Here is a 137,836-nt window from a genome sequence, read left to right on the forward strand (position 1 = left end):
ATATGCACTGATTCTCTTCCGACAGAACGAGCCACTTGAGACATCAATGGTCCCATGAACCACTACTACCAATGTTGTGGCCATGGTGTTCCTATTCAACCCTGTAACTAGGAAACGACTGTTGCCTTGCCTCAGTGTGCGCGTGTGTATGTGTTGCGACGACACGGGCCGGACTTGTTATTTCTCTTGCTTTTTGAAGCTGGGACATTGAACTGGGTTGAGCTCTTACCCCCGCTATCAATCACAGGCACTGACAACACTAGCAAAAGCTTAATCATGGATTTTGGAGCGATCTTGCATTATTTTCTTGCAATGAACACATGCAAGAAAGTTGAAAGTTGTAAGTTGAGAGCTTTCTGGTCTCGAGTCAAGTTGTGTCTTGACTTGGACAGGCTCTTCAATGATGTATCAGTATGAATCTTCTCTTTCATACCTTTAAAAAACAGTGGGTGGTGTCATTCGTTCTTGGCTTTATTCCTTAGTTTATCACTGCATCAAACGTCAGCTGGTAAAATATCTTTGGCTTCTTTCCTGTTCTGGGAGCAAATTTTCCCTGTACTGTCCAATTATTTCAAGCATTGGCGCTGATCGGCGACATGGAACATGATAAGATTCTTGTTCAAGTGGAGCTAGTGGCATGGCAATACAGCAACATATCGTAAGTCATTATCATGTGCCATCTCTCAATTGGAGCACGAGCCATGTCCATCATTGCTTCAGCTGAAATTGTCTCATTCCGCCAGCCACCTTTTTCTTCTTTAACGAGTGGATGCCGGATAAGCACGATTAATGCATTGTTCACGACTCCAGAGGACATTCAATTGATTGGACGGAAGCGTATAAGTAAGCGACAATGATGATTCAATCGCCTATCTTGCGGGACTCTTAAATCATGACTCTTTTGTTGGATATTTCAACGATTTTGATTTATTCAAAGTAATTATTTTGTAACGGCTTTAATGAAAAGTATGATCGCAATCTATTTGTGTTCTCCAACACTCTATACAACATCTTTTTCTTTTGTGTCCGAAAACCACACCGTGTCTCATGCGTGTAATCAACAAATGAACAAATTTTGGAGAAAAATTATCATAAAAAGTCAAATCTATTTCACTTGTCTAATTCAGTCATAAACCTTTCAAGCTCGTTAATTTCAGCATTTACAATGAGTTTTGGAGCCCAAAATCCCTTTGGCAAATTTTTTTAAGAACTCTAGGAAATGTCCAAAGGCCCTTTGGCCCAAGGCAGGTCCTTTAGAAAGTAGCATTCTCGGAACGCAAGTCTTGGCACTGTTCTTCGTTCATCAGCATTATTCATCTTCCCCACGATCCAGAGGTCCTTTAGAAAGTAGCATTTTCGGAATGCAAATCTTGCCACTGTTCCCTGCTCATCAGCATTGTTCATCTTCCCCACGGTTTGCACAGAGGAGATGGATGGAGGCCAGCGACATCGCCTGAGGTAGGCATCACAACAGTTGCACGACCCAAGCGATGCTTGAGGTCGCGACCTCAAGCGAGGTTTGGCCGGCGGCCGTTTTGGCTTGCCAATGGCTAAGTTCCACCAAAAATAGTTTGAGGCTTTAAAAAAAAAAAACTAGCAAAAGCCCTTTACAAAATGTAGTTTTCACCAAACGATATTTAAGTTGAAGTTACTTCCCAATAAGTTTTAAAAATACAATTTATTAAATACTACTTGCATTTCGAAAATCTCATTTAGCCTAAATGCCTTTGCATTTTCCCAAAGATATTTCCCCAAAATCGAACTAAATGCATCATTAATTTGGTCAGTTTAATCCTAAACCTTTTAACGATTTGCCAATATAATTCTTCCGGCTAAATCGCTAATGTGAACAATTTTTTTATGAATTATTTTATTTTATTTATTTATTTCCCTTCTTCCTTTGTTGGTCGCTGGGCCTAGGCGATGGCCGGCGATCGACGACAAGTGAGGTTGGCGAGGGCCATCCTCGAGGCGAGCCGACCTCAAGCAAGGCTTGTCCAAGGCTAACCTCGCCAGCTTCGGGCGAGGTCACCTCGCCATCGGATTTAGCGAGGCTCAACCCTACCAAGATGCCAAGATCTAGCAAGGGGCCCGAGATTGAACTTCGCTAGATCTGGCGAGGGCAAGCCTTGCCAGCCTCACTTGTCGCTGGTGGCTAGCCATCACCGAGGCTTGGCAACTAGTGAAGGAAGAAGGAAAAAAAGAAAGAAAGAAAGAAAATAAAATAAAAAAATAGAGAAGTTCAAAAGAATTATGAAAAATTTGAAATGTCCATTTTATCGCTGGTTGTGTGACAAAGGATTACTTGCATTTACGTCAATGATTTTCGATCAAAATTGACCGGAAGAACTACATTGACAAATCATTAAAAAGTTTAGGATTAAATTGTTCAAATTAAAATGTTTAAAACTAAATTGATTTAAGTACAATAGATTTAGAACATTGTTGGTAACTTCCCCCAAGTTTTGGTAGTAAAGTTTGTAAAGAGCTTGACAGAGATTTAGTAAATTGCATCACAAGAGCAGGGCAACAATTGACTGGAAGCGGCCAACAAACAGAAAAAAAGCCTCGAGGGAGATCAAATCTCCAAAATGAACATATCATTGAAAATCATTATTTCTTGTGTTCCAATCAGCAACCCATTGACTCTGTCACTCAAAAATATACGACCACTCACTCCCACCGTGGAGAATAAAGCTGGAAGCAACCTACATACTTTGCTCCATATAATTCTTTATGATTTTTATTTTGGGATATACTCCACGAGTCTGTTCAAGAATCAAAAGCAAGAACTCGCTGTCCTTGAAAAATCTGGCAGAGATGAGATCTTGTCCAACTTCAAGCACCACAATTTTTCATTATCCCGAGGATTCACTTAAATAAACTGCACCAGATAGGATCAACCGATCTCATCGATTTAAACCGAGGAATGCAGTTCAATTAATAATCATTCCGCACATGCAGCATTTGCATCTTTGAAGATAGCCTCATACGCATAGTCCATGTTTGTACCTATCCTGCAGTATGCTGCTTGCATCCTTTGGGCCCGTAGTGCTCGGAAGCACGCCTCACAATCTTCTTACATAGGTAGCAGTAGTGTGTCTGACATGCCCAGCAGAACATGTGGTTGTTGTTGCCAATCTGTGAGCGAGGAAATAGTAATAAGAATGATGGGTTTCTTGGACTAATTGAGAAATGAGTAATGAATCAACTCCTTTTGAGTCCCTTCCTATAATCCTATATTCATGCATTTTTCTGTAATCTTCGAAAAGTCCAACAATGACAAACACTTGATATAGCATGGTAAACTATTACTTTCTCGTGTAAGCATAACCTGATTGGCTAATTTTAGTTGATAGAGTTGATTATCACTGCAATATAATTGCAGAGACAGACATGGACTGCTAATTTAAAATTATATCATACTCTCCAAAGTGGAAATTCTTAAAGCAGGCAACAAGCAACATTTTGAGTAAAACACAAGGTTCTCATTTTCATCCTTCAGTATCACACGAACTATGAAGCATTCATGTTCTCAACCTTTACTATTGCTGCCAATCCTGAGAAAAGAGCATATTATGAAGAATACTGTAAAACTACCAGAGAAGAACAGCACATTTGTTTGTTATTCTTTATCTATTTTCCTCTTTAGCTAGAAACGACCTAAACAGAGAGAAACACCCTCCTTCTTGACTTTTTGGAATTTGATAATCAACAATAGGAAGAGGAGAAAGTAGATGTCATGTATTGGCACACATAATTAGTCCAAAATTCAGATTCCGGAGATTCTGCCGACTATATTACTGTGCTCAAAGAAATTGTTCAATTGACATATTGCTGCTCTAAGCAATGCCAAGTTGCAGGGAGGCTACAAATTCAAGGAAACAAATCTGCAGTTCGATGTCCGTGGCTAACCTTCGCATTAAACTGACGACAACTGGGGCATGTCTGGCCGTGATTAGCAAAAAGTTCAGCCTGAACCTGACCCACCAATTGGCGAGGATTCATTTGCTCTTGCCATTGCCTAATCTCTTGCTCCGGAAATAGTTCACATGTTCCATCCCTTCAAATAGTACAAGCTAATTAGTCCATCAAAGTAAGAACTGAACCACCGCTTTATCATAATTAAAAGGGTGTAAAAAACTCATCAGAAGTCGTTGCTGACCTGAAATGCTCATATCCATCAATTGCCTTATTGCAGGAATAACAAAAGTACTGCCCACAATTTTCGCATACCATCTTGTTACAACCTTCAGTTCGAGAGATCGCCATTTTACAAGAGGGGCATTGTTTGGCAATCTTATTGATTTCCTTGACACTTAAAAGTTCATTGATTAATTCACGCTCCCATCGTTTTTGTTCATCCTTAAGTTGGGACGAACTTTGGCGCTCCTGGATGCAAAGGACATAAACATGTTAATTTTGGAAAAATCATAAACCAGGAAGCAGTCCCTGATTCTTGCCAATAAGTAAAACAACGAAGGCGTGAGTTGATGCAGCAAGCAACAAGTACAAAATATAAGTTGGGCAACTCAACTAAAGATGTTTTTTAGCCACCAACCCCATCGTGTGACCACAGGTCGATGGCTCATAGATTGGTGAACAATTCAGGAAATTGGTTCTCCCATGTGCAAGGGTTCTCGTTCCAAAAAAGGCTACCCTATATATGTTAGTAGACAAACATACTGAAGAAACACTAAAATTGGAACCCCAAATGAGCCTTGAGGGAACAATTCAGCCGCTTAGAAAATTATTTACACCAAAGGAACTTAAGTTTATGTGTCATCCGATGCCAACATTCTATGTAGAGTTAAAATGCATGAAATTAATCTTCTCATATTCGATGGAACACATGACAACAATAAATAGCTAGAGCAGAACTGCTGCCTCTTTAAGAATAATACACAGAACTTCTACCACCTGTCATTCGAATAGATAAGGATGTAGGTCTTACATAGGCCAAAGACAAAGTGCATTGAAAACCACGCGTAAGCACTTGCATGCATATGGAGAGAGAGAGAGAGAGAGAGAGAGAGAGAGATCATAATTGACCTTAAAGATCAAATCATCAAAACCACTCCAAGCTCAGCCATAGGAAGTAAAATCACAGAGCTTGCAACCAAAAGCAAAGCTATCACATACAGGACTTTAAGAAACTATAACTGGCATAAACTGAAGTCATCACGTAATTTCTCTAGAGTCTAAGCTTGTGCCGCATTAGTTTCCTTCTGATATCATATACATATCATTAGGTTTCCACAAGAGGGCATCACATGAACAAGAAAAGCAAACAAGAAGCAAGTCCAATTAATCTAACAAGGAAACATGGAGATAGATCTTCTCAGAAGAACAATATAATTTCACACATAAGCGAAGCTATCGATATTTCACATCTAAGCAAAGCTTAGTCAGCCCTTTTTCCCCACTTCCTTGTAACTGTTCTCATCGTTTCTGGAATCACACAAGCCCAAAACAGTTGTCATTATGTAGCATGGTAAGTTGTGGTCATCATGCAAGTATTACCTGCAAGATGTGCAGTTTTGTTTCTGGTGTCATACATTCAACGCCTACATGTCGCCTCTCCCTGCAAAGAGTGCAAAAGCTAAAGAAGCATTTTGAGCATTGGGCATGTTGATCTTCATCCTCTATACATGGTGTTTCACATCTGGGGCAGTATACTACATCAGACATTGAATCGAGGGATTTTTGCAACATTAAAGACTCCCACCGGTCATGCTCTTCATCACCAAGTAACCGTTTCAACAAACTAGGTGGGACCATGCCCCCACATTTCGAAGCAAGACAGTGAAGCTTGTATACTGTTCCTTCCTTGACATGCAAATCAGAACAAGTCTTCATACAATTCCAGCAGAAGAAATGCTGACATGGCAATTTGATGAAATCCGTCCCTGGGTAGGTGAGGAGAAATCAAGCAAGAAAGAGGATTCAATAGTTTCATGAGACATGACAAGGGTGCTTAGCCACTGCATAAGAAGAAAATTGATATTCACCACTCCAAGTGAAAAATGCAAGTAGACTTTTGAAGCAACCATAGTGCATCAATGAATACCACTTGCAGAATTTAGACAACCCAGAAGTGCTAGTAAATGTTTATAATGACCATTCTTATGAAGATTCTTCAAATAACTAGCATAAAGCTCCAACAGAAATAACTTTAGATCATTAACATTTTATTCATGCCTGTTTCACCTGCTTAGCTCAGGCCAGATATAACATCTATGAGCCTATTCTAACAGACAAAGAAATAACAAACACAAAAATCCACACATTACTTTACACCAAAAAAGGATATGAGCGTTAACTCGAGAAGTTTCGCCGGGGATGACAGAACATTACTTTACTCCGAAAAAAGAATTGAGCTTTAACTCAAGAAGTTTCACCAGGGATGATAGAGCATAGTGCCAAGACAAGGCTTTGTAATTACCTGCATACTCGCTGAAACAAATACAGCATTCATGCAAGTTCTTCAAGAAGTTCTCGTGGCACTTGTCATCATTATAACTCCTAATTGAGGGAATATCGACGTCGGGAGAGACACTTCCCGAAATTGCACGCTTATCTCCAGTTCCTCTTACTCCATAAGGACCAAGATCTATTTTTTCATCAAATCCAAGATAAGGAAGTGAGGAGCTCTGCAGCCATTCCACCCAACGATATACAACTTCCTGCCCTGGTTGTTCTTGCCATATAGAGTCAAGCATGGAGCATAAACTAGAAATTTTAATGGGAGCCAACCACTGGACAGCGATGGTAAAGCAAGGAGGAACATGACTGGGGTACGACTTAGGTAATAGACATGTCAGCACAATTGGAGGAAGGTGCTGGACTTTGTAAGAGTAAGAAAAGCCATCTGAATTGCCACTTGTGACGGTGAGATCATTGGATGGATTCAGCCTAGCAATTACAGTAATCTCGCTAGCAACCTCGACGTCAATATAAATCTGCAAAAATGTCACTCGAGAGTCAGAATATTTTTTTTTGGGGAAAATTCCATAATACAGTGCTTTCAGCTTCTCGACAAACCTTAAAAAACCGAGAACCCCGCCTTCTGTCAAGGATAAAGACATTATCTCCATAAATTGACTCCATCACAAGCAACTGCAATAAAATTGAGGATAAGAAAGAAAACGTGCAAAAGCTACTTTATTCTGTAACAATCAACAAGCTTAAATAAAGCTGTCAAAGTTCTCCACCCTTTCACCCACTATTTAATTTCAGAACAAGAAAGTTCCTTATGTTGCACAAATAATCTAAAAGTCTACTTCATATCGCTGCTACAATGAGACGCGTGAAATAATGCCGTAACATACATTATGACGACTAGAAATGCACATGCGTCATGTGGAATATACAAAAGTCTCCAAGTACTCAACTTCTTTTTTTGGCGAGTAACTAAACATTTATTGCTCCACCAAAAAGAAACATGGGTTGACGACTCCCATCACAAGCCACCAACAGAAAAACACAAGCCTCAAAACCAGGCCTTCACAAGTTCTCAGCTTGTTATTGCAACTCAGCAGCCTTGTAAATAACTTTTTCGTTAGCTATGCTATACTTGGCCAAAACGGCTCATAGAGAGCCCATTAGGACAAAGATTTCTACCAATTAGAATAACTGGACAAATTAATGACAATGAAACTGTAATAGCACCACAAGTCACCAATACTGGCATCTCTTGCTGGATTTTGGCTATCTAGCCACATATACACTACGTCACTCAGTGGGGTCTATCCTGTTGATTTCACAAAATCCAAGCAAAAGCAGCATATTCACGATGCAAAATTATGTAGTCTCCTCATTTACTGGACTAGTTGAGGTATCACAAGCAAACCCGATATTAGAGACCCAAAAGGAACCTTATGATATCGCAAGCCTGCTCACTTTAGACACCTATACCTTCGAAATGTAATTCAAGGCGCAAAGAAAACTCTTTGGCCACACCATCACCCAGTGCTTGTTCATTCTCAATATCCACAGTCCGGCCATTTACGGATGCCCACATTTTTCTCTTCATACCAACAAATTTCTATGATGTTACTGTACACGTTCATTACCAACTCCTCTTCAGCAGATGATTGAAAGACAGCAAGAACCAAAAATCCTCCATCGAAGTCACGTACCTCGTCCTCCTGCAATTGATCGTTGGCATTCAGCTGCTCTTCCTCCAACTCCGGCTCCTCCATCCCCAACCTCAACTCCTCCAACGTCACCACAACACTGTCCACGTCTCCACTCACCTCCCTCGCTTCACTCTCCCCTTCCATCGCTTCCCTCGCCTTTGCCGCCACGTCGCCGCCCACCTTCTCATCAGACCCCAGCCTAACCGCGTCGTCGCCGCTCACCTCCCTCTCCTCGCAGCTCGACGAGCTCGGCAGCTCCGGTCCCGACCGGTCCGCGCCGGAGCTCTCGGCGGATCGAGCTCTCGCCTGATCAGGCGGCGCTGCCCACCGGCGGCTCGGCGGATTCCCGGACCCCCGGGGCTCTTGCAGAGAAGTAGAGGGGGTAGACTGGTGATCAATCTCCGGTTCGGGAGACTCCAGTCGCGATCGACGGTAGTCGCCGCCGCCGCCGTCGCCGTCGTCGCCGCCGCCGCCGCCGGGAGGCTTGATTCTCCAGTTCCCGTCGGCGCGGGAGCCTCGGTGCGGCCGAGAGCCACGTTTAGCTCGTCTCGCGGCGGAGCTGTGCATCGACGTTGAAGGAGCGGCGGAGAGGTCGGTGGAGGAGGAGGAGGAGATACGGAGGACGACGGGGCAATATGTTCGGTGATCATGCCATTGCCGCCTCAGAAGAAGGCTCCGGATCCGGGCCGGGTCGTCGGGCTTCAAGTCTCGTCCGGTGAGAGTTGTTGAGGGTCGAGACTAGTTAAACTAAATGCACGACGCACCGAGTTTTTTTTTTTTATTCTTTTCTTTTCTCCTAACAAACTTTCCTTTTTCTTGTCCCTAATTTCACAACAAAAAAAATAGGGACCAGTGCACTGAAAATTTTAAAGCAATCTCGAAAGTGCAATCGAGTCCTACAACTTATTAAAAGTGCAGTCAAGTCCTAAAATTTATCAAATTGATACAATCGAGTCCTTTCGTTAACTCCGTCCAACTTGGCTGACAAAAAATACTGACGTGGCTTTTTTATTATTATTATTTTATCTATCCTACGTAGACATGGCCACGGGCCGATTTCGGCCTAGAACCGGCCCGGGTCAAACCAGGGACCGGCCCGTTGATCGGGACCGCGATTCAGAACCGGAAACGGCCCGTGGCCTACGAGCCCGGTTCCAAAAAAAAAAAAAACTGCAGCAGAGCCTGCACGTCTGTAGGCCCTGCTGCAGCCTATAGGCCCAGGGCAGGTGGCCGTTGGCCACTTGGCCTTGGCAACGGCTAATATATATATTTTATGGCAACGGCTACTTTATCCATTTATTATTATTTTTTCCTAAATTTCCTTCTCATTTTTTTCTTATAAATTCTCTCAAATTCTCAATTCTCTCAATACTCTCAACGTAGTAATAGAATTATATAATGAATTTTGTACTGAGGGAGGTGATATTGGATCTTCTCAATCTACCGAGACACAAAGTGAGAGTACAGATAAAATTAGTAGAGGGTACCAACTTTTATTACATAGACAAAAAAAGCAAAAGGGAGTAATAGGAAATATTTCTGAATTAGAGATGTATCTAACCGTTTCATTTGAGTTTTCTGAATCCGAAGGTAGTACAGGTTTTTTAATTTTGGATTGATGGAAGAGGCATGCAAGCCAATACCCAATCCTTTCTCTTATTGCAAAATAAATTTTTGCAACCCCATGTTCGACAGTTGTGGTCGAATAAGCATTCAGTGCCGGAGGTAATATTTTGGACGAACAATGTTCAAGATTAGTTCCGGAATTAGTGGAGGCTCAAGCTTGCGTCGATGATTGGACGAAGGCTCAGTATCGACAATAAGAGATAGATCGGAATAATGAATCCGAATTTTTTTACGACGGAGATACCACCACTACCGGTACCGATACCGGTACCGGAACGGGTAGCGACGACTGAGGGTAAAAGAACTACATGGATTTTGATTCTTCTATCCCCAAGAAGATATGTAAGGCGCTTACTGATAATTCATTAAGTTCAAGCCTCATCTCTTTCTTTCTTTTTTTCCCCAAATTTGATTACAATGTACATTTTGATTACATTTTATATTGAATAATTTATTATTTCATAATTTGATAATTCATTATTTTTTTATTTCATAATTTATTTTTTTAATTTTTACCGACCGGTTTCGAACCGGGCCGAAATCGGAATCGGCCCGAAACCGGAACCGCCAAGGGCGATTCCGGTTCAGGTTCATACATGACCACAAATCGGAACCGCCGGTTCCGAACCATGGCCATGTCTTTCCTACGTGACGTTGACGTGGTAAAAACAACGACGTTTTAGTCGATCGCTAATTTTTAATACATTTTTTTAAATTTAGCTTACTTTTAAAACTTAATTAAAATTAAAATTTGTATCAAAAATCAAATTATGATCAAAATGATGCCGTTTTAGCCTTATGTTTTATGTTTTTGGCAAGTCACCGCCACGTAGGAGAGAGAAAATATTAAAAAAAGACACATCCATATTTTTCGTTGGTCAAGTTGGATTGATTGCACAAATTTGATAAATTTTAAGACTTAGTTGCACTTTTTGTAGGTTGTAAGACTCAATTGCACTTTCGTGAAATTTTAGAACTTCCAGTGCACTTATCCAAAAAAATAAAAATAAAAACACCATTAGAAAAAAGAATCAATATAATAAGGAAAAAAAGAATAATTTAGGTTTTTATAAAAAGTGAATTTAAAGTATTGCTGGTTGAGAAATATTTAATTCTAGGGATATGTTCACTAGAAGTCCTAAAACTTGTCATGAAAGTGTAATTGAGTCATAAAACTTGCAAAAAGTGCAATTAAGTCTTACAACTTGTCAAATTGGTTCAATCGAATTCTAAAGTTAATACTACAATTTGACTAACGGAAAATGCTGACATGACTTTTTATTATTTTTTTATCCTACGTGGCGATGACGTGACTTTTATTATTATTTTAATGCTAATTTTATTTAAATTAAAATTTAAAATTAAGCTAAAACTTTTTGAAAAAAAGCCCTCCTCGCCTATCCTCCTTCTCCTCCTCTTTTTTTTTAAGCTTATTTTTTAAATTTAATTTAAATAAAAATAGTATTAAAAGTTAAATTTGGACCAAAACGACGTTGTTCTACTCTTATGTTTCATACTTTAGCCACGTCAGTGCCATGTTAGAATTTTTCGTTAGCAAGTTTAACGGTATTAACTTTAGGACTCGATTAAACCAATTTGACAAGTTTTAGGACGATAAATTTTAGGACTCAATTGTACTTTTGTGAAAGTTTTATGACTTCTAGTGAGCATTCTAGTGAGCATATGCATTAATTCTATAAAAGAATAATATCTATTCTCTCTGTATAAAGGAAACACAAAAAGAGAGATTTAACCTCAAATTTTTCCCGAAAATTTCATGAAAAGGTCATGATGAATGATAATGGTGTAAACGGATGCCAAAAAAAGTAAATCGAAAGTAAACCGAATCTTTAAAATTTCTAAATTATGATTCCTTAAATACTTACACTTTCCAAAATTCAATTGAAAATTTTCGTACGTCTTATTTTACCAAAAACCTTTCTTATTTTTGGTCACAAAGGTCGCCGTTAATTCACAACAATTTATATTCATCTCACAAACTAAACCAAATATCTAGAAAGCTGTCTTTCTTACTATAAAGAGCGAATTCGATATCCATTTCAACCTTAAATTTTCAAGTCGAAATTCTGTGGGTGCCCATGTTCTTTTAATAAGATAAAGTAAAGGAGTACGTTATAAAAAGGGGCAACCTCACAATTTAAATGTCCAATGTTAGTGTTTACAAATCTGACAGTCCTTCGTGCCGGTAGCGGAACATTTGTGAGTTCCCTTCGGGTCATGCTCGGCGGCCGGCTGCCCCCCTTCATGCTCTCAGGCAATGTCGATGCATCGGTCCTTTTGTGAGACCGACCAAACAAGAATTGAAGCACATAGAGAAATGCATGTTCAACATCATATTACAGATCATCCTTTCCAACGGTTTATCCAAAGAAACTCGGATGCTAAACCTCGCAAAGCTACTGCGCTCAGAACCAGTCCGACGAAACTGCCCACTGTTTCACATTTCCATATCAGAGAACTGAACGCCCAACTCTAGGATACGAATCCAGACCGCCACTGACGACATGGCAGCTTTGGAAGGGCAGAACTTGGGATCCTGTGGCTGAAGAGATAAGAACCTTCCGTTGATAAACCAAGGGCCATCTTTGAAGACCCTATTGAGGTCCTCCTCTATTATGGCAAACCGCATAACACAAAAGGTATGCCCCAAATCAATGCACTAAATCTGTACCTCCGGAACCCAGATTTTTGCCAGAATGAAATTCATGTCACTTGGCAACACTGATTTGCCCACAAACCTTTCAATTATTCCAGAAGTCGTAAACCTTTTAATTGGTCCTGATGTCCACTCAAAGGTCCATGGTGTCATTACCCCCGAGAAATAAACGGATGACACTACAACACTTGAAAAGGTACCAAAAATTTAGACCAGTACACACAACAGGGAGTCAAAACTATTTTCAAAATTTTTCTACTCCCTTCACCAGTGCAATACACTCAAACGAAAAGCAAGAAGCATCAACATCGTTAAATAAGCACATCCTTGTGTTGCAAATGACTAATGAGCAGTACTATTCACCATCATCACCCCCTAGAGAAAAAACATACCCCATTCCAATCTTAAACTCTGTTCTTCACAGTGAAAATTCAAGAAATGAAAAAGGAGAAATAAATGTTACAAGCACAACATATGCGAGGAAGGAGATACCAATGAAGCTTCTCATAGGGTATAGTTACTACAAGATACTAGCCAGAGACCAGCTTTATGATTATACAAATGCTGTTTAAGATAATAAGGGGAACCCTTAAGTACTGGGTCGCGTAAATGAGACCTGTAACCTGTCCTTTTAATGATTTTGCCTTGCCGCCTGGAAATTCTTGGAAGCCCCAGCCCCTGGGAGCTAGGAAACGGTCCTCATTCAATATTGCAAGAGCATTGGCAAGAAGCAAAAGGCCTTCGAGTAATGTCCACAAACCCATTCCCTGGAAGAAGCAATTTCCACAATCATTCATGAGCTCTAACAAGTGACCCTTCACTACCTCTTATTAGCATCAATGGGACGAAATTATTAGACTGTTAACGCTTCTTTGGCAGCCTAGGAAGCAAATGGCTCGTGGTGCTATCGGAGATGATGTGTGAAATTAATGGCCAAAAGTACCAAATATACTGAGCAATCTATGCTCGAGAAATATGGCAGCGAAAGCACAGAAGGGTCCAGAAGCAAGGATTGCTCATAAGGAAAAAATTCTGAAAGACGACTCTTGGGCATGACAACAAGCAAGCTCTAGGAGTTCAGTTAGAAAAGCAAGTTCCAGAATGGCACTGATGTACAGTCAGAACAAACAGTGGCAGTGGGTACACAATCATGGGTAATTAGTAAATGCTAACAAAAAGAGGCAATCAAGCTTTGTACGCTCACCAAACAAAACAATTAGAAGGAAAACACAAGTGTCGCTTCATTTTATAAGTTTCTATCTACTAGTTTCAGCAAATCAGCTCCATCCGCATTTCATCTGTAGCAGCTTATTTGCAAGTATACAGTATGAGAGCATGCTCGTTACTCCACCTTTCATCTAAATAGTCAGCTTGAACCATCACTGGCTATGAGCCTATGACACCCTTCTGAACATATAATATGACATGGTTCATGAGACGTGAATATTCGGAAATGTGGAAACATGCCTGCCCACAAATACACAGCTGACATCCACCGGCTTCTTTATTCTAACTCCAAAAAGTAGCACTCGACATTCCTTTTCGCACAGAAGGAAGGAAAATTCAGCTGACAAGGTGATCTTCAACCTTGTAAACTCTAACCACAAGTACCGAAAATACTTACTCAATGGTCACCAGCTCCTTGCCTCAAGGACTGAACATTCTACCTATCCAGTCCAGTCGAACAAGGCAGCTAACATTTGAATCCCATCCCAAATAATATCTGTGGAAAACCCATACTTACCCATGATTATCAATTATCAAAAACCAAGTTTTTTTTTACCACACTTTGCCTAAAACGACAATTACAAACGCCGGGTCGATCAAGAAACTCATGAACCCCATAAAGAATTGAAACAAGCAGATACGAAATTAACCAATACCCACATTCACACAGATCAAACGAAAGACCACACATCTTACCATGCTTCGAATCGAGCTCACAATGAACAGAACTAAAAATCCGATCAATAGAATACCGATTTCAAGAACATCCAATCTAATTGCAATAACAAAAGCAAATTAAACAAACGAAAGATCGCTCGATAAAAGTTTGCGAAACGGAGACTTGCCGGGACTTCTTCTTCTCTCGCTGTAACTGGCCTCGACGCCCACCCTTTTGCCGAAGAGGACCACCGCCGAATCAACCCCTTACGCCGTCAATCGCCCGCCGGAGAACCGCCGACCGCCTACCGCCGCTCTACGAAATCTCCGCCGCCGCCAGGGAAGCGATCTTTCGCTGTTTCGCCTCTTGGTTCCTTCGGGCTTCGGGCAAGGAAGTACTGTGGCTAGATCCATCAGCGAGAAGATTTCAAAATTTCAAGAGGGGCCCGAAAATTATCTCAATTGAGGCCCGTGTTATTAATTTTTTTTCCAAAGACGCTCCTTGTACTATTCATTTTTTCGATAAACGCCCCATACTTTAGAAATCTATCTCAATAGCCTCTTCTAATATATTTGGCAGGGGTAAGCAATCGGGCCGATTCAATTTGTGAACCGAATTAAACCGGCCTTACCCAATAGGTTACAAGCCGGTTCACATATGAACCGATTTGATTTCCAAGTAACATTAACCAGTTTGGTTCGTGATTTTAGGGTAAAATCAAACATGAATCAATTTAAAAGCAAATCTTAGGAGTCTCATAATTGTAAAATTTTGCAAAAAAATAATGAGGGTTGAGCATTCCAACATAATAATAGACTTAGGCTAATTATAAGTTGATTGGTTTGATTCTCAGTTCTAAAAATTGAGAATTGGTTATGACATAATAGATTTTAGGTCTTACTCATTATGCCATCAATCATTCCCAATATTTGAAATGTAAAACTGTAAAATTCATAACAAAAATCTGGGGGGCAAGATGAATGAAAGATTGGCTTAGTATATATACTTGCCAAAAAAAACCTCTTTTTATACAAAGTATCTCATCTTGAAAAAATAAGGAAAATTATTTTCACAAGAAAAAGTTATAAATTGAAATTTTTTTTTGGTACTTACAATTTTCTTACTCCAAAATTTGAATAAAAAGAGGTTTGGAAAACTAAGAATCTGTTTGAAAAATTGTAAAAATGGTGGAAAGAAAATTGGATGGGAAAATTTACAATCGTAAGGTTTATCTTTGTCTTTTCCATTCCCTCGTGTTTTTAAATAAGATTTAATTATCACGAAAAAATTTAAATTAATATATTTGTAATAAATTTACTTTAAATTAATTTTTTTATTATTAAAAATTTCAAATTATTTATAATAAATTTATCCTTCATTAATTTTTATTAAATTAGATTAATATTATGAAAAATTATAAATCGATACATTTGTGAGGAGCGGTGGTAAAATTCCAATGGCGGTCCTGGTAAAAACACTACCCAGCATTCAGCAATCCAGGCAAAGGAATCAGGAAAGTTCATGTCCCAAACAGCCGCCACTGTGCTATGTCTTCGTCTTCCCCCTTGAGCACCGAAAACCTTTCAGTGCGCACCTCACTGCAGTTTCGGAGCACTCTCTGTCGCTCTCTCCCCTGCGCGCCGCGCATAGATACTCGGATTGGACAACTGGGTACTTCCCAAGTTCCCAACTTCAATCGTGGCATGTCCTGTTTCGTTTTCAAGCTTGTCGTGTCATCCCATCACTCGGTGCGTGTGCTTTCGCTCCCTTTTCCGAATCTATGAGGCATGCTGATTCAGTGGTGTGGGAAAGCTCCGTCTTTGTCGAAGATTTCGGAAGAAAGCAGCTTCGTTTTGATCGCTCGGCGACTTTGAGCTATTCATGGGTGTATGTTTACATAGGAATGCACGTTTTACCGGTATCTACTTGCTTCGTCATTCCGCAGTTCTACGAAAGCAACCACCTTTTAGATTGCGTTATGCGGTCTCTTCGGCCGCGCTGGTCGAGGACCATGTGTTTGATGAAATTCCAGAGGTTGAGACTTGGAGACGTGCCGTGACGTGTAGGCACGAAGGTGGAAGCCACGTGTTTGAGGAAATTCCAGAGGCCGAGACTTGGAAATCTGCGGTGATGTATAGGCGCGAAGACAGAAGCCATGTGTTTGATGAAATTCCAGAGGTTGAGACTTGGGAACCTGCCGTGACGTATAGGCACGATGAGAGAAGTAAGTACAGGTTGTTCTCTTTAGTCGGTAGAATGCTAAAGTCTTTGAATTGGGAGGTCGCCTGGAGAATTAGATTCCAGAGAATTGTAAACGAACACGGGTTCAAAGATTCCATTGTCGTCCTTAGGACGATGGTTCATGTTTTTGCGGTCGCGGGCATGCGGCTTGAAGTTTACGCCTTGCTAAGAGATATGGTTTGCTATTTCAAGGAGTCGAATGTGGATATGTTAGGATTGACCGACTTTCTGCTTGATAGGCCGGCTGATGTGGTCGGATTGGCTGTTATTTATAATGCGCTGATAAAGGTCTTCGCAGCCAATTCGATGCTTAAAAATGCCGAAGATCTGTTTTCAGAGGGTACGAAATATGGGCTCGAGCCTGATGTCTACTCAAGCAACTTCCTGCTCAAATGCTTAGTTGAAGCAGATAGAGAGGTTTTTGCTAAAAAATTATTTGACATCATGAAAAAGCGTGGGCCAGCACCTAATGCAAGGACCTACACAATTATGCTGAACTCTCTTTGTAAACTAAATCTCAGTGATGATGTATTCCTCAGCCACGCTTCAGCAATCCTGGAAGAAATGGAGAAAAGTGGGATAAGCCGCACCGTTGTAACATATGGTACATTCATACGTGGACTTTGTAAAGTTGGTGCCATTGGGGTCGCTTTGGATTTGTTACGGACATTACAGAAGGTTGACCTACCTTTAAATGATTATTGTTTTAATGCTGTTATTCATGGTTTTTGCCATAAAGGCCAGTTGTCAGAGGCACTGGAAGTACTGGAGGAGATGCGGAACTATGGTGTATTTCCAGATGTCTATAGCTATGGCATTTTAATTGATGGGTTCAGCAAGAAGGGGGATGTTGAGAAAAGTCTAAGTCTGTTTCACGAGATGGAAGTTTCCAACATTAAACCTACAATAGTTAGCTATAGCTCGCTTTGTCATGGTCTATGTAAGGCAGGTTTGATGGAATTGTCACATGGTTTTTTCCGAGATATTGGGTATCGTGGCTATGAGTATGACAGTATTGCTTATGACATCTTAATCGATGGTTTCGTAAATCAGGGTCATGTCGGTTCTGCCAACAGACTTTTTCAAGAGATGATTAATCATAATGTTCATCCCTGTGCTTCCACCTTTACAAATATTATTCGCGGATTTTGCCAATATTGCAGAGAAGGAAATTCTGAAGAAGCTTTGAAACTGGATCAGGACATATTTCGCACCTCTTATATGTATACTACAGCTATAAACAGACTCTGCAAGGAGGGAAAACCAGAAAAGGCATGGGAGCTCCTCGCTCCAATGCTTAAGAAAAATATTTTCCCAGATGTTGTTATGTGTAGTATTCTTATGGACGGTTTTGCAAAGAACTCAAAGTTGAATGAAGCTCGAAAGTTGTATGGGAAAATGCTAAAAGCTGGGATCATGCCTGACGTGGTCACGAATACCATTCTTATTACCATTTTGTTTCGTGAGGGACATGTGGATGAAGCTTATATTTTGTTCATGGAGATGATAAAAAAGGGTTTGCGTCCCGATGCTATATGCTACACATCTATCATAGCTGGCTTCTGTAGACTTGGGGAAATTAAGATAGCTTGGGTATTATTCAAGCAAATGTTAAAAAAAGAAGTTCTTCCTAGCGTTTTTACTTTTACCTGTCTGATTGATGGATTCTTCAAGCAAGGACGCGTGGACTTGGCTGAGCGGTTGTTTCAAGAGATGAAAGATCAAAGAGTTGATCCTGATGTGGCAACATACAATGTCCTTGTAGCTGCCTATCACAGAACTGGCAATATCAAGAAAAAGGAAGAGATGCTTCTTGAAATGCAGAAGAATGGGTTAGAAACCGTGGAGTGGATGAGAGAGTAATTTGATAAGCCCTAGAAGGTGAGTCATTCATACTCATATTCAGTTATTATTTTTCTAGTGTCTTCAATTTCTGTATAGTTCGTGACTTTTTCAAAATTAGTGGCATTTGAAAAGGGCGTCTTGATGAGAATCAATCAACTTGGAGTCGAATGTATTTAGGATATGCATCGAAAGCCTTGGTCTCGATGCTCTAAATCTTTGTTGATTTCATGCTGTAAATGTTAATGCCGTAGGACAGCCGATGTTGATATTACCGAAGTCTTACTGGTTTATTGAGGCTGCTTCACGACATCTGTAAGAACATGTTTGTGTATGCATGTTGTGGAGTGGCCATCAAGTTCACTTACATGGGGTCTACGGGAGTGTGCATGTGTGTATGCATGGGCTGTATGGATCCACCGAGACGCACCTTTTGCATGTAAGTGCATATTTACGTGTACGCATCCTTAACTGTAATTGCTAGAGTGGAGTGGATGAGCTCACTTTTCTTCACACGAACATTATTGTTCAACATCTGCATATGAATGCTTTTTCATGTATGCTGCTGACATGGTTGTGCTGCATTTGTTTGTAAGCTCTAATCCAGCATGAGGTGCTCGGTAATGATGTAATCAAACACTAGTTGCTTGTTTGACTGGGGCAGGGGAATTTTAGACGGAGAATTCAGCTGGATTGTATCATGATGGAAAGAGGACAGTAATTGCACTTATAATGGAAAAAAAATTTCATAATATTTTAGAAACACCGATTTGCAGAATCTGATATGGCAGGAAAGAAATTTATGCGAGATAATAAATCTACACGAACATTCTATAGTATTACATATTTGGCAAAGCAAGGTGAGACTGCTATGTAACGAACATGTCGAACACATATTTGCCAGTTACTAAAAAAGTCCATGTTTACCAGTTATTGGGGGACTGAAAGAATCAGAATAGTCTGTTGACCAGAAACTTACCAGGCGAGGCTCAGAGCTGGTGGTTCTCTTCAACTCTCCAGTTTTAACGTGGTGGGTGTTATTTGTCCATATGTACAGACATATACTTTCCTGCAATAGGCTAGCTTTGCAAAGTGCTATTCTATTTGGAAAGGAACAGGTTATCTCAGTTGATTCTTTGTACATATTCTCCTCTCTCTCCTTGTCTTTTGTTCTCACCCCAACACACACACACACACACACACACACACACACACACACACGTACGGGAAGGAAAAGAAAAAGATTCAGTCGAGTAGTCAGGAAGCTCTATATACCATAGTCATGCATTAATACATGCAATTCCGCTGTCAATTGAATTTGTGACATGATAGACAGGATTTCTCTGGTTAAATAGTGTATCGCTTTTGGTTCTTTTTCTCTTTTGGCAGGCCAATAAAATAAAGGAAAAAGCTAGAAAGTCCTTGTTGAAGCACCTGAACATGTCCAGCTGTCCCAATCATTTCTTGGGGTACTCCGGGCTTTCCTCATTCTTTTGACATTTTTTGGCATCTAATCTTGTTCTCTTAGGCCAGCGCTAATGCCGATTATCTGCTTTTTTAATGCATGCAGAGCTTAGTTTCCATGTAGACAGGTGTCATTGCCCAAAAGAATGATCCATCGGAGAGCTTGGTTTAGAAGTTCATTATGTTCAACGCTGATACCTCCAATACTGCAGGTACGGAAGAGGAAGAGGAACCATCTAGCATCCTTTTGGAGGTATAAATATCTTGTCTGCTAAAGAAGCCTTGAATTTGTTGCTTTAAGAGATTGCGAAAAGGCTCTCTCATTTTTAAAGTTTTGGTGTATAAATATGTGGAATTTTGAAAAGTGAAAGCAATAGAATACTTCCGGATATCCTGTTTTCCATTTTTTTCTGAAAAACTTTGCTTGTCACTGGAAATTGTCTTATTCAATTTAGCTACTCTGCAGTTTTACCGAGGCACGGTAGCACAAGCAACAACTTTAGTCATAGAATAGCGTTGAAAGTCAAAAACATAGAAGTGTTTGGTTATTAAATATCCAATATTTTCAACTTGCCAAACAATTGTTGCCATGTTGGCTACACTCCTTTGCAAACCATGATAGGCATACATCATTCAGAATTTGGATACTCCTATGACTGGATCACCAAAATCGGTGATCCAGGCAACTCCATCACATCCTTAATTAAAGTATACCAATTTAATCTAATGTTCATAATTTATTTGAGAACACGACATTGTTCCTTCTTGACCTAATTTAGACTTTTGGATGCATAGAAAGAAAGGGTATCGATTTACCTTAATTAATTAGGTTTTTGTTAACAAGTGCTCCAGGGAACTTGTTAACCATACTTAATAAGGAAATGTTTGCATTTTCAATGCACCGACTACACATAACACGAGAAATATGATGCATTGAAACTGATGACCTTTCTTTATTGAGGTGTTTATTAAGTGTCTTGGGCATTTGTTAACAAAATTCAACTATTTACGTTCAGTGTTGCACCTCACGTGTAATTCAAAGCAAATATAACTACAGCAAATGAACAATTTGCCATGATACATATAATATGCTCCCCCGAGTTCTTCAAAACATACCCCATTCTAAGTTAATGACCTGGCTAAGCTTACCTGTTACATATCACTTTCATGACAAGTGACAAACCCCTTCCCTGTCGGATCCCGGATAACGTCCCGTACGAGACCACGATCTAGGTGTTATTGTGCCAGACATACGTCTTATCTAAAATAGAGCTTATGTTTGTTCAATTACTTGAAAAAGCAAGAAAGAACTTTGAAACATTGTGCCAGACATACCTCATAACATAATAGTCGCTCTGTTGATGTAGTATTGTCAACTTCGACATGTGATCTGCTTTCTCTTCCTCTCACTCAAGACTTACTCATGCATGCATGCTCAAGTGTGCATACTGGTGATGTTTTTGGTCTAAGTGTAAAAACTTTTAGTTTGTGTCTATACCCTATATGTTTGTCATTTTCTCTATGCTTTGACTCCCCTGCGTCCAATTGCCATTCGACACCTTAAATTTACTGCTTTTAGACATCATTTATACATCATACCACCAATTCAACTAAACATTCCTGGATGTTTAAATAGATCTGTTTTACTATTTGACAGTGTTCTTATTTGAAGTATCAATGTCACCTTTGGAGCTGTTGGTTGTTGGTAATACATTTGGAAGCAGGATCCTGATATGCAGATCTGCTTTTTTCAAAATTAGCCTTTTGTTGTTTGTTGGTCTGCTTAACCCAGCTATGCCCAAATACATGCCACACTTGAAGTTGAATACGTATCTACTATAGAAGAAAATGAGTGTGTACGATGTATGAAGACTGAAAGCTTGCATGGCTGAGGTTTTTGTTGTGTTTTTTCCCTCCTTTTGTTATAGTTAAACTAGCAGAAAGGCTTGTGATAAGCCAGCGGTCTGTTAATTCTCCTTTTTGGTTTGTTAATTTGCTTTCCAATTTCTTGCAGCTGCTTGATTTAGCGAGGGATGCCGATACCATATGGAAGGCTCACGACAGACATCTCAAGCTCTTCTTTAAACAGTAGGATTGCTTCAGAGTTAAAAAAGCGTCATGTGGCGGTGTTCTTTTCTAGTTTCAGACAGTCTAAGATAATCAAATGGGATGCTTCTGCTCCTTCACCGGTCCAATCGTCATGCATATCCAGTGTTCCGAACCTGCTGTGGACAGCTGGCTATGGTTTTCCAACAGCCATAAACCCAAGCACTGGTGCCGCAGGGGAATCCTGGCTTCACCCGTCAGACGGTAATTGTTTGTACACGGATACATGAACAGAGCAACATGTGTTGGCACATTCTTTAGGCGTATGGTCTTTCATTAGGGCCTCGTTGTTGTTAGTTTCTTAGGGCCTCGTCAAGAGTCATGGACTTGTCTGACCTTGTGATTATCGATGTGGTTGGGCGAGGGGGATTGCAATACCCGATAGGCATTCGTCGGTTGCCAACTGCCGACCCCAACAACAGTACGTGATATATGCTTTGTCAAATACAAATACGCATACAAGATAAATGTATATGCATTTACAAACACACCGCCAAACTCGTACCAGTGTGATTATATTGGTATTTACTCCGAGTCTTGAATGTGTGTATGCCCTTTGATATCTTTCAATTCATCTGGAGTCGCTTCCCTTTGTTCGGTGGCAAAAATTCTTGATGGATTCAGGGGAGTGACTGACAGTAATGGGGATGTTCACGGGCCCTTTTAGGACATGGACATGTTATCATACACTATTGAGAAGGTTGCAGAGAACCAAAAGCCACGAGAACTTTGAGTCTCTATATGCTTGACCTGAAAAACCGACGGTCTCATTGGAGTTCATTTAAACACAGGAACGGAGGAGGGATTGTCAGCGTCAAGGGGAGAGAACGAGAGCGAGTGCCCGTTCTTAATCAGGATCGGCCTTCACGACGGTGAGTGTACTCCTGCCGGCTTTTTCTACCTTTCCGACACTAATTTTCAGCTGATGTTGCGAGTCCGGTTTGCCTTTTCGAGTTGTGGATGGAAGGCGCTGGACTTGATTCGGAGTTCCTAGTTCTATGAAGGCGAAAGTCACTTGCAGTTGCGGTTCATCAAAATCACCGGGCAGCAGCAGCAGCAGAAGTAGCAGCAGTCCGTATGCAAGGTAAAAGTAGCATTTTCTGTCAACGGACCGTGCGTTGTTGGTTCTGGGCTTGGTCTTGGGCTTGGGCTTTCCGACGCAACTCGATCGATGGCCCAAGAATCCCTAAAGCCCGGCCCGGTAAAGCCCACGGAAAATAATGAAAACAAAAGGACGAAATTTTTTTTTAAAAAATAAAATAAAACTATCGTCAACCCTTCTTCTTCGTGACAGAGGGGCGCAACCGGCTCGTGCCCGTGTGGGCTCCGTCTTCCGCCGTACAAAATTACTCTTCTCTCCCTCTAACCCTTTCCCCCCTCTCTCTCTCTGTCTCTCTCTCTCTCTTTCTCTCTCTAGCTTCACGTCCGTCCATGGCGCGCGCGCCCTAATCCCCGCAGAACCCTAGAAATCGGCCCTCTCGTACTCCATCCCCCCGACCTTTTCACCTCTGCTCCGCCGATGGACGGGACCAGCGACGACGGAGGAGGCGCCAAGCAGAACCCCCCGCCCGCGCCCGCGCCGATGTCGAGCGCCAGCGCGCCGCCGCCGTTCCTCAGCAAGACGTACGACATGGTGGACGACCCCGGGACGGACTCGATCGTGTCGTGGAGCCCCACGAACAACAGCTTCGTGGTGTGGAAGCCGCCGGAGTTCGCTAGGGATTTGCTGCCCAAGTATTTCAAGCACAACAACTTCTCGAGCTTCGTTCGCCAGCTGAACACTTACGTAAGCGACCTCCATCTCTTTTCCCTCTCTCTTCTTTCTTTCCCATCTTTCGTTTATCGCGTTGATTGGAATTTGGCTTTGGTGTTTTCGTCTACGTCGATGCGAGACTTTTGAGGATAGGCGTGAAGATAGGCGTCTGTAAAGGGATTGGGGATTGTCTAGAACCGGATTTGTTTTAGATTGAATGGTTGAAAGTTTGCTCCTTTGCTGAGGTTTATATTTGATTTAAGTCGAAGGTAAGGGGTCTTTGCGGTGGCAAGTCACCACTATGCATCTCCTCGGAATCTATCCTGCTCTTTGGTTGAAGCGGGCATTTAAGCCGGGAAACTAATGATTACAAAATCTGGGCAAAGATAGGCCTACTTTTGGTTTAGCTTGAAGAATTGAATATCTATGCTGGTCTAAGGTTCTCGCTGAGCGACAATACTGTGGTTACGAGACGCAGCCATACACATTTGTTTCCTAAGCCTGATCTTGCAGATAAATGGTCTAATTTTCAGTAAATATGATAGTTGATGTCAATAACCAAACTAGTGGGAATTGCTGACAGACGACCAGTGCAATTTTGTTTGCAACTGCTAACCTGTGATAGATTGAGGAAGCAGTTTGGTGCAATGATCTATTTCAAAGTCACGAAATGAATGATCACGGGCACGGGACCTCAGTTCACGGGTGCAAATCACGGCGGTTTTCGGCTTTTAACTCCCAGCCGCATTGCCATAGCCTATCCATAATCCCTTCAGTACACGACCTACGGGTTGGGTCATAGCTAAAAGGGATGAAATTCTTTCTCCTATTACATTCTTTTGAATGCCCTTTTGAATATATTTCTCATTTATTTAGTGTAAATGCCATATTTGTATATGAGATATACTTTGATTTCTGTTTTTTTTTTTTTCTTGTTGACGAATGTCCTTGGGCACTCATTGGACATACTTAATGCTGATAAAGGCTCAACCAAATTACCTTTGCATTGACCCACTTGAGAGACTTTGAATACATTGTTGGAAATTAAACCGGGTATATCACATCCGTCAATTTTGTGGGTCTCACATGTATTCCACAAAGTGGATGACTGTGATAGACTCGGTTCACTCAACCCGGAGCCATTTCACCACTTAGCATCACACAATTGGTGCCATCAAGGATGGCATTAGCTACTTCGGTGGCTTCAACTCTCATCAACCGGGTGAATCCGTCTGGGTGAGTTAATTTATGCCAAGTCCTACCGGGTAAATCACATCCGGTAATGAGTTGAAGAAGAAGAAGAGAAAAGGGCAAGAATGTGGATAAAAGCAGGGGTCGGAAGGGTAGGCTTATGGCCTTAGAAACGGTGGCGCATAGGTGAATGGCAGGGAACGGGTATCGTGTAGGGTGTAGGCGCTTGTTTGTGGACAGAAGGCTTTGTGTACGTATGTTGGGCAGAATATGGTTGAGGTATCGAAAAATCGTCGCGGGATGCTAATACTCCCATGCATAATGGAACCATGGGACCTAAGATCTATAATTTTCATAGACCAATTTCGGGGATGACATTGCAATTGTGTAGAATTCTAAGGTCCAAAGTTTCACATTGTTTTCTTTTCCCTTTACCAGAATTATCAAAAGTTGGTGTAGCATATTGAAGACATTATTTAGGCATATGGTTACTATTGATTAAAAACGGACATCTCAACTATCCTTTCTCATCCTGGGCATGACTGGATAATCCGAAGGAACACGCAAAAAGAAACAGTCAATCAATGGATTCATGGTAAAATCCCTCTATGAGATGATGCATTTTTATTACAATTTTTTTTGGGTGTTATGCAATAGATTGAGGAAGCAGTTTGGTGAAATGACCTGCTATATGTCTGGTGGAGGTGGGTCAACTGATAAGTAATTGCTTCATGCATCTAAGGCTTGGTTTGCGATATACCATTTTTCAGTGAAGTCTCTTTATTACTAGTATGTTTTGTAAGGAAGATCGAGGTTTGTGGGTGAATAAGTTTGCAAGTGGAATCCTTGCTGCTCAACCTACTTTTATGAGGATTTCGATGAGCTTTCTGGTTTCTTCATGAAGAAATTTTTTTGGATTATTAGCCACCTGGTCTTCCAGACTGCCGATTTGTTTATGGTGCCAACTTATTTTACTTTTTCATGAAGTTGGCGAAGCCCAGGGGCTGCTTGAAAGTTGAAACCTGTGTACTGTCTCCTATTGATGGAGCTGTGACTCTAGCCAAGTCATTTTCCAGTAAGATTGTTTTTGTTCTTCATATTCATGTGTTGCCCATGCGCTTTTATGTGAGTCAATACCTTTTCTTTTAAATTTATTTTGATGATGATTATGTTTTGCAAGCCAATTTCCAGCCATTTTGGCAGATGGTCATGCTCTTATTTTGCGGTGGATTTTTGAAACTTGTGGCCGGTGTCTGTGTCATAATGTGGACAGTAGACATGCTCTGTCCTGTAAATTCTGACCGAAATAAGTCATCTGCTTTGTCTTGTAAAACCCATATTTTGTCTTGTAAAACAAAGGGAGAGGAAAATAAGAAAGATCGTAAACCTAGCATCTGGGCAAGTTCTTTTGCATTGGCAGTCATGTGACTAAGAGCATGTGTCTGGGTAAACCTTTTAAGGAAATGAGGATCATTCTCAAATTCAGTTTTACTAGGGATCAGCATTTGTTGAAATTTAGATTTGTGCGGGTTATCTTCTGTCAGCTACTGTTCTTTCTACATTAAAATTGCGCAGAGAGCTGTCAGCATGAGCAAAATTTATCCATCCTTCCAATATGTGTGATGTCGACGGCTATAATTTTTTTCATTTGCTATTGGCCCTACAGGGTTTTCGGAAAGTTGATCCAGATCGCTGGGAATTTGCGAATGAGGGTTTTCTGAGGGGTCAGAAACACCTTCTAAAGAGTATAAGTAGACGAAAACCTGCCCATGGACAGGGCAGTCAACAGCCGCAGCAACCACCTGGACAGAGTTCTTCAGTAGGGGCATGTGTAGAGGTTGGCAAGTTTGGGCTTGAGGAAGAAGTTGAGAGGCTCAAAAGGGACAAGAATGTGCTCATGCAAGAGCTTGTGAGGTTGAGGCAGCAGCAGCAGACCACTGACAGCCAACTGCAAACTATGGTCCAACGACTCCATGGGATGGAACAGCGACAGCAGCAGATGATGTCATTCCTAGCAAAAGCTGTGCAGAGCCCAGGTTTCTTTGCTCAGTTTGTACAGCAACAAAATGAGAGCAACAGGCGCATCTCTGAAGCGAATAAGAAACGGAGACTAAGGCGAGATGGCTTATCTGAGAATGAGCATACTGCTGCTTCTGATGGACAGATTGTTAAGTACCAGCCTCCATTAAAAGAGGCTGCTAAAGCATTATTCAGGCAGATGATGAAAGCAGAAGCTCCTCAGCGGGAGTCTTTTGATGATAGTCCAGATAGTTTTCTACTCGGTGATGGTTCATCTTTGTCCAGTGGCATGGACAGTAGGACATCGAGTCGCATCTCTGGAGTTACTCTTCAAGAGGTCCCACCAACTTCTAGCCAGCTTCCTGAGATTCCGCCAGCTTCGGGAGTCTCAGCAAATGATCCCTCATATGCCATTTCTGAACTACAGTGTCCTCCACAGGGTACTACTCAGGTCACTACTAACCAGTTTCCGTATATGGGTATGCTCGCAGGAACACAGGAGGCTGAAGCAGTCTCCATTAATCAGGCAGATACCATTATGCCTGGGATCTCTCAAACACAAGACATGGTGCTGGAGGATATTGCTAATATATCCAGAGATGACTACATGGGAGCAGATCTGCATAATGGTGATTACATGGATCCTGGATCATTTGTTAATGGGTCGATGCCCATAGAGATCGATAGCCTTTCCCCTGATCCCGATATCGATGCTTTGTTAGAGAATTCCTCCTTCTGGGATGATCTTCTTGTGCAGAGCCCTATCCCGGAGGAGGGTGAATCAACTTCAGCAGAAGCTAATTCGGGGGATAACGATGTGCAGCCGATGGAGAATGGATGGGACAAAGCCGAGCACGTGCATCAGCTTACTGAACAGATGGGCCTCCTCACATCTGATAACAAGGGGATTTGACCTTATACAAATTTTTACAGTCTGTTCCCACCATGGCTCAGAACGAAAGATTAACCGTGGGTGAGAGGGCCTCATTTTGGCCTTCCCCAAGAGCATATCACGGCCTCCGAGTGTTCATCCGTATACCGGCCTTTTCTGAAAGTAACAGGCCCCAAACTCTGCACATCTTTTTTATACTGAGCTCCCGGTGGAATAAGGGGCCATAAGTCGGATAGCTTTGTTAAGGGGTACCACTACTTCAGTTTAGTCGGCTCTTAGATGGAAAGAATAGTAAGGATGGACTTTTGCCGAGCTAAAGCATTAGTATTGTATAATTTGTTAATTTGTTAAGCTGGTGAAAACCCTTCTCTAGTTGTATGTGCTGTTAGACTTAAGTCCACGAATTTTTCGCCCCGATGGATTTTTAACACTAACTGCCTTTAGAAATTCTGAGATTTTTTTTCCGTCCCTTCAATCTTTCCCACGAGTCATACTAAAATGGTGTTCTTTCTTTAAGAGGGATTTCAATTTGAAGGCACGATCTGTTACTTTTCAGCTTAATTATGCATTAAAGACTAGGTTAAGCGACATATATGTCTGTCAATTCTGAAAAGTAGGAGAGCTATTCGCATAAACTCTTCCTCACAAAGAAACAAGACGACGCGCTTGTGCATTATAATAGGCCATATATAACCTACAAGGGGGGAGACTAGATGCGCATTTTTAACGATATCCATAAAAATTGACGACTCTGTTATCAGGAAACAAGCTACGAATACAAGCAGCCAAACTCCACGGTGCGCTCCGTGAAAACTCCCCAAAACTAATTGCACTCATAGCCACAAAAAGCTCACCTGCCCTTGAATTTGGGGATGGTAACAGCCACTTGTCAGATCTTTGTTGTTGGAAAACAACCACATACGTGTCTTAACCCATGTTTATAAACCCATAAACTTCATTCTTCACGTAATACACAAGGCACCAAGAAGCATTGAAGCTATTCCTGTCTCCACAAATGCTAGTAGCTGATCTTTGGCAACCTGCCAAGTTACCAGCATTGTCCTTCAGTCCTTCGATGTCGAAAACTTCTCTTAGGGTGCGTTTGTTTCAAGAAAAGTGTTTTCCGAGAATCCGTTTTCCGAACTTTCACCCGTTTGGTTCGCCGAAAATGATTAGTTAACCGAAAACACTTTCCGGTCAAGGAAAACATTTATGTATAAAATTAGGAAAATGAATTTCCTAAACTAAGAAGGTGAAAACACTTTCCGGAATTACTTCCCTTTACTTTTTAAATATTTTATTCTTTTCTTTCTTTTCTTTTCTTTATTTTTTTCTTTTTCTTTTTTATTTTTAAAAATTCAAATTTTTTTTTTGCCCGAGATAAAATCATGGGATTGAAATTATTTTCCAAATGAGATCCAAATACCAGAAAATGTTTTCGATCACATATAACCAAACAAAAGAAAACTAACTATTTTCTTGGAAAATGAATTTCTGGAAAACATTTTCGAAAAATGTAACTTTTATTTTACTGAAAGCGTAACGTTTTTGAAAAATATTTTCCAGAAAATCATTTTCCAGAAAAATATAGTTGTGATATGTAATCGAAAACGTTTTCTGATATTTGGATCTCATTTGGAAAATGATTTCAATCCCATGATTTTATCTCGGGCAAAAAAAAACTTCATTTTTTAATTTTTTTAAAAAAAAGAGAAAAAGAAATAGAAAAAAAAGAATAAAACATTAAAAAAGTCAAGGGAAATAATTCCGGAAGTGTTTTCACCTTCTTAGATTAAGGAATTTACTTTCCTAATTTTATACATAAATATTTTTCTTGACCGGAAAGTATTTTCCGTTGACTTATCATTTTCGGTGAACCAAACTTGTGAAAGTCCGAAAAACGAATTCCCAGAAAACACTTTCCCCGAAACAAACACACCCTTAGTTAGAGAAATTGACTGGACTAGCATATTAAAATTCTTAGATATGAAGACTCCTCAAGATTAATTAATAGTTCTATATGATGAAGGTCTTAAATCATTTCATAGGGTGATTATCTGAACCTTGAGCATTTTAGAGGAACTAGTTGAAATACGTTTCTTCCACATGAATGTGGATATCTTCTCAATCAATCAAAATATAAAAGAGACTCACACTTAACAAAGCTGTACACCTCGTGCAGATTGCAGTTTCGATGCCGAGGGCATGAGGATATATTTGTAGGTGATGGGGGAAAAGGGAGGGACCTCTGAATTGGCAAGACAATAGCATTTATACTTTAGATGAAATGCAAATAAGATGTGATTGATCCAGCAAAATCATAAAAAGTATCTGAACAGTTATAACAGAACAAAGAAGAAGGAACAGCAAAACTTGCTAAAAGTATATTTATGCAGTCTAGACAAAAATAAAGGATAGTTATACTTCCACAACAATAATAACTTCTTCGTCAACTATTTTTACACCTTGACATGTAAGATGCTTTTGTAAAATTTGTGGAAGAAGCTAGTATTGTTGTCGGAATATCATTAGCAATCATCACATCCATCGGGAGTTTAAGACCACAATGTGCGATAACTTACTAAGTATTAGATATCGAATCTATGGTCTATGACTCGGAAAAAAGAGGCTTAACATTCAAGAATGTAAAAGCCAGAAGCAGGAAGTTTGGCTTATGTAAGATCTCTTCAACAAGGCAGGCTCCAGTACAAAAGTTTCCCTTATTTGACAATAATCTCAAGGAAAAGGAGACTTGACTTTTGGCACTATAATCAAGTATTCGTGACTAATTTCTCTTTCTTAAAAGCACCAATATCATGCTATTGACATCTTAATTCAAGTTCTTCACCAGAAATGTGAGTGCTCGAAATTTAATGCTGCAATCCAAATCTAAGAGCAGAAGACGACTTGCAGAATCTATGCAGAAAAGATGCTCCAAAGTCCAAGATTTTTCTAGAGATTAACAACATAGTAAAAGATGAAATGTCAATGCACCATTGCTTGCAACTATCAATGTTTGAACTACCAAAAGCATTGAGTTCATAAGATGGTGTAAGTTGAAGTAACAGCAATAAGTCCAAGAAAGAGGGCTTTGTGGAATCAAGTTTTGACATCTATAACCAATAAACCAACTGCATGAGTAGAAACCAACGAACTGAAAATTCTAAAGAAACCATAAGAGCGAATGTCCTTGCGAATTACATCTCTTTTGACCTTCTCATCTTCATAATCTCTCTATGGCTCTGTGAGAGAGAGAGAGAGAGTGATTCCAAGAAAACTATAAAATACACCAGCAGATCACTCTGTTTTCTTGATTACTAATTCAAGCTTGTGCAAAATTATTGCATCTCAGGACAAACCGATACACATACTTATGCAGTAGTGACACTACCTAGAATGAAGTTCGCCAATAGAAGTGCTTGAGTTACTTCAGCAGTAATCCAAGAAACTAGTCTCTGATCGATCACTGACACAACGCGTCACCAGCCAAAAAGACTGTCTGAATTACTTTGCAGAAGCTGAGTCCTTATGCCTAGTTATTGCCATTTGTCTGGGAAGAAATCCACCTGCGTTTAGGTTTATGTGGAGATTATGCCAAACAGCAAGTCAAGAAACCGAGACAACAATGCTCAAAATTCAAAACTTTGCAGGTGCGATTACACGAGGAATGAATGAAGAACACAAATCCTGCAAAAAGTAAACAAAGACATTCGCTCGGACATTTGACATATGCACGCTTTGTGAACTCAGCAATTGGGAGTACAGTACACCAACCCTCCTAAATTCTTAAAGATGTTTGGGCAGAGCACCAGAGTTAACGTTATCGAAGACTTACACTCCGGCGATGATAATGAAGCATGTCGAATTCAAATTCAATCTAGCAAAAGCAAAACACAGAATCCGACATGACGCCGGAGCTCGGTCCGAAAGAACTAACCTGGTTTAGACAAGAGGTTGATGCGAGACCGCGGTCCATCGAACTTCCAGCTCTCCTCATCCATGGATTTCACCTCCTTGTCCAATGCAGCCTTCAGATCAGCTTTCAGAACTGCCAACCCAAATTCAAGCACAATAAAAACTTCAGAACATATCACAACCTCACATGAAACTGCCCTAAACATCACAATTACACACGCCAAATCTACCGCTAAAGAACAGGAAAAGCAATCGACAAAAGCGGCGGGGAGATCGATCTCTCGCTGACCTCGCATCGCCTCGCCCTTGCGGTCGTGGACGCAGATGGGATCGGGGAACTCCTCCGCGGACAAGGTGGCGTTGCTCGCGCTCCCCCCGACGACCGCCGCCGTCGACATCGACGACCGAGACGGCGACGACGAGCTACTGTTCATCGCCCGCTTGCTCTCTCTCTCTCTCTCTCTCTCGCTCTCTATATAGCGGATGCAGCTTCTTCCTCGGCTTCACCGTGCAGACGCTCGCCGTACTTCAGTTCAGCTCCGCCGCAACCGGCAATGGTTCGCAATTTGAATACTCTCTCTCTCTCTCTCTCTCTCGAAGCTGGGCTTCCTTTACAATGGTAAGAAGCCCTTTGGGCCTGGAATTTCAAAGACCGTGTCTTTAAATGTGCAGCTGGATCGACCTCGGCCGGTCCGTACTTGCCGATCATCCTCAGTTCGTCTCCGCAGCGACTCCATGGAAGATCGCCGGCGAGGACGTCCCGGGATCTTTCCGGAGCTGGGAATCCTGATGATGATGGCGTTCTCTCGCGTCGGCTTTGCAGCGTCCGATTCGTCGTCGACGAGCGAGGTCAGTTTTGATTCGTCTAAATTCGTTCTCCTCCTTCAGCATCGAACTTGTTATCGTCGTCGTCCCATCTGGGTGCTTCGATTTAGCATCGCGGCGACGCCTTCGTGAGCTCAATTCGTCCTGTAAAAAGGAGTTACTTGACAGTAAAGATCGAATGGCGATTCATGCCGATGCGCATTTCGTGCCTCCTCCATCGCGGGGCAGTGATCTCGTGGATTTATGCTTCGTTAAGTTAGTCTGTTCGGGTTTGCAGATGGAAACGCGTAGCTTAGACGGCTATTCCGCGGCTTCTGAGGCATGTACCATCCCTTGCGACGAGAAATGGGTTGCAAAAACTTACTTTGACAAGTATGGAAGTTTAGACGATGCCGCTTTCGAACATTATAGAGATGTCGAGCTTACTCGTTGCTCCTATGAAATGCTGCCTCCTGATCCACGTAATGTGTTCAAACTGTCCGATTTGGATCGCCATCTGACTGGTGAGGGCTCTCATCGGAGTCTCTTTACGTCAATTAGGATTAGTGTCGATGAAGAGTTTGCAGCCAAGTCACTTTTTAGCTTCTGTGAGGCTGTACTCGTCGAAAGACTGCCCTCCGGAGTGTTTGCTGACCCCTTTGAGCTGCAACACGTTCGGGACCGTGGAGGTAAATTTCTGCTGTATACTTCTAATTAGCTAAATGTATGCTGGAAATTTGATGCCTCTGCGCTCTAGCATTTCTGTCGTTTCCATTTTATTTTGCTGTGCTAAGTTCAATCTGTTGTTACAGGATATGGCGAAGTTGCTGTCTTTGGAGATACAAATTTGGAGTTGCCTTCATTTCTTTCAAATCGTACCCTTGTTGAGGTTCACATGTTTTTTAGCCCCAGAACCCGGTTGGAACAGAAGAATGGACTTGAAATCAAAGTAGAAGTTCCAGTACATGCACGCTATCAGGTAAGTTTGAAGGAATTGTCCTTTTCTCCTTTTACAAGTAATCGGATTTTTTTTAAGGAAGAATAGATCAGGTGCTATTATTAACTGTTGCCCCGATGTACTTGCTTTCATTTTTATTCTTTAACGATAGAAGAACTGCTCAGGTTATGCATGTTATCGGCTTATCTTTCCAATTACCTGAGATATCAAAAAGCGAACGAAATGAAAATCCCTAACATCATTAGGTCCGTTTCACCCACTCACGAATATGTTTTCTGTACCATCTTGTTCAAAGCTTGTAGCAAGCTGCAGGTGATATCCCCCTAGTTTCCTTAGTAGATGCTTTATCTCACTATAGGCAATCCATCGTAATCTCGTATTACCTATAAGCAGTTGGGAGTGGTAGATAATTTGCATTTTCTCCTTCCACTTTTAGATGTGGTCATCAAAGTTCCTTTTAGTTTAGATCAATTTGCTCATATACTGAGTAACTGTAAAAAGTCAAGGAAAAATATGGTTAGTGTAGATTGAGTGAGGTCATGACAACATGGATTCTTAAGGTGCGCATGAATACCATTCGTGTCCGGAACTATTTCGAACAAAATGATTTTTTTTATTCTCGTGCCCGGAAACAATTTCGAGTATTTGAAGGCGTTTGATAAACCTGTCCAAAATTTCTATTCCTAGAGTAGAAAAGAACATAAATGCGTTTGGTAACTACACAAAATTTCGTTCCCAAATAATATTTTAATAATATTTTGAATTGTTTAATTTTTTTTTCTTTCTACCATTTTCTTCTTTGGCCATGGTCGCCGCGATCGCGCCGGGCACCGGCCACGCCCAGGGCCGGCGAGAGCGTCATGGCCCTTGCCGGCCGCCGCGGAGGCGAGGCGGACCTCCTCGCCCGGGCGAGGGCCGTGACGCCCTCGCCGCCCCGGGCCGTGGCCGGCCGCCACGGCGGCGCGGCGGCCGGCCCATTCAGGGAAGAACAACACAAAATAAGAAAAAAAAAAAAGAAAAAGAAGAAAAAAAACCGATTCTCAAAATTGTGCCGAGAAACAAGAAGCAACTTTTTTTACTTCTTGTTTCTCTTCCAAAACTGTTTCTCGGCACAAATTTTTGCAAAAATATGCCCGGGAACAAAAAGTTTACTAAAGCATTTGTTCCCAAATTATTTCGGGAACAAAAGAACAGAAATTTTCACTGTTTGGCACGTTGCCAAACGGGCCCTTAATTTACTCTATCAAACTTCCTACAGCATTCAAATTTTGCCTATAATAGCCCTTATAGTTTCCTATTCACATAGTAAAAAAGGGAAAAAAATCGAGAAATTATCCTTGATCATAGATGCAGAATCTTCTTGTGCTGGCATTGGCTATCTCGATCAAAATCTCAATTTTGCTCTTCTATATGCTTTGAAGCTTAGAATATGGTACTTTAGATAAATTTTGCGTTGTTTTTTGGATTTGGAATTTGTTGTACTGGTCAACTAGTAAGTGGCAAATGAATTGAGACCTGGCATCTGAAAATTGGAAAACTTTGCAGCCCCTAGATGGAAGTGGCTATTCAGTGGTTCAATTTGGAGAACCAGACGTTTTTGCACGTTGCAGCATGGAGAAAAGGTCAAGCAATCAATCCCATTTGTTTGTTTTGACTAGTGATGGTGCCGTATCTTATAAGAACCCTATAGTTTGGAAAATACCCTCAGGCATAGAAACACATGCTGGATTTGTATCAATTGTTACCTTTCTGTCGGCCTCATTGTCTGCCCTTGTGATAATTGTGGCATCTGTGTTTCATTCAGACATCAAACTGCACAAAAATGTGAAAGTATCCTAGTTTGTCAGGAGCAACTCTCTATACGAGCATTTACAGAGAGGCTATTAATCTCTGTGGGGATGCGAGTTCAGAGTTTATCGTCGCTATTTGCAATTTTTCTGCAGTTGTATGTTTTCAAGTTTGGTAGTTGAGAATTAAATACTCATCTGTTGAGCACGAGATGAAATGAAAACTGTGCTCCCACTAATTGGTGCAATAATCCAATGGCCTTTTTGATGCTTAGTAAGATTACAGAACATTTATGCTTGCCAAAACTGTTGAGTTATGGAAGAATGAGAGTGTAAATTGTTCTATTCTTGGATAATAAGATATGTGATTTTGCATGATGTCTATTTGCTTTGCAGTATTCAATTGAACTAAATTTCTGGCTACAGATTCTGGCTGCCTTTTTTCCCCCAATCTGACGTAAATACACGTTCTTGAAGATTTAACCTTCATTAAAGTTCATGTCACCAGGAAGGAAGAAATCTTCAAGGTTCATCTCCACTCCAATTGCTCTTCACCTTTGGCCCGGTAGGCCCTTCCTCACCCAGTATCTCTCTAGGCAGACCTCTCACAAATTTTTCAAAAGCCGATTTAAGCTTTCCGGGCAATAGCTTCTCCACTTTCTTGATCTCTCTTTCGAGATCATAACTAATTTTTGGACCCCACTCTCTGAAATAGTTTAGCCATGGCGGTTCATTCACCAGAGCATTTGGATAGTCGACTGCAAGTACTGAGTAATTGACTCCGGTGTCCATGAAATTCTTGCTCTTCTTCGTGTCGTTCCTTATTCCAATACTTCCATTGCCCTGCAATACTAATCCTGGTTTCGGGTATGTAGCGTGTCCGTGCCACGATGAGTAGACCACCATCTTATTCCTACTGTGAAACTCTAGCTCTGAAGCATTCACCCAAACACCCTTACTGTGCTGCGAGAAATATGCACTCAAAAGCTCTCCGGTGAAGTTGCTGATTCTTAAGGTCACATGCTCCCAGTCACCGGCATGCTGGCCGATTCTTCCCAATGAGACATTGAAGAACTCAACTTTAGCCCTAGCAGGGCCATTGAAAGGGTAAAAGAGCCATATGGCTATGTCAGTGAAGGTGGCACCATTCATGGGTTTGACATGCAAATATGCTTGGCAGCTTTGCAAGTCTCCTCTTTTTACTGTCTCCTTTTCTCTTCCATCCACGGGAAGATCCAACCAATACTCACCGTCATTGGAACCACCTTGGGGAAGGTTCGAGCCCATAGGCTCGATTTTAACGGGTTTTGACTCTTCGCCTTTTTGATATAGTAGAGCCCCATTGCTGAAAAACCACTCCACCGAGCATGGGAAATACGATTCTTCTGGATGAAAGTATATGAATGGCGCATAAGCTTGAAATAATGCCTCAATTTGGCCTAGGTCGGGCATGGAGCGTGTGTAATCCGGGTTGTTATTCTTCAAGCACTCGAGAGAGTGAGGAGAATCTTTACCGCCGATTTTAGAGACGAATGTTCCGATACATGCACCTCTGGCTTGTGTACCTCTGCTCTTGGGTCTCATGGTGAACACGTTGATCCCATTGGGGTCCATCGTCTTGCCAGGGCCCCAAATCCACTCGTCGCTTTCGCATTGGTCTGTGAAGTCCAATCGCACGCATTGGATTTTGTCTGTGGATGGCTTCTCAGGCGAGGTGGTCACGACATGTCCAACAGCGGCATAGCCTTCAGGGGGTACTGGCCACCAAATATAACCATTGCCATCTTTCTTAATTTGCAAGGACTCACTGTTCCATATTGGAGTATAATCGATTGGCTCCTTGAGAGCTCCATTCGAGGGGTCATTTGTCTCATCCTTCCCAACAAGAACCCACCCATGAAGAGCCTGGTTATTGGGTTGGCAGTAGAATCCCAAAACAGAGAATCCTTCTGGTACTTGTGTAGGTTCAAAAAATGTTGCTCCTAGATTGTCTGGTCCACCCTTATGAGTAGCCCAAATCTTGTTGAAAGAAGAAACTTGACACACTTTCAGCCCTCCAAGGTTGATACTACCGCTCGCAAAACCCGAACCTGTATTGTACGAACGATTTCTTAAGAAATTATATCATGTAATTTGCGACGAGAATGACTCCGGAAAGCAAACTTTGCACGAGAGATAGAGAGTTACCCGGTGGCCAAGCCGGTAATGGGGATGGCAGCTTGAAGGTGGTTTCAATGGTGTCAGCGGCGATATTCTCATCGGCACAAAAATGTGCAAGGCGATTCCCCATATTGATGAGCTTCTTCCAATGAGAAATGTGGGAATGGAATGTCTTATACACATGCTATGCTTTGAGGAGAGTAAAGCCATAAGACAAGAGAAGGCATATTCTGTTCATTTTGTACGCTAGAGTATGTCAAACCATGAGCTTAAAAGAACCCGCCCGAAGAATTTGTCGTGCACGGGAAATAATTTGGCTTGAGCAAGTCTTGCAAGCAAAATAGTTCGGTTTTGGTGGATGTGCCGCTATTGCTCCAAGAAGTTATCAGACAAATTGAGTTTCTAAACGGTTTGCTCAAAAGACACATTTGGTTGTGAATTCCAATGTTGGTAGATAAAGGCCTAAATCTATCTGCATCAGAAGATCCCCTTCTTTGATAGCGGTATCACTTCCAAAGACAATAAACCCCACCCGTAGATTGCGATGCTGGAATCGAAGGGAGATTGATTGAAAGGCGATCGAAACACTTTCAGTTCGACAAACCCGGAAAATAGATGTTCCTAAATCAGATTGAATGCACGTGAAGCATTTTGCCAATTTAATCGCGCAAGATATGCTATTGGTATCGGTCAGTTCTCGCCGTCAGTCACGAAATAGGAACCAAAGTCTATCCGATGGCATTTTGCGGCAATCATGGATCCATGAAATGCAATGTTTGTGTTATTCATCTTCGTTCATTATATAATCGACGCCGCCAACTTATGACTGAGTATGGTCGCTTTACATTATATAGAATGAATCGCCCGAGTAAAGCCTTCAAGTAATTTCACAGCATGATTGGATTTGCATTTCAACCAGATAAAATAGCTTGATCACAGAAATGTCCTTCCTTCTGCTTCTGTGTTGCTCACAAACTTTCGAACCAGGACCGTATACATAGGAAAAGCCAAAGGCATGAATTCAATCTGTGGCTCGACCGTATCATTGCGAGTTACTCCGAAGAGAAGCAGGCTCTGAACATTTCGCAAAAGCAATCCTGAATGAGAAGGACTCGAAATTAGTCGATGCAGTGACATCTTTGTGACATGACAACCTAAGATTGGTGAAGCTACACAATCATAAAGGAGATCGATGCTGCGAGTGAATGTTGATCCAAAATTAGTTGACAGTCGAGTCTTGGAATTATAAGGGTAAAAACCATGTTGGTGAAGTTAGAAACTCTGCCAGCACGGAATGCATCATAGGTCGAGAATTAGTCAGACATGCAATAGTAGTCGAAAAGCAAGATCCACACTGAAACTGATGTCCTTCAAATTTCAAAGCAGACAATCCACCAGCACCAACCGCTCAATTGCTCTTACTCTGATCTAGTGACGGAAAGACAAATAAAAACATGAACTAATATGGCCAATTCATACCAGAAAATAATAGGGTCTTCTAGTCTTTGAGGGCTGTTTTAAATATTGATCTTTAACCACAGATAATTCGGCCACCTCTCATCATTGTGTTCCATCATATCCGCAGAAAAAAACCAATTGGGCTCAAAAGGAAAGATATTGTTATAGTAGTTCCATGTAGAAACTAACATGATTAAGCTTCAGTTCAGAGGTGTAATCGATTTGCTTCTGAATTTTCTGCTGCTTCTCTGCATTATTTCTAGCTACTTTGGGGGTATTCTCAAGCTCCAAGAGCAATACCTCCATTCTGCAGCGCAAAAGGCACATTGGATTTCTTGTACACAGTTCCCTACTTACATGTGCTAAAGGAGTCACTCAATGCATTCGCAATCGATTATCATGGACTCATACAAGCTGTATATTTGGGCGCGGTTTTGATATTAGAGTGCATATTGCGGACAGTCAAACCTTTTCAGTTCCACGAGAAGAGGAGTTGCTCCCAGATCTGCATGGAAACTCATCTCTAGCTCGGCGACCTTTGAATTATCATTACCGCATTAAGAAAGAAAGCTCATTTGAGCGAGGATAGCGATTACTGGAGAAAATGATCCCTTGCCAGCGATTACACTTAATACCTGAAGTAGGTATCTTGTTGGTGAAGAAAAGAAGAGCATGCTGCTCCTTGCTTTGATCTAGGTCGTTGAGCCTTTTGAAACTCCTTTTCAACAGCTTAAAATTCTTTTACGAGGTCTTCTCTCATGTCTTCCTCTTGGACTGCACTTGAATTGTGAAGTTTCATCTATTAAGGAAATAAAAAGGAACCAAGCATTGGAAAATTTAGTCAAGAATTTGTCTCATGTGCAGCACAAAAGAATAACACAGTTGAGAAACATCCTTGGAAAAAAGAAAGAGAGAAACAACTCATGGGAAAAATTACTTCGTTAATTTAGAAAAGCCGATTAAGTTTCTTTCATTTTCCAAAGGTGAGATGAATCTTCAATCATGTTGAATTTATGCATGATGAACAACATTGAGTGTTCGATGTTGATCAGGAAAGAAGAGGTTTTAACTTGGTTTCTGTCACATGCGTCTCTTACTCAGATAGATGAACTGACGGATCAATGGCTCCATTTATTCATCAAATCACAACTTTAACTTCTGTACATGTATACAAAAGTGAACAACTACACTGGCAACTTTGATGAGTAAGGGTTGATTTACAGTTTACACGTGCTCAAGTCGAAGATCACTCGATGGTTGTGGTGGGTAATAGAAATCTGATGTTCAGTCTGTGACCAGTAGATGGATTTTATTGCGTATATTTTTCTAACCAATTAACGATAAAACCACTGGTTCCATCCAAACTTAGGCCTCTAGTATTGCCTTTCAATCCCAAACAGATCCAATAGTTGCATTCAAACAGTTTAATAAATCAAGTTGTGGAATTAAAAATCAGCCTATCATAATTTATACCCACAGATGGTCTCCAGTGAACACACAGGATTTGCAACAAATTCAAAGCCTCTCAAGGCATTCGCAAGTTGATTCTTGTTTAATACAAGTAGCTGACTCATGTAATTCAACATCAATGGGGCTCCATTATGATAGACCAGATCCAGCTTGCTTATTTTAGAAATCCTTTTACATGTCAAGTTTTATTAGGAAGGTAACACAGGTGAAACTTCAGCAGAGGCTAGGGACTTACAAATGGAGAGTAAATTGAAAAAACTGACTAAGGGAACCATTCCACTACACAGCATTCAAATACTCAAGTTTAGAACTCGCAATCGAAAATTCACAATTTGGATTACTTCATGTATTCGTAGACTAGATGCTTTCACATAATAATATCCAAATTCGTTGCCTTTTCGCAGTTGAGATTATGGTACACTTACCAGATTTTTCTCTTTTTTTATATTTCAGAGACATGATTTTCTTCTCCAATTTCCCTGACTTCTATTAAAGGACTGACATGTAACAGTAGCAGAAATGAGATAAAAATTCACTTAGTTGATTTTTATGCGTCCGTACACATAACGACAACTCATGATGCATGTCTTTCAAGCCACATAATAAGATTTCATTGGCATTGTAACTAGTTCATCCCCACTACAAATGAGATTAAAAAAAATGAGACAACTATGATTCCAACAAGAAGCACGGGCCGCAGATTTGACGGAAGCAATCCTGAAAGAAGAACATGGGAACAGAATTTCATAAACTCACTGAACTTCTATACTTTCCTTCAAATGCTATTAAGGAAAACAACAAGACCCTTTGGACATTACTATAAGTGGAAGCTTCGAGTACAAGAAAAAAAGTTGATATTTGATTATCAGAAACGGTAAGTTGGATCTTTGACCTGCAGCTTTCTCGTGGTGCAATGTTCCACGAACGGTTGAAAACTGCAGGGCACTCTCAATGCCGTCTGTACCATGAACTTGTTCTTTTATGAGTATTTTACAGTCATTGATGGAATCCCTGACTTCGTCAATTTCTTCTTGGATTCGACGAACTTCCCCCTCATCTTCCTTTCCTTCTCTAAGTATCTCTTTGAGGGAGTACTCGCTTTCCAAGAGCAAAGCCTCCATTCTGCACCTCAATCCATAGCAGTTAAAACATCATGAGCTGAATTCCGTGGATAAAAGAATCAGATGCACAGCACATTGTCGGGATCACCGAAAATGACTAGGCAGGAAATTGTGATTCCTCAAAATTAGATGGGCAAAAACTTTTCAGACCTTTGTTCATTGTTCTAATCATATACTTCTTCTTTGATTGCCTTCATGCAATATGATGTGTCATCTTTTTTAAGTATGGAGAATAATGTTGTCTGAATTCTGGCACATACTGCAACACTGAACTTGTCTTAGAATGTTCGAGGATCTTACCCTTTTAACTGCTCAAGAAGATCGTGTGGATCAGAGTTCTGGTCTGCATTATGCCCACTTCGTTGGTCTTTGATCTGCCAAATAGACTTGTCATACAAGAAGATTTCCTATACGAATATAAGGAAAAATATGAAGATGACTATGATTGTGCCGAGGGCTACACCTTGAAGTTAAAAGACTTGCTTGTTGGGGAGCAACGGGAACATAAAGTGCTTCCTGTTCAGCTTCAAGCCTCTTAACGTCTTGAAATTCCCTAAAAATTGCACCAAATCTTTGGCAAGCTTGGCATATTCGACAGTCTTCCCAGACTGCCATGGCAATGAGAAAAAAAAAAATCGAAAGTTCACAATAAAGATATTGGAAACAAAATAAAGAATTCGAGGTAGAAAACAACACAGCATAAAAAAATGTAAACTTGCCACTCTTTCTTACCAAACAAGAAAATGAACGTTCAAAATTGGAGAAATCTAAACTCTAGTTGAAAGAGATAAAAGGCAGGGTAGGGGAAGGAAACAATAAGGCAGTCCAGATTAATGCATACTAACATCACCATGATCTCTGCCGTCTTGTTCAAGCTGAGCTGATGTCACTTGTAGTAAATTCCCAGTAAGTTCCCTTGCCCAATGCCTGGTCATCGCAATGTCCCATACAAAAAGCACAGTCAAGCATCCTCTGTAAGATTCGTTTTGCTTTTATTTTGCATGGAACACATGCCAGAGATATAGTTCATTTTTATGCCATTGGACCTCCATGACTTTCTAAAGCCGGCGAGTGACTATATGATCTCATATGCAGCACATGTAATAGTCAGAAACTAGGAAAACCTATTAGACAGACTCACAGATTTTCGCGGAACACAGGGGTGTCTTTGGAGGTCCCGATGAAATCAACAAAACCTTGATAATTGGTCACGATGTTGGCTGGCTGAGATATTGTGGTCTCCCAATGCAACAATATACTAGAGCTCGTGTCATCTGCCCTTCGTCCAGGTTGAGTAGATGTCCCGGTCTTTGCGGTTTCTTCGCAGGGCTCAGACTTTTTTCTTTTTCCTCGACAAAACCAAAAGAGTTCTTCCATGGACTGGTGGAAACCTTGTCTAGAGAAATTGAATGGGGTGGAAATACAATGCAAAGGCACGTCAGGTTAATCTGAATACTGTTTATGAATAATCCGCAGAAGTTCATTATATCAGCTGACTATAGCAAAAGGTCAAGAAGTACAGATTACCAGAACTTTGCGCGGCGTTTTCGACCCAACCACTACTTCTTGATTTTGTTATTCTCAATGGAAGCGGTCTCTCGTTGAAAACAGGCTCAGTTTCCTTCACTATTAATGTGAACTGTCCTTATTTTCTCCTTGGCAGTAGTTATGTCATTGCCGTTTAAACCACCCCATGACGTAAAATCTGCAACTTGGATTATCTAACTCTGCTCGAGGATCATTTCTCTAAACCGCTTGGCTCTTTTATATTTGTTCTCGTTGGATGTCATTGTTTACAATGGAATGAAGAAACCTGCATTTTAAGATGGTATCGAGCTACGGATAAGCTAATCAGATTTCGTTTTTCCCTTGCGATTTTACTCTGTTTCTATCATTTACTACATCATTTCACTTCCTGTAATTTATTCACGCTCTTTCTTTTTTAATGTTTTCGTTGCTTTCGAGTCTCCCCGTAGTTGGAAATCATTATACCACGTAGATCACTTCCCGAGCACGAATTTCCTAGTCATTCCCGTCAAATTATTTTGGAAAAAGATTAAAAAAAAAATTTGCCATTCAATTTTCAGGTACTCGGAAAAAGAAAATTGGCCATCGGACATGTTCTCATTTGTAACATCGAAACATATACGATTATGAGCTCGACCATCTTCGTAGGCAGACACGGTTTTCTACCGCATGAGAACTGTCCTAGTCTGTTGACCTTTAGTAGCTGTGATCAGATTTGATTATTGGGTTCTTCTGTCCTTTTTATTCCTGCTTTGTAAACAGAGAAGTGACTTAAGTCCTCCATCAGGCTGAACTCAGCCTCCTGGCTTTTCCCATCGAAAGAAGAAAGTAAAGGAGCACGGTTTCGCTTATTTTTCGGTACATTAACAAAACAAGGAGCAAGCAAGGAGGCTTGCCATTCAACCACACACCTAAGCCTTGACTGATCTTGCACTATTAACAGCAATCCAGGAAAAAAACGGAAGTAAGATATAGAAACTATCATTCCCACAGAAAGCACGATCCGAAGATTTGACGAAAGCAATCCTGAAAAGAAAAACACGAGAGCGAAGTCCATTAGTCCCTGAAACCCCAACACTTTTCCTTCAAATTATAAGAGGAACAAAAAAGAATGTCCGGACAACCGCGGAAGCTTCGAAGGCTATAATTGTCAGTTAGAAATTACCAGAAATGTCGAGTTTTATTTTTTGTCACAAGCTTGAGATTGAGCGGTCAGGGCTCTCGGAATGTTGGTGGCATCGACTTCTTCTATTTCGAGTGATTAAGATCATTGATTAAAGCTTTTAATGAATTTATTTCTTCTTGGACTCGACGGACTTCCTCCTCGTTTCCTTCTCCATCTCTGAGGATCTCTTTGAGGGCATTCTCATTTTCCAGGAGCAACGCCTCCATTCTGCATCTCAAGAGAGACAAGTGTAACTTCACGAGGTGACCCATTGCAAAAGAAAATCTCAAAAACCATCCAGCATAAATGCTAATACATTTTGTAGGGAAAGAAGTAAAAGTATGGGTTGCCGAATTTCACAGCATACAACGACATCGAATTAATCTTAGAATGTTAGGGGAGCTGACCTTTTCAGTTCGTCAAGACTTTCACGCAAATCGGCATCCTGGTCTGCATTTCTGCCTGCCTCATCATTCTTATCTCTGTCAAACCAACTCAGAACACAAGATCACCAAGTTGAAAAATTATTACAAAAATGCACTGATCTTCGGAAACATATAGCTTTACTTTTTCGATTCGAGTTGCATGCAATGGGAGAGATGTCGGTGGAGTGAAACGATAACAGAGGGATAAGACGAGGGCAAATATCTGCCAAGAGCTACATGGTCACCTTGAAGCCGGAAGATTTGCTTGTTGGGGAGCAACAGGAACATGCGATGCTTCCTCTTCAGCTTCAATCCTTTCAGTCTCTCGATATTCCCTTACAACTGCACCAAACTCTTCGACGATTTTGGTATCTACAACATTATCCTTATCCTGGCAGGACGATGGTGAAAAAGTTGAGCTAATATAAAGGATACCGGCCGGAATCAAGGCAGAAAACTAAGACAGCATAAGGGCATCTCACTGAACAAGAAACTCATGTTCGATATGAGAGAAAAATGCAGTCTCTACTTGAAAGGAAGGGAGAAAAGGAGGAGGAGAGTAAGGACGACATTAAAGTGATGCGGATTAAGTCATACTAACTTTGATATGATCATGGATTTCGTGTTCAATTTCAGCTGATATATCTTTCAACAGATCCCCGACATGTTGCTTCGCCTCGTGCCTGACAATCAAACAAAGTATACCCAGGAGAGAGTGATCATGAATTTTGCGAGAGAGTAACAGGGTCATCTCCTTCAGCTAATAAAGCCGTTTTTTTCCCTCCTGAATATACTGAAGAACCGAATTTTATACATCCAATCTGCCTTATTTCACACAAACAAAGGCCTCGTACATGGTGTGTCGTCGTAGCTATTAGTGGATTTCCGTAATTTCCCAAGCATGATTGGCTATATGATTAAACTCGAATATGTCAAAGAAAAGTGACTAGGCGGACTCACAGTTTTTCACGGAACATGGGGGTGTCCTCCGAGGTTCCTATGTAATGCACATAGTGTTGATAATTAGAAACGACGTCGGCTGACTGATGTACGGCCGTCTGCAAAGATCCATGGGTGGTCACATGATCGGCCATTCGTCCTGGCAGATTCAATCTCGACAAACTGCAGATCGTCTGGAGTTCTGAGCTAGCGTCACCCCCCTTTTTCTTCGTCAAAACCTGAAATGCTTCTTCCCCCGAACCGAGAGGTGGGGAAGCTTCTCTATGTTGTTGATAGCTAAATCATCTTCACCTTAATGCTATATATCGAAATATCTGCAGAAGTAACATAAGTATGTTGCCTACAGAAGAGGTCGACAAATAATCAGGTACTAATAATGGAATTAGGACGAGGGATTAGTTTAGAACATGCCTTGAGCTTTCGCTCCAACTACTACCTTTGTATTTTAATGATTGAAGAAGGGAGATAATTGCTCGTTGAGAACATGCTAATTTCCATCACTTAATCCGAACTGTCGGTGCTTTGTTTTTATTTGTGTGTGATTAGTTTCTCGATTCAATGAGAACATGCTAAGTTTCCTTTATTCCAACGTGAATTGTGGCTTGTTTTTTCATAGGTTGTTGTTGAGTTGCTGTTCAAGACACGCCGTGACTGCAAATTTGGAATTTCGTTCTACGGGGTTGTCCTCCAAACATGACATGAATACTTCAAGGAGTAGTTTAGATTCCCTTTTCAGCTTCAAGTTACCCACGTTTTATTTTTATTCTTTTCATTCAGCTCATTTAGCGGTCTATGTCGCATGCGCTTTTTGTTGATGAAAAAATCAGCAATCCAAATCGTTCTCATGAACGTTTGGTATGGTAACTTCTATTTCTTTTCTTTTGTGATCTTGAAAAGAATCAGAAAAAACCCGTCATTGAACCAACGGAGGGAGGACCGGTGACGCTTTTTTAAAGTACAGGGATGCTTCCGAACCCCAAAAACAAAAAAGAATCAGTAATAACACTGGTGATGTTATTCCTTTTATTAAACACTCTCCGCTGGCCTTTGCTCAACCTTCGATAAGGTGTTTAACCACTCAGGCTTGCAACTGAAGTACCTTCCAGCAGCTTTTTCAGCCAACAACTCAAGGTGTCGCCGAATGCATTTTAGAATCATGGAAAAAATGCTACATATATAACATCGATATAGCTATATTATGCAAGATCAAGATCAATGTCGAAATCCAGATGAATCCTCTGGAAAGATAATTAAAAGAATCGCAGAGGCTATTATTGAGAACAATGAGAGCAGCTTTACATGACAGTGGTGTCACAAACCTTGAAAGGCCAAATAACAACCCCAGATGGGTATGTAAACAGGAACTTCACCAGCCAACCGGGAAAGCCACCGTCTGGCCTCCTCTCTCTACTTTCCTCCCCACTATTATTCTTCCCCAGTAGAGGAAAAAATATAAATTGTTCACTCCCATTTTTTTCATATAGCAGACTCCTGTCGACCAGTTTTTACAGTGAAAGAACAAAGAAGGGTGGTTAATCAGGCTGACCCCATTGTACCATTCACTCAGACGAGCAGTCTCCATTGATGCTTGATTATTCTACTGCTTAAGCTGCAACTACTATGACCACAATGAGAAGGGCTACCCCGAAGATCACCAAAAGCAAACAACTCTGCATAAAACAAGCATAATGATCTCAATATAGAAGCACATTGCATTGTAATGCCGCTGAACTTGTGTTGGTGTCATTTCTTCTGTTTTTTCTTTTACTTTAAGTCCAATGCAAATATGGGATGCACTAAATAACCAGCCAAAAAAGGAGAGCAGAGAGGTATGACTGTATTGATTCCTCCTCAAGAGTAAAGGTAGTCTTTGTCATGAAACTTAAAAACAAGCCCAGAAATTGAAGCAAGCTAAAAACGAGGCTACAACATTCAGACTACTATACTGTGCGTGAAACATAAAAAAATTGCTCAAACAAAAATGACGTTGCTCATGGCACAAGAGATATGCGATTTTCTGAACAGGAAATAGTTGCAAATAAATTGTGGAGAAGTCTTATTTTTCCAGAATATACCATAGATGAATTTGATTTTTGAGTCTTTGCAGCTTTCACCAAATGGGACTTTCCTTGAGCAGTGGATGCATGTGCGCTTTCAATATGAGAGCCAATATCATCTGCACAGCATATTAGTGTCAATTATAGAATACAAGCCCCAAAAACTAGTAGAAGGAAACGGACTAGATATGGATACAATAACTTACCAATCATTGTCCCTTGTTCATGAACAAGCACTGCGAGATCTTTAAAAATTTCGTTCACCTCACCAATTTGCTGCTGGATTTCCTGGATTCCTTGGTCCCTTTCCTCAATGATAGCTTCATTGAAGGCAATCTCATTTTCGGCCAGCAATACTTGTTCTCTGCAATAAAATTCGGCTTAACGTTGACAATACGGAAGTTACACAACCAGCTGACTCATGCATGATGTGCATATCTAAGACCGTATAGGGATATTCAGAATAATAGATAATAATTTGTCATTTTGGATGTTGAATAAAATTCTGCCAGATACTTCCAAATGGTCTTCACCCACCTTGAACAACCCACATCTACAGCCATTACACAACACCAACACCTTAAATATTTGAAGCCATAGTAGAAGCTATGGAAGCAACACAAACTTGGCTACCCCACAAGAGAAGTATAGCTTGTGGGAAAACTGAATACTTATTATACATGCATAGTGATGTTAAGAAAACTCATTTTAGGTATGAAGTTTTCTGGACACTGGCATCCTGTGAATTAGATAGAAATTGTACAACATGACATGATCTAAGGGCTTCCAGAGGTTCTCCTATGAACCTTTTCTGTCTGGGGAAAAGAGATACTTAGAACAGGTTTTAACTTCTCAGCTAAAACAACATTTGGAGAAGATTTTGCATACTAGAAAAGGCCATAGTTGTGGGAAAGCACAGATTTATTGAAGAGAACAAATACTAACGAAAAAGCGATGCTTTCCTTACCTCCTTGATTCGACAAGGAGAACACGCTGTTCTGAACTCTTATCAGCATTTATGTCTTGGTCACTGGCAGAATAGCTGGTTAAGAATGAACAAACATATAACACAGATCAACCACTGAAGGTAAACAAGCATACATGCACCAATGTAAAACAGAATTCTTAGCACGCAATACCTCTCAGCCTGCTGAACATACTCTCAGTTTCTATTGAAACAACAATTACTTATCAGGCCAATAACTCATCTACATTCCCAATCCAGTCAGTTTGACCCTGGATTGGGTGGAATGAAGAAAATCAACATCATAAAATTAGCTTCGCATTCTACAGCCATTACCTAGAAGAAAGAACAGTCTGCGGTACAGATGGAGCGTATGCCGTTTCCTTCTCAGCTGCAAGCCGTTGGGCCTTCTGAAACTCTTTCAGAACAGCCTGAAAATCTTTTGCAAGTTTGGCATCTGCAATCTTCTTGGCAGGCTGCAAACAAAAAAAAAAGGTCAAGACTCGAGAATCGACACCAGAGAAAACAGAAAATCTGAAGGGAATGTACATGAAACGGAATCAGGAAACTTCAAACATCTATAAGTAAAGAAGCCAAAGGTTAGAAAGGAGGACACAGATTGTTCCACATCAGGCTTAAGCCACCCTTTCAATGGGGATAGGCACTTTAAGTACTCTACTAAATGATTAACGGATACATGAATTGGTTTGTCCAAAAAATGTATAGCTGTGGTCCCAAATTTTTTTTTTCCATTATCATACTGACTTCACAATGCAATATGGTTTAATGATATGTCACCAAGAGAATTAGTAATATTAAAAAATGAACCATCATCGGAAGCTAGTTTGCGAGTCATTTTGATACACCAATGCCATCCAGCTACTTGAAATATCAAGATGAGGATTTGTTGATAAAACCCTTAATGAGTTGACAATTTTCAAAGACGAAAAGGTAGCTCTTACCATGACGCAAGTATGCATCCTCTTTTTGTCATTACAATACAAGACAGACTCTATCACATTGCATTCTAAAGTTTTAAGTTCATAATTCTATACCTCTTTATTGTCACCTAGGCTACATCGAAGGGAAAGAGACAATCGACCATCATTTGACAAATTAACCGATTTATTAATCCCAAATGAGAACTTTTTTTTTTCTATATTAGCAATAGGGTGGTTATTAAGAGAGTTAACTTACACTAACACCAGCCTGATGATCTGTCTCACTGGCTTGTTTAAGTCTTTCTGAAGTATCCTTCACCAGGTTCCCAATATATAGCCTTGTCTTGTGCCTGTAGCAAACAAGGGGTTAGGGAGACAGACAATATTTAAGTATATTCATGTAAAAGTCTAGACTCTTGAGGATGATTAGGACAGGCCTAGCATGATCAAAATATCATTTTGAGGTAACAAAGACCTCCAGCAAAAAGATGACCCGATTCTGACATCAAATACATGCATATTCATAATTACAAGGTTCTGAAAAGGTACAGTGTTCGAGCCATAATGAGTGTGAGAGATGAGAACCATTTTGTGACCGTCACTAGACATACCATGACTCCTGTGTCAGCCATATATTAGTCCCAAAGTCTAGTTAGTAGTTTGAAGGATGCTAATTCCAGTTATGACAGCAATTCTCTCTAGACCATAGACTGATAAGTGCACAAAATGAGCATGCTCTCCACGAATTACCTCTTCTGGAGCTCACATTACAACAAGGTCACATAAACTCAAAAGGCAAACTACATTAAAGTCCATCAACAACCAATTTCCCGATGCATAACTCCGGATTACAAGAAAGCAATCAAGCCAAACCAAAACGACCTACAATTCCCCCGATTTCTATATCCGACCCTAATTATACGATTCAAACCGAACAACAAGTCCCCGAGAGTTCAACCGGCGTACATCAATCCGTACAACCATATATCCAAGAAATTCGGCCACCATGCAGCTCGAAACCTCGAATTGAATCCCTACAAACGATGAATCGAAAGCACTCACAGCTTCTCCCGGAGCTCGGCCGTGTCCTTGGGGGTCCCGAGAGCATTGACCTGCCGCCGGAACGCGCTGACGGCGGTGTTGATCTGGAACACGCCGGACGCGACGGCCTGCGTCGGGTCCTGCTTGCCGCTGATGAGATCGCGCCTCCCGGCTTCCAAATCCTGAAAGCTCATCTCTCCCGATTTGACCTAACTCTCTCCCCGCGAGAGAGAGACAGAGACCACGACGACGAGGACGGCGACGAGGGGGGCGGCGGCGGCGGCGGTGCTTCGCGCGGAATCGGGGGTGCGATTACGGCGGTGCGAATCGATCGGAGGGATCGGAGGACGACGGAAGGAGAGAGAGAGATTGGAGACGGCGTTTGGGAGTACGAGGGGGGTAGGAGAGAGAAAATGGAGAAGGCTTTGTTTGACTGGCGTCTGGCGGTGGGTTTCCCGATAAGTTGCCGCGCTGGGGTTGTTGTTACCTTTAGTCTAACTGCCTTCACCGGCACGTCAACGGTGCGTCGTTTTGGGGCTCGGTCCAACGTGACCGCGCCTGCCTTTGCCTCGCCTTGTCTTTGTCTTTGTCTTTTGCTTTGAACTTCTTCTCTCCACCGAAGAAGTCGGTTAGCGAATTGCAAGTCAAATTTGTCCTTTATAATGAAATGGTTTTCATTTTTATCTTTTGCTTTTAACCTTTGGAATTTCGCTTCTTTTTTTTTTCCTTCTTATTTTTACTCCTCGTGAAAATTTCTTTTCTTGTCTGTCAAAAGGTGATAGTATAGCTGACTCCCTTCTTCCACTTAATACACAGTAATTTTTAAGCTAGCTGATAACTTAAATGTCAAAGAGTAATTTCAGATAAATAATGTAACTTTCCAACGAGCTAGTGACTTACCACATGGAAACATCTATTAGTCAACCGAGCGGGCCAGTGCCAAGGCCAGTGCAACTCGGGCCAATTCGTATGGATCAAGACAAAAATTTTAAAAAAGAAATAGAACAAGTAAGTTGCGTTAAAACCATGTAATGTCATTTTTATATCTCGAGGTTCCGATTTAATGGCAAATATAGCGCAAGGAGGATCCGATCCGATGGCCGGGCCAATGCTTTTGCAGAGGCCAGTGCAACTGTAGAAGGACTTTTAGTGGCCAAACCACTGCTGTTGCTCAAACTAGTGCACATGTAAGAGGATCAAGCCACGATTGATCAGTTGTTGTAATCAAGCCAAAGCAACTGCTCAAGGGAGACTTTAGAAAATCCCAGTGAGTAATACCCCAATCCCCATGCATTTGGGTATTATCATTTGATTCTTATGTCCACCGTTTTTTTCGATTTAGGAGAGTTGCACTAAAAAATGGTCATCCGCGATCGCGGCCGAAGAAGAACAAAACGGTGGCAAGGGATGTTTCCCCGAACCTTAGGACAAACCTTCAAATTCTTAACGTAAGTAACATTTTAACATTTCGTAATTGCATCTTACTATCAAATTGAGCTAAAAACGTGTTCATTGTCGTGTAACTTGGAACAGCTGATGCAAGATTGTTGAGGGTGCCGGAAAAAATTAGTAGTTTCAAGAGCTTCGAAGGCAAATGCATCGTCACAAAGAACGACCACCATCAAATCCAAACTCTCAGGCTAGGTCACAACCTCAATCATCTAATGCTAGAACTCCCTCTCTAAAGAACGGTGCCGCTGCTAGCAAAAGAAAAAATCGTGGGAAAGGGACAAGCTACAAGGAAAAGCTTAAGACTTATGAATCAAGTGAATGCCAAATTTACAAGATCACCAGAGATAGCAGCCAAAGACTTGGACTGATGTAGGTGGTTTTTTCTACTGAACACGAAGCAACTTAATCTATGTAATTACTCTATTTGATGTTAATGGATGGAGTACTTTTTGTGCAAATGGGTGCACTCTTTGGTCATTATCTATTGATGCAGCATCATTGGCGATTGATGGTCCTTCAAATTTGATGCTTATTCAACACATTGGTATTGAAATGAAAAACTGCATGACATCCAAAAATGGACATTACATGTTCAAAATGAAAACCTACATGATTCATCCATCTGATCTTAGACATGAGTGCCCAGATTCACATCAAAACTTCACTAATTCACTTACCCCTTAAAAAAACATATCTCAATCATATTCCCCAAATCACCATAACACAAACAGAGAACTATGAAAGACTTATAAACTTCCCACCAATTCTAACGTCAGCACAACGACACAACATATGCGCAAAACGATTACCAATTGATACATCTCTATTTTCGCTCGTTTGAGCTCCTCCTTTCAATGTCTCCGCTTTGCCCTTTGAGGCCTGATTTTGGCTAGCAGTGAGCTCGTGTGGATCTTGACCAGCTTTATTCACTCGGTGTTTGATTCCTTTCAAGGAGGTTGACTATTATATATGTCCCCTTGCTCGATTTGGTATCTTCATATCAACTTACATAAAGAAATCCCAGCAGCCTGCCCATCGAACTTAGCACAATCATGGAACCTTCATATTATGTTTTTCCTTGACTTTGCCATGAGAATTGGTAATCAAAGACCACAATAGCTGGTTAGCTCCAAGTCAACCTCATTAGGAGTTACCCCAATTGATTCAAACATTGACGGCCTCATTCTTTTGGTTGCCATTCTTCAATTTGGGATTAGGGTTCCTCGGGCCAAAATTAGAGATTGCAATTCAATTTGAGGCTAGCAATAATAGAGCTTTATAGTTTTGAAGGGTTAAAAGGGGAAGAAACGACATCTTTTAAATCCCATGATCGAATCAGTTAAGAAAACGGCCGCACAAAAAAGAGAAATTAATAAATAAAGTCATGTCATCATTTTTCGTCCATCAATTTAAACGAATCTATCTGAGAAACTTAATTGCATTAATGTTACAAATTTTACGATTTGATTCCACTTTCTCGACAAGTATTATGACTTTTTGTGTATTTATCTCATTTTCTTTAACTTTTGGTTTATTTCTTTAAAAATATTTAGCTTATTTGGCTTTCTTTTACTCTTTTTTTTTATATGTCGGCGTCACACATGCTCAAAAATGTTAAGAAACTCTACATTGAAATTCTAGCATGCCGCGATGACGAAATTGGCTAAGCAACCATCGAAAAGGCTTGATTACACTGGGATCTAAAATGTGCACGACTTAATTGTATCTCTTCAAATGACTAAGGACCTTTGGTGCAATTTTCCCTAATTAATCCAATTACTTTTTTTTAATCAAATTAATGCAACAACTTCGAATGTAAGGAGTGGGAAGATGTTCTAGATTTCAAATTCAAGGCATTGACCCCACGACGAGAGCGTGTCAAGGAATTTGATGTCCCGCCTCGAGGAAGTGGGACCCGACAACACCATGTCCGAGGGTGGGAAAAGTCCCCCGCGTGATTGAGCAAAAGGGCCCCACCACTCCAGCGCCCTCCACCGTCGGATTCCCGCACGTGCGATGGCTGCCGGCGGGCCAGATCTCGCCCTCCCACGCGCGATCTTCATACGCGCCTCCCGGGGAGGGGCCTCGTCTTTCCTCCTGCGCGTACGCTGTATAAATCTCTCTCTCTCTCACAAGCTCAGCTCTCATTTCGAAGACGAGGAAGAAGACGACGGCGACGGCGACGGCGACGACCGGAGAAAGAATAGCCATTGCCATGTCGGTGAGTCCTCGATTTCCGGCTCTACTCTTCCCTCATGCTTCGCTGTAGCACGATCGGTGGAAGTCTTCGCGGATAATCAGGAACTTAGCGCGTGTCCGTTCTTTCCTTCACAACCTGCTCGAGCGGAGCTCGTTTTTCTGAAGCTATCGTGCGTAGATCTGCTTCGGTTTCTATGGGGATTCCGGATTTGATGCGGTCGGTGCAGGGGGATTGGTGTTTTGCGAGCGTACGGGCCTCTTTTTTCTTCACCCTGATCGGACGATGCTGGCTTTTGAATTCGAACGCTGTAGCTTGGTCTGACCTCGTGAATTGTTTCCTGAATGCTTGGTGAGTGTGGGTGCGTCCGAGGAGAGTTTGCGGTGACAATGAGGATCGTTTTGTTCCTGTCAAGTGTGCGATCTCCGTGGAGGTGGAGCTTCCGTGTTCGGGGGCACTCTTGAATGCTGCTTGATGGAAACTCACTCGCAAGCCTTTGGTTAGCTTGAGTGGCTCTCAATCTGTGTATGCAGTTCGCTCTCTGATGTTTGATCGCAGCGACCAATTATTTTGAAAAGTTCATGGATTTAGACATGTTGTATCGCGGTTTCTTTTTGCCCCGTTCTCAACATGTTGACGAAGGCCTCTGCCGGATGCCGGTGAGCATTCATGTAGTCCTGATGTCTTTCATTGGGAATCCAAGTGAAATAATTCTTCAGTAGCGACAGATTAGCCCGAGAGCCCTTTGCTTTGATTTGAGAAGATCTCGGATCAGTCCAGTCAATGGGAATGTGGGAGTGTGAAAGATTGGAAGCATTTGAATGCCTACCGTTAGCATATGTTATTTGCTTTCTTGTTTAAAATCTCGCATAATTGCCTCCAAAACTTACCACAAAAAGAACATATCATTCAGCAAGATATTGGACAAAAAAGATGTGCAAGTCTTACTAAGGAGAGCTCTTCGGCTCAGCAATTCATGTTGTAGCTCTCGGAATGGCTTTAAACCCCCTTTAGCTCCCTTTTGCCATCAGCTTTCTTTGTTGTTATCTTTTATTCTCATTAAATTGTGATTGGTATATGGGTATAATTCTCACTATCATTTGAGTGTCCTTGCAGCTAACAACTGTTAAGGTTAGCAATGTCTCCCTAGGAGCAACAGAGAGGGACCTCAAGGAGTTCTTTTCATTTTCCGGTGATATCGCATATGTTGAGATGCACAGGTTGAGTCTACTCCTTTGCTCGCTTAGTTGTTTTGTTTCACAGTTACTTTTCTTATGTTTTTCTTCATCTAATTACACAGTGACACTGAGCGGTCTCAAATTGCATATGTCACGTTCAAGGATTCTCAAGGAGCAGAGACTGCCATTCTGCTTTCGGTAATACAGCTTGTCGTACTCACATCATTTGATTTTGTCCTCCTATTTGTTTGAGATCTTTGCATGCGCAAAGTCATTAGTTTGGAAGAAGGAAAATCCCTATGCTATGAAAAGCATTCAATTAGCTTAATTATCATCAAGAATTTATGTCTAGTATTGTTGCAGCAACGAAGTGATGCTTTGAGGCTTCCCTGAGCTATTATTTATGTTTCTTTTTCTTTGGTTTTGCTTGTCCTTGTATTGGTGCTTTTGATTGATCAGCTGATGCATTTTAGACAGGAATCACCTATACACCTTGCATTATAATCTAGCTTGCATGATGAACTAACATCCTTGTGAGCTAACAGAAGATGGAGGATAATACTTAGAATGGGCTCATCTACGCTAGGGGCTTCCATTATACTCTAGCAGAACATATTTGTTGGTAATGTGGTTAGTTTTTGTCCAATAATGTCCTTCATCATTAGCTCTAGGTAACCATTTTCTTTCACATGGCATATTTATGAATGTGCATGAAGGGGAAATCTCCCTTTATACATGGTCTTTCTTATTTGTAACTTATGGATTCTTTTGCCTAGTAGTCACATTTCATTAGATAACGAGACAGATATAACAGTTTAAATCAATTACTTGTTATTAATGCATCTCAGCAGCAAGGTTCACTTTGAACTCCTTTGAATGTCAGGGTGCAACAATTGTTGATATGTCTGTCAGCATTGCTCTCGCTCCAGATTACAAGCTGCCTCCTGATGCTATAGCACCGCCCGTAAGAGTCCTGAGTCTCCTGACTCCTGTCGCGTAATATCTCTTACTACCATAATGAACATGATTATTGCTCTTCTTGCAGGTAACAGAAAACAAAAGTCCAGCTGGTGGTGAATCTGCTTTGCGAAAAGCAGAGGATGTAGTTACCGGCATGCTGGCTAAGGGCTTCATATTAGGCAAAGATGCAGTGAACAAAGCCAAGTCCCTTGATGAGAAGCATCAGTTGACATCGACAGCCTCATCAAAAGTCGCTTCCTTCGATAAGAAGATTGGACTGACCGAGAAAATCACTGTGGGTACCACGGTTGTGGGCGACAAGGTCAGGGAAGTGGATCAAAAGTTTCAAGTTTCTGAGAAAACCAAGTCAGCATTTGCAGCGGCAGAGCAAAAGGTTAGCAGTGCTGGATCAGCCATTATGAAGAACCGTTATGTGTTCACGGGGGCGTCGTGGGTAACAGGTGCTTTTAACAAAGTTGCAAAAGCAGCTGGCGATGTCGGCCAGAAGACAAAGGAGAAAGTGGGAATGGCCGAAGAGGAACAGAAGAGAAAAGTAGTGGATGACTTTGCTCAAATTCATCTATCGGAGTCTCCAAAGGCTTCTGCTTCGGCCGAGCAGAAGCCATCGAAGCATGAGCCTGTTCGAGGTCTGATTCTGTGATTTGGTTCTGTATGGAACATTGTGCATCATTTCACATACTCTCAATCACCTGTTCTGCTGTTTACCACCAAAACAGTGGTGCTTCATTATGGTCGAGTTGTCAGCGATCGTTGCTTACAAATGCTCATCTTCCTTCACCCCTCCCACCTCAAAAGAATCTTCCCATGTATGCAAAACCTTTTTGATAGAATCCTTTCCGATCCTCGAAATGAAATGGCCTCAATTTGTGGCCGGATCTCCATTCCGAGAAAACTCAGAACGGCTTGGAGAATGAAATGTTTATCACTCAATGATGAAGCGTCGGGCTACTTCCGCCTGAGTTTCTATTCTGAGAATCGGATTCTTAATTCTGCCAATCTTTTTTGTAAAGGTTTCCGAGAAGTCAATAAGTTCCGGTGGCTTACCCTGTACCCATGCGATTACTCGTACAAAGCTGTACACCCCTTTCGAAGGAACACGTTTCATTGACTTGCAAGACGTGCGTGCTTTATGTTAATGTAACTTCGACTACATGTTCTGTTGTTTCTTCCACGTACCTTAATGCGGCTGAATACTCCATGTCCTAGAATTCTAAATCCAATTATTGAAAAACACCGACCAAGTCATAGAAACAGACATTTGGCGCATGTCTGAAGGCAAATGGAGACGTATGTGCGTAAGTAGTCGAGTACCAATAGAAACAAGCAAAGGTGGGATTTTCTTTTCGTTTTCGTACTCCAGTAATTATAACCTTATGGAGTGACAAAAACAGGTAGCCCCGTCCGGTTTGCCGATATGATGTAGGGCAAAGTGAATGACTGTGTTGGTCGGTCAATGTAACTCGGGGACGAGAGTCCGTCTCTGCCTCATCGCACCGACAGTGCAATGGAACTCTCGCGCTCAAAAGTACTATCCCGAGCCCATAACCCAACGTTAAGCTGGGCCACGTTCACAACATTCAGTGGCCGAATTGCATCAATCGCTCAAATTATAATACTTATAGAGACTATTTCGTTCCTTTTTGCCGATATGGGACAAGAATTCATAAACCCCAAAATACCCAATCCGAAGCTCTATAAGATACAGAACTTGAGCACGCGGAACTTTCATTGAAAAAAAAAAGAGGGAAAGAAGATAAGAGTGCCGGTTGAGGTTTGACGATGACAAGAACAATAACCGATGATGATGGTGGTGGCATTCAATCATTAGAGCTCTAAATTGAATAACGAAAATTCTGACTAATTACAACCAAAGTATTCTAACAGGAATACATAGCACAAAAGGCTACTATATTGATATTTGTATCCACTGCATAAAATAATAATAATAATAAGAGACCTCTACTTCGATTGGTATTTTTTTCGCGAATAACAAACATGAGATAACAAATCAAGTCTTTAACTAAAATTTCCATCAACTTAATTGTTCGAATCGTCCATATAATATACAACAAGAAACTCTAGATATAGCATCGGAGTTCTCTGCACAGACCGCCTTCGGGAATTTTGAGATTTCTTTTCCGTCCTTTATCAACCTTGCCCACGAATGCTGGAATGGTGTTCTTCCTTAGGATTTCCATTTGAAGGATTAACAGTCACAATTTGTTACGATTCAGCTTGATTTTGCATTAGACATTAGGTTAAGAAACATATATGTCAGATATCGATTCTGAAAAGTAGGAGAGAGCTATTCGCTTAAGCTCTTCCTCACGAGAAATAAGACTGACGTGCTTGTGCATTATAATTGGCCATACATAACCTACAGGGGAAAACAAAAAGGGAATGAAGGAGAGTAGATGCACGTGTTTAACGACATCCATGAAAATTGGCAACTCTGTTATCAGGAAACACAAGCAGCCAAAACTCCACGTTGCGCACCGTGAAAACTCCCCAAAACTAATTGCACTCATAGCCAGACGAAAAGGCACTGACATCACCACAAAATGCTCACCTGCCCTTGAATTCAGGGATAGCTACAGCCACTTGTCAGATCTTTGTTGTTGGAAAACAACCACGTACATGTCTCAACCCATGTTTATAAACCCATCAACTTCATTCTTCACATAATAGACAGAAGAAAAACTCTTCTTGGTGTGTAAATGACATTGGTAAGAGAAAGAAGGCACCAACAAGCATTGAAGCTATCCCTGCCTCCTCAAATACCAGCAGCTGATCTTTGGCGACCGGCCAAGTTACCAGCATTGTCTTTCACGATCCAACCACAGTCTCCTGATGTTGAAAACTTCTCTAAGTTAGAGAAATTGGAGGTCCTAGGCCACGGCAATGGAGCTACTATCTATAAAGTCCGGCATCGTCAAACAGCTTCAATTTATGCTCTGAAGGTCCTTCGTGTCGATCAGCACACAACAGATGTGTGGCAACAGGCAGGACAAGAAGCGGAAATTCTCAAACGAGTAGACTCGCCACTGATCGTGAAATGTCATGCAGTTCTGAACAGCGGGTGCATCGACTCGGATAATGCAGGGGAACTATACTTCCTAATGGAGTACATGGAAGGAGGGTCTCTGCAAGATATATTATGTATCCATAGAAAATTGCCAGAACAGGTGATTTCTAGGGTGGCGAGACGAGTTTTGGAAGGGCTATGCTATTTGCATACGATGAAAATAGTGCATAGGGATATTAAGCCATCAAACTTGCTCATAAACAGTAAAGGCGAGTTGAAAATTGCAGATTTTGGTGTGAGTCAGGTTGTAGCTAGTACTTGTAACCCTCATGTTTCTTATTTAGGGACATGTGCTTATATGAGTCCTGAGAGATTTGATCCAGAGAGGTGGGACGGTGATAAAGAAGAAGGATTTGCAGGGGATGTTTGGTCTCTAGGAATTGTCTTACTAGAATGCCACGTGGGTCATTATCCCTTGATAAGTCCAGGACAGACACCAGATTGGGCAACTCTAATGTGTGCTATTTGCTTTTCGGATAGGCTGGAGATTCCTGAAACGGCATCACCAGAGTTCAAGAGTTTTGTTAGTAGGTGTCTGGAGAAGGATTGGAGGGCTAGAGGGACAGTCGATGACCTTCTCCGTCACCCTTTTGTGAGCAAAAGCAGTCGTACAGAAGGGTGGTTTGATTAGCTCGGGGCGACGAGTTTACCCCTGCTCTCTCCTTCCTTTTAAGAATTTGTTCATTTTATTTGTATGATCTTATTAAGCAACAGATGTTTCTTCAATTTCCTCAGGTTAGGTTTGACTAGCATATTAAAATTCTTCTTCGATATTGTTAGTAATTGCGGAAGCGTGATTTGTTTTGTAAGTGAGTGAGTGATTTAGTGAGTACAAGTGTTGGTACGTGGACTTGAAGCAACAGTAGAACAAAACTTTTGATAGTGGAAGACAAGTAGGAAACAAAGAAGACAAAAAGTATTGTATTATGAAGGCTTTGTACAAGGGACTTAGTTTTTTTCTTCTGATAGGTGTGTATTCTTCAAGTGGAGAGGGGTTGGCTATTTATAGCCCTCTTCCACCGCCACTAAGGAAAAATCTATAGCATGTTACATAGATATTTTTCTAGAATTTTCTACACATGTCTCATTAACCTTCTAGAAATATCAAAGATTTTTCTAGAAACTTTTCTAGAAATATCTTAGATATTTCTCACAACTTTCTAGATTATTCATTTAAATATCTATTTTCCAAAAATCTTGAGCATACTAGAAACTTCTAGAAATTGGATCACTATTTCAACACTCCTCCTTGATCCAATTTCGAGAAACTCCAAGCATGCTTCTTAACATCTCGAACTTGACCAGCGGTAGTGCTTTAGTGAATATGTCCGCGACTTGATCTTCGGTCTTGCAATATTTGAGCTCGATCTCTCCATTATATTGCACTTCACGGATGAAGTGATATTTGATGTCTATGTGTTTGGTTCTTCCATGGAAGACAGGATTTTTGATATGGCGATCTGCAGACTTGTTGTCGCAAAATATTGGAGTTGATTCCGTTTGTGCTTCTCCAATGTCTTCTAGAATTCTTCGAAGCCATATTGCTTGACTAGTAGTCGTAGTGAGCCGCGATATATTCAGCTTCGCGATGGATTGTGCCATGAGTCTTGTTTTTAGATGCCCAAGAGAATATTCCTGAGCCGGGTGAATGCATAGCCGTGGTGCTCCTCCTATCGTCGTTGATCCCGCCTAGATCCCATGCACCTGTAGCCAACGAGCTTAGCGGTTGAACTTGGCCGATACCAAATGCCATAATCTGTCGTTCCTCGTATGTATCTTAAAATTCTCTTGGCGCTCCAAAGTGAATTTGACTCGGACTCGCATGAATCGTGATAGTAGACTTGTTGCGTATATGATGTCCGGTCGTGTAGCGAGTTGAGATATAATAGACTACCAATCGACTTCAGAGGGTGGCGTCGGCTTTTCTCGCTCCATCTTCCTTTAATAGTTTCTCGTTTGTCACGAGCGGTGTTGCAACCTGTTTTGCAATTATTCATCTTGAATTTCTTAAGGAGGTTCTCGGCATATTTCTTCCGTGAGATAAAAACTCCTTCATTTTGGTTGATCTCGATACCGAGGAAGTAGCGCATCAAGCCCAAGTCCGTCATCTCGAATGTCTTCATCATTTCTTCTTTGAATTCTTGAATCATCTTTTCATTGTTCCTGTATATATTAGATCGTCCACATACAAAGAGACAATGAGAGTGTCGGACTTACCTTGGGTCTTGATGTAGAGCGTTGGCTCACTCATGCTCCTCCCGAATCCTTGCTTGGTAAAGTATTCGTCTATTCTGCTATACCATGCTCGTGGTGCTTGTTTTAACCCATAGAGGGCCTTCTTGAGCTTGAGGACTTTTTCTTCTTGGCCTTTGATGGTAAAGCCTTGTGGTTGTTCCACATATATTTCTTCTTGAAGATATCCATTAAGGAATGCAGACTTTACATCTAGTTGATAGATCTTCCATTCCTTTTGTCTGCTAAGGCTATGAGTGCCGAATAGTATCAAAGCGTGCAACAGGAGCGAAAGTTTCAGTATAGTCAATACCTGGTTGTTGCAAGTATCCTTTCGCCACGAGCCTTGCCTTATGCTTTTGAATTGATCCATCTACATTGAGCTTTGTCTTGTAAACCCACTTGACACCAATGATTTCTTTGTCGTCGGGCGATCGACGAGCTCCCACGTTTCATTCTTCTCTATCATCTTGATTTCTTCCTCCATGGCCTTAATCCAAACTTCTTCTTTGGTAGCCTCTTCATAGTTCTCTGGTTCTAAAGCTGCAAAGTTGCATGTTTCATAAACTTTTCTAAGAGATTTTACCCTTAAAATAGGAGATTCAAGTAGATTCTTCTTGTGTTGCGCCGGGAGAGGATGGTGGTGTTACGTCTTGAGTGGTTGAATCGGCACTTCACCTTCATCTTGTGATGTTGAATCCTCTCGAGCAAAGGTTGTTTGTCCGGCAAGTTGACATACTTCTTCTCAATCTTTTCGTCCTCCCAATTCCGGCGCCATTCTCGTCAAATTCGATGTCTCGACCGATCATGAGCTTCTTAGTTCTTAGGTTGTAGACCCGATAGCCTTTTGATTGGTCGCCGTAGTCGAGGAAGATTCCTTTTTCTGTCTTCTCATCTAGCTTGCTCCTCTTTGAGCAGAGAATGTGGACGTAACATATGCAGCCAAACACCTTGAGATGCTTCGGCTGAAGGCTTCCGTCCACTCCATGCTTCAACCTGGAGTTTTATTTTGACCGCTTTAGTTGGACATCTGTTTAAGATGTATACCGCCGTATAGACTGCTTGCCGCCCAAAACGTGTTAGGAAGGCCTTTCTCCTTTAGCATAGACCTTGCCATCTCCATGACGGTTCTATTCTTCCTTTCTGCTACTCCATTTTGCTCCGGGCGTAGCCAACAGTTAGTTGATGATGAACTCCTTCATCTTCACAGAATTTATTGAACTCCCTTGAGTTGTATTCCGTGCCTCTGTCGCTCCTTAGAACTTTGATTCTGCGGCCACTTTGATTTTCGACGTGGTTCTTGAATTTTCTGAAAATAGAGAAGACCTCCGATCTTTCTCGAAGAAAGTAGACCCACGTCATTCTTGTGTAGTCATCGATGAATAGGATGAAATATTTATTTTGACTGGGTGTGAGGGTCCTCATTGGACCACACACATCCGTATGCACTAGCTCCAATGGCTTCTTAGCTCTCCACGCACCTCCAGATAGGAAGGATTGTCTTTGTTGTTTTCCAAGCAGACAGCCTTCACAAACATCTGAAATTTTTGAAATAGCTGGAAAATCTCTCATCATTTTTTTGATGGAGAACTTTTAGCCCAAGAAAGTTGAAGTGGCCAAATCTTCGATGCCAAAGCCATGAATCATCAAGTTGAGCTTTCATGGCTACATCTCTGATATATTTCCATTGAATAGGAAAATTCCTATTCTCCATCTTAACAGAGGCAATGATATTTTTATATTTATCATAGATAATGCAGGCATCTTTCTAAAGTATAGAGAATACCCACTTTGAATCATTTGGCCCACGCTCAATAAATTTTGAGCAAGACTGGGGACAAGATATACATTGTGAATATATTTTGGGCCTTTATTTGTTTCAATGGCTATAGTGCCTTTTCCTTTTACTTCGACCAATGTGCCATTGCCCAATTTCACTTGGGATTTCACCGACGTATCAATATCGGTAAATATAGATTCATCCCCGTCATATGATTGCTACACCCACTATCAATGTACCACGTATCATTTTTCTTATCATTTGCCGCTTGGCCTCGCGTAGAATGTGTTCTCTTCAGTTTCTTTTCTTCAACATAGTTGGCTCGATTATTTGTTTTCGAGCGACAATTCTTTTCTACATGGCCATATCTTTACAAAGCGGCATTGTGGTTTATTTTTAAACCAGCAATCTTTCTCTAGATGATTAGTGTTCTTGCAAATTCCACAATGTGGGTATTTTTCCTTTTGGATAGTTTCTCCTCCTTTTTTACTTTTCCATAAGCTCCTTCCACCATTTTTAGATTGACGAGACCGTATGTTTATTTTGGACTGAAAGGCACTTTCAACCTGAATCTTCATCTTGTGCCATCAATCTTTTCTCATGTGCTTCTAGAGAGCCAATTAATTCACTTATCGAGTGGTCGTTAAATCTTTAGTTGCTTCTATAGTTGTCACAATAGGATTATACTTTCTAGTAAGTGACACTAGTATTTTTCTACGACCCTTTGATCGCGATTTCATCTCCATAGGCTCTCATTTGATTAACTAGTTCTTTTAATTTCCCAGTATTCTTGAACGGTCTCATTTACTTTCATTTTAGAATTATCAAATTCTCTTCTTAGAGTTTGAAGTTCGAATAGTGCGTACTTTTCTCGATCCTTGGAATTCATCTCGTAGTGTTTCCCATGCCTTCTTTGCTGTCTTCGCTCCAATTATCCCCGAAATACTGTTTCCGAGAGTGCTTGCTGAATAACACATAGTGCCCTTGCATCCTTTTGTAGTTGATCTTTTGGAACACTTGCACCTTCTTGTGGAGCCTCATAACCCTTTTCTACGATGTCCCATAAATCTTGGGCCATCAAGAAAGTCGTCATTTTAATGCTCCAATAGTCGTAATTATTCCCATCGAAAATAGGAATGGGAAATGAGGATGATGTAGAGTTGGCCATAGTTTAGTTGTTGGATAGTTGAATGGGTAGTTTTAGGAACGGGTGGTTCGGACAAACGCCCAATACCAACCAAAACGTGGCTCGATACCACTATTAGTAATTGCGGAAGCGTGATTTGTTTTGTAAGTGAGTGAGTGATTTAGTGAGTACAAGTGTTGGTACGTGGACTTGAAGCAACAGTAGAACAAAACTTTTGATAGTGGAAGACAAGTAGGAAACAAAGAAGACAAAAAGTATTGTATTATGAAGGCTTTGTACAAGGGACTTAGTTTTTTTCTTCTGATAGGTGTGTATTCTTCAAGTGGAGAGGGGTTGGCTATTTATAGCCCTCTTCCACCGCCACTAAGGAAAAATCTATAGCATGTTACATAGATATTTTTCTAGAATTTTCTACACATGTCTCATTAACCTTCTAGAAATATCAAAGATTTTTTCTAGAAACTTTCAACAGATATGAAGGCTCCTCAAGATTAATTGGAAGTTTGTTTGATGAAGGTTTTAGATCATGGCATAGGGTGACTATCTGAACCTTGAGCATTACACATGAATCTGGAAATCTTCTCAATCAATCAAAATGAAAAAGAGACTCACACTTAACAAAGCTGTACACCTCGTGCAGATTCCAGTTTTGATGCTAAGCGAAAGAGAGGATATACTGGTAGGTAATGGGGGGGAAAAGGGAGGGACCTCTGAATCGGCAAGACAATCCATTAGGAGAAGTCTTTATGGTAACAGCAGTGGCGGATGAACTTGCATGTCGACCTCGATTTCAAGGTGATTAGCCGTCCCTGCAAGCTGTTTAGGTAGTACTTGACAGCAATTGGGCATTGAAACTTCAAATTTATCCATAATATGCGCTTTACCAGTTTCAACACAGTAGATTGGACAAAAAAAATGTGAAGAAACTAATACCTGGAATGCCGATACGGAGAAAATAAGGCCAAAAACAGACTCAGAACATCCAAATACCTAGGAAATCGGTTTGAGATGGTCAAGAACCGGTCTAAAATTGTCTGAACCGGTTAGAAAAGTGCCTTGGACCCGATCGGACCAGTCTGAGTGAACCGGTCAACGGTCGGTCAACTGATGACGTGGCGGATGATGCAGCCGGAACGTCCACATGGATGGCACACGAGTGACGTCAGCGGAGCCGGCAGCCTCTCAAGGGGCGTGTAGCGCTTGTTGCGTGCGGCGGAGTTTGACGTTGCGATTTCCGGCATTGGACTAGTCGTAGTACGGGGAGGTGGATGGTGGCGTTTATTCGCTGAAACAAGCCACCAATAGCTTCAAAACAGCACTCAAAATTGTTGTCTCGCCGGAGGCGCGTGAGCCTTACTCGCAGTGGCCCAAGGCGGCAAGTGAGCACACGTGCAGCGGTGGATGGCGGCCCAATTTCGCAATCTGACTTTTCTGAGGGCGGTAAGTCCTGTGGCAGTGTTGGTTTGTAGAAAAAAAAAAGCAACTGAAAGAGTCGGAACAACAATCAAGATGGATGAGTTCGGCGAAAATGGACACCGACGCGGCTGTCATAACGTTGCTACAACTACCACTTATAAGGACTCAATAACCGCTTCCTCAGATAATAATGGATCCGATACCAAATTAATAATTGTGATAATAGAAAAATGTAATGTTCTGTTCATATTACAAATATAGAGTACACGAGCCTAGCTTTACAGGATAACTATCTAACGTGGGCAGAATATCAATCAGAATCAAGACAGATACATCTCCTAAATATATCTATATCTCTGACTCAGTGGAAAAGCTGTGTCTTTGTCGAAGAGTTCGTAAGAAAGCAGCTTCATTTTGATCGGTCGGCGACTTTGAGCTATTCATGGCTGTACGTTTACATAGGAATGCACGTTTAACCGGGTTCCATTTGCTTCATTATTCCGCAGTTCTTCGAAAGCAAACCACCTTTTAGCTTGCATTATGTGGTCTCTTCGGCCGCGCTGGTTGAGGACCATGTTTCTGATGGAATTCCAGAGGTTGAGACTTGGAAACCTGCTGTGACGTATAGGCACGAGGAGAGAAGTGAGTACGGGTTGTTCTCTTTAGTTGGTAGAGTGCTAAAGTCTTTGAATTAGGAGGTCGCTTGGAGAATTAGATTCCTGAGAATTGTAAATGAACACGAGTCCGGAGATTCCATTGACGTCCTTAGGATGATGGTTCATGTTTTTGCAGCAGCGGGCATGCGGCTTGAAGTTTGCGCCTGCTAAGGGATGTGGTTTGCTATTTCAAGGAGTTGAATGTGGACGTGTGTTCGAATTGACCGACTTTCTGCTTGATAGGCTGGCTGATGCGGTTGGGTTGGCTGTTATTTATAATGCGCTGATAATGGTCTTTGCAGCCAATTCGATGCTTAATAATGCCGAAGATCTGTTTTCAGAGGGTACGAAATTTGGACTCGAGCCTGATGTCTACTCGAGCAACTTCTTGCTCCAATGCTTAGTTGAAGCAGATAGAGAGGTCTTCGCGAGAAAATTATTTGACATCATGAAAAATCGCGGGCCAGCACCTAATGCAAGGACCTATACAATTATGCTGAACTATCTTTCTAAACTAAATCTTAGTAGAGATGTATTTCTCAGCCACGCTTCAGCAATCCTGGAAGATATGGAGAAAAGTGGGATGAGCTGCACCGTTGTAATATATGGTGCACTCATACGTGGACTTCGTAAAGTTGCTGCCATTGGGGTGGCTTTCGATTTGATACGGACATTGCAGAAGGAGGAACTGCCTTCAAATGACTATTGTTTTAATGCTGTTATTCATGGTTTTTGCCAGAAAGGCCAGTTGTCGGAGGCACTGGAAGTACTGAAGGAGATGAGGAACTATGGTGTATTTCCAGATGTCTATAGCTATAGCATTTTGATTGATGGGTTCAGCAAGAAGGGGGATGTTGAGAAAAGTCTAAATCTGTTTCACGAGATGGATGTTTCCAACATTAAACCTACAATAGTTGGCTATAGCTCGCTTTGTCATGGTCTATGTAAGGCAGGTTTCATGGAATTGTCACATCGATTTTTCCGAGATCTTGGGTATCGTGGCTATGAGTATGACAGTATTGCTCATGACATCTTAATTGATGGTTTCGTAAATCAGGGTCATGTCGGTTCTGCCGACAGACTTTTTCAAGAGATGATTAATCATAATGTTCATCCCTGTGCTTCCACCTTTACAAATATGATTCACGGATTTTGCCAATATTGCAGAGAAGGAAATTCTGAGGAAGCTTTGAAACTGGACCAGGACATTTTTCGCACCTCTTATATGTATAATACAGCTATAAACAGACTCTGCAAGTAGGGAAAACCAGAAAACGCATGGGAGCTCCTCGCGCCAATGCTTAAGAAATATATTTTCCCAGATGTTGTTATGTGTAGTATTCTTATGGACGGTTTTGCAAAAAAATCAAAGTTGAAAGAAGCTCGAAAGTTGTATGGGAAAATGTTAAAAGCTGGGATCATGCCTAACATGGTCACGAATACTATTCTTATTAACATTTTGTTTTGTGAGGGACAGGTGCGCAAAGCTTATTCTTTGTTCGTGGAGATGATACAAAAGGGTTTGCCTCCCGATAATATATGCTACACATCTATCATAGCTGGCTTCTGTAGACTTGGAGAAATTAAGAAGGCTTGGGCATTATTCATTCAAATGTCAAGAAAAGGAGTTCTTCCTAGCGTTTTTACTTTTACCTGTCTGATTGGTGGATTCTCCAAGCAAGGATGCGTGCACTTGGCTAAGTCGTTGTTTCATGAGATGAAAAGACAAGGAGTTGATCCTGATGTGGCAACATACAATGTCCTTGTAGCTGCCTATCACAGAACTGGCAGTATGAAGAAAAAGGAAAAGATGCTTCTTGAAATGCAGAAGAATGGGTTAGAAACTGTGGAGTGGATGAGAAAGTGATTTGATAAGCACTAGAAGGTGAGTCATTCATACTTATATTGAGTTATTCTTTTCTAGCATCTTCAATTTCTGTAAAGTTTGTGACTTTTTCGAAATTAGGGGCATCTGAGAAAGGCGTCTGGACAAGAATCAATCAACTTGGAGTTGGACGTATTCGGGATATGCATCGAAAGCCTCTCGATGCTCTAAATCTTTGTTGATTTCATGCTGTAAATGTTAACGTCATAAGACACCCGATATCGATAATACTGAATTCTTGTTTCTTTATTGAGGCTGCTTCACGACATCTGTAATTACACGTTCGTGTATGCATGTCGTGGAGTGGCCATCAAGTTCACTTTTAAGGGGTTCTACAGGAGTGCGCATGTGTGTATGCATGGGCTGTATGGGTCCACCTAGACGCACCATTTGCATGTAAGTGCGTGTACACATCCTTGACTGTTGTGGAGTGGATCAGCTCACTTCTCTTCACATGATCAATATCGTTCAACACTGCATATAAATACTTCTCATGTATGCTGCTGACATGGTTGTGCTGCATTTGTTTGTAAGCTCTAGTCCAATATGCGGTGCTCGGTAACAATGTAATCAAACACTAGTTGCTTGTTTGACATGGTTTAGCATGACATCTTTAGGTATCACCTTTACGTTCCGTGTATTTATGTGGTATATTTCGTACTCTATTCTCCTGCTTAATGCTAGTATGTTGACATAGTAGTTTTTCATTGTAGGCAGGAGTCATCGGCAGTACACTGTAAATCATCCCACAGACCGTATCGCTTTTTCCCAACGACATTGACCATGACTTGCAAAGACCTTCAAATAGTGCCTTCGGAGGCACAGCCATTACCTTCCCCCAATAAGCTCCTTGCATTTTGCCAATGTTTTGAAGCGTGGAAGCTGGTCAGCCGAAAAATTATATTGCCAGTTCTACATGGTCCTGGTGATTTGGCTGAACAACCATTGCAGGAGTCTGGAGATGGTGACTGGGATGGACCCATTGACTAGACAAAGTACCTATATATATATTCATGATTACGGCAAACAAGAAACAAAAGAAAGAACAAAAACAAGAGTGGGGAAAGAGAGAAAGGAGCCTCAGTAAAATAAATTGATTATTTAGATATCACTAAATTCGAGAAGAATTGGAGGATGACATTTCTATTTGCCCTTGGTCTCCATCTATCTTATTCTCTAATGTGCTGGCAACTCGAATTTTCTCACAATGTGTCCGGAGACGTTGCAGAATCATCAGCAGTCGATGGATCCCACCCAGGGGGCTTGACGTTTGGCCAATCTCCGCGGCATCCCAACCTTATGTACAGGCTCTTCTTATCTGCAAGAAAGAGACAGAACAGATGAGATTTACGGTTAAAGTAGAACTTTTTACTGCATTGAGAACAAAGCCCAAGGTCGTTTTCATTACAGCATCAAGTATGAACCAGCACTAGCCGTTATTGTTTAGGAGTCTTATAGACATGCTGGTTTCATAATTTCGTTAAAATACATAGAGGTGGCATTTTAATCCGATCTCTGTGGCTCAACCCTTCCAAGGTCTGTTTCAGCATCAGCTTCATAGTTATTTCATAGCCACTCAATTTGCAATACATGGGTCATGTGGAGTTTCACCAACTTTTACCTGGGAGCTTCCTATCTGATAAAACTAATCGTTTGAGGGCACTCAAGAGATGCTTGAGCCACGGTTTTGGAGTAATCGGCATCCCAACCTTGGAGCTTGACAACATCTGCATTTGCATAACCTAGACTCCCATCTTCAATGTGTCTTCTGGCCTCTTTCTTAGCCGAGTCTTCGTCTGCACAAAAAATCACTACTTTCTTCAAATGAAATCATCACGAGGGTCTGTAATACTGCAACTAAACAGAAAGATGGTCATCATTTGGCCTCCAACCGTGTTTCAGGTTCAGTCAAACTTCCAGCATCATTGAAATGATTTTTCATAACATCCTATCAACCATTTGGAAAATGCACAATAGCAACCTTCTTTCCACTTTGAACTTCAGCAAGGATATTATATCGGATGGCGAACCAAGTAATATCAGCAGCATCGAAAGTCTTTACAAGCCACTAAATTTGATTATCATTTTGTCTCTACCACTCAAAGATCATCAGGAAAACTGACACAAGGACAAAATGCATGGAGGAGGCACGGGTCACCAGACTACCTGTTGCTTCAGTGAAGGCAAGAATTTCAAGCAACTGCATCACATAATGCGTATACCTACAGAGGCTTTCTAATAAAACACCCTCTGCTTCAGCAATGGCACCATATCCTTCAACAAGCACCCCTGGAGATGATTAGACTCGTTAATGTGCTGCGCTGCAAGATGGGTTCTACAAGTCAACTCAAGATTGCCAAAGCGAAAGTTACTACCGGATGCATCTACGTGTAGATTTTTTTTTTGGCATACGAGGATTTTCTTGTCTATTTCCCTTTGTAGTTTCTTCTAATTTTGTTTCGGAATATGTATAGAGATGCAAATGACGTTCCGAACACCATCTTCAGCGTGGATTGGCAGTATACTGAACTCAACCTCGTCAATTGCTGCTCTAAAACATATAAGGCATTGTATGGCCCTGACATCGGCAAGGCAGCTAAGGCCCTCGCTCAATACCCGGCGTCACGTATGACGGTCGACGTCTACGTCAGCAATTAGGATTAAATTGATGTGACTGTGTCGGTCAGCCAATGCAACTTCGGGCTAGAGTTCGAGTTCTTGAAAATAATGGTGTGGGGACTTTCCTGAATCAAGGCTCAACACACAGTTAGACAATAGCCTATGCATTCCGTCCAATGGCAGCATAGCATTAGTCACTCGAACTTGAATAGGCTTAACACAAAGTTAAAAAATTTATGTTCTTTATCGATATGGGACAAGAATTCGAGAACCAAAATACCCAATCCAAAGCTGAATAGGATGGGGACAACTTGAGTATGCGGAATTCATTGCGTGTTTAGTTGGGGTTTGATGATGATGACAAGAGCAATGATCGATGATGATGGTGTTGGCAGCATTCAATCATTAGAGCTTTAAATTGAATAATGAAAATTCTGAATAATCACAAGCAAAGTACTCTGACAAGAATCCATAGCCAAAAAGAGGCTACCTCTTCTGGCTATATTTATATTGATATATGTATCCCCTACATAAAATAATAATAATAATAATAATAAAGAAAAATACCACCAAAAACCTTAAATTATGCCACTTATGATAGATTTACCCTGAATTTTTTTTTGTGACACGAAAAATCCCAAACTATGCCACTTGTGACAAATTTACCCTGAACTTTTTTTTTTACACGAAAAACCCCAAACTATGCCACTTGTAACACATTTACCCCACAATACTTTGGCCCATGGACATTTTCGTCTTTTCCCTTTTTTTGTTTTTTTTCCTTTTTTTTTCTTCTCCGGTGAGGGCTGCCCTCGCACGATCTAGCGAGGGCGACCCTCGCCAGATCAGGCACCGGGCTAGATCCGGCGAGGCAGGAGAAGAAAAGAAAAAAAAAAGAAAAAAGACGAAAATGCTCATGGGCTAAAGTATTGTGAGGTAAATGTGTCACAAGTGACATAGTTTGGGGTTTTTCGTGTCACAAAAAAAAAGTTCAGGGTAAATTTGTTACAAGTGGCATAATTTGAGGTTTTTGGTGTCACAAAAAAAAAGTTCAGGGTAAATTTATCACAAGTAGCATAGTTTGGAGTTTTTGGTAATATTTTCCCTAATAATAATAGCGAACATATTAATATTGAAAATAGTGGGAAAGACGAAAAGAAAGTAATGGAAATGGACAAGATGGTATCAAAACTTCCACAGGTCATTGGAAGAAAAAAAATCAAAACTTGAAACCATCATGTGTCTTTATACCATTTCCCCACGTTACTCGAGTTACATTATCGGATCAAAAGGGAATCAACGATTGTAAAAGGAGGCTCATGTATAAATAGGGCTACTCTCCTCTTAACAGGATCGTTCAAGCAAAGGAGTATAATACTCTGGATAGCTTCTTGATTTTCTCTCTCTCGAAATCTAAGTTTGCAATCTAATGTATCGGCAAGAGATCTTGGCAAAATTGCCACATATGAAATTAATCGATATTTTGCAAAGAAACAGCCGTTATGGAAAAATTGCTTAACATCATTTGATTAAATAATTGACTTAGCTTCTTATTGTTTATGAAACCCTCCATTACAATTGGTATTTTTTCACGAAAAGTAAACATGAGATAACAAGATTTCGACTAACTCTCGCAAGTTCAGGTTAATTATGTTTCAGCTCTTGCTCATAGAAAGACGATCAAAACATTCCCAATTATGGTCCATTACAAAAAGAAACTCCAAATGTAGCATTGGAATATAATCTTCAACTTACGGGCAAGAGTCCGTGGAGTCTTTCTTGTTACCGAGACTGCATCTCTGCAAATCAAAACCCAAATATTCTTAAGTCTATGGCCCAACACAGAGTGGGCTATGACCTATCCTAAGGGTGAGTATAGATAACCGCCGTGAACTGATAACCGTCCAGACCGGATCGAACCGGCCAGTTCTAGGCGATTTCAGGGGGCGCCAATCCGATTCCTAATTCTAGGGTGGGAACTGAACTGATTATATATACTTTTATTTTTTTTCTCCTTTCTTTCTCAGTTTCTCCACGAACACTCTTTCTCTTCACTTTTTTTCTCGTTGGTGTCAGACTCTCTCTATGTAAGGCCTCTTTTCTTATGCAAACTCTCAACCTCCTTTTGCGCTCAATCTCCGCTCCTTACCTCGACACAATCTCGCTCTCCCTCCTCTCAATCTCCTCGAGTCTCACCCTCAAGCCCCTAAAACTCACCTTGATAGACTCCTCCACCGAACGGACCTCCTCCCCAAGCCGCTTGAGCATGCTCCGCATCCCTTGTAGACATCCTTGAGGTCCTTCCACTAAAGCGACATCAGCAAGATTGAGGAGGCCTGCTCATGGTGGTTCTCCAGTGCGCCGCAAAGCATCGCAAGTCCTTCGAGAGCGTCTTATCAGCCATGGCTTTTCCTACAACTCCTAATCAAAGCAATTGAAAATCCTAACACGACGAAGACGGCGAGATCGTTTTGTTCATCAAACTGATTGTGGGTGTGTGCGCGTATGCGTGGGAGAGAGTGATAGAGAAGTTTCACTTCAAAAATCAGAGGCCACTAGTTCCATGTTCTAGAAATTGGGAACCGGTCCTTTTAGTCAGATTTCCGATTTCTGGGTGGGGCTGGACCGGACTAACCGATCACCCCTAACCTATCCACTTCATCTAGTGGATTGGTAACATTCAACGCTCAATGTCTTAACTAGATTCCTTCACAACCGATGTTGAACAAGAAGTCACTTACCCACTGTCTTTCACCAGAATTCAAAATTATAGATTTGTAGGTTGAATGAGGATGAGATCATATTAGAAACCTTGACAAAATCAAGCAAATTAAGAGACAATCGCTGTGACCAAAAAAAGAAAAGACAGGTTAAGTATAAATTAAATCCTCTAAGTTTTAGAGTTTAAACGATCTAATTTTTTAACGTTTATTTATATATTAAAGTCTCTTACTTTTACCGAATAAGTTTTGTTCTGTGCAATTAAATTATCTAATTCTTTGATTTGTTTAAGCAAGCGTTATATTTACCCACCATAATTAATTCTGTCATATTAGATTTCTTCATTCTTGTTTTGCTCATTTCTTTCTGCGCGTTATTTAATTGACGATTTAGTTAGAATAGTTGAATGAATGATTTGATTGTACAAATTGAGAATGTTAGACGACAGAGAATCAAATTGCACAAACCAGAAAGTTAGAGAGGACATAATTGAACAAAATAAAAGTTTGATTATCAAATTCCGTAAATACTAAAACTTTAAAAAAAATTAATCTAAGTAAGAAATGAAAAGAAAGATGACCCAATTAGAACCTGAATACGACAGAGAACTTGAGTGAGTTTTGCGGGGTTCATCGTGAAAAAGAAAGGGAATGAAGATAGCGTGTCGGTTGGCTTGATGATGACATGAACAATAATCGATGATGGTGACGGTGGCCTTTCAATCCTTAGAGCTTTAATTAAATAATGAAAATTCTGACTAATTTTTTTTTTTGATCGAAATAGAGATATCATTTCATTAAACCCGGGCCCACCTACAAGAGTAAGGACACTTACAAGCAAATTATTCTGCAGAAACCCTCAGCAAAAAGGCCATTACACATATATTATATAAGAAAAGGTTTTAAATGAGGCCGATCAGCAAAGTGTTTGAGGGCATAGAGACAGAGCAAGGGCTTCGGTTTGAAGGGCGGAAGATGCCTTGACTGGTCGCGCAAGGCCTTCCATCAATCTTCCTTTCGAATCGCGACATACGCATGCAATTGCCCCTTCCATGGTCCCCGAGAGGTGAGATCCATCGATGTTTATCTTCAACAAACCAGGGTCCGATGGTCTCCATCTCGGTTTTAAGTTCGCGGTCGCTTGACGCTTTAAGTTGCTTCTATTCCACTTCACGTAATTACAATGCATGTCTAGAGCCGATTCAATTATGTTAATTGGGTGTCGCTCATGATGGAATACTAGGGTATTACGCGCTAACCGATTTTCCGGAGGGTGACTGCGATGATCTCGAAAGTATGTTTTTCCTGGGTCATATCATTGTAGTTTTGCAACCACTCCTCAAATCTAGTGACCTGTTGGTGAGAAAAGTGGATGTTGAAATAGGGATTTGACCAAACCTGCTTTGTCTTGTCGCAGAGAAGGAATAGATGCTCGACTGTCTCGGGCTTTTTTCGACACAATGGGCAAAAGGTTCAAGCTAATACTTTTCTCTTGAACAAGTTTACCCTTGTAATGGTAATGCAATATGTTGCCCGTTACCCACTTTCCATCTCACCTCCTACTTACAAGCAAATTATTCTCAAACCCAAAGGCCATTACAATATTATATAGAAAAGTTAATCTTGTAAACCTATTATCGATATCGTTCTAAATTATTCAATTTTGTCAATATCATCATAAACTTTTGTACAAAATTTCAATGTGATCTTTTCGGCCAATTTTCCGTCCGAAAATTTCTAACATGGCGGTATGCCACGTGAGATGGTCGGATTTGACTAGATCATCACATCAGTGGTTTCCTGTGAAAACTAATCGAAGAGATTAAATTGAAGTTATGTATAAAGATTTAGGATTAAATTGGTTAAATCAAAAATTTTATGACTAAATTAATATCCGCACAATAATTTTTTGATTGATTAAATCATTTTTTTTTCTAATTATACATCTCCGCATAAAATAAGATGGGCACAGAGGTTCGTGGCCAGAAGAGAAGAATCGGAATTACAACAACAATGAACAGATGGACATTGAATTAAAATCAGTAGAAAAGACAAAGAAGAAGGTCATGGAAATGAGCTAACATGGGATCAAAGCTCTCCCCCCAGCCCCCCACGTGGCGGTGGTCCTAAGAAGACGGGGAAAAAAATCAAAACCTGACACCATCCTGCGTCTCCACGCCATTTCCCCCCTCACGTTGCCCGAGCTAACACCGCGTCCAATGATCCAGAACCGATTCGATTCCTCTTCTTGCATCATAAGCAATCGCCTATTTTCGATTCCTGTTTTTTTTCAACAAAAACGTATGCAAAGGTCCATTTATCCACGATCCTATGTGCCTATCGATCTTTCAAGGTACGAATTCTCGAGATAGAGTAAAAGAAAATCTCCTAGATAATCATGCTAATAGCCCATGAATTTTAGCCCAAAACGCAAATCACCCTTGAATTTTTAATTTGACCAATATAATCCATAAAATTTTGGTATATATTCAATCTAGTTCATGATGATCTACACGAAAGCGTTCAATGATATCCATAAACTTGAACAAATTAAAAATTTAAAGATGACAATATACTTTAGGCTAAAGTTCGGAAACCATACCGAACAAATTTAAAATTTAGAGACGACATTAAAGTTTGAACCAAAATTCAGGGACCGCTCGTGTCATTCTCCAAAAATCTTAACACGTACGGGACTTGACGTGCTCTTCTGTATCGAGCTTACCTACTTGAGTATACCGAAGTCCAACTATTTCACGGAGAAATGTGCGAACAGCTATTGACTGAAAATCAAAGTTACATAATATATGCGATTCCTTCCTCGAGCACCGCTGGCATAATAAAATAACTTTCGGGCCCACCCATCCATGTACCCGCACAAATTAAATAGCGTTTAATAAATCCATTTTCGCAAGCCGTACAAGTTATTTGCGGATGCGTCACCTCCTTCCCTCAAACCTAAATTTTAGTCTTTATGATATCGTGGATTTCACGCCGAATTCCTGTTACTAATTAAAAAGAAAAAATTTGCTTGTGAATAATTTTTAGGACCACCTTCCTCGAATAATCAATCAAAATTTCAATTAGCCCAAAAGCAAGAAGACGATGTTCCTTGGTGCGTCTCATCGCTCTCCCCATCAGCAACACTGCCGAATAGAACAAAAAGCGAAAGAGGCGACAGAGAGCGGACATTCGGGAAGACGCTTCCGCGACCCACCGACAGTTTTCGGTGCACAGTTTCCCCGTGACACCTCCTTCAATTATCCATTTATGTGACCACGTCATCTAATTAAATTATGTCAATTTCCATCATGAATTATGAACAAAATCTTGACGCAAGTTGATCGACTCTTTCACTAACCATTTGTATAAATGTAAATAGACAAACGCATAAACTTCACCCGAAACAAAAAGGTAACAATAGCGTCCAAAATTCATACAAGACCAAATCAATTTTCGATCTTCGCAATTGTTAAAAGCCACTCAAATCTCTTTCCATCGACTTTAACCCACTTTCATCATTGCTTATTCATTGTTGAAAATTCGAAACTGGGGGCAATGCGCTCACCTAGCGTAAGTCAAAGCAAATTTCCCATCATTCTTCTTTCTCTGTAAATCTCACTTCTTTTCCTAAGATTCGCGTACCCACATCGCATGTGCTGGTGAGAAGTGCCTAAAGATTGTAGCTAATTTACATTCAGAAACTCATACCAAATGTTTGCAAGCCCGTGTATAGGAAATACATGTGCAATAATTAGTCAATAAAATCATATGCAGCTATGTAAATTTCGAATTATGGTCAAAAAGAAAGTGGTGCACGTGATATAAATTAGGCATTTTTTTGTTGAGCCTGAGGGGGCGGGAATAAATAATCACGGGACAACCAAAATTGAGCACTGATGGTCGCCGCTGCACCGATTGCCTCTCATTAAATAAGTAGAATTAATTAAAAAAGAATGCAAAAAAGGAAAAGAAAAGAAATTGCTGTGTGTACGGACAGCTAGATTGGGCACTGGGGAGTCGCGCTGCTGCACTGATTTGCTTACTCACTAGACAAATAGAATTAATAAATAAAATAAAATAAAATAAAAGGAATTGTTGTGCTAGTTGACCATAGAAAAAAGGGCACAAATATGAAAAGAAAAAAAGAGAAGAGAGAACCGAATTGATGAATAATAACAGTGAGTGGTGGTGGTGGCGGTGGTGGTGCTTGGGAAGGAGTGAAGAAGCCAGCCAGACCCTTTTCCAGCTGTCCATTTTTTAAAAAATAGCAAGGAGAACCATCAAGTAACGGTCATGACACTCCAGCTGGACTCCAACCAACTGGATTACTCTCGTCCCGTGCTCATCCGTCCCACTCTAACTTGCGCCTCTCCCACACCAGGCGCAATCTAGCCAACCCCTCCTCCCCTCCCTCCCTCCCTCCCTTCCCCTAGTTCATAGGGCTGCTTCGAGTTCTACTACCATCCAGCAATTACGCTAGAAACTCCACCGAAGATCGTACGCAATCACGATTATTCCTGTCACCGGATTCGGTTCAGAGAACTCAATGAGGGAAGGCGGTAGCCGATAAGCATCATCGGAAATGGAAACTTCAATGTACAAAAATGGAAGGCAATCAAACTATGGCGTTACGAACAAAAACATATAGAATAATCACTGCCAGATTTGTCGTATAAACATGGAAAAAATAGATAATGATGATGGATGGATGGATGGATGAAGCCGAGAACGGAACCGGAGGAGGAGAACGGCGGCGGTGCTGGGAGGGGAGGGGGGGGGGACCTCTAGAAATCGGCGAATTTCCGGTGAACGGCGCGAGATCTCTGCGGCTGCGATCGCCTCCCGACCTCTCGCAAGCTCCTCCGGCTCCGAATCGCCAGCGCGTCGCCCCTGCGGACCTCGCTGAACCGGCTGATCTCGTCAATGTCGGTAGCGACTGGAATCATCGCAGATCGAAATAACAAAGACCACATCAAATTGGAGCACGAAAATAAAAGTTGCAGAAGGAAAATCAGAAATGGCGCTCAATCGGCCGGCTCCGAACGCCTCCGCACTGTACCTATTTGCTTCGCCGGTCGCTTGAACCCGCTGAACTGAGCCAGATCTGAAACGAGAAAAAAAGCACAGAAAAAAAAAATCACTTCAGCAATCGGCGGTTCGGATGAAGGAGAAACCGGGAACGCGAGAGGTTGCGACGGATTACCGGTCTGAGAGGGACTGTGGGAGCAGAGGTAGAGGACGAGGAAGCAGAAGAGAGTGAGGAGAGGGATGAGGTGGATGAGCTTCTCCGGCTTACGAGGCGACAGTGCGGAAGCAGAAGAGGAAGACGACGAGGAAGACGACGACGCCGCCGCGAGGGACAGCCGGTGAGGCCTGGAGGACTTGTCGTCATCGTAGTGAGGGAGGAGGAGGGAAGCGGACGAGAGGAAGGAGTCTCTCCGCTTGGAGGCGGAGGAGGAGGAGGAGGAGTCGTCCACGACGAGGGCGTCGTCCTTGGCCGAAGACAGGGCGGAGGAGGAAGCGCCATGGCCGTGGAGCTTGGAGGCCGGGGAGCCCAGGGACTGTCTCTGCATGTTTCAGTGAGTGTGCGTGAGCAAGACGAGAGAGAGAGAGAGAGAGAAAGAAAGAGAGACGTGGCTTGTCTTTTGGGCTTTGTGTCACTTTATTCGCTTTGATTGTTCCTTTTTCCGATTTCCCCTTTCTTTTTTTCCCTCTCTTTTTCGCTTTTGACTTATCTTCCCTAATACTATTACAATAATACCTTATATTCCCTCATCGGTTCCTTCTCGTAGAAATTATTTATTGGCCCGTTTCTTTCGTTCGAGAAAAATCCACCACAAATCCCAAATTATGCCTGGCATAATACATTTATCATAAGTTTTTTTTTATGACACAAAAAATTCCTACTTGTTATGTGTACCACATTTATCCTCTTCTATCAACGAGTACCGTTAAAAATTTACTTACGTAGTTAACTGAAGGCAAACGGTATTGACATGGCACGATCTTGCTTTTGCTAGAAGGTAAATGTGTCAACGGGGAGAAATTTCAGATATTTGATGTCACAAGAAAAAATTCATGATAAATGCGTCACGGTGTGCATACTTTGAGATTTTTAATATCACAAAAAAAAATTCAAGATAAACAAATGTGATGTAATTTGAGATTTTTAATGATTTTTTACCTTTTCTTTTTAAATATCATGAGAAAATTCCGTGCCAATGCAAGTTTCGACGGACCTGCCCCTCATGAGGTGGTAGGAAGGCCCCCCGCCCCGCACTCCTAAGTCCAGAGAGGACGGACACACGACGCAAGCCGAAGGATTCGAACTCATGTCGCGTGGGTGGAGTCGAAGCGGCACAGCCAATGGCTACGCACCCGTGGGGGCAATCTCCTAATAAGTTCCTAGTCGAGAACGCGACCAAGCCCACTATGGGCTAGGCGAGCGATGCTGTCTTATTATGGATGTGCCAATTTGGGATTTTGGGCTTTGTTGAGATCGTGCGGGGTGAACTTGCATTTGGGGTGAAATTCCCCAACCCAAAGACAATCGCGTGGATAGAGCCTCCGTGGAAAGTGCGGGTCCATCATGTAAAGCTCACCGAGTTTAATCGGAAAAATTGCCAAAAAATTCTAAACCTATTGTACTTTTATCAATTCGGTCCTAAATATTTTTATTGTGCTAATTGAGTCCTAAACCTTTTTAAAATTTGCCAATATAATCCACCCAGCCAATTTTTGTTGGAAATCACTAACGTGAACCCTGGGTGTTCTACGTGGTACGATCGACGTTGACGTGAAAAAAATTTATTAAAATTTTTAATGTTTTTTCAATTTTCATTATTCTTTATATATTTAATTTCTTTTCTTTTTCTCCTTCTTCCTCCTCCGCTAGTCGCCCAACCTCAGCAATGGCCAACAACCAGCCAAAGACTAATAAGACTAGCGAGGGTCGCCCTCGCTATAGGCCCGCGAGGGACGGCCTCGTTGGGATCTGGCGAGGGACAACCTTGCCGTAGGCTAGCGAGGGTGAGACTCGACCTAGCTGGGATTATGCAAGGGACGACCTCGCTGGCCTTGGGCAAGGCCGACCCTTGCTGGCCTTTGGTGAGGGCGAGCCTTGCCCAAGGTTGGCGAGATCATCCCTCGCCAGATCCTGGCGAGGGTGAATTCACCTAAGGTGGGCAAGGGCGACACTCTCTTGTCATAGCCTCTAGGCGACCATTGCTGAAGCTGGGTGACTGGAGGAGGAAGAAGGAGAAAAAAAAAAGAAATTAAAAAATAAAAAATCATATTAAAATTTAATAAAATCTGTTCACGCTAGCGTCGATGTCAACGACCAAAATTGGCTGGATGAACTACATTGGCAAATATTTAAAAGGTTTATGACATAATTGGCATAATTGAAAGGATTGAAACTGAATTGGCAAAAGTGCAATAGGATTAGGACTTTTCAGACAATTTTCCGAGTTTAATCGCATTCTCACACCCGAAGCGAATGGGCTTGGAGGGGCAGGCCCAATCGGCCCAACCCGGTCCTCTTCCGGTCCAGGTGGTGGGCGCAGAAGTCCATCTCAAATGGACCGGCTGCCACGGTCACGCGGGGCAAAGCGACGGCCCAGACCGTTCCAGATGAATCGGTGGGGGGGCGGCGCGGCGACATATAAGCGCGAACGAAATCGTCACTGCAATCGAAACCTCTTGGCGGCTCTCGACAAATCGCGTATCCCTCCCTCCCCCGTGCCTTCCCCATTGCTTGCTCGAAACGAAACGTCTCGAATATTCCCTCCATCTCCATCCTCCTTCCACCACCACCACCACTGACCGAGCATTCGAAGATCGCGAGAGGGAGAGATGGTGCTGTGGGAGATCACGTTGGGGACGGCCTACTTCCTGGGCCTGAAGCGCACCTACAAGCTCGCTTTTCGGATTCAGCGCAGGTTGATCGCCCCCAAGCACCCCAAGATCCGTCAATTCGTCCAACGGTAACCTTTCTCCCCCGCCCCCTCCCCCTCCTCCTCCTCCTCCTTCCCCTCTCTCTCGAATCGTTGATCGGCTTCCTCATTATGTTGTCCCGGATCGAGATTCGGCGTCTTGATGTCGCGAGCGAGCGGGAAATCGTGATCAGACTTATTGCCGCCGCGGAAAATGATGGGAAGCTCTCCGAATGAATGATTTTTTTTTCGGGAGCCTTTTTTTGGAGATGTTTGCTGTCTTGCTTTGGTTGGAATTGTGTTATGTCAGGTGGAGTCGTTTAGCGAGACGCCTAGAAAGTAGAGAGATTTTTATTTGATGAATGTTGAAAGAGAACGCGCGAAGAATTTTGGCCGCCGCGGGATGTCCTGTGCATTGGCCATTTCTTGTTATCTGGCTTCGGGTATTCAGGAATAGATTGAACGTCAGTGTCTACTACAGCTAACAGGACCAAGGTAATGACAGTGATGATGTTCAAGGGTATAGAGGGATGTTTTGTCACCCTGGTGTGTATTGGTTGAGTTCCTATTAGTGTGCTCTAAGGTCTGTGTGAGCTTGTATCCCGACTCGGATTTCTTATGCTGACACGGGAGGTAGCTTATGTGGTGAGTAAGTGTTCTTTCTTGATTCTGCATGGGCCCATGGTTGCGAGCTGCCAATGTGGTGTAGGTTCGAACTCTTTTGCTAGCAAGATAAGGATGGGTTTCCATTTACAATGTGATTTATTCAGGAATTTTCTACTACGGGAGTCCATAGAGAGTGTAGGTGCAAATTAGTTAAGCTACTCTCGGTGCACTTGAACACGCTATGCTGTCTACTTGAGCTTTGACTTGATCCTTTTCAAGTTTAAGTAATTTACTATCGATTTCAGTTGAGGTTGATCGGGTTTGATTGCGACCGCAGTTTTGAGATTTGCTCAAGCTTAGAATAGATTCTAATTTTTTGGGTAATCGAGACAGGTTCAAGCATGTCAAGTACTTTATTGAGTCTAGCTCGATCTTGAGCTTAAAGCTCTCGTAGTAAAGTATTTGGCCTTGGTTTTGAGTAATGTATGAATGAAGAATGTTGTAGATTCAACTCAGCTTGATTGCACCCCAATTAGAGAGATCAACTCCATTGCTAGGGCTGATGGTCGATTTTAGTTGGGAGTTATGGTACCTTACAATGCGAAGACAGAATTATGGTATATTTTATCCATCATAGATCGCATCACAATGCGCTTTTGAAATATGATAGTCTCTATACCAATGTGCAAGATGGGACTTAGGCGGTCACACATTATATAAGTCAATATGACTGCAAAGAAGTGCTTTTTCTTTGGTTACATAAATGCACTTTTACGTTGCTGGGCCAAGTGAATCCATTTGATGAATGTTTTCGTCAAATTCGACCGAGACTTGTTGGGTAATCCAGTTTGTCTGTCATTGTAAATTTTTGCGTTTCATTTCCATTTTTGCTTTTATTTTGAGGGAGAACATAAAGAGAGGAAAACATGCGGGCTTTAGAATTCAGGGTGAAAGCATAATGGGCCTTAGAATCAGAGTGAAAGTCCTGGCAAATGATGTTCATTTCTACTACTTCTTCCGTGTAGAAATCTCAGTTCAGTTCTCTGGCAATTTTACAGTTCATGGAGTCATGGCTTCTCCTTATGCTTTTGATGGAACTTCTTAGATTTGTTGGTCTTTGGCATACTGTGAGCCTCTAACCGTCTTATTTACTTCCACATGTCTATAAACTTCATAAATAAGTTGTGTGGTTAGCTAAAACCCTTGATGTTGATTATGGAGCTGGAAATCTCAAGAAGGTTGTGAGCTGCATTGTTTGTTGTTACGAAGTGCATTGCTATGGGTAGTGTTTTGGTGATAACCCGGTTTTGAACCTGGTAAGAGCAACTGCCATGAGACAATAAACTCCAACTCCGTTGCAGTCAGTGAAAATTTTATTGAGTACTCGTTTATTGAAGTGTTCCGATCAAATCTTTTCATCCATTCTCATCGTTCTCCATCTTTCACTTCAACAGACGAACTCGTGCCATATTTGACGTGGCGCTGAAGGTTCACAGGAACATACAAGAGAGAGACATTGAAGTCGGTCGGAACCTCGGCAACTGGATTCTACGTTGGCTGGACCGGATAAAACCATCAGCCCAAATTCGCGGTTCTTCCTCAGGGGGAAGCCCTAGCAGTTCAAGCACCAGCATGAATATGACTAAGCAAATCAAAGGCACTGCACAGTGGAAAGACCCCGGGACTTTCAGCTCATCAAAAAATGCAGAATCTGATAGGCGCATGTTTGCCTCGTTAAAGAACACATGGCCGAAGCCTTTTCCTACCATCACAATGATGATGCAGTCGGCGAAACCAGCCGGTCGAATTACGCAGTACAGGCATGCGAGTACCTATGGGTCCGAACTGCCAAGGTCGCATCTCACTCGCGGTCAATACGGGGGAGTTTTCAGGGAGGACATAATGCAGTGGATGCTGCATAAATGAACGCTGCAATTTCCCTTGTATCCCTCACGAACCACAGTTTCGGAGACCTAAATTTTTTCCTCGGACACGGCAAGCTTAGATGCTGTTCCTCCATTTTCTTTTTTCTTCCCTTCGTTGTAATGGCGGTTCATCAGGGTCTTAATTTTCCTTCGTGTAAATTCTTATGATCCCCCCATTTTTCTCTGGAGCTTTTCAATGTCTGAAATAAAAACGGGTCCTTTATCATATCGTTGACTGGAAAAGTAACGTACGAGGTCATTGTTCAATTCGGATTTGCCAGCTTAGGTACGGCGGAGGGTGTAGTCGAAAGTAAAAGCCCAAAGGACCAAGATTCTCCTAAACAGGCCCATGCCGAAAGAACCCTACGCCTAATATATCGTAGATACTTTAAAAACATGTATGAACGTATCCGATGTTATGAATTTTTCTCACTTTCTTGAAGATGGTAGCACTTTATCTCCTACAATTATACCTTGCTCCTCGGCTAGGTCTCTCTATTTTCTGTTTCTTATCTCCTGAGTACTCGGGTACGATTGGGTTTTCTCTTTGAAAACGACCAACGATACGAGGATTGTTTCCAGATTTTTCTTTTTTTGACTCTAGGCTAATTGAATCAATCAAACTTTAGCACTTAAAAAGCAAACTCGATTGTGCAAAAAGAAAGGCTCATAGGCAGCTCGTAAGTTGTGAGAAAGCGATGTTCTTCTCCTTTTGAACAGTGCCGTTCCCCTGCAAAATGATAGGAAGACGACTTATGGCTTCTCTCCTTTTTGAATTGTGCCATCCTACGATTCCCCGAGGAAGGAGAGAGAGAGAGATGATCTTCATATGTACTCCAAGAAAGCAAGCGCCCCCTTCTCATGTTAGAGAGAGAGAGAGAGCAAACTTTTGGAAAATGGAAAAGGAGAAAAGCGAAAGAGAACGCGAAAGACAATGATAAAATAATCATAAAACGGAGAATTAGGTTTAATGGGTTCTTGTCATAATCCGCACATTTGTATGAGCCACCAGTCGGTCTAGATTTGTCGGGTGACTGGAACACGATCTCTCATGCTGATTAGCCCTCGGGGAAAAGATTCAATATGTTTCGTCTTTTTGATTATCGCGTATCAATCCAAGAACAGGATCCTATACCTATGGGAAGCTAATCTCTCTTTCTTTTAGGAGGGGGAAGAACTCCAAATAAGAACTTGCTACTTTAAGTCTCGTTAATCAAATCTCTTCAAGTTTTATAATGGGATAAAGGGTCGTCTAGCATATTTGTTTCGAGTTGAGGAAAGAGTGTCCCCCCATCTTCTTTCTTCTTTAAGGTATTCAAAGTCATGTGATTTTCAGGGAATATTATGCAAGTCTTCCACTCAATCTCGTCTTTTTGGAAGAGTTCCTCCTGAAGCCTGGTTTTTCAATAAAGTTGATAGCTCCCCACTCGGACTCGGGACATCCCCATCACCACAATTATTGCCAAATGCCTTGCACGAAGATATTGTATCGTTGCAAAGAATCATAACTTTTAATATTAGTCGATTACAATTCGTAAAACCCCCTCTTGAACTCCTTGCAATAAGATAGATGTATTTTAATATCTTGACTCGTCCTATTTTCTAGTAATATCTTGTCAGCCAAAAGATTCCTCCCGAAAAGTTACGTCGAATCGTGAAAAAGATAGCCCGAGAAAGACGCCCGACTCATGAGATATTCGTTCCCGAAATTTTACCTCCATACGCATCCGACACATATATAAATGCACACAGACCCGGTCAATGGAAACAGTGATTGGTCGGTACGAAAGCCAGTATCCGAACAATATAATCTTTTTCTTCTTGGGGGAGTGCGTGGATTGAATTACATGGAAAACATTGCACCCTTTTGGGAGGTCTAATCTGAAAATAATCTCGTTGACTAAGTAGGGGATTTGCCAATAAACATATGGTCATGTGCACTTTCCTTGTCTCGGATATATGGGGTGATTGTCAGGCCAAAACATTTTATCTAAGTATGATTTAAAAGGAATCAATGCGTACGGTCACGTCATTGGCGGAATTATTATAAAGATCGAAATATATATTTTTTCCAAGAAACCAAAAAAAAAAAAAAAAAGAGAAGTTGTCCTTTTGTGCCGGAATTATTGTTTGCTTGAACTTTACTTGATTCTTGGCTTTGGTTAGTGCGATGCCAATAAGACCAAGAGATGTTGGGAAAACCCCCCGGACCATATGCATTAATGAATGGTAATTAATGTCCAAAGAAAAAAAATAATTATTATTATGTTAATTAGTGTCGGTGTGGACTTGTGGAGGTCAATAACCCCTCTCTCCCTCTCTCTCTCATTATTTAGAAAAAAAAAATATTATGCTACTATTTTTTTTTCTGTAGGAAAAATAATTATTAGTATATATATAAATGTGTGTCTATAGATTGTCATCGGCCAACTAATGTATGGCGAAAATGTACAACTTGTCCATGTCGAGTGGTTTGCAACGGGTGTCTTTCAAGAAGGGAAAAGATAGCAAACTTATGGAGGGAGTCGTTTTGGGTTTGAACCTTAACAAATTCTTTTACACATACACTTAATAGTCAATTGAAATAAGACCCTTTATTTATTTACTCCCTTTTATATACACACACATACACACAAAGATAATGTTTTGATACTTATATCGAGGTATTAATGTGAGATTCCTTGACACGAGAAACTAAGATCAAGACTCCAAGATAGTCATGGAATTTCGAACTAACAGACAAAGTTAGATGCTTCCGGGCCAATGTTTTTATCTGGCATTCTACATGGAAATCCCTCAAAACATGCAAACCCTAAAGATAATCTCACTTGGAAACAGGGCATACGATCGCGAGGTTTGACGCTGATCGGATCGTTAATTATAATAATGGAGCTACATGCCTTGATGATTAGGTGAAGTCTGCAACCACTGCTTCGGACAACACAAATGTCAGTCTCTATGCTTCTGTTCTACGTCGGTCCCTGAGGAAAATTTAATGTGGTTTGAGCATTACAAGCATGGACACGAATTATACTATTCGACCCTCTTGACGAGAAATAATATATGTTTATGTACATAGATTCTAATGCTGTCAGGAAGACTGGAACCCTAGAGAAGAACACAGAGAGAGATAAAATGATAGTTTTATCCCAGCATTTAATATGGCGAATTACAAAGCAATGTTAATTTAAGCTGCTCCAATTTAAAAGAAGAAAAAGGGTTTTATTTGTTTAAAATTTCTATTAAGAACTTTCCTTTTACCAAGAAAAACAAAAAGAAGAAGAAATTGTCTGTTCTTCTCGGGGAGATCCCCATGGCTTTACCTTGTGATCTTAAGTACGGCTTATAGCTGTCTGGCCATCTAAAGAAACGACCTAGAGACTATGGCGATGGTATTGATGTCTCTAATTTAGTGTATGCTAAGATGTTTTGTATCTGCAGAATAAATGGGTCATGTTTCATGTGTTGACGAATTTTGCTTTTGATGGATTAAGACCAGGATAAAAGATCCTTGCTGTTATTCAAGTGAAGTTAATTACTGATTTTACTGCTTGGCTAACCACTTAAATGCCAAAGAGTGCTTAATTCAAATGTTTTATTAATATGCAGTAGACATATACTTTGCACCTAAAACTACTCGTAAAGATGAAGAGAACATATTGATCAGAAAACCAACTCGGTCATAGCCAGTTCTTGAAATGTGGAATCTGGCATTGAATGTATCAGTTCCATTAAGTCCTAGTTCTAATAAGAATTACCATTTTTGTTTTAAAACTTCTTATCTTAAATTTTGATTAACTTATCTATGACCTAGAACTGAACAACTAAAGCTCGACATAATAGAGTTGAGAAAGTTTCATTACATAATCAATGATTTTTCAGAAAATCAAATGAAAAATAATTTGTTCTTTGAAAGAAAAATAATTTCCTAGACATGTTCTACTGTAGAATCTACCTAGAACCACCGGTTCTATGGTTCTACGTATATTGTAATCATCGATTCCTTCTTAGGTAGAACCAATTGGTTCCGAGGCCGGAAACATGATCCATACATGTTCTCCCCGAAAGCAACGTGTAATCTCATCGATCAAGGTCAATTCTGACCAAATTAGGGATCTATCTAAGAGACACTTGGACATACATTAACCTTATGATAATGGCACCGCCTGATGTAAAAATTTGTTTTTTTCAATATTGATATCGATTGGTCGTTTCTATGTAAACCACATGGGCACGAATTCGCAACTTGCAAGTTAACCAACAGGGCAAGCAAACAAGATAGACAGACGTCACTGAAAAGATGTTAAAAGGGCTCAAACAGAGAAGAGAAAAAAACATACATCGTACGTCGAAGCGTGTTATTTTTTCCTGATGGGTGTAACTTCAAAAGAAAAGCAAAAGGGTGAGACAACTTAATGGGCAAAAATCAAAAAGCTACCAGGAAAAAAGAACACAAAAGATTGCAGCTAAAGGAAGATGCACAAATAACCCACAAAAAAAGAAACTTTTGACGTGACACTTCCTCAAATTCATGCACCCTCGCCTTGCCAAGATATGAACTTAAGGGTTCCCGCAAGGAAATCTGAGGTACAATCTTAATCTTTTGGATAAGTTGCAAGAATGATTATCGAAATGACCATATCGGTAAAACCCTAATTCTGACATGTCCCGTAATATCTTGACATATGTAAACTTGTAATCTTATTAGTCAGTAAATAGAATTCGACGGCACACATGGTAAGATCTCAACACATTTTCTCCATCGAGGTAAACAAAATACAAATCTATGTTAAAATAAAGATCTCTTTTTCTTAATTAGTATGATATGAGAGTCCATCGCATGTTGTTGTAGCGATAATTAGATATTACATTAAAAACCATAAAAAGGAGATTGTGGATTTGTTGCATCTTGTACTTCTTAATTTACTTCTTCTATCCCATTTTTCGGAAAGCGAAGAAAGGTTAAGGTTTTTGAGAAGTTATGAACATACTAAACATGCATGCCCATGTCGATGTTTGTGTATTTTGAAAGTTTCAGTATTTCATGCTAGATAAATGTCAAAATCGCGAGAGCTGCTTATGTACTATTTGAAACACGAAATAAAAAGCGAAAAAGCAGACTGGCCCCCAGGGAAAAAAATGCAGTTTGAGGAAGCAAAAGGCAATTAATTAGAGAAAGGGATTGGAACAAAGGTGGGGATTTCTATCTTTTCATGAGAAAAGGAAGAATCAACAATCTTTGAGCATATAGAAAGATGATGCTAAGCTTTTAATGCCTTTAACAGCATTGGTAAGCGTTCCCTTTGATTTTTGCTCTCCTATTCTTGAGTCACAACATCGGTAGGTCCCCCCCACACCCTTTCATAAAAAAAAGAAACAAAAAAGAAAGGGAAAAAAGACCTCAACTAACAACCTAATTATCGTGGGCCTAATTACCTTCTGACCAAAAAAAAAATCATGAGTTTAGTTTCATAAAAAAAAACTCAAACTTTAGGCATCCAAAAATCGCTACTAATTTTTTCAAAATTATCAATATCATGGTCAGTTAGAGGTTCGTTATCAGAATTCATCAGCACCCTCACCTTCGTATGGAACAACAGCAGCCTCTTGATGTTGATAATCTTGAAGAAATCAATGACGATTTTTGGACGTGTGGACAGATTTGGGATCTAAAATTGGTTTTTTTTTAGGGAATTAGCCCTACTATTATCAGTCAGGATCGAAGAATTTATTGGAATATTCTTTTATTTGTTATATTTATTTCCTTTTTTGTTTTCCGCCAAGTGATTCATAAGGTCTACAATCATGTAAGTCTTCAAATTAAAAAAGGTAGAAGGGAAGCTATTTTTGGATTTAATGTAATGTGACGTATACATCAGATTCATGACAAGATGGAAAAATTATTGGAGGAATGTGCTTAAAAATCCAGCAGAATCCCAGTTGTTTTGGTGGGTCAAGTGATGGGGTAGTACACAGTTCTTGCCTTAGCAGATGCCACTAAGTAATAGCAGTGAACCGACTATATATACATGACATGCTATTATGCCCAACTGATGGAAGGGATGTACCCAAGATTTTTTTGTTTTTTTGAAATTAAATTACTATTTGTCATTACAATAATGCAAAATTTTTCGTGTCTTTTCAACTTAATTAGATAATTCCTAGTATGAAAATATATATATCGCAGAAAGTTAGAGAAAATTCGATCGAAAAGTTCAAATTGTTCAAATTTTATGAGAATATTTAAGTTACATAATTTATATGTCATGTTGTTCTCTAACGAGTAAGGAGTGTAAGCTTTTTCAAGTAGTGTTATGTGAATTTTTGGAAGGTTGTGGTCAGTAGAAACTCAATGTTTTCAATTAGTGCTTAAAATTTCGACCAACAAAAAAAATTAGTGTTTAAAATACAATCGACGGTGATTGATGGCCAATTAAATTGTTAAGTTTGATGTTAAATTAAAAGTAAATGAATTCTAGTATGCCATGAAGCGTCAAAGACTTTGCAAAATCCGAATTACATTCTTGGAATAGATGGCTTACATTCTTGGATGTTATGCTTGCTCGATGACTGAAACCGAACATGAACTATGCCTCGATGCATAGAGAAAGTAAAACACTTAAAAACTTAAAAGTATGAGCGGAATGCTTTCATAAACAACGATGAATATTCAAATCAGGAAACTTAATCTAATTCCAAATTCAAACTCAAACATAGGCAAAATCTAATCAAATTTGATCTGATGTGGATAATCTTTTCATCTTCGTATCTTCAAAGTCAAAGGATTCTGTTTTCATAGATGATTGGTCTGTTGTTGATTTCATGATATGCTTCTCGTTGATTCTTTTTGCGTCTTTTGATGGACCATTGTGTTGTGCATTATGATCTTCCACCGCGAGAATATGTCTCGAGTTGTATGCTACTCTATTGATGATTTGCAACTGCTCCCGGTTTCTTAGCAACGGTTGTCTTGGGACGATGGATCCTTCTTAATTCAGTCTTAAATTTTTGTGTATACTTCTAGTCAATTGATCATTGCCACATGATATATACTTCACACGAATCCTACCCATTGGAAACTCAACATCGATGAGTTTATCAGGCATTTCGTCGATGGACCTTGCGAGTCAAATATATTATCATGGCCGACATGGTTGATGAGCTTATCATGCATTCCATCAATCGGTTTTATAAGTAATGTCAATGGTCATGGCCTAGTTTAAGCCATTTAGCTTCTTTACATTTGGAGCAAAATTTTGGGCGTGATGTCAACAAGTAGACTGTTTTCTTATGATATGAGAGAGCCAAAGATTTCGAATGTGATTTGTCACTCCGCATTTCATCCATTGATGGGATATTCTTCTTCGTAGGCTTTTTGATCCAATAGTTTGTCCTTGTCATATTAAAGTAAGGAAGAACGATCACAAGAGAATGTTTTCATATTTCACTGCAAGCACGGTAGTAAGCTCGGTGATCAACCATTGGTAATTTAGTTATTATATGTATTGTATGTACAATGAAAGGAAAAATTAAAAGATCTTGCACCTAATTTGATATCTATTTGATGAGATTCATTCACCAAAGGGAGAAAGTATATCATAAAAGGCGCACGCCATGTGAATATGCTAAGGTAGGATCACCGATTAACCGATTGTTTTTAATCATTACATATCAAATAATAATAATCATGCATTCATAAAAAGAAAATCTTATGGGTTCAGTGATATCACATCCAAAAGTGATTTACATATCATATAATATATCTATCAAATGTATATTTTGACTATCATCACTAATCATGTCCACTAACACCAACGTATAATGGAGAACTTGATGTGTTGAAAGATCAATACAAGTACTTCATCTTCTAGCAATCTTCAAAAAGTGTTAAGTGAAGAAGCGACTCTCATGTTTAGTGTTGTGTCGAAAAGCAATACCGACTATATAATTTATTCACGCGGAGTCGGCTGGAAGCCTCATTCGCACATCGAAATATTGTGGGGACTTATTTCGTTATACATTATGGAAACTTATTTCGTTAAAACCACAGTGGACAATATTTACATGGGTTTTAAAATCAAAGCAATACCTTACCAAAAGGAATATCCACATGGGGTTTAACCCCAAAAAAATAAAATTTCCTTTTCTCCCAAAGGCACAAGAAATGGAAAGAAAGAAAGAGAGCAGTAAAAATAAATAAAAGAATCACTGAAGCCCCAAATATTGATAACTTTTCCCCTCATCTTTTCCTCCCTTTTTCACCCTCACTACCCTACGCCCACGTCCACACAAAAAGGAAAAAAATAAAACTAAAACTCTCTCTCTCTCTCTCTCTCTCTCTCTCTCTCTCTCTCTCTCTCTCTAGCTCCTCAAGTGTCATTTTCTCACTTATACTTCACACAAAGGAAAACAAGGCTGCTCTCTTCATTTCCTCTCTCTCTCTCTCCCTCTCTTCCATCTCAAAGTTCTCTGCAACTACTCCTTCCTCAGTCTCATATTGATCTAACCCCATCTATGAATCCAACCCTCCCATCCCTCCTCCCAACTTTAAATTCCTAGACCCAATAAGCAGATCACACAAAAATCTCTCAGCACCCACCATTTTCCTTCTGGGGTTTCTTGATGTACTGTTTACCTAGAGCCTCTTGACATACCCTCAGCAGCATCAGTATCAGAGAGCAAAAGAAAGAGGATAGAGATATCAGAGGGAGTATCCGAAACCAACGTGCCGTTTCCTCCCTTCGTGGTTTAGATGGAGCTCTTCCCAGCTCAGCCTGATTTGTCCCTGCAAATCAGCCCTCCTAACGCCAAATCGGCATCGTCCTGGCGGCGGACGGCGGAAGAGGAAGTGAACCTGGGCTTTTGGAAGAGGGCCCATCACTCCTTGCCGTCCTCAATGGCAGCCAAGAACGACGCCCGCTTCGATCTCTCCTTGTCGAATCCGAGGGCTAGCCACAACGCCATTAGCGGCAACAACATTTCGGAGGCCAACAATAACATCTCTTACAACTATCTCCACCAAGGCAACAACCATATCCACTCCTTCCAAAACCAAAACCAGTACTCCAACAGTAATCACCACCAACATATGCATCATCATCATCAGTCGGTGTTGCAGCATCAGGCACAAGGACTGAGCCAAGAGCTCGGCCTCTTGAGACCGATTAGAGGCATCCCGGTGTACCACCAGAACTCTTCTAGTGCTTTCCCATTCACCACTCAACTTCACCATCTAGACCCATCACCAATTCATCACCCGAATAGCAGTAACTCCCTAACTAACAGTACCAATTCCATCACTTCGAACCTTTGCCATTCGCACGGGATGATAAGATCGAGGTTCTTGTCACGGTTCCCGGCAAAGCGGAGCATGCGGGCACCACGAATGCGGTGGACGACTACGCTGCACGCCCGGTTCGTCCATGCGGTGGAGCTGCTCGGCGGCCACGAGAGTAATGCTTCTCATCTTTGTATTCTTTGTGATTTCTCGCTTTTCTATGATGTTTTTGCCTTATCTTTCATCTTTTACAGATTTTTATTCCTTCCTGCCAAAAAACTTGCGCTTCATTCTTTAGAAGTTGCAAAACAGGAAACCAAACGAGAAGAGAATATTTACTTTTTTCTGCTTATTCTTTCTTTTTTTCTCGTGGGTTTTTTCAGGAGCGACACCAAAGTCAGTCCTTGAGCTAATGGATGTCAAAGATCTAACCTTGGCACATGTTAAGTCTCATTTACAGGTAATTAAAGAACCTCATGTTTTTTCAAGATTTCTCTTTCTCTAATTAATCGAATAGCAAGAATATGTAGCCATAAATTCTGTCTCTCTTGCATCTTGTGCTTTCTCTGAGAGATTGCATGACATTAAGCAGTGATCCATTTTTTTTCTCATGGTGTAATTAGCCTCAGCACTTGCATTATTTAAAAGCTGACATTGTACTGGAGGCCTGTTTAGTGCATTTGTTTCAGATTCCAAGATTTTCACAGCTTAAGCTCTTTCTCTCTCTCTCTCTCTCTCAAGCCCTTTGCACACCCTTTTCTCTCCTAGATCTGATGGTCCTGCAAAGAAACTAATCATGAACAGCTTTTTACACTCAAGAATCAATAACCCAAGTCAAAAAAGAGATAAATAAAATAAAATAACAGGAGAGAGAGAGAGAGAGAGAATTGCTGTTATCGATTTCAGAGAAACAAGTAAAGACAAAACACGAGGAGTTCAAAGTGGAGTCAGCCAAGCCGAGAGAAGAGCACACTTATGCTGAGTTTTTTCTTTTTCTTTTTTCTTCAGAAAGTTATGTGGGAAGTAAAAATGGGGAAAGGAAAAAGGAGTAAGTACAGAACATCATCATTTCTCAATGATGTAGGTTTCAGACAGGGTTTTCTTCTCAAGTGGACACACTTGCACAACCTTTGGGCGGGTTTTAATTTGTATTTTTGCATGAATGTTTGGATATGGCAGTAATGGTTTTGTATGAGCACATATTTTGGAGGCATATATATAGTTGAAGCATCATTCACGCGTATATGAATCAGTCCCTGGTTTAAGCATTACATAAAACCCAACAACAACACTTTCTTTTTTAGGCTTAATGCTAAAAAACTCACAAACAAGTTTACCCGTGGGATTTGCAGATGTATCGAACCGTGAAGACTACCGATAGAGCAGCAGCTAATTCTTCAGGTAAGTCCTAACCAGTTTTCCTTTTCTGAAAAATCGATATAAACAATGTGCGCAATAGAATGTTTTGGTATGCGCCATCATTTACGAGCTTCTTATGCATCTATCTTGACCTTCATATGCAGGACAAACGGATGTATTTGATAATGGATCGTCGGGAGAAACTTCTGATGATTTAGTAATTGAAGTTGCGAACCCAAAAAGGCCTGAACTTGGAAGGCATGATCATCAAGATACGAGTCACCATGGTCTTTGGAGCAATTCTTCAAGGTGAGCTCTTATATGTGACCCTCTTTCATTTCATTTGTGTTCTCCTGTGAAATATTAATGCCGTACACACGAACTGAATTCATATTTGCTTGATCTCGGTTCATTCATGAAGTGACAAGCTCTCATGAGCATCTAGCAAAACAATTCCTCGAGTAGTCCCTTGCCTTCAAGCTACTAAAACAATTATCGTCACTTAAAATTACGATATTCATTAATGTCAAGAAATTTGAAATACACCAGTAACATTTTCGCTGTACTTCATTCCTATGATTTTCAAGCTCACATATATTATCCTAGATATTCTCATAATTTGCGAAATTAATCTATTCGAAGCAACTCCACACCTCTAATCCTGCTATACCAAATTAATCTCATATTATGTCCCATTAGAAGCACATAGTCCATCTTATTTTCTGCCCCATTATTAATTATCCCCCCCCCCCCACCCCTCAAAGTTTTTACAGAAGAAGTCTTTTCGTATACTTCTTTCACCACATACCAAATTGGTCATCCACATTGATTTAAGGAGAAGGAATATTGAGCTTACACTAAAGAAGCCAGTCTATTTGGTATTTGGTATTTGGTATTTGGTATTTTTACTAAGTCGTTGACAGAGTTTCATTAGTGTGTAAGAATAAAACCTTGACCATCTTCCTCTCTTTGAGCTCTATATCCAAAGAATGTATCACATACCACTGACTGACATTATACTTTAGAGAAATGATACATGTTCAGCAAAGAAATTCCCGAATTTTGTAGCAAAATTTAGAGCAATGTCTTAGAGAAAAAAAAAGTGGGGCATTAACAATCTCCGTCTCTTTGTCGTTGATGATGGGGGCTGCGTCCGGACCTGATAAAACACTCGATTCATCCCGAAGAGTCAGTGATGATTCCTTAGTCATCACGGTGAAGCAGTTGGTTGCAGCGTCTGAGGGCCCTAAGGGAAGCTCCAAGATTGTCTCCTGTAAAACTCGAGCCTATGACCATCCTTCCTGTCTTGTTGGTTCTTAACCATTTCAACATCCCATTAGGGTTATTGCATCCTTAAAACCTTCATCTCTTACAGCGTTGTTGGAAGGGCCAACCAGTAAATTAAAACATTCGGGGTCTAGCATAATTCATTGATTAACCTATGAAATACTTGTATCACGGTGGTGCGAGCATATTCCTGTGAAAACTTGATGAACAATGTTTTGGCAAGTTCCATGCATCACAAACACCTATAGAGACTACGTGCAAACTGATTGATACTTTAATACTCACATTCTGTATGTATCGCCTTGACGTGAATACTTCATATATTCTGTCTTTGTTCTTAGATGAGTATATTAAGGGTCTTTACTTTTCTATGGCATATGTACACGTACGCATCTGAATAATGCATGAGTAAAGTAGACAGTCATGTGGCTTTTACAAGAGGTAACAAAAAGAGGAAAGAATAATGGCCCTTGCTTTTCTCTCCTCCCCTCTGTCCGAGACAAAAGAGTGAAAGCTTCGCGATGGTTTCATAACCAAAATGATGGCGAACATAAAGCTAAGAATAACGCGCACGTATTACAAATTCTTATCGTTCCAAGAAATGGATTCTCACTTGACAAAATCCACCTAAAAATCAGAGATATCTTCATCTTTGGATTTCGTGGGCTCTACTAAAGTCTCTTTCTTTCTTTCTTTCTTTAAGTGGGACCCAAAAGTTTAGAAAACTTAATGCCAAAGTTAAATCAAATTCTCCGTAATGGGGTCCCTCGAAGAAAACTCTTCTGCTATTCGCTAAAGCTGATATTCTTTAACTTGCTTCTCGTTGTGTTTTCATGGGTAATGGGATATCACGTGGTAAGGGTCTCCACTTTCGACTTTATTACAACGTAGGGTGTTCGTAAAGCAAGGACTGTGTAAAGAAGAGACAATAAAAGACAGCTTTCTTTTTCCCATCTTTTGTTTTTCCCTCCCTCTGCATGGCTTCCACTGACAACTAGGAAATATTCTCTAAAACCACATTTCCTTTTGGTTGGTTTCAGGGAAGCTTGGTTGCATGGGAAGCCAAAGGATTCTGGAGGAAGCACTCCATCTGTTGAGGTATCTATAAGGAAGCCGTAGACACACACAGTTTAAGTTTCTTTTCTTGAAGTTTCCATGATCATCGGAGCTTATGTCGAACATCTATAGGTGTCTCCGTCCCAGATTTCATCAAGTGAAATTATGTACTTTACAAGTTGGGATATTATGATACCACAGATTACCGATACAACCAATTATAGCGTGCTACATGTCGAATTTTTCGTTTATTTTTTTACATTTCTATATCCTATATACGTTACTTAGAAATGTTTAAGCGCCTGGACTAACGCCATCCATTGATTAGCCAAAACTCTTTTAAATTCTTTCACCATGGTCAAGAAATTAAAGCACCGCCGTTGGATAATTTATTTTAGGGGGAGGAAAAAGCTGACCTAGTTGTAATGTTTCAGTTTCTTAGTCATTTCCTGAGTCAATGCTAGTGCCTATCTCTAATTCTATTGCCTTTTTCTCTTTTTTGCTGCTGCAGAAGGACATGGATCCAAAGCTCTCAAGCTACGAGAGGACATCAGAAATAAGCTCACCGTCGGTCAATCTCACAGGCACAAGTCCCATGAAGCTAAACCTGGAATTTACTTTGGGAAGGCCACGTTAATTATTTTATAATCCTTTTTTTTATTTTCCAAATTTTTCCTACTGATTTTGAGGGACTATTAATTGGTAGCTTAGTAGAATCAGCTGATGAAAAAGAATCAGGTTCTTCCGCTGAGAAAATCAGAGCGAGAAAGTGAGAGAAAACAAAAGTAAAAGAAAAGGCCTAAAGAAAAGGAGAAAAGGAGAGAGCTAAAGAAAGACAAGGAGACAAGAAAGACAGAAAGCAACAAAAGTAGAGACGAGTTGGAGGGGGAAAAAGCGTCCTTATCAAGCTGCCTCTGAGAGAGACCCAAAATCCGACATTATGAACCATATTGTAATTGCTACGTAAATATGATCCATGATGATATTGATGTTGTTTGTTCTTTCAATCAGAGAAAGTGAGAGAGAGAATGAAACTGTTCCTTTTTTGCAACTTTACTGGGGCATCATTACCTTTGGTAACACATAGTTCTTCATCCTTTATTCTTATATTAACAAAAGGTCCATCACTAGGCACTGTCACATGCTTTACACCCCCTCTGAATAAAGGAAAAAGGAAGGGGGTGCATGGAAATTTGAACAAGGAAAGAACTGGCAAAAGTCATGACCGCATGTGACATTTAAATCAAAATTATGACATAACAGAAGGAATATAGAGAAAGTGGTGGGAATAATACTGCAAGTTAAGCAAAATTCTTTATTTTGATTTGTTATTCTACTTCGAAACTGTGAGATTCAAGCTCCATGTTTCTGTCATTGTACATGAAAGTTCATCTTATCTTTTCCAAATAAGTAAACAAACATTAGTGTAAATATCTCTTCGAATATGACATATTCGGAGGAAAAAGGAAAAAAAAAGAGAGAGAAAGTGACGTTTGACTTTACCATATGTTATGCTTTAACTGATTCGATTTATGGGTAAAGTGGAGCACTCCTTTGTTTTGTCTTTCTATAAAGATTTAAGAGGGTTGTTACTTCTTTATCCATAATAAAATATTCAGCCATTTCCATCCACTTTAAAGACGGTCGATGATAATGTCTGCTTTTTCGGTTCAAAATCAGGGATTAGGTAGATATAGTAGGTGAAATAGTCACAAAAACTTGTGGAAAGAAACTCACATTTCTTTGGAAACATTGTCATTACCTGATTAATAGTGCGCCATATACATTTGCTGAAAAACATAAGATATGATAAAGCGGGCCGACAACAATCCTCACGGGGAAGTCAAGCCTTGCATGTGAAACATGGGATGTGGACATAACCACAACAAACCGAAATATTAGAAGAAAACAAGCAAAATATAAGAACAATAGGTGGAACAAACGTAAAGGATAGCACCCGATCGAATTCAAGCTTTCCTATGCTGTATTACCGTTTGAAATAAGGTAATCCGTGCAATCTGACTATATCCTATTATCATTCGTAACCTACAGGAACCCTAGGACTTAATTTTCATGTTTTTTTTAGCAAATCAAGCTTTCACAATCAACATTTAGTTAAGACCATAGCCCAAATTAAGCTAGCTACCACAAAGCAGCAGAACGAGATCACTGTTGCCTGTGGATTTTGCTTTGAATAATTAGGGTTTTGAATGAAGAGAAAGGCTGCACGATGTACAGATAGGATGATGTGTTGACATACATATAACATAGAGTGATGTGATCTTTGCGAGGATACCACATATTCCACAAGTTGCGAGGCATGCCGCATTTATAACAATGTGCACAGCCCCATATAACATTTGTGGACTCACCATCTATAAACTCTATTTAATGCTTGTCATTATTTTTTCCTATGTATCGCAACTCAAAGATATGATGTGATCATCACATACTTCACAACCACTCAAATATTCATTTATATGAGAACCAAAAAAAACAGAGGCTTTAGTGTATTTTCATTGTTGGACCGCGACATAACACAAACCCCCGCATTTGTAGTGGACTGAACAGTTGAGGAAACCCCAGAACCATAAAATCGCAGAAAATACAAAAGCTTCAAAGAATAATTACGAAACCCTTGTGATCCTATTCCTATTACATCATCCCACGAGCGCGCTTGGCGTAAGACAAAGCAAGATAACGTGAAGCGATGGTGAAAATTCATTGCAGCTCGTGTCCAACAAAAGAGGGTGCAGCGCCTTTGAGGCTCTCGCACGCACATGAAAGGACGATCCCATGTGTAGAAATCTTACCTAGAATTTGCTATTTGACAAGAAATACTTCTGTACAATTTCACAAAACCTACAGCAGCAACGCTCTGCTGGTTTTGGCCAATCATGGCCGAGAAATGGTGAAGTGCTTCTGTTCTTTATCTGTCTTTGTTAACTTCAGTTATTGCTCACGCTGTTGTATGTACCTGCTCAGAGGATGAGTTTCTGAGAAGTTTTTGCTCCAAGGAAGGAGAAAGAGAAAGGTAAAAGCAGAAAGATGAATGGGCACGAATACTGTCATTCTTTATTTTCTTGATTTCATTTGATGTTCGAGGGTTTGCACGTTTGGGTGAATAAAGCGCTTTTCTTGGAAAAAAGTAGAGGGATTTTGAATTTGTGAGAAAGGAAGCGAGAACTTTTCCTTTTTGTTCATCTTTATGGAATTTTATTTTTTTCTTCCTGTTCCTTGTTCGAGTGGGTTTAAAAGTGGTGGAGCATCACGAACTAATCAATCAAAGATGCCGGACAAGCTGCATATCATGCTGAGTTACGGATTTAATTGAACCCTAACAAGAAAGGCAATATCAATTACAACTTTAGATCAGAAAACCTGTAAATATTTTGCTAAAAAAATTGATAAATTTTTCCATCGAATCCATTGCCGGCTTCATCACGGTCGATTGGGTGAAACGGTTCTGCAAAGTTTGTTTTTTTTTTTTTTTCATACGGGCAGCATGACTATGGTACTCATATTGCGATACACGAATACAGGAACACCCATCATTCTGTACACCACGCATGCATCTTTTGCACATTACATCGGAATGAGCCTACTAGTATACAAGTTTCGTGGTTTCGATGGGATAAAATATACGCGGGTTTATTCCACTTGAAAATCTTGCTCCTAATTATACAGCTCAACTTCGATTTACCGCTTTTTAACAAGTACGTGCTTGTATGTAATGTAAGTTATCCCAATTCTAAAATTCAGGAAAAACCCTTTTTATGGTTTATCCATTTTTTTTTTGTTTTGTGGAATCGAGTACCACTCGAGCAATAAGAATGTCTTGACGTTTTCTTTTTTCTATTATTCATTGTACTTGATCTATGGTAAAAAGGAGACATATAGGCTTTTAGGGTGAAAAACTTTCACTTACATCTCTGCAGCGTCACTTAAAACAAATTAAGAGGTAGCCCAAGTGAGCGAACATCCTTGAAATGAAGACTCAACCTCTGCAAAATGGAAAAGGAAGGGCATGTAGAGGTAGAAGGGGGTGGGTTCTTGCTCGGTGTGGGTCAATTCCAGGTCCCACTTTGACACCGACTTATTGAATTGATTGACATTTTGAGAAATTGTCAGTTTCCTTTTCAAAGTCGTATGGATTGGGGACGCAATGAATGTCCTACAGTGGCAGCCAACTGTTTGTAGAGGGACTCCAGAGACTCGTCGGAAAGAAAAAAGAAATAAATAAAAAAAACAGAAGAAAGGAAAATGAGAACGTGACGGCACCGGTACTCGCCATTACTATCGGGAGAGTAACGGTGCTATCTCCACCACGTAATTTCCCGAGGAAATCGAGTGACCCGTTTGCTCGGTTTTGCTTGCGACACGGAAGAACCCGAGGTCCCAACCGCCCCTTCTTCGATCATTGGCATCTTCGATCGAACAATTTGTATCGACCTCCTCTGCAATAAGACTGTTTCCATCAATTGAACTACTGCTAGCAGACGAATTCCTTCATTTGAAAAATACTAGAAAACAGTGATTAAAGCATCTTACTTTCAAGATGAGATAATAATTAGAATTATACGTCAGACAAAGCTTATTTATGTTATGATCAAAATTAAGAGAAATGCTGATGCACCAATATGAAAAAGAGATTTGAAAGCCCGTTGTATATTTTATTTGTGTCGTGTATATCGACTTTCCTTCTATTGTTCATTGTCACGCATCATTATTACTTATTTTGAAGTTAAAATTAGCTTTTCGAAAATACTCACACGTGTTTTTTCCTTGACTAACATCACTAAATATGTTTTCTCAATAACATCAATTATAGCTAAATCCTCGTCCATGGTTGTTTTCTCCGGTCACCCACCCCGTGCAACATGAAATGTGCGATACTTCTCGCACCGCCTCTAGATAAAAGCGACGGCACCGTTATTCTTAGGTTGCCCATTTTAATTGCTATGGAATAGCCTTGTTCTAAGCACTTGTTATTTAATGTTCATTGAATTTCCAACACACTAAACATTTATAATATTCAAGGATTGATATTTCAAGGTCACTTTTCACAAAAGCAGTAAAAAAAACATTTTCTGGGTCAAACAAAACTAGGAACACGGTTTGATCACCAAGCACGCGATCAAATCTCAGTGCCTGCACCCAAAAAAAAAAAAAAGAGTCAACCTCTACGCCTAGCTGCCTCACTTGCTGATCCACTCGTTTGAACTTTGAAGATCGCCGCCCACCTGCATTAACCAATAAATGAATTTTGCAGGTGCGTTGTTTCACGAAAAATGAGCGATTTGAAAAATATTTTCCTAAAAATGATCACTTGTATCGTTTCCAAAAATAAACGAACGAAAAATATTTTTATCGCTTACGAAAATATTTAGATATATATTATTATCGATAATAAAAATATTTTGAGAAAATACCACCAAAAACCCCAAACTATGCCACTTGTGACAAATTTACCCTTAACTTTTTTTTATGACATGAAAAACCCCAAATTATACCACTTGTGACACATTTACCCCATAATACTTTGGCCCAAGGGCATTTTCGTCTTTTTTCTTTTTTTTGTTTTTTTTCCTCTTTTTTTTTTCTCTCTTCCCTCCGTCGGACATGGCGGAGGGAAGCTGGCGAGGACCGCCCTCGCCGAATCTGGCGAGGGTGACCCTCGCCTGGGCGGGCAAGGGCTGCCCTCGCCCAACCCCAACGCCGGCGAGGGCCGTCCTCGCTAGCTTCCCTCCACCATGGCCGGTGGAGGGAAGAGAGAAGAACAGAAAAAAGAAAAAGACGAAAATGCCCTTTGGTCAAAATATTGTGGGGTAAATGTGTCACAAGTGGCATAATTTTGAATTTTTCGTGTCACAAAAAAAAAGTTCAGGGTAAATTTATCACAAGTGGCATAATTTAGGATTTTTTATGATATTTTTTTAAATATTTTTTATTGATTAATTATTTCAAAAGACACAAATAATTATTTTTATTCATTTTTCGCGTAATAGATGAACCTAAAAACCTTCTAAGTAGTTCCAACATCTAGGGCACAAGGCCAGTTGCTAATGCTAATCTGACGATGGTGGTGCCACCGCCACGTTTGAGGAGGGCTCTGTTCTGCATGGTAGCTTTTCAGCAATAATTGCAGTCATGATTGACGCCACTCCAACTTTCAATGTCTCTCTCCCTGTAAGATTTCTTTCATTAAATAAATCAAAAGTTTAAGATTTTCGGTGAGAAAAAAGTGAGACGGATATCGTGGATGAAATCTGGCCGCTCAAACCTCGAGCCACTCTTCTTCAGCCATGTTATATGCTTCTTGAAATGGATCAGAAAGCGGATTTTTCATCTTAAACAGGCTTATTACTAAACTTGACCAATTCTATGTAAAAATCAGAGCCCCATATATGTACTAATGGTCAATTATTTGATGACACAAGTCTTCAATGTTCGGTATTCCAAGGTCGGATTGAAAATGGTCGACACAGCCTGAAAAATCCGTTGTTGATATAGACCTTAAAAACTATGCATTTGGTTTTCCTGATATTTTACCTATACATTTGATCCGTGAATGGCAATTACTTGTAGTGGAGAAATGATTAAGTGACGGTTCTTAATCTGCTGTGAAATTAATAACGTGTCCTAGACTATAAAAATAAATAGTAAATAATTATAAATTGTTCTGGAGTCCATTTCTTCAAGAATTTGATACACATCATGTTGTTGCTCTCACAATGGCTCAAAGATTATCATGCTTGGAACACCCTTATTAGTGCATTTGGCTATTTTCCCAAAGAGTTGGAATAGAAGGAAAAGGATAGTTCTCCAAAAGCAGAATTTAAAACTACAGAACATAATTAGGAGGAAAAAAAAAAGAACATTTGGAATAGCATAAGGGCCCCTCCAAGCACACGAAATACTTTATTTACCGTGTAAAGGCAAGAGATAGCGTCATGTCATCGCTTTCTTATCAATAATAAATCAGTCCATTTCATGGCATTAATACTATAAAATTTTGTCTATCATCATAGAGCTTTGATTTTTTTTCCACAAAAAGCACCTCAGTACAAGTAAAGTCATTTTGGTATCAAGATAATCACGTTCCCGTCATATGAAATCGAGATTCCTCTCCACATTTCTTTTCTTGCTATGGTGTCGAAATGCGCCACGTGTCCCCCCGTGGGAATCTCCATACAGTCTCGAGCCATCAGATCCGGCGGTTCACCTGCCCGATCCACATGAGCCGGATCTAGGCGGAAACTTTTTTTTCACTTTCGACCGTGATCTACCAAATTCTTTAAGGTAATGTGTCTATTCCAAGCATTATGTGGATATTCCATTCCGCTTGGACTGTGTGAAGGACAAGACGTAATAATGCTGTGTACAAAAGATGATTTGAAGTCTCACCTGCTTCAATTACAAAAGAATTTAATGGTGTCACCCACACATAGATCCCCCGTCAGGTGCTACAGACACAGTAGATACCGGGCCATCTACTTTGACCATTCATACAGACCATCCACAAAGCATGACATGCCCAAATCTTGAATGAAGTCACTCCCCAACATTGCTGTCAACATACAATGCATGATATATAGCACAAGAGCCGGATGTATGGTTGCGAACGGTCGCGATCACAGCCGTCTAGCACAGTGAAATGTAGGTCGTGCACCGCCAGACTCTCCGCGGGTACTCGAATCTCTTCTGTTTTGATTGAAGAGCCGCTACAAGTTTATGACATCGTTACACGAATCGGTTCTTTCTGCACTTGCTCTTCGCTTTATCTTTACTGTGATTCAAGCTAGCCAGGAAAGCTCGAGCTCACATAGGTGAGTAACACGTTAAAACTAGGACTAGAGGATCTGGAGGAATACAGTGAATTTGCATGCACTATTCCTGAAAGTTAGTCAGTTCAAAGCACAGAGAACACATTAAGTCCTTGCTGAGAAAGGACGGTCCTTTGTCTCGCTTTGGAAGGAGTGATGAGTAAAGACAACAGACAAAGGATGGAATGAGAGAGACGCAGAGAATCAACTCACCATGTGTTGCCGACCTATTGAAACCAAAAGAAGTTTCAATCTTTAATGATGCCATCGATACGTTGATTCGGAAAATTTAATATATGAACAAGACATTTAACTGGCAACCCGCACAACTAGAGGTAATTGATTTCACGATGTGTCGAGTCCCACCTTGCACGACCCACCCCGGAATCCGTGGAACCAGAAACCGATCTTGTCTACACTACAACAAAACCAGCCAGTCCCACTCTGGTTTCCAGGTTGTCTTGGGAACCAAAGGTGTTATTTTTCTAAAATGGTTTATTTTCTTTTTCAAAAGCTCCCAAATAAATACCGACGGTTACTTTAGTATAAGATGAAGTCACCAACCAAAGGGAAGTTACTAGCAAAAGAAGAGATTACTCCCACGAATAATATGTACTTCTTACCCTTGCTTATTAAAAAAGCGAAACAAATAATATACTTCAGGCCGATTCTTCTCAGAAACCAAGAACCGAACTAGTTATTTCCGATCCCACCGTGAGAATCACTTAGAACCGTTCGGTTCGGTCCGATCCGGTCCAATTCTCAAGTTAGACCGGTACCAATGCACGCCCTTACGCACACCATATAATACGTGCTAGTTTGGTTGATTTAACTGTAATATGTTCGATTTTTCTTCTTCTTCTTCTTCTTCTTCCATTGAAGGGCGGAGCTGCTGAAGCCTGAAACCTCCCGCTCCCCATATAGGGAAGAGATCCGTACAGAGGGAGGTCAGGTTTTTTTTATTTCCCATCAGGCATCGGTGGTGGTGGTGGTGGTGCAGCAGCTGCTGCACCAGTGTATTTGCTGCCAATCTGGTCAGAATGTCCAATTATTCAACCATCATTACTCCATCATTGCACCTCCCCGCCGGGTACACGTGTCGACCATCCCGCGGGTGGGGGGTGGTCAGGCGCCCGCAGGGGTCTGCCAGCCGTCGGATCTGCCCCCGTCAGAGGGGGGAGGGAAGAGGGGGTACGCGAAAGCGACGGTTGAGGTGACGCTGTGCGGCCCCTGACACAGCCCTTCGTTTTTCACCCGCGTATCGCTCGTCATCTTCTCTTTTCTTCTTCGTTCTTCTTTTTTTTTTTTTTGATCTTTTGTTTCCTTTCGTTTAAACAAAAAAAAAAAGATGTTTGCTGCGTGGGGCCCGGCTAAAGTGACTCGAATGCATGAAAGTCCATGCACCCCAGGGGGAAAAAAATTAGGAAAGAAAAAGAGCTGATATAATCCTGCCTGAGCAGCCTTTAGTACTACATGTACAGATGCTTTGTTTTTTCTCCACCTTTCTTTTTAACTCCTCTTTCTTTAAAATTTTTTTTTTTGGGAAAAAAAATGTGATTTAAAAAAAAGCGGGAAGTGACGCCCGGCATTGCGACCACCTCGGAGTATTATCGCAAGAGTTCGTGGCTACTTGACCTGCGGACGTACGCCTCCTGCTCTTAGGGCGCCTTTTGGAAGCCAGAGACGAGCATGTCAATGTAGTTTCACCAATGTGCGACGTTACGAACCTGTTCCTAGCAAGGATTAGTTCGGCCACGAGAAAATAATGCTGCAAATGGCTTCGGACACGTGGGCCCCTTGGAACGAGCCGAAAGCCGTAATCACTTGCCTATTGCATCTTTTCGTACTCCTGTGTCCCGTTGTAAATTTAATTTGATGGATATGGAATCAAAATTAGGTTTTAGTATGGTGCTACATGCAACGAGACTGATATACAAAAATGAGAAATCAAGCGATGTGGATAAATCTTATTGAGTATGGAATACGACTCGTTTCTTAAAATTCTCAATGGCAGCCCATCACAATACTTATTTTGATTTATGAACTTATCTATGCATTGTGAGGTTCACTTTTGCACAATGAGTACATTTAACATGAAGGGTAAATAGAGTAAAGTCCTTTCTTTTATGAGTATTATAATACATATTAAGAGTGCGTTTGTTTTACGGAAAAACGTAATGTTTTTTGGACAATGTTTTTCAGGAAATCATTTTCTAGGAAAATGGTTAGTTTTTCTTTGTTTGGTGATACGTGATCGAAAATTTTTTTCTGGTGTTTGGATCTTATTTGGAAAATAATTTCAAAATGTGTTTGTTTCGCCAATTGTTGCCGAGACCAGCGACCGACGGAGGGAGGAAAAAGAAAAGGGAAAAAGAAAAAAAAAAGAAAGGAAAAAAAAGAAAGACAAGAAAAAAGAAAAATAAAATAGTAACAAATTCAAGATAAACAATTCTGGAAAGTGTTTTCACCTTCTTAGATTAGGAAATTCAATTTCCTAATTTTATACATAAATATTTTCCTTGACTGAAAGGTGTGTTCGATTGACTTATCATTTTCAGCGAACCAAACTGGTACAAGTCCGAAAAACGAATTCCCGAAAAATACTTTCCCTCAAACAAACGCACCCTGACATCTCTTAAAAATAGTGTCTAGAGTAATAAGCAGTCAAATTAACTCTACGAAAATGGGAAAATATATTAATGAAAAATTTAAGAGAAGATAATTTGAAATGTGAGAAAATATATTGAAATAAATCTTGAAATTACATCTTTTTAGCAATATCTAGAGTAATTAATAGTGAACTTTACATCTATTTAGCCCTCGATCTCTATGGAATTTGCAAAGAGTGCTCTCGAAGCACTTATAGCCATAATCGATAAAGAAATGTTTTCAGTTTTAGTACAATGACTATCCATAACACGAGAAAGACGGTGCATTGAAAATTCCAAACTTTGATCATTAAGGTGTCCGACAAGTCTCCCTTGAAGCACTCGTTAACACAATCATTCGCTTAATGGTCCTAGACTTTTTTGACAAATTAACTCCGTCCTCTAACAAAACGACGCGTATCAGTGCGCAAGAAAAGGTTATCTACATAATCATTTCTCATCGATTAAAATCGCCCACGGAGCAAAAATAAGGAATGCTTTATATAATGGTAAAAAAAAATATCCAACTCTTTTTATTGCCCGAGATTTTAAAAATAAATAAATAAAGGCACAAACAATCGCATAAGCTGCTGAATCTCTTTTAGAATATACTGTCGAAAAAAAAACCCTTTCCTTTTTCTTTTTTTTTTCCCTGGTCCTAAAAATTTAAAAAGGAAAAAGTATATCTATGCATTCTTTTTGCAGAGACACAAGCTACAAAACGACAAAAAAAAAAGAAAATGGAAAAAAAAGAAAATTAGAGGGAACCCTAGTCTTACGACGCAGTATAAGGCGAAATTCTCGCGGGAGGCAAGAGGATCATTCTTTATTCAGCTCCGGGGGGAATATCCTGATGGAACAAACAGCATAAAATTGAATATTTCTTTAATTCGAAAAAACCGAAAAAATAACAAAAAGTGGGACGTGGACATTTTTTTTTTTTAATTTTTCGCTTTTTCGCCCTCGGAAAAAAAAGAGGAAGAAATTCCCGTCCACACGTGCCGAGGGACGTGGACGGGTCGACGGCCGCGGGGCCCGGGGGGCGCGGTTAGGGTTACGGTCAACGACACGGGGGGACACGTGTCGCCGTCCGATCGGGGCGCGCGGGGGGGAGGAGGAGGAGGAGGCGGGGGTTACGAGGGGGAGGGGGGAAATCATTTCGCAATCCATTGCATCATGATTGACCCCTCGCTGGCGGGGTGTGGCGGGTGAGGGCTGTCACCGTAGCAGCAGCGGAAGCGAAGGGGAGCAGAAGCAGTAACAGTAGGAGGAGGCGCTCTGTAGCAGCTCCTGTCTTTTCATGTGCGTGGGAGGGGGGGGGGGGGGGGGATGAGGGCGAAAGCGACCACTCCTCCTCTCTCCTGTCTTTGTCTGACCGGCATTCAAGGAGGACTGTTCATCCCTTTTTTTGTTTTTTGTGTTTTCTGTCTTTTTCTCTGTTCTTCTTTTTTTTTTTTCAAATATATATAAGTTTTTTTTTTTAATTTCCTGTTTGGTCATGGCAGATCCGACATGATGTATTACCTCATCGATTGTTTCTATAAAGGTGCGTTTGACAGCCATTATATTCCCGAAAATAATTTTCGTTCAGAAATGAGTCTTTTTAATTCCTTGCTCGGGAACAATTTTTAAGTATTTGAAAGTGTTTGGAATAGAAAAAGAACATAAATATGTTTGGTAATTACATAAAATTCTTTTTAATAATAATATTTAGAAATTTTTTAATTTTTTTTCTTTTTATTTTACTGTTTTTTTTCTTCTTCTTCCCCTTCCTTGGCCATGGCCAGGTCGCTGGTGTCGGCGACCAGCCACAGGCCAGGGCCGGCGAGGGTGGCTAGCGACCTGGGCAAGGGTTGCGCTCGGCGGCCTGGGTGAGGCCTCGCTAGATCCGGCAAGGGCGACAACGAGGGTCGCCCATGCCAGATCCTACAAGGGCCACGACTCCCTTGCCGGCCCTAGCCTGTGGTCGGTCGTCAGGACCGGCGGCGGCCGACAACCGGCCATAGGCTAGGAAGAAGAAGAAGAAAAAAAATTTCTTTTCCATTTCTGATTATTGTTCCCTTGTTTCTTGATTTTGTTCCATAACTGATTCTGGGAATAATTTTGTGCCCGGGAACAAAAAATTTACCAACTAATTTCTGTTCCAAAACTGACTCTAGGAACGAAAGAATAGAAATAGTTACTGTTTGGCCGGTTGCCAAACGCGCCCTGAGCGTCCATCGCCTTTTGTGGAATCAAATGAGATTTGGCCACCATTGTGGGGAGGGGGGGGTGGTCCTTTCTTTTTGTTTTTGTTCCGAGAAAAGCCGGTAAAAACAAAGATTTAGCCCCCATGTCGAGTTATTGATCAATGAATAAACATGGGTACTATTTGCATAAGTTTACGGCTCTGGATCCGAAGCATGGGTACCATGTTATGTTGGAAAACGTCGAAAAAGAATTCGATATTCATTTTCTTCCTCTGTTTTTCAGTGTCCCTTTTTCATGGCCGTGGGCGTGCTAAGTTACTTGCGGCACGCTTGATAATTGCGAGGAAAAGTTGGAGCGTTTTATCGACTTCTAAAGGAGGGATTTCGTGTGACGATTTCTTTGGTGACGGATATATTCTTTTGGTGGTTTTTCCACGAGATGGAGTTTGCGTCCTACGAGCGAGGGGGGGGGGGGGGGGTCTCTGATATTCCCCTCAGAAGTTCTTGCTTTTTATCTTGTATCCGAAAAGCCCTCGATTGAATCATTCATTCATTCATTATTACTCACTTTTTTGAACGCATTGACGTGACCCCTCCCTCCCTCCCTCTCTCTCTCTCTCTCTCTTATGCGTGACAATGTGTTGAAACGAGAACAGTTGATTCATGGATCGTAGCGGGGGGGTCCGCAGGAAGGTCCAAAGATGAAATGAAAAGAGAGAACGAAATTTGAAAACGATCTCACATGTTAAGCGGGCATCGGACAATCTGGACCATCTTTTGAGCTTACACGGGGCAAGGCGGTTTTCGCGAGCGACGCAGCACCGATACAACCGCGTCTCTGTTGGATACCGACATATCGAGTCTTTTATACCGTCTGTGGGAGTTTTTTCTTTCCTTTTTTTTCTTTTTTCCGCCGGCGATGGACCCCCCAAAACAGAGATTAGTAAGTTGGAGTTTGCGCAACTGATGCATGGTCGCCATGTCTGCCATGCCGAGGCTAGATACACTAGAAGTGGTCCTGCCTAATGCTGACATGAACACCCAAATTGGCTGTCCATCGAGTTGGCTAGCTAGCCCATGGGTTGAGTGGGCCCTATTTTTCGTCTTCTCGAAACCAAAATCTGGAGTACAGATAAACTATTCGGGATTGACTTGGTCCATTCCATATTGAACGGTCACGGTCGATCACGTTCCTGATTCTCTTGGACTTTATGGCTATGAATGAAGTCAAAGACGAGTTACCCATGTCAAAACCATGTGATTTATGGGATTTTTAGTTAGGTCGAGAGTAGGAAAAGGACCCTTTCAATTACATGTTCCAAAATTAAAGCCTCTCGCGGTCACAATAACCTAATAAGCAAGTTCAAACATTTTCGTCGCGCCCGCGTGAAAGAAACTCGGACCGAATCAGGCGACGCCGACAGACGGACCTCCAAACTCGTATGAAATGTTCGCAGACACTATCGCGATCGTACTACAATCGTTCGGGGGGAACCGAAAGGCAATTACTTCCATCCCACAAAATTAAACCCCTAAATCGATATGGGCCAAAACTAATTGATCTTAATCAGAAGCGCGGCTTATGAACATGTCTTGATGTAGGGCGGTTGTAATGTGGCAAGTGAGTAATCCCAATAGGCTTGTTCGGCTTTCGGATATGGATTTTAATGGGCCTTTTCTTTGGGCCCAGGCCCATATAACTGGTACGAAATGATTAAGGGTAAAAAGAGAAGGAAAAACCAGCTCGTCTTATCCGCTTCTCCGATTGTGCTTCTTGGCATCGAGCTCGACGGAGGGAAAATGGCTACGGCCGCTCCTGCTCCTTGCTTCTTCAAGTTGTCTTCCTCTCATCGCTCTGCTCTCCCTGCCCGTCGGTTCGCATCGCGCGATGCGGCGGCGCTCAGGACGCGGGGCCGCGTCTCGTGCGGCAGCGGCGGCAGCCTCTCTTCGGCCACTCCGATCAGCTACGAGGTGAGCCTTGAGTTTCTCGATTTTTTGCGGACGGGAATCCGCGGAACGGAAGCTGATCGGCTTCGTGGAATTCGTGGTAGTTTGATGTTTCATGCTGAAGCGGATCGAGCCGCGGTGTTGGTCTTAGCAGAAATTTGATGTTGTCGTGTGTTTCTGGTTTCCTGATTCGTCGAAAAGGAAGGGGACAAGGAAATGCTTCTATTATCGTTGCAGATTTTCTCGGAAACTCACGGAGTCTATGTATGATGTTGGAGGAAATGTAGCCTTGTGTTAAAGATTAGATTTTGCATATGTCTAGAACTCGCGACGGTGTCGCATCGGTACATCGATGCCGAAGAACGAATGTAGCACAAGGGACTATAGGATTTCCTCTCGACCCCGAGCATCAAAATGTGAAATTTCGCAGTTGATGTAGTTTTTATCTTAAGGGACATATGATGTAAAGTCTCTGTTTTGGTGAATTTGCTTAGGATGATCTTCCCCTGATGAATCCTGCTTGTAACCATAGAGATGGGAATGAGCTTTTACACTGTCACTGAACTCTCCAAATTCCACTCGACCTGTGCCATCGGAGTGTTATTATGTCTGTAATCGCATGATAATCAGAGGCATTTCCTGAAAAACTGACCGGTGAAGCGAATGCAGTTTTCAGATGGTTCTTCCGATATGGAATTGCGACTCCAGCTCGGCGGCGTCGACATTTCAGGTCCCAGAGATATTCACGTGGACGCAAACGACACCTCCTTGACGATCAAACTTAAGCATTCTGGTTCCCTCACGACGCTAATGGAAACAGATTCTCTCTTTGATAGGATAAAGTCGGCTGAAACGATATGGTTGGTTGTCCTCTGTGTGTATGTACTTGATGATAATAGCCTAGATTTTCCGGGCGCTCATGTGAGGACTCTTGTTTTGGGCAGGTATTTAGATGACGATCAGCTTGTTATTAATATGAAGAAGCAGGATCCTGAATTGAAATGGCCTGACATTGTGGAGTCTTGGGAGTCGCTGACTGCAGGGTCGATGCAACTACTTAGAGGAACATCCATTTATATTGTTGGGGACTCGACGGAGATCAACCAGAAAGTGGCAAAAGAACTTGCAGTTGGTCTTGGGTAATATTACATTGTTTCATCCTTTCTTGGGTTCTGGAAAAGTATCTGCCAAATTTCCACCTTTCTGATTTCACCATTACAATCAAACCTCGACCCAAAAGAAAGAAAGAAATCCCACAAGATCCCAATGAGACTGAAATGAGAAAGATTAGAACAAGAGTCACGTGTTAAGAGCTTTGGAATCGATTATTCAGTTATGAGCTTTAGGATCGATCACTTCTAGTGCCTTTTCAATGTCATAATATTTTGTTTGTTTTTAGACTGATTTGCTGCTTGCTAAAGCTCAAATATATGATCTGCAGGTACACGCCTCTTGAGACAAAGGAGTTGCTCGAAACATTTGCTAAGCAAACAATCGATTCATGTGAGTAGACCTCTGCTGTAAACAGAGGCTAATAAAATGCCTTCAATCCTGGGCCGTAAATCTGGTCCTGGACCACACATTTTGGTTAGAGGGCACATCTATAGTCCCATGCTAAAGAATATCAAACAGTATCTCGTGATAGTCATTCTATTGGTATGTGCTGATATGTGCAGTAACTTAATAGCTGTCATTACCAACGTAGGAAATTTCCAGGCAGATAGAGTAATGGGCACAGGACTACTGAAAAACCCATAGTTAAAATTTGTAGATTCATCTCATTACTACAGGTCATTGCAAAGAAAGTACCATGGTTGCTAAAACCATACACATCAGCAACATATGAGCAATTTACTTATTAACATAATCTGGTGATGTTTTAAAGCAGCAATTGATAGTGTTGAGTTCAGCATACTGCCAATCCACGCTGAAGATGGCATTCGGAATGTTATTTGTATCTCTGTACATATTCTGAAATAAAATTAGAAGAAACTACAAAGGAAAATGGATTAGAAAATTCTCATATTTGAAAAAAACATGTATAAGTAGATATAGCAACTTTCGCTTTGGCAATCTTGAAATGACCTGCAGTGCCCATCTTGCAGTGCATTAATGAGTCTAATCATCTCCAGGGGCGCTTGCTGAAGGATATGATGCCATTGCTGAAGCAGAGGGTGTCTTATTAGAAAGCCTCAGTAGGTATACGCATTATGTGATGCAGTTGTTTGAAACTCTTGCCTTCACAAATGACTCATTCTTTTCTCTTTTCTCTCTTTGATTTGTTTTGCAAAGTCACGTCCGGGCTGTTGTCGCAACTTTAGGAGGGCAGCAGGGTGCTGCTCGAAGAGCTGATAAATGGCAGCACCTTTACGCAGGATTTACTGTATGGTTGTCTACAACTGAAGCAACAGGTAGTCTACTGATGCGTGCCTCCCCCATGCATTTTGCCATTGAATCAGTTTTCCTGATGATCTTTGAGTGGTAGAGACAGAATGATAATCAAATTTAGTGGCTTGTAAGGACCTTCGATGCTGCTGAAATTACTTGGTTCGCCAACTGATATAATATCTATCCTTGCTGAAGTTCAAAGTGGAAAAGGAGGTTGTTATTGTGCATTTTCCAAATGGTTCAAATGATGTCATGCAAAATCATTTCAATTCTGCTGGAAGTTTGACTGAACCTGAAACAGGGTTGGAGGCTAAATGATGGCCACCTTTCCATTTAGTTGCAGTATTACGGACCCTTGTGATGATTTCATCTGAAGTAAGTTGTAATTTTTTTTGCAGACGAAGACTCGGCTCAGAAAGAGGCCAGAAGACACATTGAAGATGGGAGTCTAGGTTATGCAAATGCAGATGTTGTTGTCAAGGTCCAAGGTTGGGATGCCGATTACTCCAAAACCGTGGCTCAAGCATCTCTGAGTGCACTCAAACGATTAGTTTTATCAGATAGGAAGCTCCCAGGTAAAAGTTCGTCAAACTACACATGACCTGTGTATTGAAAATGCTATGAAATAGGGGAACCTATCGTAATGCCAGAGGAAGCTGATGCTGAAACAGACCTTGGAGGGTTGAGCCACAAAGATCAGATTAAAATGCCACCTCAATTCATTTTAACGAAATTATGAAACCAGCGTGTCTATAAGATTCCTAAACAATAATGGCTAGTGCCGCTTTGTACTTGATGCTGTAATGAAAACAACCTTGGAATTTGTTCTCTGTGCAGTAAAAAGCTCTGATTGAACCGTAAATCTCATCGGTTCTGTCTCGTCCTTGCAGATAAGAAGAGCCTGTACATAAGGTTGGGATGCCGTGGAGATTGGCCAAACATCAAGCCCCCAGGGTGGGATCCATCAACTGCTTATGATTCTATAACGTCTCCGGATACGTTGTGAGAAAATTCAAGTTGCCAGCACATAAGAGAATAAGATAGATGGAGACCAAGGGCAAGTAGAAATGTCATCCTCCAATTCTTCTCGATTTTAGTGATATATAAATAACCAATTCATTTTACTGAGGCTTCTTTCTCTCTTTCCCCTCTCTTGTTTTTGTTCTTGCTTTTATCTCTTGTTTGCCGTGATCGTGAGTAGGTCATTGGGTCCATTCCATCTATGCTTACAAACTACGTTATGAGTGAATATATATAGGTACTTTGTCTAGTCAATGGGTCCATGCCAGTCACCATCTCCAACTCCTGCAATGGTTGTTCAGCCAAATCACCAGGACCATGTAGAACTGGCAATGGAATTTTTCGACTGACCACCTTCCACGCTTCAAAGCACTGGTCAAATGCAAGCAGCAGTATTGGGGGATGGCAAATGGCTGTACCTCCAAAGGCACACTTTGCAGGTCTTTGCAAGTCATGGTCAATGTCGTCGAGGAAAAGCGATACAGCCTGTGGGTTGAGGTACATGGTGCAGCCGATGACTACTGTCTACAATGAAAAACTACTATGTAAACATACCAGCATTAAGCACGAGAATAGAGTACAAAATGTACCATATAAATACACGGACCGTAAAGGTAAAGACGCCATGCTAAACCAAAAGAGAGACATTAGACCGCAAGCAACAACACAAATTTCTCCTTTTACTTGGTGGCTAGCAAGTAGCAACTACTTCCGCAGGTCGCGAAAGTAGGCAGCAGGGTCCCTGGCGAACTCGTCCCGGAAGATGCGCTTGCCCCTCCTGGGAGCTTTTATGGTCTTCCTTCCACTGGACTTGAACGAGTCACCCATCAGACTGGCCACGCCAGCACGCACAGCTCAGATCGCCAAACCGGCGATCGCTTCCTCGGCCATGGCAGTGCCACTTGACTCCTTGGTCTCACCCTTTTCCTCTCTTATCTTTGCTCTTGCTCCCGCCCACATTGATTCTGATCAATATCAATATGCCTACGGATATGATAAGCTATGAGGTACTCTCTAGTGTCAAAAGTGTAGTGCTCTACGGCTTGATGCTTACGGTGAGAGGTTTTTGGGTTAATTATAGCGGCTTTGGTGGCTTTGGGGGTTTCGCCTTGGAGGACTTCTTTACTTATGAGTCGAGGCTCCCCTCTCCGGAAGACGAAGACGGAGACCTTGCGTCGACTTAACTAAATTATTAACTAGTGGAAAGAGATTTTTGGTACAATACAAAGAAATTGTAGCTTCACGACGTTGACGTTGCGCTTAGAGCAACATGGCATCGCCGCCCCGACCACAGACAGCCTCACTTGCAAACCCTCACGATGCTGACTCCCTCTACCAAGTTCAATTCCCCACCTTTTAGGGGGCTGGGGTGGAGGCCGCGTGAGTAAGGAAGCAGAGTTTCGAAATGTGAGCACAGCACATAACACACACAATGGCTTATAAAATAAAAATAGAAATAGGATAGAACCAGACCCAAGAAATAAACTCCCTCTACCAAATCCAAACACGTGGACCACATGACCCGGTTCAAGAGCAGCTCAATTCTTTTTTTTGGTCATAATGGGCAGCTCAAATTCGATAGAGAGAAAAATTATCAAAAAAGTCCTTAACTTATTGTACGGGAAAATTGTCAAAAAAGTCATAAACCTATTGCACTTTTGCCAATTCGGTCCTAAACCTTTTAAGTTTGCCAATTCAGTCCTAAACCTTTTCACTTCTTGCCAATTCAGTCTTAAACATTTTCACTTATTACCGATTGAGTCCATTTGACCGGCCGGCGCTGACGCGGCCACCGGCCATCTGACCAACACTGACGTGGCTACTGGCCGTCTGACCAACACTGACGTGGCCACCAGCCGTCCGACCAACGCTAACGTGGCAATTTTTAAATATTTTTTTCGAATTTTTTAATTTTTTTCTGCTTTTTCCCTCTAGCCGGCGAGGTCGACCTCGCCAGCCTCTAGCGAAGCTTGCTCCTGCCGGCCTTGCAACGGCGGGCGAGGCTCGCCCTCGCTAGTGGCCGGAGAGGGCAAGCTTCGCCAAAGGCCAGCGAGGTCGACCTCGCCGACCCGCGTCTCTGACCGGTCGCTGGACCGGCCAGAGAGAAAATGCAGAAAAAAAAAGAAAAAAAATAAACAATTCGAAAAAAAATATTTAAAAATTGCCATATCAGAGTTGGTCGGACGGCCAGCGACCACATCAGTGTTGTCCGGACGGCCGGCGGCCACGTCAACGCCGGCCGACCAAATGGACTCAATTGGCAAGAAGTGAAAAGGTTTAGGACTGAATTGACAAATTAAAAGGTTTAAGATTGAATTGGCAAAAGTACAATAAGTTTAGGACTTTTTTGATAATTTTCCCCATATTGTACATATACCAATTCAATCCTAATATTTTAATTTGGTCAATTAAGTCATAAGCCTTTTGACACTACCAATTTTAATTCAAAATTGCTAACGTGGACACCGGTTGGAACCGATATGAACAATTTTTGCAATTTTCAATTTTTTTATTTTTATTTTCTTTTCTTTTTCCTTTTCCTTCTTCCTCCGTCGGTCGCCAAGCCTCAAGGATGGCTGGTGATTGGCCACAAGCGAGGGCCAACCTCGCCATATCCCAATGAGCTAACCTCACCAAGCCGCCGGGTCTCAAGTGAGGCTCACCCTTGCCAGATTCAGTGAGGCTCGACCGTCGCCAGCCACCGTTGAGGCCTAATGACTAGCAGAGGAAGAACGGAAAAAAAGAAAAAGAAATATAAAAAAATATGTAATTTCAAAAAAATTTGCAAACATTATCAATATCAGCACCGATCGTGATACATAAAACAGCCGGCGTTTACATCAGCCATTTCCAGCCAAAATTGGCAATTGTCAAATTACTTTGGACTAAATTAACTAAATTAAAATGTTTAAAATTGAATTAGCATCCGTACAATACGTTTATGACTTTTTTGATGATTGATTTTGAGATGCTCCGTAACAACAGAAAAAACAGAAAAAAATGTTTGTCAAGCATTTCTCCTGCTCGAGAAATTTCTCTCCAAAGCTTTAAGAGTGTGCATTCCGACCTTGGAGTCAACTTGCCAGCAACATTATACAATCACGGCCAACAAACATGATGACCTCCACCACCATGAGTAGTTTTTTGCTTTTCTTTTTCCCTTCTGTAAACTTTTTTTAGGTTCTCTCAATTTGATCATCAGAACCATCACAAGACATTCTTCAGAATTAGCAAATCAAATGCAAAGCACCAACAAGTGCCCGGCATTGCCGAAGATTAGGAAATATCGATGAACTCAAAGTGGAATCGAATAAAATCCCTCATTGAAATCTTCACTGAATGCATGACACGAGGAAATTCTCTGACTGTTGAGTGTTGCTGTAAGCAATCAATCCAAAAATTGGAAAATTTCTTGAAAACTAATCGAACGGAAAAGTGCAGTTACAGTGATTCAGAGAGGAGACGACGGAGAAAAGAAAAGGTAGACGGTTGACGATTGACTGAATTTACAGATGAAGGGCATTTTGGTCAGTAAACAAGAATAGGGGTGTCTTTAGCAACGAAAAAGGGAGGTGAACGAAATTAGCCCCATTTTTACAAAAATTAAGCGATACTTCTCATTACTTATTGAATATGATCCATTACCAACCTAATGCAAGATTGGAAAGTCGTCACTTTATAGGGTAGAAATTTTTTATTGCATGGAGAAATAATTGTAATTATGGACTTGGAGAACAATGTTGAAAGTTACCTTCTTACAAAATGTCATTGACCCCACGGAGAAAATATCAGGTAAATAATATGCCGATTGTTTCTTTTCCAACATGAAAAATCACTAACAGCAGTGGAGTTCTTTACTAGGCTGAGCAGCAACCAGCAAGAATTCCATAGAATTACGAATATATACATAAGGATCCAAAAAGAGATACCTTCAAACAACCCGGAAAAAGAAGCCAAGATCTAAATGCAGTGGCAATCCCCACGACACTAAGGGCAACAGCATTGCATAATCAAATAAGAAGATTCAAACCTCTTGCTCCAGCTTAGGCACCTTTGAGTGACTAGATCCAAGAGTCGGCTGCAAAATGCAGTAACAAATGTTAAGCGCTTTCACAAGAATATCAGAGAATATATTGACGGCAGGATAAACTATCCCTCCATCTTAAATCTGGATATATCGTCACAAAGACCCTATGTCTGTTCTTTTGAGAGGAATAGCCAGCATCGATGGTGCAAAAAGAAAATTTTCAGTTTGCATATCGTTCTGCCCATCTTGATTTTCACAATTCTTTGCCAGTCTTATATCGCACACTTTCACCTACTCCAGAAGATAGAAATCGACCTCTTCCAGGAATAAATATTGATACAACAATCCTGTACGCTCAGACGAGCACTAGTCAGGCCATTTACCATCTGATTTCTTACTAATCACTGGAGCAAAACCATTAGAATCCAGAGTAGATAACTAAGTTATAGTCAACATGCAAAAACTTAACTGCCTAGAAATAATGAATTGCAAGTTTGACAACAATATTAATACCTTGCCCTGAAGACTCATTATGCTGGACCTCAACAATTCATCACCGACTATTGATCTCAACCTCTTGATGAAGTCAATTCGAGAGATCCTCTTGGTCTGATAAATATTGAGGAGGAAGATTAGACTTTGACGAAAGAGTTATAGTAAACAGATGATTGTAAGAGTGATTAATCAAAGACGACGCACCCTGAAAAGTTCATAATTAGCCTTGATTGTGTTCATATCCTTGGCAGCAACTTCTTTTGAGATGGCATCAAACAATAAAGGAAACGGCATCCATGGAGATTTGGGAGTCTTTGCAGAGCTTGAACCCAAGGTATCATCTTTTCCCTGAAGTCTCTTCTCGAAGTTCATACGAAGTAGGAGGTAGACATGACAAATAATAAAAGATTACAAAAAGCATTGGTAGCCATTCAGGGAAAAACAACAAAACTTCCAAAAGTAGCACCCTTTCAGATGCAATCAAACTAACATCAAAATTCTGAAATAACAGACACAATAAAGGCCATTTCCATTGAAAATCATAGTAGAAGCCAACATATAAGAAACTACGGCTCTTGAATCCTCCGAGCAATGGAAAAGAAAATCACTTGGCCAACAGTTCGCTCTCAAACCAACCAAGGCTGCATAAAGATCCTCACTAATGAAAGAATCCAGACATGACTAAGCATTCACTCTCTGGCTTTTCAGAAAATTATGAAACCATCAAACAGGCATTGGAGAAGGCACTAAAGTCTCGTGTACAAAGAACTTCCTACATAGCCCATGGTGACTAAAGACTTACTCATACATACTACTCTAAAGGTTACAACAAAAAGATCTCACTCTCACTCTCTCAAAACAGATGGTAAGCTAAAATATGAGAATAATCTCTGGGTCCTCAAGAATTAGAACCTGACATGGAAGCAAGTCAACAGCTATCAATATTTGAGATCTGCCAATCCTGACTACAGGTTATCTTGCAACTGACTGACTAATTAACCTATCCCACCACCTCTAAGAAACTACCAGATGTAAAGACAACAAAATCAATTAAGTTGCACTCACTGACTAGAAGGTCCAGAGGGAAAAATGACCTTAAGAATACAGCTTTAACAATACAAGAGTACAGTCTAGTAAGCCTTACAGGCTCCACAGGTGAATGGTGTAATGTAGCCTGATCAACAGGCCCTTTACTAACTGTTGTTTCTGATAGCTCATTCCGGCAATTCTTTCCAGCTAGATGCCCTGCAGCACAAGTAAGATTCCCTTGCTAAAATGTTCACCATAACTTGAATAAAAAAAATTTCAATATCAGTTTTTTTTTTGGTCGAATCAATATCAGTTCAGTGGTATAATATTACCCTAGAAACCCGCTTGTTCACTCATATATTACTCTCCATATACATATCTATATAAATCTAACAAAGGTCTCGCAATCCACTGACAGACAATCCCATTGCATGAACAAATTTCTTGAGCATGAAAATATGAATAAGGACAAGAAAAAACATTACCCGAGATGCTAAGAAAGCAACACAAAAGTCAGTTATCAATACTTCAAATGAGAAAATTCCACAGATAAATCACCTCCAGCACTAGCTTGAATCTTGAAACTTATCACAAATTCCGGAAAAATGTGCGTGTTCATATTCATATTCCAAACTATATAGTACTGTGGATTTTGGAGCTCGTCAACTCCACTGTCAAAGTTGTTGCTGCTAGGACAGAATTGTCTGGATCCAGGATGGACGAGCTCAACACTGCCCAATATGACACGACAGAGCACAATGTGTTTTACCCCATTTTCATCATCATCACAAAACTTTGCACTGCAAAAGATGAGATAAGCTTAAACACCCTCTGAGGCTTAAAAAAAAATAGCAGCAATTACAGAGTACCATATGAAAGAGATTATCTACCATGTATATGAACTTCACAAGCTGCTACTCAAAAAGTGAAAAGATCTTATTTCAACTAGCGCCAAGCAAATAAACTAACAAAATTTTTCCCCGGAGGATCCCAAATGATGGTAATTCAACATTCACCTAGACTCCGACATTTCCTACAAGTTATGTGTCTGATTAGTCCACCAAGGGATAAACCCGCACAGTTCCAATCACCGCATTTGCACAAAGTGCAAACGTGATTTGAACTAAATCAACTAATTGACCACAGAGAAGGAGTTAGACTAAAACTACAGCCTGCATTATGCTGACAAGTTGCATGCTTCACCTACATAATCAAGGCCAACAATCTTGCAAAATGATCCAGTTGAAGATTGCAACGAACAATATAATTATACATAATAAAAGTATCCATATTATAACCAAAAATAGCATCCATATTGGAAAGAAAAAAAGCAAACCTAATATGTGTATTATCGACAGATGTGAGATGAACTGCAGAGCCATATGTACACACTCTCTTAAATCCACCTGCACCGGGACCATACATCATAATACTAGATACAGCATCCTTATTAGCTGCAAGCCAAGCATACTTAACATTTGGATCCCCACGAAGATTTCTTGTGATCTCAACTTGCTTTTCAAAGAGTTCCAATCGAGCTTGCATTGAATGACTAGAGCAATGGTTAATTTCAATTATGTCTGAGCGCATGAGGAACCCCATTCCCATAACAAACATGTCTCTAACGGTATCAGAATTTATGTGCTGATGCACGGGTCCAATTTTAGTTTCTGCTACTTTATTCATTAGTTGACCACCCCCAACTATATCCTCCAATTTTTTATCCAAAGGTTTATCAAGTTCGACATTGTCCTCCGCATCCTCGTTGCAATCAGCAGGAATTTGGTTAATTTTAATCTTCTTGACATGGGAACTTGACTCTTCAACGCCTTCTTCCATATAACATGTATGGGCTCCATTTATTTCGATATCCAGCTGCAGCTTAATCTCTTGCATCCCATTTGGTATCTCAAAAGAGTAACCAGCATCAGCCTCTAATTCAGATTGGCAGGACTTTTGCATCCCAGTAGCACCTGCATAAGGTTCAGGGAAGAAGTGGCGACCGGCTTCGTCAATCCATGCAATATGTCTTTGTGAACCTGTTACGAAATCCCACTGGCTCATGTACAAGATATCCAACAAAAAATGGCAACCATTGGACTTCACTTCAATTGCTGCATTTTTCAACTCAAAACTTTCCCTGATCAACTCAACAATGTAAGTTGGAAAATCATTCCATTCATTGTCTTGAAAGAACAGAACCCTTTGTGGCAGGCTGCTCTTCATAAAACGTGTGTAATTCTTCGAAACAGAGTTCCTTGCCCAACAACTACACTCAGTCTTGCATCCATCAAGTCTTTTACGTTTACGGAGCTTGCCAACCAATGAGTTCGAACTAACTTGTTGTGGAAACAGGGTACCTCTCTGCCCCTCTTTACGTGTTGCACCTTGGGGTTTGCACTTAACAGCTACTCGATGCCCAAGATCTTTATTCCACCTTGCTTCCATTACTACATGAAAACAGTGCAATTCAAATTTAAATACTAGAGCAGGACGACATGATCAACACGAAGCTTCCACATCGAGCGTGCCAGAGGAATGATGACATAAAGTGGAGAAAGATTTCCTGCGAAAGAAAAGGAGAATCAAACCTTTCAATTCAGTTAGTTAGAAATAAAATCAAGAACCATTATTAGCTAGAACGAGAAAAGCACGAATTGTCTCCGGACCCAATCACAACAACACCTACCAAATACCAGTGCCAACGAACATGTTGCGCTGATCTCTCCTTCACCGAACATCCTCTCAGTGTCGGATCTCCACACCGAGAAAAACAGCAAGCTCTACAACTGCGCTAGCACGCACCAACTCTTCGATCTCCCACTCAATTAGCAGCTACCCAAATCGATAAACTGCATCGTAAAGACGGTGGGAACTGATAAGCCCAGAAACGAATTACACAAAGAGATTTGCCACGACCCACCACTATACACGCATAAACCCACCTAAACACGAAAACCCCGCGATGATTACGAAGTCAAATTGCAACGATCTACACTGTACACCTATACCAACCACGAATTTTCTCGAAAGGCTCAAAAAAGAACGGTCATTTAAACCAAACCTTCAGCCGATCGGGAATCAAACCTACGACTTATCGAAAACCTAAATTGACTCCGTTCATCGAGTCAACCCTCGTCAAAAACAACATACGATTATCGGGGGATCCGAAAATAGACACGCGAGCAGCGACAGAGATTTGACTTACCTAGCGGCGCATGAGCATGTGGCGGAGGATTTTATACACAGTCGAATCAGCGGGAGAGGAAGATGAACGAAGTAGATTGCGTTGTTCATCGAAAGAAAGAAGGAAGGTCACGAAAGGCAAGACAGAGAGAGAGAGATTTTCTTTCTTCATTTTTTTAATTTATTTTGTGAGCTCCACGACAAAGAAAAATGCCGACATGGGCCCGTCCACGTGAAGGAATCTGAAACTTCCTTCCGCATTTCCATCATGACATCTTCGTCATAAAACAACTCTTTTTTCTTTGGGCATAAAGTGCATTCAAAAGTGAAATTAAGTCGAAAAACTTATTACGAAGATATAATTGAGTCCAAAATTTTTTAAAATGTACAATTAATTTTTAAATTTATCGAACTATTTTTGACAATCAAAACTATTTACATCTGTTGATACGTCTATTAAACTTATCACAAAAAACCCCAAACTGGTACATATGTGACAATTTTACCCTGAATTAAAATTTTAATATTATTTATTTATTTTTTCGAATTTTTATTTATTTATTTATTTTCCTTTTATTTTTTTTCTTTATCTTCAACCTACGGCGGTCGCGCAGGTCCGGCTGACTCACCACGAGGCGGAAGCCGGCAAGCGGCCCTCGCCGCGTGTCGGGCAAGGCCCGTCCTCGCCCAGTCCGACGAGGGCCGCCCTCGCCGGCGTCGGGCGAGGGCCGCCTCGCGGCGTCGGGCGAGGCCGTCCTCGCCCGCCCAGGCAGAGCGATCCTCGCCGACTCGGCGAGGCGCCTCGGCCAGTATCGGGCGAGGGCGCCCTCGCGATATCTGGCGAGGAGCAACCCTCGCTGCGTCGGGCGAGGTTGCCTCAGCCGGCGTCGAGGCGACCCTCGCCTGAGTCGGGCGAGGCCGCCCTCGCTAGATCCGGCGAGGGTCGCCCTTGCCGAGTCGAGCGAGGCGGCCTCGTGCCGGGCTTCCACCTCGGCCGTGGCCGGACCGGCGCCAAGCCGAGGTTGAAGTGAAGAAAAAAGAAAAGAAAAAAATTCAAAAAATAATATTAAAAATTAGTTTGGGTAAAATTGTCACATGTGTATCGAGTTTGGGGTTTTTTGTGATATATTGAGGTAAAATTGTCACGGGTGTACAATTTGGGATTTTTATGGTCAAAAAAATAGTTTGGGGTAAATGTGTCACAAGTGTACGATTTAGGGTTTTTCGTGGTATTAACCCGATGTATAATTAATTTTCAAATTTATCAAATTGATCCAATCAAATCTTTGTGTTGATTATACTTTTTGAAAGTTTTACGACTCAATTACACATTCGTGACGATTTTTATGACTTGATTGCACTTTTTGAAAGTTTTAAGGCTCGATTGTATTTTTGTGACAAGTTGTAGAATTTTCAGTACACTTTTCCCTTATCTTTATTAAAGAGTATACAGTACCTAATAATTACTGTTATTCACTTCTATGCTAAGGTGAATTATTGGAGCAAGCGTATGGATTTCTAAGGCTTATTTGTTTCAGATTATAAAAAACCTATGAGACAAAAATATAGTGAATTTTAGGAACTCGTTGTATTTGTTTGCTATTGAAAAATTAAGGCGGTTGTAATAAATAAAATGGTTAATACCACAAAAAATCCTAAACTGGTATACCAGTAACAAATTTACCCCAAATTAATTTTTTAACCATAAAAAATCTCAAACTGGTACATATGCGACAGATTTATTCTAAACTAATTGTTTGATCACCAAAAACCCCAAATTGATACATTTGTGACAAATTTACATTACGTTAAATTTGATTAATATCACGAAAAAATACAAAATGGTCTATCTATGATAGACAGAGGGTAAAACCCCAATCTGATTCACCCGTCAACTATCAAATGTCGTTCAACTCAGAAATTTGACGGTTAACGAAATCTAATAAAGGGTAAAATTGTCACAAGTATACCGGTTTGGGGTTTCCGGGGTTAAAAAATTAGTTCGGAGTAAATCTATCATCTATGTACCAGTTTGGGATTTTTCATGATATTAACCCTAAATAATAAACTAAAATTTTTAAAGCTTAAATAGAATTAGTTGGAAAAATACTTGTTTGAATTCGGTTCATATCATAGTTAATGGTTTATACAATTACAAATTGATCTCACGATATAAGTCATGGATCAAGTAGGATTATAAATGGGATAAGTATACTAAAAGTTTAAAAAATTATCACAAAAGTGCAATTGAGTCATAAAACCTATAAAGAGTGCAATCAAGTCATAAAACTTATCAAATTGATACAATATAATTCCTCCATTAATTCCGTTCAACTTAACTAACGAAAAATGCTGACGTGACTTTTTTTTTCTTATCTTCTCTCGCCTATATGGCGCTGACATGGCTAAAGCAACGTCACATTAGTATAAATTTTATTTTTTAATAGAAATTTCATTAAAAATAAGGGTAACTTTTAAAAAACCAAAAAAGGGAAAAAGGGAAAACCAAGTGAAGGCTAAGCCCTCCATTGCCAGGTAGGGCCAAATATCGTTGGGGTGGGCAACCAAGGGTTGGCAAGGTTCAGCAGACACTGCCCATTCCCTGCCATCACCAGCCCTTTCCAACAATGGTGGGGTGGCAACGACGACACTGACGAGAGCTCTCGTTGTTTTGCCTTCTTTCCTTTTTCTTTTTTGGAATAAGTGTATTAGAAGTCCTAAAATTTATTACGAAAGTGCACTTGTATCTTACAATTTTCAAAAATTGCAACCAAATCATAAAACTTGTCAAATTAATGCAATTGAGTCATTCTGTTAACACCGTCAATTTATTTAACGGAAATTATCGACACAACCTTTTTTAATTAATTTCTCTCTATTGCGTGGCATTTTTCTCACTTTCTTTCTCAAATCTTATTAAAATTTAATTAAAAAAACTAAAAAAGCTAAACTTTTATTTAAAAAAAAAACTAAGAAAATAAAAAGAACTATAGGGTATTGGCGTATCGCTGGTGGGGCACTGCCGCCTATCGCCGGAGGGCTTGACAGAGGTCGCCGATCCTAGGCAGGGGAGCCCTTGCCTTGCCAGCCCTGAGCAGGGCCTCGCCTTAGGCGGGCGATGGTTGCTGGCATAGCCTATTTCGCATCACCAACCACCCTCACCTAGGGGAGGACTGGCATAGCCTATATCACATCACCAACCACCCTCACTTAGGGCGACCTTCGCTGGCCCCTCCTGCAATAGGCGGCGGGGGCCTGTCATTCTTTTTTTTTTAAAGAAAATTCTAGCATTTTTATTAGTTTGTTTTTTCATTGTTGTTTTTTAAAGAAAATTTTAGCCCTTTTTTTAGTTTTTTAATCTAATTTAAATAAGATTTGAGGAATAAAAATGTCACGTAGGAGAGAGGAAATATTTAAAAATTCCATGTTAGCATTTCTGTTAGACAAATTGATGATGTTAATGGACAAACTTTACTTCATAAAATTAATAAGTTTTTAGATTTGATTGCATTTTTTTAATATTTTAAGATTCAATTGCACTTTTACGACAAATTTTAGGACTTCCACCTATCCTTTTTTTTTAACTTAGTTTATTTTTTAATCTAATAGATTAAAATATTATATTTGGACCAAAACAATGTTGTTTTAACCTTAATACCATGTAGGAAATAGAAAATAATATTAAAAAAGCCAAATTGGACGGAGTCAAGGGAATGACTTGATTCCATAAAAAAACTTTCAAAAAGTGCAATCAAGTCCTAAAACTTATTAGTATTTTTCATTTGTCAAGTTGGATGGGGTTAATGAGAAAACTTGATCGCACAAACTCGACAAGTTTAGGGATTCAATTGTACTTTCGTAACAAGTTTTAAGACTTCCAGTGCACTTATTCTAATAAATTAAAATTTTGGGAATTGCATTGTATATTGAATCAAAATTCATGGACTATTGTATAATTATCTCAAAACTTAATGAGTTTGAAACTTTGAATTGAACCCAAAAAAGATTTAGGTCGTCCTAGACTCATAGTATTTGGTTTTCCTAATTATATATCCGTACAAAAAACATTATTCACGACAATTGAGGATTATACGAGCAAAAAATGTATTATCATCTCAAAATTAAAAAAAAAAAATTACAAGAAAAAAGACAGTAGGGTACACGTGCGGGTCTGGTCATTTGGGGTTCAAAGTGCTCTTCGCTTCAGTTTGCCTCTTTTTTCTCAAGGAGAACTCGAAGGAAGCAAGCAGCGATGGCGAAGGGAGGCGGTCTTTGGGACGATTCCGCTCTCATCAACGCCTTCGACGACGCCATGTCCAAGTACAAGGTACACTCTTCTGGATTCGCCCTCTCCATTTGTGCTCTTGCCATACTCAAGAGTGCCCGAAGCATTCGAGTTTGTCGTACTGTGCTCTTCTTTTTTTTTTTTTCCTGTTTTTTCCGTTGCTTTTGCTTATCGATGGCTCTGAAGCACAAGGTCTCGTAGACCGTTGGTTAGTTGCAGTCGCAGAGACGAAGTACGAGTATGTTCACCTCGTGCAGCAGAGGAATTTGGATTGGAATATTAGGATCGATGCATCGTGTCTATCGAGGTGGTATAGCCAGAAATGGATGCTAACTGGTGATTATTTTTTTTTTTTTTCTGTTTCTAGGTTAGCTCTTTTTGTTTTATGCTCTTATCTTTGGCATGGATGGAATTTGCCAATGCCGGTGATAGAGGATTGGGATTTTCTTCTGCGGAATCAGTTGTTATATAGCCAAAATTCAAGTAATGGGTTCTGTTGAACTTGGCAAAGTTGGCCGAAACGATGGTTTTTACTAAGCTCAATATGATTTTAACTAAGCTCTTCTTGTTTTATCTAAATTTTGGCGTGGCAATAGTGCTGATCCCATGGTGAGGCGGTCCGATGATCGAAATCAGATATGTTGACTTCTGGGTTTTGCCCTATTTGTTGTTCAGATCGAGGGAAAACGCTTCTCTCCCGAAATCCGTCTCTCCACTAATGTTTTCCAAAATCTTGTGCTTCTTGACATGAGTTTCTCTGTGGTTTTGATAGCTTGGGGGAACCAGCTATAAGATAGATTCAAACCATGGGAAAAAGGGGAAAGAAAAAGAAGAAAAAGAAGAAGCACTAGCCTTAGACGTTGCCCTAATCTAAATGAAAGTCTCACGTGCGCTAATTGAAGTTAAGAATTTGCGATTTACTTTGCTGTTCTCTCAATAATAAAAATGGCATGGTGAGAACGAGTGGGATGAATATATTGTTGTATCAGTTGAGGAAACCAGTGTCTTGGGTGGCCTTTGGATTTTTGTCAGAGGCTGGTCTGGCAGAGTCTGGTTTCAGTAACATGTCTGAAGGAATTACACCACCATCTTATCATTTACGTACATGGAGCTGACTTATGGCATGGATTATGGTGAACTAACGGGGACATTTATCTCTTTTGTTTGCTCAGTTAATGCATGGCCAAAAGAATAACAATCCATCCGAAGGAGTAGAAGTTGTTGATGAGCAGGAAAAAAGTGTTGCTTCTCCTGGCCAGGGAAATCATGTCACGATGTAAGCATGTAATCGTGGGGAGTTAACCCATTTGTGCTTGGTACCTCCTTGAAATTTTGGTTGACTATGTTTTTGAACTTATCATGCTCTAATTGAATTAAAATGTGCTTAGCAAGCAGATGCATATATCCCGTACTATAGAAAGTGTTTCTGTACTAAATGGAAAAGCATAATATGCGTATCCATCTATGATGGATCATTGTTACCTCGTATGCATTTTTTTTGAAGCTTATGGTGTCTAAAGCCAGAGATAGGTTCAGAAGTTATGTTGGAGGGAAATATGATTTGTGTTGATATCTCTTTATTAATTTATACTGAATGTCTTTTTCCATGGAGGGGCTTAACTTGGAATGTCAGACAGTTTTTTGTGTCATTGGGGAACTTCAATCAGCTTAATACACGCATGCTCATGCAAATGTGTGTGGTTGAGAAGAGAAAAGAACGTGTATTCACTGGTTACTCTTGCTATTCTTGTTTATGAATGCGTAGGAGGGAAGAACCTAAACACACTGTTGCATCAAATTGTGCAAAAGTACCTGGAGAGGCTAATAACGACCCATCAGTTAATGGAAACCCCTGTGGAGATGTGTTGGCTCAGGGATCTCATCCAGATTCATCAAATGGTATGCCTGTACAAGATACACTAGAAGCCCATTCATATTCTCAAGGTGCTGAAGGTTATGACCAGTTACTTGCCGAATATTATGAGCTTGAGCAAAAGAAAGAAAAGGTTCTTCAGCTGCTGCATCAATATGGTTACTGGAATTACCAGTTTCCTCAGGATGCTAATGGAGCTGCTCCTAGTGCACCGTGGGCTACTGCTACTGCTGCTATAGAGCCTTCTGTCCCTTCAGGCCACACTTTTCCAGTTGGTAGTCCATGCTGCCCTTATGTTTGTCAGTCATTTGAAGCACCGTGCCCTGTTTCTACTTGTTCTTTTGGTAAAACATGTGTCGGTGAAATTTGCAACGGTGCTCCTTCCACAAGTCATCAAAAAGTGCCTGTCGAAGATTCTGACGTTACAAGGACAGCTATTGAAGCTGCGGAGAAAGCACTATCTTCTTTGAAGATAGGAAGATCTACTGGGGAAGAAGACAGATCTGGATATTTTTCAGGTCAGTATTCAGGTCAATAGTACGATCGTGATTAGGAAACTTAACTCTTTATCGTGGAATGTTGCGATGATAGAAAGATAAGGAGTGATGACTGTTGAAAGAGTACAAAGCACTCTTAAAAGGCAAAGAAACTGAGAATTGCGGGGGAGAGCTCATATTAAAATCAGTTGTAAATAGCTAAAGCTCTTGTCGCATATGAATGCGTATCCCTAGAAGGAAGATGGGGAGCTTGATTGAACTCTTAACATTTAGCTATGAGAAAGGGAATAAGGAAAGTGGGAGGGCTTCGATGAGTGGCAATGACATTTTTACTTAGTATATACGCGATGATAATTTCAAGCATGTTGCTCTCAGGCACGCTTCAGCTTTAGTCTTATTCCTTTTTCGTATAATATTGTTGCGTCATCTTTTGACGGAATATATTTTGTGTCACACTGCATGACAGAGAAAAAGCTAGAAGGGGAAACTTTACAGACTGAAAGTTCCGAAACTGATCTTAGTGTTGTTCTGAATGCATGGTATACTGCAGGCTTTTACACGGGCAAGTAAGTATATGTTCTGTGCTTAAACTCTTCGACAAATTAAGTTCCCACCATTCTCCCTTTCCAAATTTTCACTTATTGCATGCAGTTATTCTATGTGAATGATTTAGTGACAGGATCTAATTCAGCGAAAATGAAAAAGTTCAGGAAACAGTTATCTCTGAAAATGGCATCATGACCTCTTTTTCAACATTGAAGAGATTCTAAGAGCGATACTCTATTGATTCCGGTCTAGAACTACCAAAAACATGTTCCAGAAACACTGATTAGTTTAGCTAACGGGAGTCGGTAGTGCTCCGTTGGTACTCATTGGTAATCTCTGTCTTGCTATTTGCAGAATCTGCATACTGTTAATTAACTTCTGGACATGTGCATGGTTACAGGTATCTCGCGGAGCGGTCTGTTCGAGAGAAAGGGCGTTCCTAAACAACAAGAACTTATCCATGGTCTTTGAGGCTTTGAGCTCCTTCAAAGAGGTTCTGCGCCAAAAATTTTGACATGTTCATTTGCGTGTTTATTGCAATTCCATGGATTGTTTCATGGACTGCTGACTCCCATCTATTACTGATATCTTGAAAAATGCTAAGTACATCTAGCATTGCCGATGCTTTCGTGTTGGCCGAGGGTTACAGGCTTACAAGTTACCAGCTCATACGGACTGACTCTCTTGTTAATGATTTCCCAATTTCTTTTTCTGAATTTGTTGCGGTGTCGCTGTAACTTGGCTTGGGATTGAACTCTGAACTCGATTTGTGCCGTTGAAACCATGTCGAAATGAAACGGTTTCCCTTCACAGACCATAAGGTCAGATCGGAGATGGAACTTATAGATGAAACGGGACGAGACTTGAACGACAATCCCTTCGAGCCTAGTTCAAGTGTCGCGTGATCGATTGTAAAACTCAGGAAATATACTTGCATGCGGATGGGGGCGAACCTTAATAGCCGAATGTCGCAAATCTCTCGGGATTCACATGATCTATAGTCGATAGCTAGTTCGGCCTCGCGGTGGATGGGTTGAGGCCAGAATTCACCGAAATCGGATAGCAGCAGCAGCAGCAGGAGTTTGAGCACGCGAAACTCGAGAAAGACGGTAACTGGAAATTGCAATGGTTCGTTTCCGGTTGGGATTCGATCCGGGCCGACAAACCGACCCGGTGTGGACCCGACCCGAACTGCCGAGGAAGATTTCAGTGCCGGATGGAGACACTTCATTAAATCCTCGCCCATCATGGTGCTCTCCCCTTGTCGGGACATGGATGGAGCGTTTGGCGTTCACTGGGGGGGGCATTTCGTGCGCATGCGAATCCGAAAAGCCCGAACGGCGCAAGAAGATCCAACGGTGGCAGCACGGGACATCCGTGGGGCCCACCGCCCCTCGTCATTAGGGGCCGTAGGATCCTCCAGCTCACTCGCGGCCATCGCTCGCTCGTCGCCAAGTTCGCCTCCCGCCTTAAGAACCGAAAAAGGTGAAAGGTTGCCCCCCCCCCCCCCCCTTCGCGTAAGAGGATATTCATGGTTTCTATGATAAAGAATTCGACACCTATAAATTCTTGGAATTACTATGTTTTTTTCTTTTCATATATATATATATTCGCGTAAGAGATGACGGGCTTCACGAATGCACGCTTTATTTTAACGTATCGGGACTTACATGTCTCTCACTTCCCAACTCTCTTCCTACCTTTGTCTGCACCGGAAGAGATGAAATACCATCTAATCATTTTGTATGCCGATGATTGAAATTTCACTTGATTACTATATACACACAACTATGATTTGTCATTTGATTTTCCACGGCGAAACACCCTTATCTCTCTCCCTCCGGCCAATCTGGAATAGCCACGTGTCCTGCAACCGAGATTTTTTCGTCCCACCGCTATTCGTCAAAACCGGGTGGTGGGGGTGGGGGTGGGGTTGGGCGATGAAAAAGCAAAGCACGTGCGGTCCCCGCCAGCCCATCTAACGTCTCTCTCTCTCTCTCTCTCTCTCTCTCTCTAACGATCTCGCGATAATAAAGGACCACCTCACGCTCTTCCTCCACACACGCCCATTTTTAATCACACGGCCATCACAGACTATGTTGAGCTCCCCCCTCAGCCTCTCATCCTCCTCAGCAACCGCCTTGCTACCCCGCGCATTCTCCCTCCCCCCCGCCGCCCCCGCCAGGCTCCCCCTCCCGGCCTCCCGCGCCGACGCCGCCGCCGCCTCCGCCTCCGCCTCGCCTTGGATCTCCGTCCGATTCTCCCCCTCCCCCTCCCCCTCCCCGCCGAGGCCCCCCACGTTCCTCCGCGTCCGCGGCATGGCCGAGCTCGTCCAGGACAAGGAGTCGGCCGAGAGCGGCGGCGGCGGCGGCGGCGTCGCGGCCGCCGCGGCCTCCGGCTCCGGCGACGACGAGGACGCGAGGCAGCAGCGCTCCCGGATTTTCGTCGACGCCCGCTCCGAAGAAGGTCGGCTCGTGCTTTCTAGCGGGCCTTCTCCGTTTTTGCTTTCTCTTGCTCGCTCGCTACGTAGCGGATGAAAATGAAATCGAGGACGGATAGTGGATTGCGATGTCGAGACGAATTTTTTGCGAGCGTTTAGGATCTAGTCCTTCTTATTCCTGTGAGGCAATAACACCGCCCGAATGATTTCTGGTGATTGAAAGGGATTGGAAGAGTGTTAAGCCAGAGGCGTAGGATTGAATGCTCGAATGATGCCGACTCGAGTGGAACTTTTAACCTATCCGAATGCCGTCTGGTCGGATTTCATGAAATGAAAACTCGTATCTGACCTGTTGTTAGGTGACTTGACTGTTTGTCTGTAAACTATGGTGATGTTCTTGCTTTCAGAAATGTTTCTACATTCTATTGTTTAGTTGCCTAAAATTTGGACCCGAGGACGCAAAATGTATCCAGGTTCACTCGGTATTCACTTTTGTTCCGGCTTACCTCATTTGGTGGACATGAGTTTTAAGATCGGAACGTGTTTCTGTCTTTCTGTAGTAAATAAATTACGGCACATGTGCTCTAAGGAAAAAGCACCGGCTCATTTGGGGTTTAAGCTGGTCAAGTGAAGCCGTTACTCGTCGTTTGCTTTATTGACGGTGTATTGAATAATGTCCTTTTGAGCCTGCACTTAGTAGAGTTCTTCCCTGTCCCTGTGATCACATTGTGGAGTGAAATTTACTCCCTGCACGTGCGGTTTTCCGGTGGAAATTTTCATCCAGAATTTTAAGTTTTGTCTAATCACCAGTGCAAACTACCTACGAATGCCAGGATGGGAATATGTGATGATTGATGCCTCTGTGAAAAATTCTTGTGGAGTCCTCGTGCTCTATTTTGTTTCTAGTTATAAAAAAAAAGTATAATCTCTAATTAGCAAGATAATGCTGTCAATGAATTTTCTTGCCTCTCTCACCCTAATTTATCTACAAGGATCGGAAACGAATGAAATGTATATATATCGAATGTGAGCCCAAGAGGAAAAAATTTCATATTATCAGGTCTGATTTATTAGCCTTGCCTTGTATGGTTTTTCCAATTTTGATTTCCCTATGTGTGAATTTGAGGCATCATATCTCTGAAGACCTCATTGCATGATTTGGTTGATCAGACATGTGAACTGTTCTTTTGCTCTTAGTTTCATGTAATAGAGAGATCGACTTTGGGACTAACTTCATTTGCTTTCTTGAAACATGTACGAGCAGAGCTGCTTTCTGTAATCGCGAAAGAAAAGGATGAGGGAAGGCTGCCTCCAAATGTTGCTGAGGGAATGGAGGAATTGTTTCACAATTACAAGAATGCAGTAAATAATATAACTTGACTCATCATTTAGTGTGATCGTTTATGTATGTTCCCCAAAGATGCATTTGCTTTTGCTCCTTAGTTTTGGCCAATAGTCATTTTCAAAGGTTGATTTTCGGGTAGAGAAAGGTAGTCCAATTTTCTTGCTAGTCATTCCTTTGTGTAAAATAGTTTTCTGTAGATGGTAAGTAAGTTGATGGATGGTCCTGAAACTAGTAGTTTATAATTATATTTCCTTCCGGTGTAAAGAAATTCTGGACTTGGATTTATTCCCTGAGATAGTAAAATTTGGATCTGGAGAAAGTACAATAGTAGAAATACCCCTTTGGTCGACTGAAATTGCAATGGATTCAATGTTGGAGCTACATCCCAGGCCATCAACTTGCAATCTGATCTTACAATGGACTCTCACTCAGCTATCTACCATGGGGATGTGATGCCTTGTATTTCTGTTTATAGTTCTATTCTCTCCATCAGCTTCATTAGCCAATGAATACCAGAAAGAAAATGTTATTTTGTTTGGCTCTTTATAAGAGGTTGCATGAAAAGAATACGAAAAAAAGAAGAAGATCAACTTGAAGTGCTTTGACTTAAGAAATTAAAAGTAAAGGTTTACAACGGTCTTTGTTTTGCTAAGCCTAAATTGTGATCTTCATGAGCTCGATGAGGTAATTTTGTTGTTAGTTCCCTATTGGTGAAATGTTTGTCAAATTTATCCAACAAGAATTAATATCATGACATAAACATAAAGGAAATATAACATTATAGCTCTTTCTATGTAATGCTGATTCGGTGAAACTATCACATGCATGCACCAAAAATGGAATGTTCATAAGTACGTCAATGGTCAGTTATGCATTTGACGATGCAATGTTTATTGATATCTGGATTATCCGTTACCCTTCACATGTTTTGCTAATGGAAACTATGCAACTTGTTATAACCACGGAATGCACTGACTAAACTAAAGAAGTTACCACCATATGCTTGCCTCTTAACCATAGGCTTGGTCTTCACAAAATGATACGATGATGGTCTTTTTTAAAAAACATTTTTGTGATTTAAGCGTAAATTGAAGAATGACTTGCCATTACTGCCTAATTCATATTTTCCCAAATATTTTCTGTCCGAAGTTCACGATATAATATGACCGACGAATCGATGGAAGGAATGGCTTTTACTACTAGTACTATCAAATAACACATGCACCCTAGTAAGACCATGTGTTGGTGCATCTTTTAGTGCTATTATGTTTGGTGGTTAGAATTTGGTATTTAACTTTAAAATTTCTCAGTGAGTCGTTTATCCTTTTGCTTTAATATATTTCCTAACATTTACGATATAACTAGAAATCTGCAAGATCCTTTGCTTATGAGAACACTTTTTCCTTGAGTTTCTGTCCGTAGGTTATTTTTCTGCTTTCCATTTTAAGGTTCTAATTCTGTTTCTTCCTGTGTTGTCCACAATCTTATCTGGTTTTCTTCCATGTTGTCACTCTGCAGGTCTTCCAAAGCGGAATTCCTCGTGCTGATGAGATTGTTCTGTCAAATATGAGTGTTGCGCTCGATCGGATTTTCTTGGATGTTGAGGTAATTTTCAAGCATTTTAATCTTGGTTGAATAGCAGTGTATCTTATTTTGTTTGTGCATTTCTCTACAAGAAAGAGTAAAGAGATCGTTTGTGTGCACTTAAACTTTGCTAAAGTAAACGAAGCTTGGATGTGTAAAACTTTTGAACTGACAGAAAGCAGTAATCTTTCAGGAGCCTTTTATCTTCCCTCCATACCACAAAGCAGCAAGGGAGCCTTTTGACTACTATATGTTTGGTCAAAATTACATCCGTCCTCTGGTTGATTTCAGGTTCATCGATAATTTTGTGCTCACTTCCTTCCCAGAGCTTCACTGAAGAATATTACAAGGCGCTTAAATTATTAATGTTCTATAGATTTGCTTGGCTTGTCTTCACATGCCAAAGATTCATGATCTTCTAGCGATGAACTTACGTACATACTTTTAATTAACCCGCATTACTCCCCTTTCAGCCCTAATTGCTTTAGGCAAAATTGATTTCCCTTCCAGGAAAACGCAAAAACACTTTCCCTACTGTCCTTTTTTTGAAAAAATAATTCAGAATACTTGGGAACATAAAATACTAAGAATTAAGCTTCTGTTGTTAACCCAGCATATGAATTGCAAGCCCCTAAGTTGTTTTCAAAGGGTTTTACGGACATATCCCTAAACAGGGAAAGCTCCTGCACTCGCTTTTCTCATTGGACCTGTGACTAATTAGCTACGTTCCTCTAGATATGTCTTAGCATTTCTGAGTTGTTTATACTCTTTCACATATGTCTTAGTTTGCTCTTCGCTTCTGATTTGTCTTTATGCAGAAACTCATATGTTGGAAACATTTCTATCTTTGATGAAATCCGCGAGAAACTTCAGGAGGTGAGTAGCGCTTTTGTTTCCCTTCTCCTTTAGATGGACCGATGACGACTCTGTGTCTTGCTGAAACTTGTTCCAATCGCATTGCCTCTTAAACTGAAATCGTTTTTGTTTTCTAAAGAATAACTTAATGTCATAGCATATCCCTCCTCCTTTTTTTGTACAGTGTATTTGAGTGATTCAAGTGTTAGCAAGTAGGTTGGACTCTTATATATTTAACTTCTTGGCCTTTCGTATTACTTATCGCTGAATG

At 40.9% G+C, this 137,836-nt stretch overlaps 18 protein-coding genes, 2 long non-coding RNA genes and 1 pseudogene across 37 annotated transcripts in view; 11 read left to right on the forward strand and 10 right to left on the reverse strand.

Annotated features, from left to right (window-relative positions):
* Positions 1-2,574: 2,574 nt before the first annotated feature.
* Positions 2,575-8,901, reverse strand: LOC115685433 (uncharacterized). The gene is made up of 7 exons (XM_056304549.1): positions 8,142-8,901; positions 7,045-7,119; positions 6,446-6,962; positions 5,524-5,909; positions 4,166-4,392; positions 3,916-4,063; positions 2,575-3,141 (listed from the first exon to the last, which is right to left on the reverse strand). Exons 1-7 carry the CDS (start codon positions 8,706-8,708, stop codon positions 3,013-3,015), a joined length of 2,049 nt encoding a protein of 682 aa, XP_056160524.1. The 5' UTR covers positions 8,709-8,901; the 3' UTR covers positions 2,575-3,012.
* A 3,919-nt stretch (positions 8,902-12,820) lies between these two features.
* LOC115685461 (uncharacterized) lies at positions 12,821-14,744 on the reverse strand. Its single transcript, XM_030610544.2, has 2 exons — positions 14,517-14,744; positions 12,821-13,211 (listed from the first exon to the last, which is right to left on the reverse strand). Exon 2 carries the CDS (start codon positions 13,206-13,208, stop codon positions 12,975-12,977), a length of 234 nt encoding a protein of 77 aa, XP_030466404.1. The 5' UTR covers positions 13,209-13,211; positions 14,517-14,744; the 3' UTR covers positions 12,821-12,974.
* Positions 14,745-15,847: 1,103 nt separating this feature from the next.
* On the forward strand, positions 15,848-22,514 carry LOC115685400 (pentatricopeptide repeat-containing protein At1g63130, mitochondrial-like). Of its 10 annotated transcripts, none has more exons than XM_056304529.1 (6): positions 15,848-18,851; positions 19,204-19,272; positions 19,343-19,442; positions 19,802-19,881; positions 19,983-20,129; positions 21,891-22,514. In XM_056304529.1, exon 1 carries the CDS (start codon positions 16,211-16,213, stop codon positions 18,431-18,433), a length of 2,223 nt encoding a protein of 740 aa, XP_056160504.1. In that variant the 5' UTR covers positions 15,848-16,210; the 3' UTR covers positions 18,434-18,851; positions 19,204-19,272; positions 19,343-19,442; positions 19,802-19,881; positions 19,983-20,129; positions 21,891-22,514. The 10 variants fall into 10 exon arrangements, with proteins under 10 accessions (XP_056160504.1, XP_056160510.1, XP_056160502.1 ...); XM_056304535.1 differs by having other exon boundaries at positions 15,848-18,451; XM_056304527.1 differs by having other exon boundaries at positions 19,204-19,442.
* An 851-nt stretch (positions 22,515-23,365) lies between these two features.
* Positions 23,366-28,209, forward strand: LOC115685404 (heat shock factor protein HSF8). Of its 2 annotated transcripts, XM_030610483.2 has the most exons (3): positions 23,633-23,768; positions 25,365-25,521; positions 26,593-28,209. In XM_030610483.2, the coding sequence occupies exons 2-3, from the start codon at positions 25,519-25,521 to the stop codon at positions 27,856-27,858; spliced, it is 1,269 nt and encodes a 422-aa protein (XP_030466343.1). In that variant the 5' UTR covers positions 23,633-23,768; positions 25,365-25,518; the 3' UTR covers positions 27,859-28,209. The 2 variants fall into 2 exon arrangements, with proteins under 2 accessions (XP_030466342.1, XP_030466343.1); XM_030610482.2 differs by lacking the exon at positions 25,365-25,521 and having other exon boundaries at positions 23,366-23,768.
* Positions 28,210-30,973: 2,764 nt separating this feature from the next.
* Positions 30,974-32,186, reverse strand: LOC115685408 (protein SAMBA). 2 transcript variants are annotated; one of them, XM_030610488.2, is made up of 3 exons: positions 32,042-32,186; positions 31,775-31,885; positions 30,974-31,403 (listed from the first exon to the last, which is right to left on the reverse strand). In XM_030610488.2, exons 1-3 carry the CDS (start codon positions 32,184-32,186, stop codon positions 31,342-31,344), a joined length of 318 nt encoding a protein of 105 aa, XP_030466348.1. In that variant the 3' UTR covers positions 30,974-31,341. The 2 variants fall into 2 exon arrangements, with proteins under 2 accessions (XP_030466348.1, XP_056160566.1); XM_056304591.1 differs by having other exon boundaries at positions 31,346-31,524.
* On the forward strand, positions 32,171-35,607 carry LOC115685405 (uncharacterized). The gene is made up of 5 exons (XM_030610484.2): positions 32,171-32,309; positions 32,425-32,601; positions 32,855-33,245; positions 33,369-33,535; positions 35,060-35,607. The coding sequence occupies exons 1-5, from the start codon at positions 32,307-32,309 to the stop codon at positions 35,351-35,353; spliced, it is 1,032 nt and encodes a 343-aa protein (XP_030466344.2). The 5' UTR covers positions 32,171-32,306; the 3' UTR covers positions 35,354-35,607.
* LOC115685403 (hypothetical protein At1g04090-like) lies at positions 35,541-37,694 on the reverse strand. Its single transcript, XM_030610480.2, has 2 exons — positions 37,489-37,694; positions 35,541-37,391 (listed from the first exon to the last, which is right to left on the reverse strand). The coding sequence occupies exons 1-2, from the start codon at positions 37,589-37,591 to the stop codon at positions 35,824-35,826; spliced, it is 1,671 nt and encodes a 556-aa protein (XP_030466340.2). The 5' UTR covers positions 37,592-37,694; the 3' UTR covers positions 35,541-35,823.
* A 6,185-nt stretch (positions 37,695-43,879) lies between these two features.
* On the reverse strand, positions 43,880-44,768 carry LOC115685411 (uncharacterized). The gene is made up of 3 exons (XR_004006228.2): positions 44,610-44,768; positions 44,203-44,430; positions 43,880-44,063 (listed from the first exon to the last, which is right to left on the reverse strand). It is a non-coding gene; the product is annotated as an uncharacterized LOC115685411 (long non-coding RNA).
* A 2,066-nt stretch (positions 44,769-46,834) lies between these two features.
* On the reverse strand, positions 46,835-51,124 carry LOC115685407 (syntaxin-22-like). Its single transcript, XM_030610487.2, has 7 exons — positions 50,612-51,124; positions 49,806-49,899; positions 48,945-49,084; positions 48,612-48,686; positions 47,851-48,008; positions 47,663-47,763; positions 46,835-47,257 (listed from the first exon to the last, which is right to left on the reverse strand). The coding sequence occupies exons 1-7, from the start codon at positions 50,782-50,784 to the stop codon at positions 47,192-47,194; spliced, it is 807 nt and encodes a 268-aa protein (XP_030466347.1). The 5' UTR covers positions 50,785-51,124; the 3' UTR covers positions 46,835-47,191.
* Positions 51,125-54,121: 2,997 nt separating this feature from the next.
* Positions 54,122-57,159, forward strand: LOC115685406 (binding partner of ACD11 1-like). 2 transcript variants are annotated; one of them, XM_030610486.2, is made up of 5 exons: positions 54,122-54,263; positions 55,356-55,459; positions 55,540-55,615; positions 56,301-56,381; positions 56,463-57,159. In XM_030610486.2, exons 1-5 carry the CDS (start codon positions 54,258-54,260, stop codon positions 57,036-57,038), a joined length of 843 nt encoding a protein of 280 aa, XP_030466346.1. In that variant the 5' UTR covers positions 54,122-54,257; the 3' UTR covers positions 57,039-57,159. The 2 variants fall into 2 exon arrangements, with proteins under 2 accessions (XP_030466346.1, XP_056160607.1); XM_056304632.1 differs by lacking the exon at positions 54,122-54,263 and adding an exon at positions 54,516-54,898.
* Positions 57,160-59,098: 1,939 nt separating this feature from the next.
* LOC115669628 (mitogen-activated protein kinase kinase 10) lies at positions 59,099-60,252 on the forward strand. The gene has a single exon (XM_030590789.2). It carries the CDS (start codon positions 59,116-59,118, stop codon positions 60,112-60,114), a length of 999 nt encoding a protein of 332 aa, XP_030446649.2. The 5' UTR covers positions 59,099-59,115; the 3' UTR covers positions 60,115-60,252.
* A 6,248-nt stretch (positions 60,253-66,500) lies between these two features.
* LOC115685402 (pentatricopeptide repeat-containing protein At5g16640, mitochondrial-like) lies at positions 66,501-68,585 on the forward strand (annotated as a pseudogene).
* A 1,072-nt stretch (positions 68,586-69,657) lies between these two features.
* LOC115685412 (probable inactive shikimate kinase like 2, chloroplastic) lies at positions 69,658-70,361 on the reverse strand. The gene is made up of 2 exons (XM_056304646.1): positions 70,221-70,361; positions 69,658-69,917 (listed from the first exon to the last, which is right to left on the reverse strand). Exons 1-2 carry the CDS (start codon positions 70,336-70,338, stop codon positions 69,802-69,804), a joined length of 234 nt encoding a protein of 77 aa, XP_056160621.1. The 5' UTR covers positions 70,339-70,361; the 3' UTR covers positions 69,658-69,801.
* An 8,113-nt stretch (positions 70,362-78,474) lies between these two features.
* Positions 78,475-79,609, reverse strand: LOC115685475 (uncharacterized). Its single transcript, XM_030610559.2, has 3 exons — positions 79,145-79,609; positions 79,001-79,045; positions 78,475-78,877 (listed from the first exon to the last, which is right to left on the reverse strand). The coding sequence occupies exons 1-3, from the start codon at positions 79,512-79,514 to the stop codon at positions 78,726-78,728; spliced, it is 567 nt and encodes a 188-aa protein (XP_030466419.1). The 5' UTR covers positions 79,515-79,609; the 3' UTR covers positions 78,475-78,725.
* A 2,023-nt stretch (positions 79,610-81,632) lies between these two features.
* Positions 81,633-84,632, forward strand: LOC115685476 (uncharacterized). The gene is made up of 2 exons (XM_056304681.1): positions 81,633-81,926; positions 83,936-84,632. Exons 1-2 carry the CDS (start codon positions 81,796-81,798, stop codon positions 84,405-84,407), a joined length of 603 nt encoding a protein of 200 aa, XP_056160656.1. The 5' UTR covers positions 81,633-81,795; the 3' UTR covers positions 84,408-84,632.
* Positions 84,633-92,808: 8,176 nt separating this feature from the next.
* On the forward strand, positions 92,809-98,436 carry LOC115685459 (probable transcription factor KAN2). The gene is made up of 6 exons (XM_030610542.2): positions 92,809-93,858; positions 94,067-94,143; positions 95,036-95,084; positions 95,207-95,351; positions 97,370-97,427; positions 97,897-98,436. Exons 1-6 carry the CDS (start codon positions 93,159-93,161, stop codon positions 98,020-98,022), a joined length of 1,155 nt encoding a protein of 384 aa, XP_030466402.1. The 5' UTR covers positions 92,809-93,158; the 3' UTR covers positions 98,023-98,436.
* A 13,355-nt stretch (positions 98,437-111,791) lies between these two features.
* LOC115685462 (probable inactive shikimate kinase like 2, chloroplastic) lies at positions 111,792-115,507 on the forward strand. Its single transcript, XM_030610545.2, has 8 exons — positions 111,792-112,019; positions 112,665-112,855; positions 112,940-113,134; positions 113,437-113,498; positions 114,128-114,194; positions 114,288-114,406; positions 114,782-114,958; positions 115,274-115,507. Exons 1-8 carry the CDS (start codon positions 111,849-111,851, stop codon positions 115,387-115,389), a joined length of 1,098 nt encoding a protein of 365 aa, XP_030466405.1. The 5' UTR covers positions 111,792-111,848; the 3' UTR covers positions 115,390-115,507.
* On the reverse strand, positions 113,839-117,109 carry LOC130135421 (uncharacterized). The gene is made up of 3 exons (XR_008814817.1): positions 116,926-117,109; positions 115,176-116,892; positions 113,839-115,039 (listed from the first exon to the last, which is right to left on the reverse strand). It is a non-coding gene; the product is annotated as an uncharacterized LOC130135421 (long non-coding RNA).
* A 2,082-nt stretch (positions 117,110-119,191) lies between these two features.
* LOC115685395 (inactive poly [ADP-ribose] polymerase RCD1-like) lies at positions 119,192-124,319 on the reverse strand. 5 transcript variants are annotated; one of them, XM_056304489.1, is made up of 8 exons: positions 124,163-124,319; positions 123,651-123,806; positions 122,291-123,404; positions 121,513-121,754; positions 121,070-121,170; positions 120,130-120,273; positions 119,944-120,039; positions 119,192-119,481 (listed from the first exon to the last, which is right to left on the reverse strand). In XM_056304489.1, exons 2-8 carry the CDS (start codon positions 123,664-123,666, stop codon positions 119,428-119,430), a joined length of 1,767 nt encoding a protein of 588 aa, XP_056160464.1. In that variant the 5' UTR covers positions 123,667-123,806; positions 124,163-124,319; the 3' UTR covers positions 119,192-119,427. The 5 variants fall into 5 exon arrangements, with proteins under 5 accessions (XP_056160464.1, XP_056160461.1, XP_030466323.2 ...); XM_056304486.1 differs by having other exon boundaries at positions 120,130-120,282; XM_030610463.2 differs by having other exon boundaries at positions 120,130-120,282; positions 122,291-123,520; positions 123,644-123,806.
* A 3,990-nt stretch (positions 124,320-128,309) lies between these two features.
* Positions 128,310-132,057, forward strand: LOC115685477 (uncharacterized). The gene is made up of 5 exons (XM_056304363.1): positions 128,310-128,467; positions 129,598-129,701; positions 130,191-130,816; positions 131,262-131,361; positions 131,742-132,057. The coding sequence occupies exons 1-5, from the start codon at positions 128,393-128,395 to the stop codon at positions 131,782-131,784; spliced, it is 948 nt and encodes a 315-aa protein (XP_056160338.1). The 5' UTR covers positions 128,310-128,392; the 3' UTR covers positions 131,785-132,057.
* Positions 132,058-133,382: 1,325 nt separating this feature from the next.
* Positions 133,383-137,836, forward strand: part of LOC115685414 (glycerol-3-phosphate acyltransferase ATS12, chloroplastic) — an 8,478-nt gene continuing 4,024 nt past the window's right edge. The window contains exons 1-5 of one of the 2 annotated variants that reach the window (XM_056304526.1): positions 133,383-133,807; positions 135,046-135,143; positions 136,645-136,731; positions 136,904-137,001; positions 137,529-137,586. In XM_056304526.1, the coding sequence (XP_056160501.1) occupies positions 133,438-133,807; positions 135,046-135,143; positions 136,645-136,731; positions 136,904-137,001; positions 137,529-137,586 (711 nt within the window). In that variant the 5' untranslated portion in view covers positions 133,383-133,437. The remainder of the gene's footprint in view (positions 133,808-135,045; positions 135,144-136,644; positions 136,732-136,903; positions 137,002-137,528; positions 137,587-137,836) is intronic. The other variant, XM_030610490.2, reaches the window with a different exon arrangement.

Source organism: Syzygium oleosum, unplaced genomic scaffold (assembly GCF_021117445.2).
Source record: "Syzygium oleosum isolate NSW1041296 unplaced genomic scaffold, Sole_v2.1 Sole_v2.32, whole genome shotgun sequence".
NCBI lineage: Eukaryota > Viridiplantae > Streptophyta > Magnoliopsida > Myrtales > Myrtaceae > Syzygium > Syzygium oleosum.

Coding starts and splice junctions, on each gene's coding strand:
- LOC115685433 (XM_056304549.1), bottom strand. CDS start 8,708: ATGCACAGCTCCGCCGCGAGACGAGCTAAACGTGGCTCTCGGCCGCAC. Junction 7,120..8,141: donor ATCAATTGCAGGAGGACGAG/GTACGTGACTTC, acceptor ATTTTATTGCAG/TTGCTTGTGATGGAGTCAAT. Junction 4,064..4,165: donor GATGGATATGAGCATTTCAG/GTCAGCAACGAC, acceptor TACTATTTGAAG/GGATGGAACATGTGAACTAT.
- LOC115685461 (XM_030610544.2), bottom strand. CDS start 13,208: ATGGGTTTGTGGACATTACTCGAAGGCCTTTTGCTTCTTGCCAATGCT.
- LOC115685400 (XM_056304527.1), top strand. CDS start 16,211: ATGGGTGTATGTTTACATAGGAATGCACGTTTTACCGGTATCTACTTG.
- LOC115685404 (XM_030610482.2), top strand. CDS start 23,502: ATGGACGGGACCAGCGACGACGGAGGAGGCGCCAAGCAGAACCCCCCG. Junction 23,769..26,592: donor TTCGCCAGCTGAACACTTAC/GTAAGCGACCTC, acceptor TTGGCCCTACAG/GGTTTTCGGAAAGTTGATCC.
- LOC115685408 (XM_056304591.1), bottom strand. CDS start 32,186: ATGAACAGTAGCTCGTCGTCGCCGTCTCGGTCGTCGATGTCGACGGCG. Junction 31,886..32,041: donor CAAGGGCGAGGCGATGCGAG/GTCAGCGAGAGA, acceptor TTGGGTTGGCAG/TTCTGAAAGCTGATCTGAAG. Junction 31,525..31,774: donor CAACCTCTTGTCTAAACCAG/GTTAGTTCTTTC, acceptor TACTTTTTGCAG/GATTTGTGTTCTTCATTCAT.
- LOC115685405 (XM_030610484.2), top strand. Junction 32,602..32,854: donor ATTCGTCGTCGACGAGCGAG/GTCAGTTTTGAT, acceptor TCGGGTTTGCAG/ATGGAAACGCGTAGCTTAGA. Junction 33,536..35,059: donor CAGTACATGCACGCTATCAG/GTAAGTTTGAAG, acceptor AAAACTTTGCAG/CCCCTAGATGGAAGTGGCTA.
- LOC115685403 (XM_030610480.2), bottom strand. CDS start 37,591: ATGGGGAATCGCCTTGCACATTTTTGTGCCGATGAGAATATCGCCGCT. Junction 37,392..37,488: donor ATTACCGGCTTGGCCACCGG/GTAACTCTCTAT, acceptor CGTACAATACAG/GTTCGGGTTTTGCGAGCGGT.
- LOC115685407 (XM_030610487.2), bottom strand. CDS start 50,784: ATGAGCTTTCAGGATTTGGAAGCCGGGAGGCGCGATCTCATCAGCGGC. Junction 49,085..49,805: donor ATCATCAGGCTGGTGTTAGT/GTAAGTTAACTC, acceptor TTTTGTTTGCAG/CCTGCCAAGAAGATTGCAGA. Junction 47,764..47,850: donor TGAACAAGGGACAATGATTG/GTAAGTTATTGT, acceptor TATGCTGTGCAG/ATGATATTGGCTCTCATATT.
- LOC115685406 (XM_056304632.1), top strand. CDS start 54,821: ATGGATTTAGACATGTTGTATCGCGGTTTCTTTTTGCCCCGTTCTCAA. Junction 55,460..55,539: donor GCATATGTTGAGATGCACAG/GTTGAGTCTACT, acceptor CTAATTACACAG/TGACACTGAGCGGTCTCAAA. Junction 56,382..56,462: donor CTGATGCTATAGCACCGCCC/GTAAGAGTCCTG, acceptor CTCTTCTTGCAG/GTAACAGAAAACAAAAGTCC.
- LOC115669628 (XM_030590789.2), top strand. CDS start 59,116: ATGACATTGGTAAGAGAAAGAAGGCACCAACAAGCATTGAAGCTATCC.
- LOC115685412 (XM_056304646.1), bottom strand. CDS start 70,338: ATGCAAATGCAGATGTTGTCAAGCTCCAAGGTTGGGATGCCGATTACT. Junction 69,918..70,220: donor ATCAGATAGGAAGCTCCCAG/GTAAAAGTTGGT, acceptor TCTTTCTTGCAG/ATAAGAAGAGCCTGTACATA.
- LOC115685475 (XM_030610559.2), bottom strand. CDS start 79,514: ATGCAGAGACAGTCCCTGGGCTCCCCGGCCTCCAAGCTCCACGGCCAT. Junction 79,046..79,144: donor CCACAGTCCCTCTCAGACCG/GTAATCCGTCGC, acceptor TTCTCGTTTCAG/ATCTGGCTCAGTTCAGCGGG. Junction 78,878..79,000: donor GCGACCGGCGAAGCAAATAG/GTACAGTGCGGA, acceptor CGATGATTCCAG/TCGCTACCGACATTGACGAG.
- LOC115685476 (XM_056304681.1), top strand. CDS start 81,796: ATGGTGCTGTGGGAGATCACGTTGGGGACGGCCTACTTCCTGGGCCTG. Junction 81,927..83,935: donor ATCCGTCAATTCGTCCAACG/GTAACCTTTCTC, acceptor TCACTTCAACAG/ACGAACTCGTGCCATATTTG.
- LOC115685459 (XM_030610542.2), top strand. CDS start 93,159: ATGGAGCTCTTCCCAGCTCAGCCTGATTTGTCCCTGCAAATCAGCCCT. Junction 94,144..95,035: donor ATGTTAAGTCTCATTTACAG/GTAATTAAAGAA, acceptor TGGGATTTGCAG/ATGTATCGAACCGTGAAGAC. Junction 97,428..97,896: donor GAAGCACTCCATCTGTTGAG/GTATCTATAAGG, acceptor TTGCTGCTGCAG/AAGGACATGGATCCAAAGCT.
- LOC115685462 (XM_030610545.2), top strand. CDS start 111,849: ATGGCTACGGCCGCTCCTGCTCCTTGCTTCTTCAAGTTGTCTTCCTCT. Junction 114,407..114,781: donor GTCTACAACTGAAGCAACAG/GTAGTCTACTGA, acceptor TTTTTTTTGCAG/ACGAAGACTCGGCTCAGAAA. Junction 114,959..115,273: donor ATCAGATAGGAAGCTCCCAG/GTAAAAGTTCGT, acceptor TCGTCCTTGCAG/ATAAGAAGAGCCTGTACATA.
- LOC115685395 (XM_056304486.1), bottom strand. Junction 121,171..121,512: donor GATTCAAGCTAGTGCTGGAG/GTGATTTATCTG, acceptor CTTGTGCTGCAG/GGCATCTAGCTGGAAAGAAT. Junction 120,283..121,069: donor ACCATTCACCTGTGGAGCCT/GTAAGGCTTACT, acceptor AACTTCGAGAAG/AGACTTCAGGGAAAAGATGA.
- LOC115685477 (XM_056304363.1), top strand. CDS start 128,393: ATGGCGAAGGGAGGCGGTCTTTGGGACGATTCCGCTCTCATCAACGCC. Junction 128,468..129,597: donor ACGCCATGTCCAAGTACAAG/GTACACTCTTCT, acceptor TTGTTTGCTCAG/TTAATGCATGGCCAAAAGAA. Junction 129,702..130,190: donor CAGGGAAATCATGTCACGAT/GTAAGCATGTAA, acceptor ATGAATGCGTAG/GAGGGAAGAACCTAAACACA.